A 107,554-nucleotide genomic window follows, 5' to 3' on the forward strand; every position below is an offset into this window, starting at 1 on the left:
TGGAATAGTTTAAGCTACGACCCTTTGGCTCTGTTTTCTAAGACAGTGTGTTGTCTTAGTAAATTCATCCCTTCCTTGGGTGGCTAGATTCTCACATCTGGTGCACCCACCATTACACCCGTCAGTCAATTTTCTCAAGTATCCGAAACCCATCCGAGTCGGTTCCGACTCGGTTCCGACTCGGTTAGGCCACCCAAATGATCACACGTGACCCCACGGCTACCCGGAGTCTACTCCCTAGAATGAGAGACGAGAAGGCATCCTTACACCCAGTAACTAAGGAGTGATGTCATGTAATGAATCATAGAGGGTTGTACAGATATGCTATGTGGTCATATCGGCCCAGTAACTAAGGAGCAATGACGTGTAATGAATCATAGAGGGTTGTAGCAATCGTTGAGTAGTATTGCTCTTGTTGTTGGTGTGACAAGCCAAAATATGTATAGTGACTTGTAGGTTTGAGGAGGAGATTTCTAAGTTTGCTCTTGACTTTGATAGCAAACTGAGTACAATGAATGTCAGTATGACACGTGTCTAGAGTTCTATATGCTACTTAACAAAGTTTAAAGCCTAACATAATGTAATGATGTACGGTTACGCTCGCGCTACATCCCACTGAGACAAAAAGACTACAGTATTCCGGCTATCCCGGAATACGCGTAACACGCTTTATATACCACATATACTGTAACAGCAGCACCCGTTACACATAACCTAACATATAACACGTTATGTGTTATAAGTAGCTAGTTTGCTATAACGTGGTTTATCAGTACGTCGGACATATCAGTACCTCGGACACTTTTCCCGAATTTCCTACCCTCTAACTTCACAACGCGTTTTTTCCACCTTTTATTATGTCAGTGATTACCCAAGAAGCAAAAATCATTCTAGCTATCGAGGCTATCCGAACATCAAAAAATCTAAGTCGTCGGAAGGCTGCTAAGCTCTATGAAGTACCTCATTCTACACTCTGCGACAGAATGAACGGCCGAACTACTGTCTACAAACGCCGGCCTGCAATGATGAAATTAACTATACTAGAAGAGGAGGTGGTTATTCGGAATATACTTGATATGGATTCAAGAGGATTTGCACCCCGGCTTGCTGGTGTAGAAGATATGGCAAATTTTATACTCGAGTCGCGTGGAGGGAGGCGCGTCGGGAAGCTCTGGGCCCACCGATTTGTACAACGACGTCCAGAATTAAAGACGCGTTTTAATCGCGTTTACGACTTCCAAAGGGCCTTGTGCGAAGATCCTGAACTAATTGGCGCGTGGTTTCGACTAGTGGAAAATATGAGGGCAAAATATGGTGTTTTGGACTGCGACTTCTATAACTTTGACGAAACTGGGTTTATGATGGGTGTGATTTGCCCTGCAATGGTTGTTACCCGTGCAGATCGACTTGGCAGAGGTAAGGCAGTTCAGCCAGGGAATCGGGAATGGGCTACAGCGATTGCTTGTATCAACAGTGACGGCTGGAGTATTCCTCCATTTTTGGTAGTTAAAGGCAAGAATCATCTTGCAAATTGGTATACAGACGGCGGCCTTCCACACAACTGGGTTGTTAAACCGACAAGCAATGGATGGACAAACAATGAGACGGGTCTAGAATGGTTGAAACACTTCGACAAACATACTGCTGTTCGTGCAAGGGGTCCATATCGAATGCTGGTGTTAGACGGGCACGAGAGTCATGAATCGGCCGAGTTCCAAGAGTACTGCAAGGCACACAACATTATAACTCTTGGACTACCTCCCCACTCGTCTCATTTAACTCAGCCACTTGATGTCGGGTGCTTTAGTGTGTTGAAGCGGGCATATGGTCGGCAGATTGAGACCTTCATTAAGGCTCATATCAACCACATTACCAAGGTCGAGTTCTTTCTCGCCTTTAGAGCAGCATATCTGGAATCCATGACAGCCCAAAACGCCCAGTCCGGGTTCCGCGGAGCTGGCTTAGTGCCTTTCGACCCGCAAGCAGTGCTTTCAAAGCTTGACGTGAGGTTACGGACTCCAACTCCCTCTAGACCCTCTACTGCCAACACCAACCCTTGGGTCTCCCAGACCCCTTCCAACCCAACTGAAGCTCTTTCACAAACAACCCTCGTTCGAAATCGAATTGCCCGTCACCAAGGAAGCTCGCCAACTCCACTCTTCGGGACAGTTATTGCATTGGCAAAGGGTACGGAGCGACTAGCACATGAGAACACCCTTCTGTCTGCTGAGGTACGTACCCTTCGAGCAGCCAACGAAGCCCTTAGCAAACGCCGCAGGGCTAAAAAGGCTCGTGTCCGTGAAGGAGGTGCACTTATAGTAGAGGATGCACAGGCTATTATCGCACAGAAGGATGTGGATGAGCAGGTACGACGCGACGTACGTGCTGTTGGGGGTAGTCACAAGGAGGGGCAACCGTCTAGGCGATGCTGTGGGATCTGTGGAAAAGCTGGTCATAATGCGCGAACTTGTCAAGAAGCTATAGATATGTCTAGTTCATCTGATTCCGCTTAGTTATAGTTAATTTAATATGTTATGGTTGATTTATTGATATTCAAAGTAGAATGCCAATGAAAAGTGTCCGAGGTACTGATATGTCCGACGTACTGATAAACCACGTTATCTTTAACAATAGACAGCTAAGGGGGAAACCCTTTAGCAGCTAGGTTAAGTATATATTAAACAGGGACTAATTCCTCTAGATTAGTTAATTTCTGTAAATTAGCTAGAATATCACGTCATGAAGGTGTCATACTGACATTAGTGTCATACTGACATTCATTGTACTCAGTTTGCTATCAAACTCAAGAGCAAACTTAGAAATCTCATCCTCAAACCTACAAGTCACTATACATATTTTGGCTTGTCACACCAACAACAAGAGCAATACTACTCAACGATTGCTACAACCCTCTATGATTCATTACACATCATTGCTCCTTAGTTACTGGGCCGATATGACCACATAGCATATCTCTACAACCCTCTATGATTCATTACATGACATCACTCCTTAGTTACTGGGCTAATACTACACATGACATATCTCTATCAACTAGAGGCCTAGGAACATGAATGATAGCTCCAAAAGCTTCTACAACCGTCTATGATTCATTACATGTCATCGCTCCTTAGTTACCCACAAGATTGGTTAAGTTATGACATAATCTGTCTATAGGGGTACTCTGACCTTGGACCTCCTTTCACTTCCTATAGGCTAGGAACCTAGGAGATGGTTCTATGGGATTCTCTTACGTCGACTACAGTTACCAAGCCTGGTCTTGGAAAATGAGAGAACTACACTCCTTTGGCATAAATAGGATTGCCCTTTCCTTAAGAAAGGGCAAGCAGACAATACAGTAAATCGACTATCACATACTTCCACGTCTTTTCCAAGCTTCCAAGCATTGATCTTGTTACTCCTTGTTTCTGAAAAGTCAGTGAGGTGCTAACCTCTGACTTATCCCTTATCCCTGAGTTCTCAGACTCAACATTTGTTACAACTTGTCTAAACCACTCCACTACATCATATACCTGATTGCTGCATTGTGGAATAGTCTAAGCTATGACCCTTTGGCTCTGTTTCCTAAGACAGTGTGTTGTCTTAGTAAAATTAGCCCTTCCCCTGGGTGGCTAGATTCTCACATCTGGTGCACCCACCATTACAGAAGGTATGCCTTCTACATAAACGACCTAGCTTATGGTAATCTATAGAATAGATCCTAGTAGCAACTTAAAGGCGTAACTTTAGGTCACTTTACATAGCCTATATAGCTAGTACTAGTTGCCTTTCATCATTTTTATAGACCATGTTTTGTTATAGAGGAATTTAACATTTGGTTAGGGGGTTTAGTTACTATATCATTTTGGCACTTTTGCTTGTTTAGCGCTTTCACTATAAATTTACATTATTAAATTTAGGTTTTTTAAAAATAATAAAATATTAACATATTTCACAAGCAAACTGGTTATATAAGCAAACTAGTTACTAAAACACTAAAATTAGACTATTACTACTACTAGTACACTACCACCCTATATAATAACCCTTAATTAATTATAATTAGTTCCTAGCGCCTCTTACATGTATAGGCATTATGTCCTATATGTTACAGCTACAGTAACATAACATCGTAGCTATAGGGCTAGTATGGCTAGGCTCTAGTAATGTGACTTATAAGTTAGAGGCTAGTAGGGCTAGGCTATAGCATGACCTAGCTAGTAGATAGTTGGGAAACTAGTAGATAGTTAGATAGTTGAGAAAACCAGAACTATCCTAACGATCTAACTATCCCTAACTATCCCAGCTATCCATGAGGCATGACACTACTATATAATGTAATGGTGGGTGCACCAGATGTGAGAATCTAGCCACCCAAGGAAGGGATGATTTTACTAAGACAACACACTGTCTTAGGAAACAGAGCCAAAGGGTTGTAGCTTAGACTATTCCACAACGCAGCAATCCTATTTATGCCAAAGGAGTGTAGTTCTCTCATTTTCCATGACTTTCGTGACTAACCAGGCTTGGTAAATGTATTAGAAATCAAGTGCGACCCACAACTAGCTTGCTAATCATGTAGCAAATGTAAGAGAATCCCATAGAACCATCTCTTGGGTTTCTAGCCTATAGGAAGTGAAAAGGAGGTCCAAGGTCAAAGTACCTATAGATAAATTATGTCATAACTTAACCAATCTTGTGGGTAACTAAGGAGCGATGACGTGTAATGAATCATAGAGGGTTGTAGAAGCTTCTAGAGCTATTGTTCATGTTCCTAGGCCTCTAGTTGGTAGAGATATGCCATGTGGTAGTATTGGCCCACCCCCTTAAGGAGGAGATTTTCTTAATAACTTGTTCAATGAGTGTGATATGCCGTGATGTATGTAGCATAAACAGATGTAGTAGAAGAGTTTGCAGCAATCGTTGAGTAGTATTGCTTCTGTTGTTGGTGTGATAAGCCAAGATATGTATGGTGACTTGTAGGTTTGAGGAGGAGATTTCTAAGTTTGCTCTTGACTTTGATAGCAAACGAGTGCAACGAATGTCAGTATGACATATAAGTAGATAGTATTCCCTTAGATAGGAGCTTCGTGCTCAACTTAATATAGTATTCTTTATAATACTGTAACGTGTTACTTAGAAAGCCTTTATATTTAATCCCCTACCTCCTCTGTTAAGTCAACCTTATGCAAGAAACCTCTATGCATCCTATTAGATAGGAAGTGTCACGGTTCACCAAGGCATAGGGCGCCAGTTGGGTATTATGAATTAAACTCAATCTAGAGAAGAAAGGAAAGAGAAGAGGAGCACTCGAGCAGTGGCTCGATCTATATACAGCTATTGTGGAGTGAATTCTCTTTAGCGAGACCAGTTCTGAGAATTCACTCCACAACTAAAAACTTCGCTCCAACCCTGGAAAGCTCCCCACACCCCTGAACCCCCACTCGAGCTGCAAGGCGCACTTGATATCGTAACACTACCCCCCCCCTACTCCAGAGTTGATCTCCTGATCAAGAAATCCCATTTTCAAAAAAAACAATTGTCTCCAGCTTTCATTTTGGTTTCTGAGGGTATTTTCTGTGATATGCTTGGGTAACTTCTGGAGAATTTTCAAAGCTCTCTGCAGTATACCATGTCTCATCTGGTGGATAGTTCTTCCAAGCTGCCTTGTAGAAAAGCTTCTTTCGAATAACTTTTGAGTCGAGGATTTCGTCCACTTCCCACTCCTCTTCGCCATTGACAATGACTGGAGGCTCTGGCTCCTGTTGCTGCCCTTCGATTGCATCATTCGAGTCAAGTCTTAATAGATTGGCATGAAATACTGGATGAATCTTCATGCTGTTTGGAAGTTTGAGCCGATATGCAACTTGCCCAATTCGCTCTAGAATTTCAAAAGGTCCCACTTGCTTGTGGTCTAGCTTCTTTGATGGCCTCTGTGTCTTTATATTTCGAGTTGAAAGCCATACTCTGTCTCCCACTTGATAGTGTGGTGCAGGTTTCCTTTTCTTGTTGGCGAAATGTTCCATTTTTGCTTGCGAGAGCGTGATTTCATCCTGCAGAAACTCCCAAACCTTTGCCATGGTCTGAGCTATGTTCTTGTGCTCTTGTTTGGCTTCGTGATATGCTTGCTGCTCTGTATCGAAGCTCATTCTTGGTTCATAGCCCTTGTTCGCAAAAAACGCACTTGTCTTGGTTGCATCTGATGGCAAACTGTTGGCAGCAAACTCCGCCATGCACAAGTATGAAACCCAATTGTCTTGAAGATAGTTCACATGAGCTCGCAAGTAGCGTTCGAGCTCTGCATTGAATCGCTCAGTCTGTCCATCTGTTTCTGGGTGGAAGGCAGTTGAAAGTTTGGCTGAAATTTTCCAAATTTTGCAGAGCAAACTCCAGACTTCTGCAATGAACTGAGGACCTCTGTCTGATATTATCGAGTTTGGTAGACCATGGTGCTTCCATACATGTCGAAGTAAGAGCTGTGCTGTAGCTTCTGCAGTAGTCCCTTCTTGCCCAGCGAAACACGGAATGAAATGTCTTTCTTTCGTCAACCTGCATGCAACAACCAAGATAGCATTGTTCCCTTCACAGAGTGGTAATCCTGTCACGAAATCCATTGATATATCCATCCATGGTCGACTGTCAATAGGGATTGGTTGTAGAAGTCCATTGTAGGAATCTCGAGATGGTTTCGATCTTCGACAACTATAGCAGTTTTTGATATATCGAATTATTGTTTTGTCCATGTTTGGCCAGTAATAGTGCTGTTTCATGACTCGCAGCATCTTTCCAGCTCCTGGATGTCCCATAGAAGGTTGTTCATGAACTTCTCTCAACAAGTCCACCTGAATGGTTTCTGGCACCCAAACTCGATTTTGATATTCTAGCATGCCGTTTTTGAGTTCGCAATAAGCCAATGCAACCTCTTTGCTTGTTCGATCACCATTCTCAAGCTTCTGTAGTGTAGCCTTGCAGAATTTGTCTTCCAGTTGAGACTTTTGGATTTTCTCAAGAATTGTCATTTCTCTGATATGAGTTTCCACTGGAGCTAGCTGAGCTGTTTGGCCTTGTTCTTTGAGTTTCTGAATGTCTGGATGTAGCCTCGAAGGTGGTAGCAACACCTGAAGCTGTTGCTTTTGTCGATCATCCTCATCATTGCCTTCTGGTCTGTCATCAGGCCTTTGAGTCAAAGCATCTGCTTTTCCATTTTGCTTCCCAGGCCTATAGATGATCTGGAAGTTGTATCGAGAGAGGAATTCGGCCCATCGAGCTTGTATTCTTGTCAGCTTCTTGGTGGACATGAAGTATTCCAAGCTTTTGTGATCAGACAAGACTTGGACTGGAAAATCTGTCCCTTCAAGTTCTGGTCTCCATGCTTCGAAACATCTGATGATTGCAAGCAATTCCTTGTCATATATCTCGTAATTGCATTCTGCAGGTGCTAGCTTTTTCGAGAAGTATGCCACTGGATGTAGAACCCCTTGATCATCTTTTTGTGACAAGACTCCTGATGAGATGAAGTCTGAGGAATCTGCTTCGACATAGGCTGTCTTGTTTCTATCGAAATGCCTCAAGACAGGAGCTTCTGTGACTGTTTGTTTCAACAGCTCAAATGCAGTTTGGCATGCATGAGTCCATTCGAATATCTGATCCTTTCTGGTAAGGTTCACCAATGGCCTCATGATGCTGGAGTAATTTCGGATGAACCTTTGATAGAAATTGCAGAATCCAATGAAAGCTTGCATATCCCTGAGCGATTTTGGAGTTCGCCATTCCAATATAGTAGAAACCTTTGCAGGGTCCATGCGAATGCCATTGACTCCCACGATGAGTCCTAGGAATTTGGTTTCTTGGACGAAAAACTCACATTTTGAGATATCTGCTTGCAGTCCAGCTTCTCGAAGCTTCTGTAGGACTTTCCTTATGTGCTCTGTATGCTCCGCTCGAGTAGCACTGTAGATAAGAATGTCATCCATGTATGCGGTGACGAATTGGTTGAGGTAATCCATGAGGGTTTCATTCATGTACCTCTGGAATGTTGCTGGACTATTTGTGAGTCCGAAGGGCATGACCTTGTATTTGTAGGATCCAAATCGAGTTCTGAATGTAGTGAGGTCTTCATCTTCTTCTGTCTGCATTCGAATTCGATTGAGGGCATGTCGAATGTCCAGTTTGGTGAGATATTTTGCTCCTATGACTTGGGCCAGCGTTTCATCAATGAGTGGTATGGGATATCGATCCTTTTTCGTTATGGCATTTAGCTTCCTGTAGTCAACACAGAATCGAAGACCACCACCTGGCTTTCTCACAAACATAATGGGTGAAGAGTATGGGGCTTTGCTTGCTTCAATGAACCCTTTTGGCAAGTGCTCGAAGACATATTCTTCGACCAAATCAAGTTCTTCCTTTGACATATTCCAGAGTGGTGCATATCCCAGCTTTGCATCACCTTCGAGTTCAATATGATGGTCTGAAGGTCGATGGGGAGGTAGCTTGTCTGCTGCCATTTTTGAAAAAAATCCAAAAATTCATGAAATTCCTTCGGAAGGATCAGTCGAGAGTCAATTTCTTCAGTTTTGGTCTTGTTCTTGTGCTCGATTATGTCCTTCATTGATATAGCAAAGACTTGAGCTCCTCTTTGCTTCATGAGCATTCGGAATGGTGCTGCGCCAATCATTGCTATGGTGCAAGGTTTTGGTTTTTCCACTTTCGGAGCAGGTTCCGGAGGAGGCATTTCTTTTGTCTTCTTGTTCCTTAATCCGCTGAATGTTCTGGTCGATGAGCATGCATTTCTTTGCAAACTCGTGAAGTGTAGTAGCTCCAACTTCAGCCACTAAGGCTTTCTGCATCTGTTGGTTGACTTTGAAGCGCAAGTCATCCAGCAAAGTTTCTTCAGAGTAATCAAGCTCTGTCGTGAGCCTTTGGAACTCAGCCCAGAACACTGAAAAGGTGTTGTTTCTCTGATACAGCTTTCGATACTCAGTTTGAGCTGTGTGCCTTCGATCAGGATCACTGAAGACTTTTTCCAAAAGTTCGAGAATTTCTTCTGCTGTCTGCAATTTGTTTGTAGAGTTTGGTCGAAGCCTTGGATTGACATGTCGAACTGCCAGTCCTCCCAGTCGACTCTGAATGTAGCTCATTTGTAAAGTCTGTGTTGGAAAATGATCAATGTTGGCTTCGAGCTTGAGGCGAATTTTCACAACCCAGTCTTCAAATGCTGGCTCTATCCCATCTGTGAGGATTGGAGGGTCTGGAATCCGAGCTGACAGTCGACTGTGAGAGTGGTGTCCTGGTTCATTCTTCAGAGCTTGTTGGGTTTGCTTTTCAAGATATTTCTGAATTGTTTGTTGCTCTGTGATTTGTTGCTCGTTGCTCTGGATCAGTTCCTGTAACTGGAGAATGGCATCATCCTTTTCAGCCAGTATCGAATTTGAGTCCTCTGCTAGGGCCAAATAGTCCCGAAGAATGTTCTTGTGCAAAGTCCATGCCATTTTCTGGTTGGCGACAGATAGTTTCTGGAATTCATCAAAGGTTTCAACATTCCATTCAGCCTTTTCATGTCGATTTGCAAGTATAAATTCATGTCTCTCTTGAGCTGTTTTGCCCAGAGTGTGAAGGAAGGTTTCGGATTTGAAATTAGGATCATGAAGTTCATTGGTTTGGTTTGCAGAGCTTGGAATTGATGCTCCTTCTGCCAGGGATTCCTGGTCTTGTTCTGGATCATTTCGAGCTGCCATTGCAGCTTTTTCTTCAGCTGTATAAGCCATAGCGAGTTGCTATTTCAATTTCGGTTTATATCGTCAAGTCAGACACATATTGCCAAAGGCCCTATTGTGCAGTTGTTGGCTGTAGGAGCCACTCGAGAGGAGCGCACTTCCCTCACAGTTATATCCTTGTCGAGGGAGCGTTGTAAAAGGTCTGACTTGCGAAGGTGGTGTGTGTGTGTTGAGCTGACTGTCGAAAGCCAACTTTGAGAGGTTGCCTCGAGATCGTCCTGGAATCGACTTCAGCCCACTCGAGCTGCAAGGCGCACTTGATATCGTAACAGGAAGTAGCATTACATAGAGCTATAGTCTCTATAAAGGTGCCTTGAGATGATAGAACCTCAACTGATAATAAGACGCACTTTGCACACATTGTAGAAGAGCCTTACCTACACCGATATTAGGTTTTAACACTCTCTAGTATTATACAACACCTTATACCTATAAAATCACGTAGAGTTGTAGAGCAAGCTCTATGGTCAGATATCATTATTCCTACTTCTACAAGCGCATGGGTTGTAATATCATGTTAATGTAAGGGTCAATGTAGTACAAAGAGGTGCTGTTGTTATAAGGAAGCTAAGGAGTGTAGTATACACTGCCATAATGACGACCATGACTGTGGCAATTTATCAGGTCTAGCTACTCGTACAGAAATAGTTCTAGCTAAGAGGCCTCGTCGGAAACGAGCACGGGCAGACACAGCAGGAAACGTAGCTATATAGATCAATTGATTACTCCTACTTCTAGTTGGGCCGGCTAGTTCATGAACCAGCTCAGTTCACGGTTGGGCTGGAACAAATACGTTACCAGTTTAGTATAGTGTTATAGAGTTGGGTACTTGGGAAGGCTGTGTAAGGTTGGTGGGGTAATATTTTAGAGAACAGTCTATATCCATAGGCCACTCCGGATCCGCCCTCTTAAACGCCGACAAGCACGTCTCCGTCTCATACTTCCCCGTACCAAGAAACTCCCAAATACAATCCACCTGCCCGTTATCCTCGCCCGCGACCCCACGAAACCGCCCATACCCGGGATCTCCGACGAGGGGAAGGAGGCGGCCCAGACCGCCTAGCGGATGCTCCATTCATACGCGTAGGCGGCCTGGCCGTTCTGGATCCCGACGATGATGGGCGGCGAGGTGGGGTTGCTGTCGTAGGTTGCGTTGAGGGGGAAGAGGAGGTCGGTTTCGATGGTTGCTGGGTAGGTTATGGAAGCGCTGGCGGCGAGGGTGAGGGGCGCCAGGGCGGCCCAGAAGGGGAGGGGGGGAGGCGGAGGATCATTGCGGCGGCGGGAATGGATGGGTAGGGTGCTGGGGAGGTGGAGAACTGGATTGAGAACTAAACTGGCTTGGTTGGAGCTGCTATTGAAGAGCATTTGCCCGATTTCAAGGATATATTTGGCAGTATACGTGGAATCCTACGTCTGTGGAATTCTGTTTCTACATTACGAAGGTTGACCGTCGGCCTTTTTCCAGAGGTCCGCGTTCCTACTATATACTTCCATCGTCGGTGTGAAGACCCCTGTCTTAGTCTTGGCAAGTGAGCATTCATGGTTCAGCTTGCGACTCCAGCACGTGATATAATTGTTGTAAACAATGATGCCGTACAAATACTGCCAAGGAGGTCGTGGCGTAAGGCACTCTCAAGGCAGATTAAGCGCTCCTAAGCAGCATCGATTAGGGGTTCGTATATACTGTATATACTGTTCCATTTCCGTACATACTACTCTATACCCCCTCTCTATCCCTCCCATGATACACAATCCCCTTTCCGTCGTCCCATCAAGATGGAGGTATATATTCTTCTCCATACATACAAGCAAAAAGTATACCACAATCGATCCTCCTCTCTTAATCGTACAAAAGTAGTAGTAGTAGACAAGAGTTAGGTAGGTAGCGGAAACAAAGAAAACAAAAAGCCGTAGCGTTGGTCGGATGATGATGGGCATCAAAATGTAAACCCCATCTCGCGATCGTATCTCGATCCATTCTAACCCCCCCAGCTTTCATAACTATATCCCTTCCCTAGGTGACGACGGAAATGAGCAACAAAAACTGTAGTGGGAGGAAACACTCCCATATGCACTTGGCTATGCAAAGACACCCCATATCGTCTCATTCGACACTTGCCGTACCGCCTTCCCCCGGCCGACCCATCAATACCACATCCCAAAAAACAAAGAAGAGAGATACTGCTCAAGCAGGCGGCTGACTCAACAACCCCTGCCCCCCCGACCCACTCGACGTAGTCTTCTCGCTCTCATTCAGCGTCGCCCTCTCAAACGCCGCCGTCCACCTCGCGCACAGCGGATCAACATGCATGGTCCACAGATTGGCGAGAAAGTACAGCAGCACGAAGAAGAGAGGGATGAAAACCGTCATGTACACGTACCCGCCGTGTTTCAATCCCGGGCCGTTCACTAGCGTCATCTCACCATCGACCTCCTTCTCGACCTTCGCCGGGATCGATACGCCGTACATGCACCATGTTAAAACAGTGCGGATCAAAGTGCCGTGGATGAGGTAGACGGCGAAGGAGTTCTTTCCCAGCCATAACAGGTACTTGCTGCTCAAGACGTATTTGAGGGTGGGAGACAGGAAGATGGCGACGCAGATGAAGTCCATTCCGAGGCCGGTGTAGAAGCGCGCGGTGTCCTGCTTCATGAGGAGGATGTAGGTGGAGAGGTCTTGGAGCTGCTGCGACCAGTTGGACCATTCGGCGTGGTGTTCGGGGTAGGAGGCGATCCAGAGACCAATGAGCATTAGGAGGGGGGGGAGGAAGCGGCGGATCCAGATGCGCGCGTTGATGAAGTCGAGGGTGGGCTGGTGGTGGGAGAGGTCGGAGAGGAACATGCCGAAGAAGAATTGCATGCTGAATGTGACTGGGTTGTGTTAGCTGGCTGTGATTGTGGCCGTGGTGTTGACACCTGGAGCTTGAATTGGGGGAAACGCACCTTCGCCGGCCAAGAAGAAATACATGTAAAACGCCAGACTAGTCATCATCCTGTACTTCTGCTGCATATAGATCGTCCCAAAGATAAGCATATACACCATCATACTCCCCTTCAACAGCGGCTGCAGCGTCCACTGATTCGGATCATAATTATTCTGCAGCACAGTCCACGTCATCATGATCTCGCGGAACAGACTATGCACCGCCGCGCTAAACGGCCGACGATGCACCGGGCTCGTCGTAATCAACCAGTAACTATCCGTCGCCTCCGCAACATCATATGCCCCCAACTGGCTCAGCACCCACATAATACAAGTCGCGATCGTCGTCGGCAGAAAGAGCCGCGGGATTCTCCTGAATGCTGACTTGGCAACGCTCGTCAGGGCGCCGTCGATGTTGCCGGACTTGGACTGTCGGATCGGCTTGAGCGCGCACACGTAGCCGGTTACGAGGGCGAAGATGGCGATGCCGATGCGGCCCTGCACGAAGACGCGGATGATGGGCCATTGGAGGACGTAGGGGTGGTTGTCGGGGCTGCCGCCGGTGTTGGGGTAGAAGAGGATCTGGTCGAAGGTGCGCGCGAGATGGGTGATGACCACGGAGACAGAGGCGAGACCGCGGAGGCCCTTGGGGGGGAGGAGGGTTAGCTTGGGGCTTTTTCTGAGGATTGGGGGAGGGGATTGGGGGAGGTGGTGGTGGTGAGGCTGGGCCACGAGATCTTGTGAGAAGGCTGGGAGGATAGGATGGTGAATGGGGGACAGGAGAGATGTTGTTTGCTGGGAGTGAACATACATCAACCCATTTCACATTCTCGTACTTCACAACCATTATCCCTTATCCCCAGCGCAACACGTAAAAGAGAGACACAACGAACAGACGCCGAAGAAAGGTCGAAAGGAGAGGAAAGAAAGGGCAAAAAGGGACGACGTTTCGTAATCCCCAAGGTTCGAGTCGAGGTAGGTAGGTGAAAGTGTGGAGGCCGAAGGCTCGTCGTGGGTTCGCGGTGGTGGTGGAACGTACGTAGTCGCAGTCGATATATCCAGGAACCAACCGAGTCAGTCCGAATCCGGATTCAAGAAAAACGAGTGTGGGGGGTCTTCAAGCGACATTGTTAGTCGTGTTTAGATCATTTTTTTTTGGAAACAAGCATAAGGGGATGGGCCAAGTGGCAAATAGGTAGGGGCAGCCGCCAAGGGAAGCCAAGAAAATGCAATGGGGATGATAAAACGCACCGGCGCGGCGATAGCTGCTGTTGATATGTGGAGCGGCGAGTCGCGTGTGGTGCTGGGAGAGATGTCGTCGGTGAGGGGGGGAGGAGTGGGATTATGGATAAAAAGATGGTGCATAGATCCTTTGGAGTAGGATAAAGAGGTCATTGCGAGGCCATTCAGGGTAGAGAATGGGGGAATGGGGGAATGGCGGAGAGACTGGCGGCGGAGAGACTGGCGGCAGAGAGACTGGCGGCAGAAAGATTGGCGGCAGAGAGACTGGCGGCGGAGGAGAGGTCTAAGAGGGGACGATGGACATGACGGACATGACGGATATGACGGATATGACGGCGTGAGATGTATACTAGACCGTGCTAGGTTGCGTTAGACGACGTTAGACGACGTTAGACGAAGTTAGACGAAGTTAGACAAAGTTAGGCCCTGCTAGTGTTTAATTGTTTAATTGTATAACCCACATAGGACTGTTAAGGTTATTTCTCATAGGGCAGTTGCGAGTCTGTGGGGAGTCGGTGGGGAGTCGGTGGGGTGGGAAGAGCAGGGAGAAGCGACATGGGGAGTACAAGTCAGTGTACCCTAATTGTGTGGCGGGTTGGGTGGTGGTTAGTAGTGATTAGCTGTGTGCAAGAGGTATCGACCTTGTACACTTACTCTACGGAGTAAAAGACACTCTACGTAAAAGCCGCTAGTGGAGATTGCGGTTAGTGCGCCGCGTATGGACTTACGTATGGTCCTCTATAACAGGTGCCGAAAACGCAGTTGCCGAAAACGCCACTAGCATGGTTTGTTTTGCTGGCTGGTTTGAGGCGATGGCGACAACTATCCCCATCGTACAGTATCACCGTCCTCATCCAGCTTCACACACACACAGACAACACACCCAGATATAGCAGGACAAACAACACACGAACTTACACAACCCCCAGACCAGCAATCCCGATCTCCCCTCATCCTCCCCTCAATCCTCCCCTCAATCCTCCCCTCAATCCTCCCCTCAATCCTCCCCTCAATCCTCCCCTCAATCCTCCCCTCAATCCTCCCCTCCCCTCAATCCCCCCCTAAACCCCCCCCCCAATCCCCCCCTAATCCCCCCTAACCCCCCCCTAATCCCCCCCTAACCCCCCCCCCAAATCCCCCCCAATCCCACCCTCAATCCCCCATCCTACAACGACTCGGCCCGATACAATCAATATCCCATCTACCCCCGCGCAAAACAGGTCACAAACACACCCCCCACACCCGTCGTCCGAGGCGCCCGCCACGCACCAACACGTGGCAGCCGGTGGCTTGCGCTGGGGGCGCACTGCCGGGCCGTGGTGTGGCTTGACCCGCGTGCGCCGTTGCGGGGGCGGGATGGAGGTGCTGATGTTGGGTCTGTCGGTGCGTTGGTGGGGGTATGAGATTTCTCGTATTGGATGGGATAATGAGGGTTTCTGGTAATTATGGGGGTGGTGTGGTGTTACAAGGCTTGCTTGGAGATAACAACGTACATGCAACGTCAGTCGTGGCGTACTTGGGCGTGTGGCGTGCTTGACCTAACGCGAACCCCACCACCAAACTAAATGATAACTGACACAACAATGGTACGTCGAAGAAGCCCAAAAGCGCAAGAAGTTGATATCCGCGTAGCAGAGGCAGTATTAGGCGTCCAGTCTGGCAAATATAATTCTTCTTATGCAGCTGCAAAAGCGTTAGGTCTCTGTAAGAATACTGTTGCTAACCGCGTCCAAGGAATGCCTTCACGGACAGAAGCGCGACAGAAACAACAACTCCTCCCGAAAAACCAAGAAGCAACGTTATTAAAGTGGATAAAGGTCCTTACGAAAGGTGGATACGCGCCTAGTCACCACATATTACGGGAGGTTGCAGATGAGGTCCATCTAAACCACTGCCGCGTTTTCGAACATCACAAACACTCTGACGCGTTTCGAAGATCACAAAACTCTGATGCGTTTCGAAGATCACAAACACTCTGACGCGTTTCGAAGATCACAAACACTCTGACGCGTTTTCAAAGATCACAAACACTCTGACGACGAGCACACCCACGAACATATTCCGAACTTTGTGCTTTAGATAGGATTGGGTTCCACGCTTTATTAAACGACATCCACACCTACAAGTCCGACTAGGAAGAAGAATCGAATCATAAAGGATGAACAGAGTTACAAAAGAAGTGTTAGTGGGGCGGTTCGACGCGTACAAGGACCTTGTGACGCGTCTGAAAACCAAAGAACATAACGTGTATAGTATGGATAAGACGGGGTATTGAAGGCTACTACGCATGTTTGAGCTACGTAAGAAAGCAGGTGTCGGACATGACTAACGTCTTCTTATATATGATGGCCATGACAGTCATATAAGCGGGAGTTTCATATCGCATTGTATGCAGAATCGCATATCGCATGTGCTACAACCGCTTGATTTTACGGTGTTTAGGCCACTGAAAAAGCAGTTGACGGCCGCACTCTTACATCTTAATAAAGCACAACTTACACGCATACAAAAGGCAATCACAACAACAAACTCAACAACCACAACTTCAAATACCTCACTTACCTCTTGGGCAAGACTGGGTGCCACGATTTATTCAAAGGCATCCTACCCTACGCGTTAAGTTAGGACGGAGGGTTGAAGCACAAAGGATGAACAGGGTTACAAAGCAGGTGTTGAAGGCGTGGTTTGACATGTACAAGAGCCTTGTAACAGAGCAAAAAATCGAAAACTACAACACCTACAACATGGATGAGACTGGGTTTTCAATTGGAACAATGCAATCTACACAAATTATAGGGCAAAAACTCCATATACCCAGTAAAACAATAAATAAATTCTATAACGTGGTTTATCAGTACGTCGGACATATCAGTACCTCGGACACTTTTCCCGAATTTCCTACCCTCTAACTTCACAACGCGTTTTTTCCACCTTTTATTATGTCAGTGATTACCCAAGAAGCAAAAATCATTCTAGCTATCGAGGCTATCCGAACATCAAAAAATCTAAGTCGTCGGAAGGCTGCTAAGCTCTATGAAGTACCTCATTCTACACTCTGCGACAGAATGAACGGCCGAACTACTGTCTACAAACGCCGGCCTGCAATGATGAAATTAACTATACTAGAAGAGGAGGTGGTTATTCGGAATATACTTGATATGGATTCAAGAGGATTTGCACCCCGGCTTGCTGGTGTAGAAGATATGGCAAATTTTATACTCGAGTCGCGTGGAGGGAGGCGCGTCGGGAAGCTCTGGGCCCACCGATTTGTACAACGACGTCCAGAATTAAAGACGCGTTTTAATCGCGTTTACGACTTCCAAAGGGCCTTGTGCGAAGATCCTGAACTAATTGGCGCGTGGTTTCGACTAGTGGAAAATATGAGGGCAAAATATGGTGTTTTGGACTGCGACTTCTATAACTTTGACGAAACTGGGTTTATGATGGGTGTGATTTGCCCTGCAATGGTTGTTACCCGTGCAGATCGACTTGGCAGAGGTAAGGCAGTTCAGCCAGGGAATCGGGAATGGGCTACAGCGATTGCTTGTATCAACAGTGACGGCTGGAGTATTCCTCCATTTTTGGTAGTTAAAGGCAAGAATCATCTTGCAAATTGGTATACAGACGGCGGCCTTCCACACAACTGGGTTGTTAAACCGACAAGCAATGGATGGACAAACAATGAGACGGGTCTAGAATGGTTGAAACACTTCGACAAACATACTGCTGTTCGTGCAAGGGGTCCATATCGAATGCTGGTGTTAGACGGGCACGAGAGTCATGAATCGGCCGAGTTCCAAGAGTACTGCAAGGCACACAACATTATAACTCTTGGACTACCTCCCCACTCGTCTCATTTAACTCAGCCACTTGATGTCGGGTGCTTTAGTGTGTTGAAGCGGGCATATGGTCGGCAGATTGAGACCTTCATTAAGGCTCATATCAACCACATTACCAAGGTCGAGTTCTTTCTCGCCTTTAGAGCAGCATATCTGGAATCCATGACAGCCCAAAACGCCCAGTCCGGGTTCCGCGGAGCTGGCTTAGTGCCTTTCGACCCGCAAGCAGTGCTTTCAAAGCTTGACGTGAGGTTACGGACTCCAACTCCCTCTAGACCCTCTACTGCCAACACCAACCCTTGGGTCTCCCAGACCCCTTCCAACCCAACTGAAGCTCTTTCACAAACAACCCTCGTTCGAAATCGAATTGCCCGTCACCAAGGAAGCTCGCCAACTCCACTCTTCGGGACAGTTATTGCATTGGCAAAGGGTACGGAGCGACTAGCACATGAGAACACCCTTCTGTCTGCTGAGGTACGTACCCTTCGAGCAGCCAACGAAGCCCTTAGCAAACGCCGCAGGGCTAAAAAGGCTCGTGTCCGTGAAGGAGGTGCACTTATAGTAGAGGATGCACAGGCTATTATCGCACAGAAGGATGTGGATGAGCAGGTACGACGCGACGTACGTGCTGTTGGGGGTAGTCACAAGGAGGGGCAACCGTCTAGGCGATGCTGTGGGATCTGTGGAAAAGCTGGTCATAATGCGCGAACTTGTCAAGAAGCTATAGATATGTCTAGTTCATCTGATTCCGCTTAGTTATAGTTAATTTAATATGTTATGGTTGATTTATTGATATTCAAAGTAGAATGCCAATGAAAAGTGTCCGAGGTACTGATATGTCCGACGTACTGATAAACCACGTTATACCCAGTTCCATCCCACGTGACCCCCCCCCCCAAAACCCAATCCAGAAACCCCCGTGTTCTCATATGAGAACAGCCGTAAACCCCCCCGTAAACCCCTCCTGTTCTGAAATGAGAACAGGTCAATTATGAGGCCTGCAGCAAGTCCTGGCATTGTGCCCAGGCTCACCGCAGGTGCCGCAGCGTGTACGGACTAAGTCCGGCATGGCGGCAACGACTGCCCCAAGCGGCAGAAGTCCTCCATGATCCCGGCGAGCCCGGCGTCCTCGAGGACGCCGGGCATCCTCCTGCTGAACCCTCTCTTTTCGCAGTCGGCCTCGGGGGATTCGGGTGACCGGAGGGTCACAAACTCCTCCCGAGGCGTTAAGGTCAGGGTCTACGAGAAGACCCTCGACAGAGATTGGAGGCAGAGGCAGTTGATACTGCCTCTGCCAACTTCCAGCAGACAGTGCTGCTGGAAGAAAGGGAGTCAATTGACTCCCTTGTCGAAAGATAAGAGTCATGGCGTGCCTTGTGGGCACGCCATTCTCTTGGTATCAACGGAAAGAACAAGTTCTTGCCGTCAGGTCAACAAGGTAGATCCTGCCATCTGGCTGGACTACCCGTGCCTCTGTCGGAGAGGACATTTGGAGCCCATTACAACGGGCCCAGTTCCTCCCCTCCTCCACCAACCCAGTGATAAGAGGAGGCCATTGCCCTTTGGCAATGGCCTCCTCAGCCAAAAGAGAACGCTCGGCACGCTGGGCCATCACCCAGTGCCAGAGCGCATCGAGAAGCTCCACGATTGGGAGCTCTAGATCCGAGCGGATGAGCTTGTTGAAGCTCTCCGCGATATTTGAAGTATCGTGGCCGTATCGACAGCCACGAAACTTCGCTAGAGCTTACTGTTCAGGCTTGGCACTACAAAGGTATGCCGATGCTTCGGGCTTTGACGCTCGAAGCTCTTTTAAATGCTTGTTGAATTGAGCTACAGTTGTGGCTTGGGCAATCTTCTAGAAGAGGGGCAGAAGGCCCTTCCCAAACCGCTCTGAGAAGTTCTCAGAGAGGTGGCGACAGCAATGAGCTATCGCCACCTGCGGAGAGAGAGTTCTCTCTGCAACAAGAAGCCCCTTGTCTCTATCAGAGACAAGGGTGCTTGGCTCGCTCACGAGCTCTGGGAGGGACCACTTGAGGTGGTTCAAAAACCACTCCCAAGAGTCCGCGTTCTCTGACTCAGCCACTGCCCAAGCAAGTGGCACAATGTGGCCGTTGGCATCAATGCCAACAGCCACAATATGAGTCAGGATGAAACGGGCCTTCAAGAAGGTCCCGTCCACTGCAACAAGCCGGCAGGAGGCTTGGAACGTGGCCCTGCTTTTTGCAGGGCACACAAAGATCCGTTGGAATCGGTTGTGTCGATCTCGAATGAGATCGACATAAACTCCTGGAGCAGATGCTTCCAGGAGGCGCTTGTACGAAGGCAATAGCTGAAAGCTATGCCTCTGCACTCCGATATCCCCTATGAGAAGGCGTAGCAAAGACTGCTGCACCCTCCCGTAGAGTATCTCCTCCGCGAATCGAACGCGGAGGAGCTCCACAATCTCCCGTGGCGTGGTCTTTTTGGACACCCGTAGGTGTTGCGAGACCACGCCGTCTAGCCATTCTCCTTTAGAGGAGGAGGCAAACTTCCGTTGCCCCCTCCCCACGCAAGTGTGTGTCCCCCAAACAACGACGAGCTTCCATTGCTCGTCGTTGGGGATGGCCCGGACACGCCAGGCGCAGCCCTCCTCGGGACAAACAGCGGTTGCCCCGTCTTTGTCCCTCCTCTGGAGCCGCCAGGAGAACTTCTCCTTGACGGCCCAGTCGTCCAGGGCGTGGGACCAAGCGTCCAAGTCGAGGAACTCGCTGCCGTCGACAGGAACAGCGAGTTCAGCCAGCGAGGCCATCGTGGGAGGTGGGGGCAGGGTGGAGGAGGTTGCCTCGTGCAAGGGCTTCTGTGGGGGGTTTCGAGGGGGTTGGAGGGAGGGAGCCTAGGAGGGGGTCAGCGGGGTTCTTCGGTGGAGGGGAGGAAGGGAAGGGGGGGAAGGATTGGGGGTCTCAATTGACCCCCAACTTACCGTGCGTATGAGCTGGCATATTGCCAGCTCAATTGCTTCAAAAAGGCTGTATGAGAGCACGTACTCTCAATTGAGAGTACGTGCTCTCATTGGCTCGTTAACCTTTCCAAAAGGGGGTTGGCGGGCGACTGGGTAGATGGAGTTTTATTACCCATTTACTGGGTATATGGAGTTTTTGCCCCAAATTATAATGTAGGTCGTGGCCATACCGGGGCTATGGCCATACCAGGAATCTGGCAACCACCACCAAATTGACAGTCATGTGACTAAAATTAAAACCTTAATAACTTTTGTAGCAGTGCTTATAAAGCTTAACCCTCATCTGTTCCTACTCTTTATCTACCTATACACTATAGGTAAACTCGTTAGAGTGTAAGTGTCATACTGACATTCGTTGCACTCAGTTTGCTATCAAACTTGGAAATCTCCTCCTCAAACCTACAAGTCACTATACATATTTTGGCTTATCACACCAACAACAAGAGCAATACTACTCAACGATTGCTACAACCATCTATGATTCATTACACGTCATCGCTCCTTAGTTACTGGGCCGATATTACCACATAGCATATCTCTACAACCCTCTATGATTCATTACATGACATCACTCATACTACCACATGACATATCTCTACCAACTAGAGGCCTAGGAGCATGAACGATAGCTCTAAAAGCTCCTACGAACCTCTATGATTCATTACATGTCATCGCTCTTTAGTTACCCACAAGATTGGTTAAGTTATGACATAATTTGTCTATGACATAATTTGTCTATGACATAATTTGTCTATAGGGGTACTCTGACCTTGGACCTCCTTTTACTTCCTATAGGCTACGAACCTAAGAGATGGTTCTATGGGATTCTCTTACGTCGACTACAGTTACCAAGCCTGGTTAGTCATGGAAAGTCTTGGAAAATGAGAGAACTACACTCCTTTAGCATAAATAGGATTGCCCTTTCCTTAAGAAAGGGCAAGCAGACAATACAGTAAATCGACTATCACATACTTCCACGTCTTTTCCAAGCTTCCAAGCATTCATCTTGTTACTCCTTGTTTCTGAAAAGTCAGTGAGGTGTTAACCTCTGACTTACCCCTGAGTTCCCAGACTCAACATTTGTTGCAACTTGTCTGAACCACTTCACTATATCACACACCTGATTGCTGCGTTGTGGAATAGTCTAAGCTACAACCCTTTGGCTCTGTTTCCTAAGACAGTGTGTTGTCTTAGTAAATTCATCCCTTCCTTGGGTGGCTAGATTCTCACATCTGGTGCACCCACCATTACACCTTTGCCCTTATTGTTATAGGTCATGTTTTCAATCTACGTAACTACCGACTGGATTTCTTAAGTACTCATCATAATAACTCCTTTTAATGCTACTCTCTTGCCACGCTTATTAGCTCTACGTATAGATAGAACACTTTGGGTATCTTGTAGCTCCTTAAGTAATAATGTGTTTTGCGTCCTCAAAGTTTCAGCAGTATGTGTAAGTCATGGGATATATTTGCGTGTTAGAGAGTCAAGCACATTTTGAGCTTGCAACATCAAATTAACAGCTGCATTTGAGCTACGCAATTCTGTACCGCTTGGTAGAGAGCTAAGGAGCAATGAGTGATGGTTTGGTGTTTGCAGAGGTGGTGTAGTAGCGTTTGTTGAGGTTATAGAAGAGCGGATGTGTAAAGTTAGTAAGTGTTTATATGCACTATTTTCTTTGTAGGGTCGAATGTGGCTAAGATAGGTGCTTCTGTGAACTTCGTCTTAAGTTCTTAGAAAGCAGCTTCTGCCTTGTCTGTCCATTCGAACGTGAGGTCTTTCCTTGTAAGCTCTGTAAGTAGTTGAGTGACTTTAGAATATCCTATAATAAACCTTTGGTAGAAGTTGGCAAAACCTAAGAAGGCTTGTACTTCTTTAACTGTGGTTGGTGTTAGCCATTCTAACACTGTTGTGACCTTTGCTTGGTCCATTTTGATGCTTTGAATGGATAAATACCCGCTCCTAACCATGCGCTTTGAATGTTGTATTGTGATATTGCTCATACACTTGCTTTGTAGTACATTTCTATTCATTCTACCTTTTGTATATGCCTTACTCTAACTTGTGAAAGTTGGTCTGTCTCATTTGCAAGTCCAGTCTTTAATGGCCTAAACACTTCAACATCAAGAGGGTAAAGGATATGTGAACAATGAGGTGGAAGTATAAGAAGATTGATGTTATGTCGCATGCAATGAGCAATAAAGTTTGCAGAAATATGACTGTCATGGCCATCTGCAATCAAAAGCCGTGGTTTGCCATCTGTAATTTTATAGGTTTTAGGCTCAAAAACTTGTTGTAACCACTGTAATCCATGAACGTTTGACGTCCAACCTTTCATACTTGCTAAGAATTGCCAGTCATAAACGTGTGGATTTGTAGACCAAGTGCTGTCGATAGTTGTAGCTTTGAAAATCACAAGTGGTGGCAAAACATGTGTTGCAGGAATTGTAGGAGTGGCATCATAGGACTAGCGCAGGATTGGCGTAGCCGGAGCCCTGAGCGGCCCCACCAAAATAGTTCTTAGATTACCTCTGTTACGATTACAGCTCACAGCTTGTCACAGCTTGTTACGGTTGTTACAGTTGTTACGGTAGTTACGGTTGTTACAGTTATTACAGTTATTACAGTTGTTATGGGGATTACGGGTGTAGCCTTAGCCACAAGGTTACAACCGCTAAGCAGACAACTGTATGTTATGAGGAATAGCCTCACCTTCCTTCCTTCTTCTTCTTCTTCTCTCTTTAGATTCAATCTAGATTACTTTTCCTGGACTAGCATCATGACCTCTATGACCATCGTAACAACCTCAACTGTAGACTCTTAGAACTTCAATCAATCAACAACTTGTCTACCAATCAACACTTCCAAACCTCCAGTGACTATGTGTTACAACATGTTTATCTACAGAGATGCACTTAATGATCGACACCTATTCTTGACGGCTAGGAACAACTTTCTAATGCGTACATATAGTAGCATCAACTACTACACAGTTCGTTTGGCTTGTACCAATCCCAAAACCCGATTCATCCATGTTATAGATGTTACAGAACATGTAGTTCTGTTCTTGCGACTTTGCTTGCAACACTACAAACCAATGTTCAAGTGCTTCGAATGTTGCTTCTTGATGTCTTGCAGACTCGATTTGTCGAGTAGTAATTGTAGCAAGCTCTATATAACATTGAATAAAGTGTTAGATTTATTCTTTGCCAATTGGTAGGTATCATACAATTTGAGATGACGTGTTGTTAACGCATTGCACTCTTTGAATCCTGATTTCTTCTGCTAATTCCTTTATTAGCTGGTGTCTAATAGGGCGTCCTATCAATGAGAATTGGCAAATCCACTTAACTAAGGTACTCTTGTCATACTGACATTCGTTGCACTCAGTTTGCTATCAAACTTGGAAATCTCCTCCTCAAACCTACAAGTCACTATACATATTTTGGCTTATCACACCAACAACAAGAGCAATACTACTCAACGATTGCTACAACCATCTATGATTCATTACACGTCATCGCTCCTTAGTTACTGGGCCGATATTACCACATAGCATATCTCTACAACCCTCTATGATTCATTACATGACATCACTCATACTACCACATGACATATCTCTACCAACTAGAGGCCTAGGAGCATGAACGATAGCTCTAAAAGCTCCTACGAACCTCTATGATTCATTACATGTCATCGCTCTTTAGTTACCCACAAGATTGGTTAAGTTATGACATAATTTGTCTATGACATAATTTGTCTATGACATAATTTGTCTATAGGGGTACTCTGACCTTGGACCTCCTTTTACTTCCTATAGGCTACGAACCTAAGAGATGGTTCTATGGGATTCTCTTACGTCGACTACAGTTACCAAGCCTGGTTAGTCATGGAAAGTCTTGGAAAATGAGAGAACTACACTCCTTTAGCATAAATAGGATTGCCCTTTCCTTAAGAAAGGGCAAGCAGACAATACAGTAAATCGACTATCACATACTTCCACGTCTTTTCCAAGCTTCCAAGCATTCATCTTGTTACTCCTTGTTTCTGAAAAGTCAGTGAGGTGTTAACCTCTGACTTACCCCTGAGTTCCCAGACTCAACATTTGTTGCAACTTGTCTGAACCACTTCACTACATCACACACCTGATTGCTGCATTGTGGAATAGTCTAAGCTACGACCCTTTGGCTCTGTTTTCTAAGACAGTGTGTTGTCTTAGTAAATTCATCCCTTCCTTGGGTGGCTAGATTCTCACATCTGGTGCACCCACCATTACAACTCTCTTCAACTATAGATAAAAGTTGTTGGTTTTGTCATGCTTGCACTCGAGAATAGCCTCCTAACACACGATGTGTCAAAGTCATCTGATTAACTTGAAAGTGTTCTGCAGTGTTACGATTACAGCTAACAGCTTGTTACGGTTATTATGGTTGTTATAGGTATATAGGGGATTATAGGTGCAGCCTTAGCCAGTAAGGTTACAACCGCTAAGCGGGCAACTGTATATTACAAGGAATAGCCTCACCTTCCTTTTTTCTTCTTCTTCTTCTCTCTTTAGATTCAATCTCCTCTATGACCATCGTAACATAAGATTAAATCTCTCCTTTCTTTTGTTCTCTAAGCCTGAACCTTGATACTGAAATTCGAATTCCCTTCTTTGGAAACCCTACAACCATATCCTAAAGTCAATTCTAGAACACCACAGAACACACTAGAACACCACAGACTTTATAGAACAGCCTCCGTTTTACAGCCTATATCATCTAGAATCGTAAGCTGGATAGTTCTAACTCTAGCAGCCTAAGAATTTTGATAGTCAGCTCCTGGCTCTCATTAACAGTGTAGCTCTTAAATATAGAGCGATCATGCATCATATAGTGGCTAGCGCCAGAATCGAGTATCTAGTTAGGCTGTTTAGTAGCTCCGATCGACACGAAAGCTGTGATTAGGGTGACGGCTTCCTTTTTCTAGTTAGTGATGAGCTTTTTGATATTTTGACCTAACGAGCCTTCACTACCAGCCTTAGAACTCCACAATCAATGGAGCTATGACATTGGCGATTAGGACATCTTAGAGCTGCAAATATCGTTCGCATAGCAGATGCAACGATGGGAATCACCCTTTGAAACCCCCATAAGGATCATTTGACAAGAACCACAACTAAAGCTTAGAAAAAGGGGCTTTGCTGCTCCTGCACCATAGCTAAATCGCTTAAGACCCAGTCTAAAAAACCACAGGCTTAAGCAAAACATCCTTTCGATCAAATCCATATCGATGTGATTGGCCTAATTACTCTACAATAAGGCATCATCAAAACTAACGATTGCACTAGAGCCTAATATGCAAGACCGCTCTAGAAAAAAGGCAACACCTATATAGCGATCATCGAATTCTGCGAACTTATAAATACCTAATATAGGCACTATCTAAAGGCCTTCATGGATGGGAATATGGTAGGGGAGCCCTTATAACGTACTGCGCAAAAAAGGGGGTCATGATTGAATACATAGTCCTATACACCCCTAAGCAAGACGGAGTCTCTAAATGATCAAACAGGACTGTCATTGATAAAACCAGGACGATTATTATAGATAATCACCCTAAAGGCCTCTCTTAGCATTGCCAAGATCAACGATGATAGATTGAAGGCCTTATGGCTAGAGATTATGAGAACGGCTGTGTACATCATGAACAGAACTGCTACTTAGGGCACTAGAATCACCCCTTTTGAAGCCATAAGTGCATTTAAAGGGCGGCCTACAAAGCCAGACATGGCCCATCTATGAGTTATAATCAAGGCATATTATCACTTACACAAAGAAAAAAGAACCTAGAGCGCTAAATTCAGCGCTAGAGCTTGCATGGAAATACTCGTCAGATACGAAGGCAATTCCATTTATAGGATCTATGACCTAGAAAAAGGAGTCATTCGATCATCTGCTGTAGTCTTTAAAGAAGTTGAAACACTATCAGATGACATTAGGATCACCATTGAAACGATCGATGCTGATCTATCTGATACTCTTATATTTGAGAAAAAAGAAGACCCTTCTACATTAGGGGCGACTCCTAGCAATGGCGATGCAGAGACCTAAGCTCCTAGTAATGATAATTCGAGGAGCCAAACCCCTAAAGCCCTTGGCAAAGAGCTTCATTGACAACTCCATAGGCTAATAATGCCTGCAACAAATGCCTAACGAGGGGCAGACAAAACGGTCAATCAATGCCTAGAGCGCATTCGACAGCTGCTAAAGCTCTAATGCAAAGGAAGCCTTGAAGGAAATTATCAGAGCTACTAGTCTCTCAATCAACAGCATTAGGCATTCCTCTATGAAAGCGTATCAGCTTTTAATGCTCATATATCACCTCGAAAAATCCTAGAACTAATGACCTACAAGCAGGCAATAGCAAGCCTAGAAAGCCATGACTAGCAAATAGCCATGGCAGTCGAATATGACGCCCTCATTGCTAACGATACATGGGACGAATTAGAGCCTCTTAAAGGCACTCATATTATTAAGGGGTGATGGGTCTTCACCATCAAATAGGTATCTAGAATCGTAGAGCGATTTAAAGCCTGCTAGGTAGCCAAAAGGCTTTGAGCAATTAAAAGGGGTCGACTACAATCAAACCTTTGTCTTAGTAGCTAAAAGTATAGCAATCCAGATCCTAATGGCACTCATAGCATATTATGATTGGGGTATTGAGCAAATGGATGCAGTCACAGCATTCCTAAATAGTCACCTCAAAGAAACTGTTTGGATCTATATGCCAGTTAGATATGAGAATGGCTCCTGTGCCTGCTGCCTTAAAAAAGGACTCTATTGTTTAAAACAAGCTGCGAGACTATGGGCTAGAAACGTTAGGAAGCTACTCTTAGAGCTTGGATATTACCCATTGCCAGAAGATGACTACATATATTAGCATCTCAAAAAAGGGGGTATTTGTTGCCACCTATGTCAACGATTTTCTCATATGTGACCTGATAACGATGCGATTCATTAGAGTTACACAAAGGCTTCACATTTTCATGTAAATTAGAAGAATTTGTTACGGTAAAGGGTTCAGCTACTAATAATTGTGTCGACATTGGGAAATGCCACAAACTCTGCAGTAGACCAAGGGATCTTGAGGGATTCCACACTTGTTACATCAATTCCGCTTGGTGGGACCACAAACCCACGATCCAGCATCTTGGCCTGCCACCTAAGTCATCTCTGACACTATCAAGGTTCGTCACTAGCAAGAGATTTTACATCTGCAGATAGTTGAACAGTTCAAATGTGTTACAGTACCTGGCCAGCTCCGGCTGGGTATACATATATAGAGGATTACAGGTGCAGCCTTAGCCACCAAGGTTACAACTGCTAAGCGGGCAACTGTATATTACGAGGAATAGCCTCACCTTCCTTTTTTCTTCTTCTTCTTCTCTCTTTAGATTTAATCTAGCTTACTTTTCCCAGACTAGCATCATGACCTCGGTGACCATCGTAACATGCAGTAGCGTTTAAGCTTGTAAACTGTCGATTCTGGTAAGCTATATAGCTTCAGCTATACGAGCTTCGTTCTCTTGAACCCGGATGCTCTTGCGTCTCGCCATGTTGTAGTTTACAAGTTTGAAGTTGCAAGGTGGGGGTTTTGGTGCTCATTACGCCATTGCGAACGTTACAGAATATAAACCAAAAATACAGTCATAAAGCAGTAGGGCCCAAAGTGATAATTTTGTAATGTATATTCTTATAATTAGAGCTATTCTAACTGCTATATATATTGTTATAGACTACGGGCTCTATTCCTATGCCTATTCGTAGCTTAGATCCTAAAACCCTTCTAGTTTAAGTCTGTTCCCTAGAGCTTCAGAGTCAAAGCTTTTAGGATCGGAAGATCTAGTATCTAGAGGATTACGAAACTAGCTAACACAGTTTCAGTATTAGGGCCCTCATCCCTATTTCTAGACTGAGGATTCAACATGCCCCTTTGGTCCTGAAGCTAGTGATTAGGAGCTCTAATCCTCTAGGCCGAGCTGCCTAAGGAATTCAGTGTAGCGAGCTCTAGAAAGGGGCTTCATTAGGCTGTTAACTGCAAGCTTCATGGTCTTAATATATAAGAAACCCAATTCTTTTTTCTTCAACTTTCTGTCTTAGGAAGTGATGCTTAACATCAATATGCTTCATTCGCTAGTGCAGCTCTAGATTTTCAGTCAGCACCAGACTTCCTTGGTTATCACCTTCAATCATGACCGGATTGAGGCCTTTGTTGTATTCTAGCTTTGAAGTAGGCTTCGAAGCCAGAGTGCTTCTCTTGTAGCATTTAAGAGGCTGTAGTATTCAGCTTTAGTGCTTGACAGTGCCACTGTCTTCTGCCATCTAGATTTCTAAGTGATAACTCCTCTGTAGAAGTAGAATAGAAACCTAGATGTAGATGATCTAGTATCGATGTCCCCTGCCTAGTCCGAATCGGAGCAACCCTAGAACCCCTTTTTGGATCTGTGATATGTAATGCTAAGCCCAACTGTGTGAGCTAGGTATCATAGGACTTGGTATGCAACTTTTATATATGACTCTATAGGATTTGTAAGGTGGCAGCTTAGGAATAAGACTGCAAATGCGACATCGGGTCGGGTTTGGATCATGGCATACATGATCGATCCAATCATCAACTGGAATAGCTTTGTGTCCACTTCTAAGGCCTGCCTAGTGTTTGTAGCGAGCAATTTGGAGGCGTTGCTTTCTATAGGGGTATCCTTTCTGGTAGCGGCTTCCATGCCAAAGACTCCGAGGATTTTTTAGATATAGCTTTTTCAACTTAAATGGATTAATCGATTCTCTCGATCCCTTAATATTTCGATGCCTAAGAAGGTCTGGCATGGGCTTAAATCCTTTATCGTGAAGCGGCTAGATAATTGATCCTTTAAGACCGTACTGCTCGTATTAATATAGTCTGACCAGAATCTTCCCTTGAATTTGGATCCACACTCTCCAGCTTGATGAGATCCTTGGCCATTGTTATAGCAGTTTTATCTGCCATTGTCACACGCCAAGATAGAGGCTGTCCGCCCAGTCTCATGTCGATCGTCGCTCTCACACTCTAGATTGCTAAGTATGCATCGAAATGAGTTGAGATCGGATAACTTCACGGTGAGAGTCAAGGCTGTTCTCCCATCTGTAGGACGTGCCATAGGGTCCGAGCCAGCCTCCAAGAGCATTTCCACAAATGCCTTTCGCGATTCTTGGATTGCGAAGAGGAGTGACGTTAAATTTGCTAATTTCTCCTCTAGATCCAAGGATGATGTGGATAACATTAAAGCGACGACATCCTCGTTGTGAGATTGAATCATTGCATCGAAGATCAAGTCACCAAACCCCGATTGTTAGGCAGTCCTTAGGTCTCCTTCGGCATCCAGCAAAATTCTAAAGACTGCCAATCGACTGCTCCGGTTAGTACGTCCACGGACCGCGCAGTATAGGGCGTCTTTTTTATTGTTGTTAGTGGTGACATTGATCCAGAGCATCAAGATTCGTTCGAACCTCTGTCAGCCGCATAGCTTAACAGGCTCATAGAACCACCCCAGAATCCATCCTGGTTTATCAGGGGAGGATGCTCCTTCAGGACTAATTCCAAATGCGGAAATTTCAAGAGAGTTGGCTCCTCGCCATCATTTGATAGATTGGGCGGATTGGCGTGACTGTTGCTTTTAGTGGGCTCTAAGGTAGCAGCGTCTGCAATCGCTTCTGATGAGGCGTACTGTAATGTAAGCACTGTTGCAGAGCGGCGGAGTCGTACATAGCTTCGGAATGTCTGGATTCCAGCACTATCCTCAAAATGTCCACATCGCCGAATTTGCATAGGTAGGAGATGAGATGTCGGTTCCTTCTAAATAAAGTCTTTTCTTCATCGTAAAACTGCGGCGAGATTCCGTTTGTGCTAGATTCGCTGAAGTCTCATCATGTAGCTGAGGGAGATTTACGACTGCGCGAGCAGCAGCACTATGACCACCATAAGAGCTGCTACCATAGGATGTCTAAAATTTCCCCCATATAGTTCAAGGTGCTGGTATCTATCGGGGTGGATTCTAATAAGATCGGCACAACCGTATTCGCCGAGAAAGTACAAGAGGTGAGGGTGATGGTGCCTCCTGTCAGAACTGTTACGTGCCCACACGCAGCCTAGAGTATTGAAGGTCTCGAGGAATACAGTCTGATCTAAACCCTGTTTTTGTGCCCAATTCGCATGAAAGTAGATATGCTCTACTGCATATTGTGACAATGGGTATTCCTGAACACAATCTGGATGCCCGGGGTTCTTGACCACCTGTTCCATTCGTGCAGTATGTAACGAGATCTGGAGTAAGCAAATTCTCTTAAGAGTGTCATGACCTTGTCCCTCAAAATTCTTCGCAGTATTAATAGACGGGCGTCCATTTGCTGAAAGCGCAGTTTGTCCATCATTTCCTTCTGTTGAGCCTCGGAAAGTATTTTGTCATCGTCCTTGCTTCAGGAGAGCTTGGTCTAGGAGTTCTTGCTCTCGACCTCGGCCTAGACTCCTCTACGCATATTTCTTTATTCAATTCCCCGAGTGAAGGCTGTACAATACGCTGGATAGCCGCCGCAACCTTTTCGTACCGAGGGTCGTTAAGACCAGAGAGTCGACACATGTCCCTCCGATTGAGGCCATGCTTCGATGGGTACGCGCTATCATCAGAGCCTTGCACAATAACTTGGAGGCAGGGAGCGATGATAGAGCGTACTTGACGAGCTACGTGCAGGGAATGTCGTCAAGAAACACAACACTTGATACAGTATGTTGTAAGGAATAGAAGGGAGAGGATGTAACATTATTGTCCTAGTCTCTACACCAGGCTCCCCCAACTGCTCAGCCCCAGCCTTGCCTGCAGCCCTTAGTCAGGGACCTTTAACGCTTCTCATAGGCCGCGATATCTGTCTAGAAGTCAAAATTGACCTCTGGAAGCGGTTCGCAGAGTACGAAGCCTGCGTGGACGAAAAGAACCATACTGATGACGAAGAAGCGCCTGTCTTGTAGTGCGATATTCCAAGTCTTGATAGAAGAAGCCGATTTGAGTATCATGTATAGAACACCCAGACACTAACTACACTTGCCATCTACGTGTATAGCAGGGTAGGAGGTGGTGAGTACTCAATATCACCACAAACGTCAGTAATAGTGCACGCGTCAGGCTCCGTAGTGATGGGGTTTCCTGTTCTCTATAAGATGGAGATGTTTTAAAATAGCGAAATAATGGGGGGGTATACTCTGGATAGGGGTATACATTTATTATAACAGCACAAGAAGCAAACATACCCATATGATGACATATACCGAGAGACTGGTATAAATGCACTACTTCATTCACCCCCCCTACCCCAACCAACATCTAACTAACCTAAACCCCCCCTTCCAACCCCTCCAGGTCCTTAACCACACTAGCCTTCGTCCCAATCTTCCTCATCTGCGTATCCTCTAGCCTCTCCCCCCCCGCAAGTCTCATCTCCAACTCCTCAATCGCCCTCATCTTCTTCTGCAACCCCCTCAGCTTCTTCGCATGCGCCGACCCGCCTCCCGGGCTCAGCACCTCCTCCACCACCACCACCGGCTCCGGCACCGGCACCGCCGCCGCAGCAGCAGCGGGCGCGCGACGGGCAGGCGTAGACGGCGCCGCAGCAGTCCCAGCCGCAGGGGTATTACGCCCAGCCCCGCGACCGCCGTTGGCATTGCCATTCGCATTACCATTCGCCCTCTGCGCACCCCCGCCGGCAGCAACTCCCTCGAATCCAGGCGGCACAGCCGGCGCCCCGCCACCAGCCTTAATCTCCGCCTCCTTCGCCTTCTTCGCCTCGCGCTTCTTCTTATTCTTCAGCGCCGCCTTGCTGAGATTCTCATCCTCCGCACCCGCAGCTGGGGCCGCCTCAACCAGTTCCGCGCCTGGAACAGCGCGGCGCGCGCGCGGGCCTTGGTGGCCGAAGACGGGGGCGCTGACGAGGGAGGTCCCGTTGCTGACGGTGTGTGCGGCGCCGCCCTCGTCTTCGCGCTTGAAGTGGAGGGGAGTGCTGGTCCCGCGGGCTCCGGGGGGGCGGTAGGCGCCAGCGGGCTTGGAGGGGGTTTTCACGGTGGTGAGGTACTGCGCCGCGGACGAGTGTTGCGGGACTGGCGCGAGCGGGTTGGAGACCGTGTTGGGGCCCGGGAGGGACGGGCGCCATGCGACGTGGTAGAGTTCCACCATGTCTTCGTTGTAGACGATGGACCCGGCGACGTGGTAGATGCGGATTCCGTTGTCGACGCGGAGACGTGGGGATGTCGTCGCGGTGAGGAGGAAGCGCTCGTCGGGGCTCCATTCGCAGACGCTGGGGTTGCCGGACTCGATGGTCGTGAGCTTACGGTAATCCTTGCTCAGATCGTAGACGTCCACCTGGCCCGCGAGGTTGCCGAAGCCGGCGACGAGCACGAAGCGCCCGGTGGGCGAGAAAAGGATCGTGTTACGCGGCCCGAGCGGGAAGGAGTGCGTTGCCACGGCGCGGGTGTTGAAGATGGTCGTCTTGGCGGGCATGTAACCGTAGACGACGCCGAATTCGCGCGAGTTGGGCGACCAGGTGACGTCGTGGATGGGGCCCTCCTTGTCGAGAGTGATGCGCGAGTCGAAGCCGCCGTTGGCGCTGAGAACGTACAGCGTCGTCTCGCCGTAGTAGCTCTTGCCGGTCTTGTCGACCTCGGTCTGTGCGAGCACGATGAGTGTCGTGCCGAGGGCGTTCCACTTCAGCTGCACTTTGTCGCCCTTGAAGAAGGTCTTTTGTGACACGGCGGTGCCGAACTGAGGCACATTGAATACCTTGACTGCGGCGGGTTGGCCCTGATTTTCGTTAGCTGCGCCCTCGACGGAAAAGTCCTCAACGTAAAAATATACATACCTTGCGCTGTGGGATAAAGACAGCCACCGAATTATTGTTCCCCGGCGACAAGGCAAAATCTGCCACACCCTCGGCCCTCAGCCTGTTCCACGGCACGGCCAACTCATGGCTCTCATAGAACTGCACCTCATTTGTCACAACGCGCGCGCAGTACTTCTCATCAGCGGTATACTGCAAATTCCACCCCGTCTGACTCTTCTGCACCCAGCGACCCAGCACCGTGCGCTCCCCCTCCTCAATCGTCCGCCACACCTTCAAGTTCTTGACCGCATCGCCCGCCTCGTCCTTGCTCGGGCGCTCCCACGTAATAACATACGATCCGCGCGGCGAGAAGGCGAGCTCATAGACGTTCGGGACGGGCAGCTCTGCAACCGGAGCGCCAGTGGCCGAGTCAACGACGTGCACGCCCTCGACGGCGGCCCAGGCGAAGTAGCGTCCGCAGGGCGAGTAGATGCAGCAGCGCGAGTTTCCCTGGGGGCGCGTGAAGCCGGGCACGGACGCGTAGAGGGGCGCGGCGTCGGTGAGGCCGATTTCCTTGAGGGTGCGGAAGGCGAACTGCGGGGGGGGCGCGGTGGTGGTGGTGGTGGAAGCCATGGCTAGTTAAAGGCACGGCGTGTGTCGGGTTGGTGGGCCTGTGAGTCGTTTTTCTTCGTGGGTTGTGGTGGGCGTGTGAAGCTTGGTGCGTTCGTTGGTGGTGGTTGTGGTGTGTTGGGTTGTTGGCTTTGCGGAGTTTCGAAAGGATCGAGCGTAGTCGTACGGTTCGAGCTTGGGTTTGGTTGAACAAAGGGTTCCTTATGTCCAACTCTCCTAGAACAGAGAAAGGGTTGTGAAAGTAATCTCTTTGTTTTGTCGGTTGTCCGTTCGTGTTGTCCGTAGTCCGTCTGTTGGTAGATCAGGCAATCCTCTTTCGAAGTTTTGCTTGGTTGGCTGAGTTTTATTGGCTTGAAAATCACTGAGAACTGAATCCCAATAATATCTCGAGTTGGAAGAGGTGGAGAAGATGAAGAAGATGAAGAAGAAGAGGCCCTTTAGTAGCTTGTCTCTGACACCGAGGGTGAGGATTGGCGCGCGTGTGTGGAGAGAGAGAGGGGGGAAAGAAAGAGGTGAAGGAGGTGAAAGGAAGGAGACGGAGGTGAGGCGCCGGCGTGAGAATAATATTTGTGTGGGGCGCACAAAAACAGAACAGCGGCAACGCTTTTTTTTTAGTTTCATGGTTTGGTTGGTGGTGGTTTGGCGCTAGGGAAGTACAAGGAGTCAGGGCGAAAACAAGCACATGCAAAAGTACCCAACGCTACGGCAAGGCCGTGGAAGGTGTTGGTGATCTAGAAATATATTATTTCGTCAACATTTGTGGTTGTTTCTATTCGTTCACAGGGTTAGCAATTCGAATATAAACTTGAATACTAGGCTGTATTCATATTCATGAATAAAAATTATTCACATAACTTATTCATATTCATAAATACATAACGTACATGTATAGCGAAAGCGCCAAACAAGCGAAAGCGCCAAAATTATCTACCCTCACGACAAACATTGCGATAAATCTACCACAACATTAGAAATCAATTGAAACTACTCGGAGTCCTCTTCCTCAGAGGTGTCTATTACAATCTGACACGTGCGCGCATTGTGCCCAGTCTCACCACACTTGCCACAGCGACGGGCACGGGTTTCTTCCCTTGGCTTCCGACCACGGCTTGCCCTTATTTCCTGCTCTACCTGCTGCACAACATCCCTCTCATCCTGTAGCTCTTGCGCCCCTTGTTGACTAAGTGATCCTCCTTGCTGTAGTCGTGTTTTCCTAGCTCTCCGGCGCTTGCTTAGTACTTCATTTGCCTGTCGTAGGTTTTGGTTCTCTCCCTTTAGCAGTGCTAATTGATGCATTATTTGCGATGCACCCTTTGTAAACTGGTCAACAGCTGCATAGATTGAGGTTGGAGAGCTATTTTGATGGCGTGAAATCCGAGTTTTAATAAATGTAGACTGTGACATAGCTTCAATTGGGTTGTTTGGTGTCTGAGAAACCCAAGGTTGAGCAGTACCTGGGCGGGAGCTTGGAGGCGTTGGTGTCCTTAACTTAAGATCAAGTGTAGATATCACTCTCTCAGGGTCAAATGGAAGAAGCCCTGCCCCTCGGAACCCGCCTCGAATGTTACTTTCCGTCATTGTAGTGTTAAATGCAGCGTGGAAGGCAGGAAAGAAGTCATCCTTTGTAATATGAGAAATATGAGCCTGCATCATATCTTCAATTTGCCGACCATAGGCCTGCTTTAACGGGCCGAAACAGCCAACATCAAGTGGCTGGAGTAGATGAGAAGAGTGAGCAGGCATACAAAGCGTAATAATGTTGTGTTCCTTGCAGTACTTCTCAAACTCATCTGAGTGGTGGCTCTCATGACCATCAAGGACTAACAAGCGATAACCACCAACACTCCGGGCCTTTGTATGCTTCTCAAAGTGCTGAATCCAATCCATGCCTCTCTCGTTTGTAGTCCAGCCATTTTCAGTAACAGAAATCACCCAATCGCTTGAAAATCCACTATTCTCATACCAAGATGTAAGGTGGTTTTTGCCTGCAACAATGATAAATGGTGGTACTGCCCAACCTTGAGAACTAACGCCTTGGATTACTATCACCCATTCCCGATTACCAGGCTGTACCTTCTTTGCTTTTGCCCGCCCGTCTGAGCTTGTTACAACCATAGCAGTTGAGATAACGCCCATCATAAACCCAGTCTCATCAAAGTTGTAGATATCTGCTTCATCAATACCATATTTCGCAATTGTGTTACGCACAAGCTCAAACCAGCCATTAATAACTTCTGGATCTTCGCACTTAGCCCTCTGGTAGTCATATTTGCGCTGAAAGCGTGTCTGGAGCTCTACACGCCGCTTAACAAAGTTTGAAGCCCAACGCGACCCAACGCGTGACGCGTCGCGTGTTGCAAGTAGTCGACTTGCCATATCTTCAACAACAGACAGCCGAGGAGGAAACCCTTTGGCAGCTAGGTCGAGTATATACTGAACAAGGACAGACTCCTCTAGGTTAGTTAATTTCCGTGAGTTGGCTTGGATATCGCGTCGTGAAGGTACACCTTCTAGACGACGACCTAGCTTGCGGTGGTCCACAGAATAGATCCTAGCAGCAACTCGAAGGCGTAACTTTGGGTCGCTTTGCATAGCCTGGATAGCTAGCACTAATTGGCTTTCATCGTTTTTATGGGGCATGTTTTGTTGTTGAGGAATTTAACATTTAGTTGGGGGGTTTGGTCACCGCATCATTTTGGCGCTTTCGCTTGTTTGGCGCTTTCGCTATACATGTACGTTATTCATGAATATTAATGAATATTTGAAAATAGATGGCTCTAACTAAATTAAGTAAGGTAATTACTATATTAGGAATAGTACATAGATAAGATTAGATTCGATAAGAAAAGAAAAAAAGAGGAAATATAGAATGTTAAATAATATTCTAGAAAGTCAACCTTAAATTTGTACATAGCCTAAAACAACAACAAGAAGATAATGATAATTGTAATGGTGGGTGCACCAGATATGAGAATCTAGCCACCCCAAGGAAGGGATGAATTTACTAAGACAACACACTGTCTTAGGAAACAGAGCCAAAGGGTTGTAGCTTAGACTATTCCACAACGCAGCAATCAGGTGTGTGATGTAGTGAAGTGGTTCAGACAAGTTGCAACAAATGTTGAGTTTGAGAACTCAGGGGTAAGTCAGAGGTTAGCACCTCACTGACTTTTCAGAAACAAGGAGTAACAAGATCAATGCTTGGAAGCTTGGAAAAGACGTGGAAGTATGTGATAGTCGATTTACTGTATTGTCTGCTTGCCCTTTCTTAAGGAAAGGGCAATCCTATTTATGCTAAAGGAGTGTAGTTCTCTCATTTTCCAAGACTTTCCATGATTACCAGGCTTGGTAACTGTAGTCGACGTAAGAGAATCCCATAGAACCATCTCTTAGGTTCGTAGCCTATAGGAAGTAAAAGGAGGTCCAAGGTCAGAGTACCCCTATAGACAAATTATGTCATAGACAAATTATATCATAGACAAATTATGTCATAACTTAACCAATCTTGTGGGTAACTAAAGAGCGATGACATGTAATGAATCATAGAGGTTCGTAGGAGCTTTTAGAGCTATCGTTCATGCTCCTAGGCCTCTAGTTGGTAGAGATATGTCATGTGGTAATATGAGTGATGTCATGTAATGAATCATAGAGGGTTGTAGAGATATGCTATGTGGTCATATCAGCCCAGTAACTAAGGAGCAATGACGTGTAATGAAACATAGAGGGTTGTAGCAATCGTTGAGTAGTATTGCTCTTGTTGTTGGTGTGACAAGCCAAAATATGTATAGTGACTTGTAGGTTTGAGGAGGAGATTTCTAAGTTTGCTCTTGAGTTTGATAGCAAACTGAGTGCAACGAATGTCAGTATGACATGTTTGGAGGAGGAGGTGTCGATTCCACTGCAGCGATATGGGCTGAGAAGTTATCCATTGTAAGCAGTATAGAACGTGACGTACCAATATGAGTATAGAAAGCATTTAGCCAATCTGCCATAACAAATTGATTTATCCAAGCCTTCTTATTCTACCTCCAAACCCCACCCATTGCCCCTACATCAACGTGTTGTAAAGCTCGAGGCTTTTTAGCCTTTCCAATAAACCAAATAGGAAGTCGATCTGTTCCAGCAGCATTAACACAAATGGCTACTGATATGCGTGCTTTGTCCTTCTTCTGTCCTGAAATTGATCGTGTTGTAAAGCCCTTTGAAGGGCTCATCCTCCAGTAAAGCCCAGTCTCATCCATGTTGTAAATATTGTCCTCTAAAACCCCCGCAATAGTTTGTATAGCCTTCATTTGTTCTTCTGCAGTGACACCAATAGATCCAGCTTTGCCATGTAGAGTTTGATATAATATATTATGCCGTTGTCGAAACTTTACGATCCATCCGTAGCTAAATTCTGGCGTAGGTAGTCCACGGTATTGTGGTAGCTGATTCCAGATAATCTTCGTCTTTGATTGTAAGATTTCTGTAGTTGTAATGCCGCCACGCTCTTCAATAAGCCTCTGCCAGTCGTAAAGAGCAGCTTCTAATTCAGGCCAGGCGACAGTGCGGCGACGCTGAGCTTTAGAGCTGTTTGTTTCCAGAGTATTAGAAGTATCGTCAAGGTCCAAAAATTGAGAGCTAAGGGATTCTGAGACTGTAGATTGGCTAAGTCGATGATTGTATTTCGCGAGGAACCACTGTATATGTAATGGTGGGTGCACCAGATATGAGAATCTAGCCACCCAAGGAAGGGATGAATTTACTAAGACAACACACTGTCTTAGGAAACAGAGCCAAAGGGTTGTAGCTTAGACTATTCCACAACGCAGCAATCAGGTGTATGATGTGGTGAAGTGGTTTAGACAAGTTGCAACAAATGTTGAGTCTGAGAACTCAGGGGTAAGTCAGAGGTTAGCACCTCACTGACTTTTCAAAAACAGAGAATAACAAGATCAATGCTTGGAAGCTTGGAAAAGACGTAGAAGTATGTGCTAGTCGATTTACTGTATTGCCTGCTTGCCCTTTCTTAAGGAAAGGGCAATCCTATTTATGCCAAAGGAGTGTAGTTCTCTTATTTTCCATGACTTTCCATGACTAACCAGGCTTGGTAAATGTATTAGAAATCAAGTGCGACCCACAACTAGCTTGCTAATCATGTAGTGAACGTAAGAGAATCCCATAGAACCATCTCTTGGGTTCCTAGCCTATAGGAAGTGAAAAGGAGGTCCAAGGTCAGAGTACCTATAGACAAATTATGTCATAACTTAACCAATCTTGTGGGTAACTAAGGAGCGATGACGTGTAATGAATCATAGAGGGTTGTAGAAGCTTCTAGAGCTATCGTTCATGTTCCTAGGCCTCTAGTTGGTAGAGATATGCCATGTGGTAGTATTGGCCCACCCCCTTAAGGAGGAGATTTTCTTAATAACTTGTTCAATGAGTGTCCAAATGATATGCCGTGATGTATGTAGCATAAACAGATGTAGTAGAAGAGTTTGCAGCAATCGTTGAGTAGTATTGCTTCTGTTGTTGGTGTGATAAGCCAAGATATGTATGGTGACTTGTAGGTTTGAGGAGGAGATTTCTAAGTTTGCTCTTGAGTTTGATAGCAAACTGAGTGCAACGAATGTCAGTATGACAGTATAGTGGCCTTTTGTGTAGGTTTCGGATGGTGAGATCGATGCCAGGTTCGGAGGGCTTTTCGCTGTTCGAGAGACATAGAATAGAGCTTTTTCGAAGGCATTTTGAAGGTATTCTAAGAGTAGTCCAGTAATTAGTTTAAGTCGATAATTGGGAAAAGGGACTCAATATCGTGTGTATCGTGATTTGTATGACGAATGAAAGGATCCGAAGAAAGTTATCGAGTTATCCAGAAAATCGACTAATCGTGTATCGACTTAACGAGATAATACTGTATAGACGTTCTCGTGCGGGGTAGTTACCGAGGGAAGACCCTCCGACTTGGCACAGCAGCACACGTGACTCGACTCAGCACGTGAGGCTGCTCGTGACAGATACCTACCGACGTGCTATCTTCAACAACAACGACGCATTTTCAAGTTTTGCAATAGTTATAATTAGCAGGATAGAATAGGATGTAATATGCACTCTCCACCCGACGTCGAGACTTCGCTATGCTCTCGCCATCCACACAGTAGCAGCGTCAAGTGTTCGATGGGGATCTCACCTGGCCATGACGTCGAGTCTGGGCTGGTATCCCTTGCCAATCCTCAGAGACCAAAGGCACCTACGATAACAGTCACTCCAGGTGTGAGTTTGCCCACATGCGCCTCTCGTCTCACTTCGCCCTGTCTCACTCCATCCTGTCTCACTCCATCCTGTCTCACTCCATCCTGTCTCACTCCATCCTGTCTCACTCCATCCTGTCTCACTCCATCCTGTCTCCCTCATCAGACCATCTTACAGGCCTCTCAGGATGACCGCGATATTTCATCGACGACGGGTTTAGCAACGTCCTGTGATGCGCCCCAACGCGTTGTCGCCGTCGATAATGCCTTGCAGCCGCTTTTGGGACCTGGCGCAGGGCGCGGCCGAAGTTCTTCGTCGTCCTCTTTTGCGTCGTCTCTTCGGCCTGACGCACCACCCAAGCGTATCTTTCCCAACATTCCCATCGACGCGTCTGCGTTAGGAAGTCTGGAGCCTTACCCTCGCTCGCCTTCTTTCCATGATGGGTCCTCGACCACCACCATGGCTCCAGTATTCTCTATTGGAAGATCGCGCGCGTCTTCGGGGATAACTGTGATGAGACACGAAGACAACGACAATATTCTAGCGCCTGATCCTGGTAAAGGAGTTTCTTCTCACATCGAGGATAATCCGTTTGCGTTCGGCCCTAATGTGATCGCCGAGGTGATTGCTTCAAAAAGCCTCACGGAATTTCAAGCGTTAGGTGGACTCGCAAAGCTAGCACAAGGCCTGCGGACAGATCTTTTCACTGGCTTGAGCCTAGACGACGCATGGCTACACGACACTATTCACAGCGGGTCAGCGTCGCGAGCTACGGCGGCGAGACATCAAGAGAGTTACCAGGATTTGCAGGCTAGGAGGGCTGTGTATGGGACGAATCGTCTCCCAGACCAGAAGACAAAGGGTATCTTCGAGCTCATGATTTTGGCACTTAGCGACAAGGTCTTAGTTCTTCTCTCCGTTGTCGCCATTATCTCTTTCTTCTTAGGTCTGTATCAGGCTTTCGGTCAGCCTCATGAGCCGGGCCAACCACGTGTCGAATGGGTGGATGGCGTTACAATCATGGCTGCTGTTATCATCGTCGTCGTCACGGGGGCCTTGAACGACTATCAGAAGGAACGGCAATTTGCTCGACTTAACAAGAGGGTGAGCTATTTTCTAATCTCACGACGACTCTCATTCCACGACTATATTACTGGGATAACGTGCAAGGGCTAACATTTGGTATGCAGAAAGAAGATCGCATGGTCAAAGCAATCCGATCGGGGAGGTCGGTAGAAATTTCCATATATGACGTCCTCGCAGGTGATGTGCTGCACCTAGAGCCTGGAGATCTTGTCCCGGCGGACGGTATTCTAATTTCCGGTTATACTGTTCGATGTGATGAATCTTCCATGACTGGAGAATCCGAACAGATACAAAAAGTCACTGGGGGCGAGGCCCTGGCTAAACTACATACGTCCGGAGATGTGGACAGCTTAGATCCCTTCATCATCGCTGGGAGCAAGATTTTAGAAGGAATTGGCACGTACATTGTCACAGGCGTCGGTATGAACAGCACACACGGGCGACTGATGATGAGTCTGACAGAGCGTACCGACGAAACACCATTACAAAAGAAGCTGAGCATTGTGGCGGACAAAATTGCCATAAGTGGAGTGGCCGCGGCCGGGGTCTTGTTCGTTGTTCTCACAGCCAAGTTCCTGAGTCAACTTTCGGGAAGCCACGACTCTCCATTTGAACAGGTCCAGGCATTCCTGCGAATATTCATCGTCTCGATCGCCATTGTTGTTGTAGCTGTCCCAGAAGGACTACCTCTGGCTGTCACACTAGCACTGGCAATCGCTGTGACACGAATGCTGAAGGATAACAACCTTGTGAGGATCTTGTCGGCTTGTGAAACGATGGGAAATGCGACTACTGTGTGCTGCGACAAAACGGGGACCCTCACCGCGAACAGGATGACAGTTTGTGCGGGAACTGTAGGCGTTGCGGGTCGGTTTTTGGATGAGGGGAGTCAACCAGGCGGTAGCCAATCACGACATGGTTCTATTAGGCCCAGCTCATACACAAGCATGGAAGGAACACCAGGAAGTTCTGCTTGGAAGGATGGGGCTGTTCCGACGGGGAAGTTTTGTTCTCTACTTGCCTCAGACCTCCGAGACATCATGGTGAAATCCATCGCCATCAACTCCACTGCCTTTGAAGGCGAGGAAGACGGCATGCGGGCTTATATCGGTTCGAAGACCGAGGCTGCACTCTTGACATTCGCGAGAGACTGGCTGGGAATGCAACCACTCCATGAAGAACGCGCAAACGCTGAGGTGGTTGAAGTTTACCCATTCAACTCGACCAGAAAGTGCATGGCTGTTGTGACACAGCTGCCCTATGGCTCGCATCGAATATATCTAAAAGGAGCGCCTGAAATTGTCTTGGAGAAGAGCAGTCGAGTCATTTCTAAGACAACTTCCCAGCTGAGCGAGCACGTACATTTGACAAAAGATAGGCTTGACGTGCTGACGGGAGCCATCAATGAATACACGTCTCAGTCGTTGCGGGCTCTTGGCTTCGCATACAGGGACTTACCATCATGGCCTCCCCCAGGAGATGAGGTAGGCGAGGACATATTTGCCGACATGACGTTCTTAGGCGTCCTGGGACTCCAGGATCCGCTCAGACCTGGAGTTGAGGCGGCTGTTGCACTGTGCCAGCATGCAGGAGTATTTGTAAGAATGGTGACCGGCGACAACGTCAGAACAGCTCAGGCGGTTGCGAGAAAATGTGGCATTCTCACGGAATCCGGTGTTATTATGGAAGGCCCAGATTTCAGAAAATTGTCCATTCCCGAGATGGACAGCATACTGCCGCATCTGCAGATGCTCGCAAGATCTAGTCCAGAAGATAAGAGGATGCTTGTGAAGAGACTAAAAGAGATAGGAGAGACCGTAGCCGTGACAGGCGATGGCAGTAATGACGGCCCAGCTTTGAGAGCGGCAGATGTTGGGTTTTCGATGGGTATCTCTGGCACTGAAGTTGCCAAGGACGCATCGTCAATCATCTTGATGGATGACAACTTCTCGTCGATTGTCAAGGCAATTGAATGGGGTAGGACGGTGAACGACGTAATCAAGAAGTTCCTTCATGTTTGTTTACATATTAAAGAGTGGAGCGAATCTCGACTAACATCAATCACAGTTTCAACTTACGGTTAATGTCACTGCAGTCACGCTCACCTTCGTATCTGCGGTTGCAAGTGACAAGGAAGAATCCATACTTACCCCGGTTCAGCTGCTTTGGGTGAATCTCATTATGGACACCTTCGCTGCTCTCGCTCTCGCCACGGAGCCTGCGAACCCAAATGTTCTTGAGAGGGAGCCAGAGAGGAAAACGGCACCACTGATCTCGCCTACTGGCTGGAAAATGATCATTGGACAAGCTATATACCAACTCATTATCGTCATGATTTTATATTTTAAAGGAGGCGAGATGCTTGGATATACGCAGCCGGAGGATATGGAAAGACTCCAGACGCTGATCTTCAACGCTTATGTCTGGATGCAAGTTTTTAATCTGACCAAGTAAGCTATCAAATGGGGTTTGCCGAGCCTCTTCCAAAGCTAACTATGCGCCAGCAACCGTCGACTTGACAGCAAGCTCAATGTATTCAGTGGCATCCTCCAGAACCCGTTCTTCATTGCTGTCAATATTGTCATCATTACAGGTCAAGTTCTCATCATATTCTTTGGGGGCAGCGTGCTCTCTACGACACGGCTCTCCGCAAAGGAGTGGGCAATATCTCTTGTCTTGGGATTCGCGTCTCTTCCCGTTGGCATGTTACTTCGTCTCACTCCCGACGTATCACTTCAGCGAATCCTCACCTTCCGGGTGGGTAAGCAGAGGTCAAGGGAGACTCTGGCGTCGGAGGCTTCTGAGGGCGACCAGTGGCACCGTGCCATCGAGAATGTGCGTTTTAAGCTTGGTTCTAAAAGACAACCCCGCAGCTCGCGATGGGAACGTCTGCGACATGGGATTTTACCCTTGGTCAAGGCAAAAATATTTGGAGGGGCCCGGGATGATGGAGAGGTGGACGAAATAAGCCCTTTACTTCCTTTCAATAGCAGACAGGATCTCTCACGGACAAGTTCGATTTGTTCACCTGCTGCTGCAGTCATGGCAGGCATTGTCGCAGGGGGGGTGGCTGGATGGCCACGTGTACCAGATGAGACATAAAATTTAGATCTCTAGCTATAAATTTTCTATGTTCTAGTTTAGAATCATCTGCTTTCTCGTATTCACTATTCGCACCTCCCCTGGGCAGTCTTGCCCAAGCTATTTTTAAAAAACCATCGAATAGTTCAGCGGTTAGTGGGGGACAAGGGCTACACATTTCATTAGCGACGAGTTGTCATCCAGGCTGCACGACTCAGTAGGAAAGAACTTGTTAATATCAAGGCTAAAGATGCATCTGTGATTAGCTTGGCGCAGATCCGTGGCTAAGCATCTGCGATCGGCTTGGCGATCGGCTTGGCTTGTATCGACTTGGCGATCGACTTGGCGCCGAGTTGGGCAGAATAACGTTCGGTTTGTTTTAGTGAGCGATCATGCGAAGCTCTGGCAATACTTTTGCGGGTCGTTACAATCATACAGGAGGGGGATAGTATATGCTTGACTAATGCAATAAACACTAGCAACAAGAGAATGCTGCAGAGCCTCATTGAGAGCGGGAAGTATGAGAAGGTCACATCGCCACAGTGGTTAATCCTGTTCTTTGCACTGATCGTTTAGGTGGCGATCGGTCCGGCACTGTCCTTCGATTCAAACTGGTGGCTCCTCATCGGCACGTATGCCGGGCTGATAGGCATGAACGACGGATTCGTGCTACGCAATGTGCACAACGTACTACACGGCTACGAAGATGCCCAGTTTGTCCAGGTGACGTACTACACGGCTATGAAGATGCCCAGTTTGTCCAGGTGACGTACGACGACATGGACATGCTTGCTGTGATTGGCGTCACGCAGCTCAATGAAGAGCCCGTCGCGGCCAACTCACTCACCTACCGAATCTCGGTCAAGATGGGTGACTTCTGCTCACACGAACTCACGGTCGTGTTTAGGGCCATCATGATCCTAGACCTGATCGTTGGCGCCAGTGCGATGGGCTGGAGGCTCGTAATGTCCCGCCTAGTATCATCGAATCATTCTTCACGATGATCCTGATCACTAGATACAGAGATGCTAAGAGGCGTGTCGGCCTTCACAACATCTACCGACGGAGCTTACGGAGGTCAAGATTGATTCGCTTTAGGCGAGTAAGAGCTACGAGAAGTGTAGAAAAGCAAAATTGAGTTGGATAGGGGGAGGAGCTAATATTATGACGCCTTTGTTCAACACAACGGTCAATTTAGCTTCAGTAGCCTCTAAAAGCTTTGTTGAATTACCTGATTTTTCGCGTTGATTTAAATATAGAGATCATGATCTCAAGTAGTTGCTTTCCTTTTACAATACTATCGTCCTTAACCACTGTCCTACGTTGCTGTTGCTTCGTGCCTTGTAGGGCTATTAGTACCTAGTGGGGTTGAAATGCTGAGTTTCGTTTTTGAATCTCTGAGAGTCTGTATGAAATGGAATATGAGCGCTATTGATTGTTCAAGAGTTGCTTTACCTTACCAAATACCTCTAATCCATTCTTTCCCGCCTGCATGTTCGGCGAGAGAACTGTGCGGCTTGTATCGTCCTAGTTAGTAGCGAATGAGTCTCTGCAAGGCACGTCCGGTCATATGCGTATACCCCATCACCCCCTCCACTAAGCTAGTTGTATCAACCTTCCTAAAACATTTCAACACATCCCCCCCGTAGCCACGCGAACAGCATACATATCTACATTTGCCTTTCGAAAAAATTATAATTACTGCATTACCCAAACACCTATACCTGCTATTAAACTACACCCACCCCGCTACCCAACCTAGGTGCTATCGCCATCCAGATGCGTTTTGAGACTCCTTATACCAACCATCCACCAACCTATTATACGCCACAACCCTGAGGTCACCCTTCCTCCAACCCAAGGATTAGCCCGCTATTAAAACCATAACCCCCACCACTTCAAAACTACCCAACACCCCCACCACCCGCTACACTTTCCATACCTCCCATCCCTATCCCTCCTCCCCCTCCCATCCCCATCCCCATCCCCATACCCATCCCCCCCTCCCCTCCCCCACCTCCAATCCCCAACCCCCCCAAACCCACCCCCCTCCCCCCCCTCCCAACCTTCTTAGCCCACCTCAATCCACAGCCATTACACAAATCCCTCTTCCCACTCGGACCCCTCCTCCACTCCGGCGTCGTCCGCGCCTGACAATTCGCACAATCCCTCTCTCCCCCACCCCCCTGCTCCTTCCTCCTCTTCCGCTTTCTGCGGAGAGAGAGTAGGGCCGAGAGTTCGGTGGTGAGAGAGGTGTTGTGGCGGGTTAGGGATGTGAGTTCTGACTGCCAGGATGTACACCTCGCAGGCTGCAATTCCGTAATCAGCGGCGTCTCCAAGCCCGTCGACTCATCCGCCACAGCAGAATTACCCGCCTGGTTAGACGCCCTCATGCTCGGCTTCACCAACCTCGTCAACGCCACCAAAAACCCACACTTGCCCCCATCCCCCGCAAACAAACTAGTAACAGCCAAAACCCCCACCCCCCTCTTATTCCTAACCTCATGCCTCCACCCCCTCCCCCCCCCCCCCCAAGAAATTCCTCAAACCCCACCCTCTGCTCCCCCGGCAACAGAGCCTGGAAGCTCGTCCCCACCAACGAAACGGGTGAGCGATCGAGGAGCGTGCGGACGGAGGCGGAGATGTATAGGATTAACCCCGATGTGGAGAGTTTGCTCCAGATATCGGAGTCGGTTGGTGCGGAGAGGGAGAGGGTGGTATGGGGGAGGGAGTAGATGGGGCGTTCGCGGCTGGTTATGAGGAGGGTTTTGAGAGTGCTGTTGCTGGGGGTGCTGGAGGGGCGGAGGCGGCCGTGGGTTTCGAACCAGATGTAGCCCCGTGTTGCGTGGCGGATGCGGAAGATGGAGGTTATGCTCCCCCCGCCGGTTGAGGAAGAAGCATCCTTTAGATCCCGCATCACGGACACGATATCACTCGGATGACAAATAGTCGATAGAGCCGTCCCGACTAACTCCTCAGGTGCATACCCGAGGATCCGCTGGCTCGAGGGTGAGACGTAGAGGAAGTGCCCTGTGGGTGAGAGGATGTGTATCACATCCGGGCTATTCTCCAGCAGAAGCGTGTCCCGGAGACCAGTGCGATCGTAGTTCAGCCCGGCTTGGTAGGATGTTAGTAATGTCGAGACCTCCCCCGGGCTGAGCGTTACGGTGGTGTCGAGGTGCGGTGGGGTGGGAAGAGGAGGGCGGGGAGTGTAGGGCGGGAGGTGGTGCTGGGAGTAGTTGACTGAGTAGGTCCCGGTTGTGCTTTTGGAGATGATGGCGGAGGGGTTATCGACGAGGTCGATTTGGAATCCGACGTAGTATTTCACTTCCTCCGTGTCCCAGGTTATAGGAACCATAGTGAGGAGGTTAGTGAATGGCTGCCCCCCCTTTCGATAATTAATCAAACTGCATTGTACCTCTCGCCTCTTCAACACCCCCCGTTTTAAGGCATATACAGCAGCATCATCGACGTATTTCCTCTTCTGCCCCTTTTTGGATTTGCCGTCGGGGGATTGAAGGAATCGACAGTTCTTCATCCACACCTCGTTCTTGTTGTAGCCGGTGAGACGTGAGAAGATCTCCGAGGCGTAGATTATGGGGTTATCGGGCATGGTGGCGTCGCAGACTACGAAGGCACACGACATGTCGACGGAGCCGAGGTCGGTCTCGGGGTTGGTTCGCGAGGTAACTTTCATTAGTATACCTTCGATGTTGAACCCGCTGCTGGAGTTATGGTTCGTAAATGTGGTATTCGTAGTGGAGCTAACGGGTCCGTTAAACGCCTCTGCGGTCGTTGTGAGAACTAGCGGGGAGTATGTCTCCATATTAGGCATTTCAAGAGGTATTGATGGAATCGTAGGAATCGAAGGGATTGACGTCGTAGCGTATAATACTGGGCTTTGAGTCATGCCGGTGCTAAATTCGACACGGTTGATGCGTCTTGGTATATGGCTATTACGCTGGGATGTATTGTGGGATTCGACAAGAGGCATTTCGCCGCGTGAGCCATGGCCTAATGACACACTTGATGTGCCACTGTTGACCTGTGATGCTGCGCTGAGTGCGAATTCCGAGGAAATGGGGTCCATAGACGGGCCTGAGAATGGCTGTGTGAAGCTACTTGGGTTGAAGATGATGGGTGCCTGGGTCTCCTGCATCCCAGGAAACGCCATCATATCGCTCATCATATTCGTTGGTATTCCTTGAGGAGGGAGGGCCTGGTAGGCGGTGGGAGATTCAATGGCGACGGAGGTTTGGGCCATTAGTGAGAAATTTGTCGGGTTTCCGGCCATATCCATATCCATATTCGCCCCCATGTCGCCGTATCCTCTCGATACATCTAATTCCTGTATCGAAGGCCTCCTGCTGTGGACATTGATATCTCCGTATCCCACTGCCACCTCTAGTTCTTGTATTGAAGGTCTCCTGCTCTGGATACCAATGTCTCCATACCCTCTTGGCACCTCCAGCCCTTGCATCGAAGGCCTCCTGCTTTGCACTAGAAGGCTTGCGTTCGACGCGGCAGAAGTAAACTGGAAGTTATTGAGAGCCGCCTGACCCGAGCCGAATTCCATCATAGAGCCTCTGCGATTCTGAATAGGCGTATATATATCATCCATATCGCCTCCAAACTGCTGCAGAGGCAAGCTCTGCCGCCGCAGAAGCTCCTTGCTATTCTGGCGCACAATATCATCCAGCGTATCTCCTCCCCCCATCAAATCAGACATATTCGTCATGTCCATAGCCTCGTTTTCGCATACCGGCCCCAGCATGGCCATGCCCATGGCCTGGCTTCCAATATCATTTTGTGGGTATCGCCGTTGAGCAGACTGCTGCTGCTGCTGCTGTGGCTGTTGCTGCGACCGATCCTCGCGAGTATATTGCGGCCCGAAGAATTCATGCATGGCGCTGCCAGTTGCGTCATGAGGCGGTCGTCGTCCTGGATATCGTGCGTATAGGTATCATGGAGGCTTCCTTCGGCACGCGATGTCCACTATCCGGGAAGTCGCGCAGCCTATACCGACGATGATCCCCCACACCGCACGAGAGGCGCTTAAGTCCAGCTATATACCGCGCAAGGTGCAATTGGGGCAGGCAATATGACTGCCTGGGGGAAAGTGAGAGTTCTTCCCGAATCGAGGGCGTCGAAGCCGTGACTAGAATGCAAGGCTGGAATTCGGACAGCGCGTCGGGGAGTGGCGGAGAAGACACAAACATAGAGTCTCTGCGTGGTCCCAGCGCGTCAGATACAGGGCGAGGCATAGACGTGAGGAGCGTGTGTGTGTGTGCTCTATAGCGGGACTTGCAAAGGAGCGGCGTGTGGGAGGATTAGAGTTGGTCCGCGTGGAAGGTCTGCATTTATTCCATAATCATACCGCCGTTATCACACTCCAGGAGAGGGCGCATATGCAAGACAGCTAGTGTCTTGTTTCAAGAGGGATTCTTTGCGTTCTTTGCATTCTTTGTGTTCTTTGCATTCTTTGCGTTCTTTGCGTTCTTTGCGTTCTTTGCGGTCTTTGCGTTCTTTGCGTTCGTTGGGGGGGATTTTGTGGATTTTTGGTCACATACGATAGAATAACAAAAGAGACGGGGCTGGGGAGGGGATGGGGTACGACATATGGACTAGGAATCTCGGTACTCATCTGACATGTACCAGTACATCGGAGAGTGAAAGGGCGGGGAAGATTGGGAGGAGATGGAGGAGGAGATGGAGGAGGAGATGGAGGAGGAGATGGAGGGGGAGATGGAGATTTCTGGGAGGGTGGGAAGACGAGAAAGGGAGACGAGAGGGGAAGTGAGAGACAGTAAGGAGAGTTCTAGCCTACCACAGGGGGTTTGTGGCACTGGCATCCTAAGAGATTCCCCGTAGATTCGGGGTAGATTTGCACTGGATTCCCCGTAGATCGGGGTAGATTTGCACTGGATTCCCCGTAGATCGGGGTAGATTTGCACTGGATTCCCCATAGATTCCGGGTAGATTTGCACTGGATTCCCCGTAGATCGGGGTAGATTTGCACTGGATTCCCCATAGATTCCGGGTAGATTTGCACTGGATTCCCCGTAGATCGGGGTAGATTTGCACTGGATTCCCCATAGATTCCGGGTAGATTTGCACTGGATTCCCCGTAGATCGGGGTAGATTTGCACTGGATTCCCCATAGATTCCGGGTAGATTTGCACTGGATTCCCCGTAGATCGGGGTAGATTTGCACTGGATTCCCCATAGATTCCGGGTAGATTTGCACTGGATTCCCCGTAGATCGGGGTAGATTTGCACTGGATTCCCCATAGATTCCGGGTAGATTTGCACTGGATTCCCCGTAGATCGGGGTAGATTTGCACTGGATTCCCCATAGATTCCCCGCTGGATCTCCGGCTGGTTTCCAGGAAGTTCTCGGTCAGTTGCTTGGAAGTACTGGTACCAGACGTTGTGCTTGGGCTGCATGTACATTCTTTGTACGCCCCTTTTGGTCTTGATGTCTTATATCTGATATCGCGCTTGGCCTTGGAGTTGCAGCCAGTAGAAGAAGCCGGAGGTATGGTCTAGTGCTAGTATATAGCTATCCCATAAGTTATAAGTTATACCTATATACCTTAGGTAAGGAGTAGTGGACTCGTACAGCATAAAGGCCTAGATGAGTAAATTAGTTAAAAGGGGACGGACTGAATAACGAGCACTTGCAAACAATACTGGAATTACTCGAGTAACCTGAGGCCTGGGATATCATATAACGAGCTGCCGAATTTAATATAACGAGTCTCTCACTCTAGGGTATAAGTCTAGGGTATAAGGGGTTGTTGTGTTGCTATGTTGTTATGATATGAGTTTGTTGTAGTTTACGACGTGTAACTAGTGTGGAACTTATAGCGTGAGAATATACCGCTAAGTTGTAGGTGGCGGATTAGGATTAGAGTGAGTACCACTAAACAGTAGAGACAGTAGGTATCTACTACCGTCATTTAGTAGGCAGATACAGTAGAATAGGCCACTAGCAGTGACTTGGCTACTCTAAGTTTCACCAGTCACTCGTGTTAGTCCAGTTACTGTAGTTACTGTGGTTACCACTAACTCTACTTACCACTATAGTTCACGTCTGGAACAGCCCGCTCCGCTAGCTACGGCGGCGGAAATATACCAAAGTAACTCTGCTAAGCTTCATCGGTTTACGCTTTACTGGGCAAGAAACTGCCCAAGCTTCACGTCACAACATAAGTTACCTCTTGTGTTATACACTGCGCGCCTTCACCTTCCCCCAAGCTTGAATTACCTCACTGTCGTCCTCTCCAAACAACGACCACGCGTCATTTACCTGTGGAAAGCCACACACGACACTGGCTACGCCGCCTCGCTCACAATGGGCTTCTCAGAGCGCTTCCTCCGCACCGAACAGAACGTTCAATTGAGGTGTGCAACCTTCCTCCCCGCTTTGAGACATTATGACTGACCTGACTCCATCAACAGCTACGAGCTCTCCCACCGAATCTACACAGCCGCGCCATACCCCACCCTCGCACCTAATGGCTCCTCAATCGTCATCTGCGGTCACGACCAGGGCGTGCTCATCATCTGGCGGGGTGGCCGCACCTTCAAGCCCGCCGCGGCACCAAAGGCAAACGGAAACGGAGCCTCAAACAATGCAGTCATGATCATTGACTCGGACGAGGAGGCGCCTGATGCTGCCGAGGAGGAGGCAGAGTTTGAGGACGAAGAGGCCGAGACTGACCCGTCTCGTCCGTTTCCTCCAGTGCTACAATATATTGATCTCATGTTTGGCACCAGTGCGACGCACCTGGCGGTCTGTGCGGCCGTGCAAGATAGGATTGTCTTTGCTGCCACCTGTGGGGATAGCTCAGTTCGGCTTGTGTCTCTGCCGATAACGCCGCCGTCGCCCGAGAGGAAGGTAACGAACAAATCGAGGAATTGGGCCGAGACTGTTGTTACTCTATCCGGATTCTCGACCCCTGCTGATGGGGTTGCCATGACATCCGTCAAGGAACAGGACGAAAAGACCAAATCGAGTGGTTATCTGCTTGTGGCCTCTCATTCGAGGGAAGTCACAGGCTTGCTGATACTCCACAAAGTGCCAGTCTTTTCTGCGCAAAAAGGAGGGAAGATGACCGAGAGGCTGTCACAAGACCACACTGCCCCATTCCAGACGCAGTATCTGTCAACTCCAGCCTCAAGCCTCGACTTCAGCCACTCCTCAAACAATTTACTTCTCGCAGACAAGACAGGGGCAATCAGAATCTACTCTCCCGACGTCTCCGACGGATCCTGGCTCCTAACCCTCCACACTGACTTCATAAAGTCCGACACTGCAAAATTCTCCTCCCGCAAGGCCATCCTCGACACCAAGTGGGTCCTCGGCGGCAAAGCCGTCATGGTCCTCCTTGCCGACGGCGAATGGGGCGTCTGGGACCTCGAAGGCTCCGGCCCCGGCGCATCAAGAGGTATCCTCGGTAGCCAGGGCATCAAGGGCGGCGCCCTAACCCCCTTCTCCATCTCCGGCTACATCGACGGACCACCCATCAAATCAACCTCCCGCCCCACAGCCTCAACCTCCAAATTCGCCCCCATGACCCCTGCCACCCGCCGCACCGTCGAGCCCGCCCTCCTAGGCTCGCACAACCAATCCGCCACCGCGGGACTCATCTCCGCTCTACCCCTCCCGAAAACGACAACTACCAGCCCGGCAGATGAGCGTATCGCGTTCTGGATCGAAGACGCCTACGCCGTTATCCCATCTCTTCGCTCTTTTTGGGAAGCCCAGCACCGCCGCGGCGCGAACCTCTTCAGCGGCGCTTCAGGAACCAAGATGCTTCGCATCGACGGCGTCAACCTCTGCGGCGAACGCTGCACCGGCCTCGCGCAGAGTGTGGTCGATGGCAGCACACCCGAGCTCATCGTCGCAGCCGAGCACCGTCTGGTCATCGTAGCAGACCTCCCCGAGTCTGGCGGAGCACAAAAGCCCCGAGTACCAGCGCTAGAGAGCGGTGCAGGCCAACTACAGATCGCAGCCGCGCGCAGGGATCTGGATATCACGGGCATCGACCAGATGCTGGATCATATGGATGAGGATGGTGGGTCGCCGCTGTTTGCGAAGAGGAAGTCGATACAGAATTGATGACCTCCCTATCCCAATTGCGCATTAAAAGTTAACGGTCGAGATTTGTTTTAGATACCCAATACAGCGATTTCCTGGATCCCCCCGCCGTACTATATGTGTTCCCCCTTTCATCTTTTCCCCATTCTCATTTCTTATCTCTCTTCATCTCCCTTCTCACTACCCACCCACCCCACCGCTCCCCCACCAACTTCCCCACCCCCCATCCCCATGACACAACCCGCAAGGCAAGGTGGAGTACAAGGCAAGACCCATCCTTGAAACTCTGTATTCCATGCGGAACATCAACCTCGTGCATGCATACCATGCACAAACGAGTAGCCAGCGCGCTGGATCCTACGTCCCCCTGCCCTACGGCATGGACGTGTGGAGGCGCGCTGTGTCTAGGCAATTCTTCTATTCCCGCGAGGCAGGTGCAGGACGTTGGGCGTTTCTGTGAGCTGGGCGGGTTATAACGGTTGCTACATTTTTTGTTTTTTCGCTTGTAGATAGCTTAATAAGATATATATCTTGATTCTTACTTTGATGAAGGATGTTTTATTTATATCATGAGTTTAATGAAGGACGTTTCATTTATATCTTGACTTTAATGAAGGATGTTATCATTTAAATCTTGCATCTTAGCTGACTGAAGTAGCTTAGCTATCATAACACACCATACTGCCTCTAATGAAATATGCCACATCCACGTTAATTCCATCCATCACTGCCATTAACGCATAGATCCACTAACTCACTAGATAAGCGCTGTCGTGCAGCGCACCTACAAAGCACAGCAAGCAGAACAAAAACAGACTGACAGAACTGACAGGAACTGACAATATAAATCACAAGACGCCAAAAGGTGCGTCCGGTGGACAAGCAACAACCTTTCTTTTCCCATTTCCCTTCCCACCCCGCCGGTACCAGCCGCCGTGTTCCAGTCCCATTTCCAAAAAAGCAAATCCAAAGCACCATCCAGAATAAAACAACAACACACATAGCGCATCGTATCGTATCGTACACCAAACCCACTTTTCACCCCAAGGGGCGAGCGAGGCAGGGAGAAAGGGAGAAAGGGAGAAGTTGAAAAGGCCAAGCAACTAATCAATCCACACCCCCGCTCCCTCCCCAAACAACTCCTCCACATCCCCCACCCCCCCTCCAAACCCCTCAAACTCCTTCCCCCCCACAAACCCCAATAAATCCCCCTCCTGCGCCCCCACCATCGGCAACCCCTCCCCAAACGCCTCAAGGAACATCTCATCCGCATCCTGCTGCCCCTGCCCACTAGGCATATCATAGAACGACAAACTCGCGCTCGGCGACGACGCCTCAAACGTCGACGTGCACAGGTCAGGCGGCGAGCGCGCACTCAGCGTCGGGCTGGTCGCTGCGGCGGTGTGGTGGGAGTGGTGCGAATAAGTAGGGCTTGCGGCATTCTGGATTGTTTGGGGGGAGATACACTGCGTCTCAGCCGCCACAGTGACGGGCTGCATCGCGTATTCCAACTCCGCGTCCACGCCAGCGCCAACAAACGGATCAGCGGATGCATACGGACTATGCGCGTACTTGGAAAATGGTGGGGCATCAAGGACATCGTAATCCGCCTGCGGCGCGGGCGACAGGCCATACGAGCTCTCTGAGTACTCCGACGCTGAAGACGGCGCCTCGGATGACGGGTTACTCGCCGGCGCTGCCGCAGCGGCGTTCTTATTCTTCGTCCTTGTCCGCTGCGTCTTATTGACGCGCTCGTCGTGCTCGGGGCGGTGCTTGCGTGGTCGTCCGCGCTTGACGACTTTCTTAACTACGCCCTCAAAGGCACCAACGCACATCCCGCGCTGGCGATGACGGGTCAGCGCATCGTGGCGCGCGAAGCTGTTGCCGCATGCGCAGGGATACGGCTTGACGCCGCTGTGGATCTTGGCGTGGCGCTTGAGATCGTGCTGCCGGACGAAGCACTTGCGGCAGTGCGGGCACTGGAATTGGCGGTCGCCGAGGTGGGTCTGCACGTGGGACTTGATATTTTCCTTGCGCCCAAAGCGCTTGTTGCAGAAGGGGAAGAGGCAGAGGTATTTCTGGTCGGTGGGGGAGGGGCCGGAGATGTAGCACGCGATGTCGTCGGTGGTGATGCCGGTTTCGGCGTGGGCTTCATCGGCGTGGCAGGTGCTGTCTTCAGAGAAGGAGCGGTGGTGGAGGGAGGAGGATTGCATGGGGGAGTTGGCTTGGCTGGAGAATTCCTCGGGGTCGGGGTACGATCCATTGGGGGCATCGAGGTGTGGCTTGTTGTCCAAGGGGTCGCGGTAAAGTAACCTTTGGGGTAGTTCTGGTGAGGAGGATTGGGAGTGGAAGTTCTGAGGAGGGTATTTCGAGTGGGTTGGTGATTGATGGGGTGACTCGTAACTCCTGGGCTCGGTCTTGACGTATTGCATACCAATGGACGATGAGTTTGGCATTGGGCTGTTGCTAGGAGGAGATGGAGAGTCGCCCATCTCCGCCTGGATACGCATGTGCTGGAAGTTTGAGAGGGATTGGCGATTCCTGCGGTGGGTTGGCTTGATGGTGGCCTCCATGGAAGTATCATAGTCGCCAGAAAATGCTTGCGGCATGTGTTTTACCTTTGCATGGCGAGTAAATGGTGTTTGTGTTGGAGTGAGGGGAATGTAGTCTGTCATGCTGTTAGTAATGGAATACAGGATATGTGAAAATACATACTCGGAGAATCATGATTAGGAGGCGTGATTGGCCTTGAAGATGACTGCCTAGCAGATAAATCTTCATACTGCGCCACTCTATCGGCAATGTTGCCACTGACCCGACGGCTATGCGAAGACCTGTTGGGCTTGATAGTTGCGTTCCAACTTTCTTGCGCCTGCGAGCCATCGAATGCCATTGAAAAGTCAACATATGCTGAAGGAGTGGTCTCCTCATCCTGGTAGAGAAGAGAGTCATTGCCGGCGAACTGGCCATTCCTGGCGTGCGTGTTCTCGTTGACTCCGTTTATCGAATTGATCGGTTCGGGGTATGCTGAATACGAAGCGCGTTTTTTTGAGGCTCCATACACATCGATACACCCGATACCAAAGTTTTTCCTTTGCGGTGTGACAAGAGGCGATATTAAGTAGTTCTCATCGTCTGTCGGGTTGAAAAAGCGTGTCGGTTGTTGGCCCTGGCATGCCAGTCTGTGCAGCTGCGTTTCTTGCAATATATGCTGTTGGTTGTCGTTAAATCCTTGGTTAGTGATACTTCCTGTGTCCTGCGTTGGTGATTGGCGTCGTCGTTGATCCAGGCTCATGCCTCGTCGGTGTGAGGCATTCTTCTGGTTTGTTGGCAGGGTTGGGACCTTCGGGGCGTCGTAAGCCGTTGGTGTCGATTGTTGTCGTCGGTGTTGTCGGTGTCGTTGAAGGTTTTTTGGATTGGACAGCATTTGTAATGCAGTATGAGTTCGGAATAAATTGTGTCGTTGAAAGTATAGCAGTTAAGCTAACCTATGGTTCCGAGGACTGTCCATTTGTTAGATATGAGCAGACTCATCTCATCAGAAGGTTCATCTATACCTCCGCAGCGCAAGCCGTAAGGCCAGGCGTGTTAAGATTGAAGATCTATCAGCACTTGTCGGACTCTGGATGAGCCTTTGGTGGTTTAAGTGGCCTTGTTAGCCCTGGGATGAATGAAGAGCGGCGGTTTGAGAGATGAGGTTTTGCGCAGATGAGGATTGAAGCTTTTGTATTGATTCAATTGGATATGAAGTGAAGATGTATTGTAGAGTTGTAGAGGTTTTTCTTGAAGCGATTCTAGTAGAATGATCTTCTCAGGTTGCGGTTTCTTGGGATCTCCAAGGCAGATGACGCTATGTGATATCTCGCATAAACAGAGATGGTCGTTGCCGGGCAACGGGTAATCCTAAATTCCTAAATTCGGAATGACCAGGGTTGGTTGGCCAAGCTTCCGAGTTTGGACTAATCGGAATCGGAATCAACACCCAACGGAAACCCTTACACCAGCCATCGCAGGCACACATTCTTCTCAGGGCGTAAAAGGTTGATTAAGCTGAACCCTTGGTTGCATATTCACGCGTGGCTGCAGAACCTCATTTATACCGAGTATGTCGTCTACAACTGGTACGATGCGGGGGACTCCCTCGAGGAGTGGAGCTGCAAGAGGTGCTATGCCTCAGTTTACAAACAGTCCTTCCTCGGGCATCCCGAGACCTCTAGAGAACCATGGGAGCTCAACCCTTCAGAGCGAAGCTGGAGGCTCTTCAGTGAGCACCAGCAGGCAGAAGCAGTCGAAGAGAGATGAGGTGTGTTTACCCCCCGCCTTATCGCAACCGCTGCCAGAACCCCCCTTTAACGTTTGATTAGGCTATCCGAAGAAAAATCGAGACCGACCTCAGCAAGAAGACGAAGACCACCGGTCGTGCGAGACAATCCAAGAGAGCTCCTCTGGGAACTGTCATGGCCCTGAGGCCCAGCCAGGCCCTTCAAATCAAGCCGAATACAACTGTTGCCGAGGCTGCTCAATTGATGGCGGCAAAGAGAGAAGACTGCGTACTGGTCACCGATGATGACGACCGCATTGCCGGTATCTTCACCGCAAAGGATCTTGCATACAGGGTTGTTGGAGCTGGCATCAAGGCCAACAGCATCACGATCGCCGAGATCATGACCAAGAACCCGCTCTGTGCCCGCACCGACACAAGCGCAACCGACGCCCTCGACCTCATGGTCCGCAAGGGATTCCGCCATTTGCCAGTTATGGATGAGAACCAGGACATCTCTGGTATCTTGGATATCACCAAGTGTTTCTACGATGCTATGGAGAAGTTGGAGAGGGCATATAGCTCTTCCCGCAAACTTTACGATGCTTTGGAGGGTGTTCAGTCTGAGCTTGGGTCCAGCCAGCCGCAACAAATCATACAATACGTTGAGGCTCTACGCTTGAAGATGTCCGGGCCAACCCTAGAATCCGTCCTGGATGGCCGCCCTCCGACTACCGTCTCCGTCCGCACTTCCGTGAAGGAGGCGGCAATGTTGATGAAGGAGAACCACACCACAGCTGTCTTGGTCCAGGACCAGGGTGCCATCACCGGAATCTTCACAAGCAAAGATGTCGTCCTTCGTGTCATTGCTCCTGGGATGGACCCCGCCAACTGCAGCGTCGTTAGAGTCATGACGCCTCACCCAGACTTCGCTCCGATGGAAATGACCATCCAAGCTGCATTGAGGAAGATGCATGGTATGTACGATCCAGGTGTAAACTGATAGTTGCTAATAGACGATAGATGGCCACTACTTGAACCTGCCAGTCATGAACGATGGCGGCGAAATCGTTGGCATGGTTGACGTCTTGAAGCTTACATACGCCACATTGGAGCAGATCAACACCATATCTACAGGGGACAGCGAAGGCCCTGCTTGGAACAAGTTCTGGTTATCGTTGGATAATGATACGGAATCTATGATGTCAGGAGAGGGCAGCCATCACCAGGTTGCTAGTAGGTCTCTCATGTCCCCAGACCACTCGAAGCACGCTGGAATGATGGATACCAGCGTTTCCCCTGGCGATTCTGCATCCCACACCGGAGCCGAGTCTCCTGCTAGGCACCTGGAAGAGCCTGCACTGCCGGTCGAGGATATTCCATTCCCGTTCAAGTTCAAGGCACCAAGTGGCCGAGTACACAGACTTCACATCACTGCGTCCAACGGCATGGCAGAGCTGATCGCCCTGGTCACAGATAAACTCGGTGCCGAGGTTGAGGCTGTTGGAGGAGCAGCGAGCTTTGAGTATGGGAAGTTGGGGGCTTCAGGCTTTGCATTGAGCTACCTTGACGATGAGGGAGACACTGTTTCCATCACCACAGACCATGATCTCAAGGAGGCCATTGCCATTGCCAGACAAGGTGGACGCGACAAGGTTGATCTGTTTGTCCATGACCCCGAGAAGCCAGCCATCACGGCTACTGTCGAACCAGTCCCTGTCATCGCTGAGCTACCCACACCACCAATGTCAACTATCCGCAGGAGACGCGAGCGCGTCATCTCGGAGGAAGACGAGGAGAGCGACGAAGAGGACCATCACCGCCTTCACTCGCGCAGCCGGAGACAACAACCGGTCGTCCAGGAGGCCCCTCAGATCATCGCTGGAGTGCCGAATGATCTGCTGCTGCCGGGTGCGATTGTGACTCTTGCAGTTGCCATCATTGGTGTTTTCGCCATCACCAAGGCGACGAGCAGGTAGTAGCAAGGAGAGATGTTTTTAGATTTCTGCGGTATTTTTACGCCTTCATGATGTACCTAGCGTTAGCAGTAATGATGGGGGCTTTGTAGTGGCCCAATCCACAATTTTTTCGGAGCTTCAATAAATAGACTGTACCAAATAATTTGAAAGATACGCCCTCTGTGTTGTATATTGGTGTTGTCGCTCGTATGTCGCGGTCACCCATCAAGCTAACCGCTTCAAGACTAGCCGAATATTGCATCCTCGAAATCTCAAAAGTCGCTCCGACGACGACAACCAAACTCACCAGAACCATCAAGCCCACCACAATGATAATACGGAATGTAGCCTCACGGCATGGTACGAAACCCCCCCTCCCCCCAGCACCCCCCTCCCACCCAATTGACCCAACTAACCCCCCTCCTCCAGGCCGCCGCGCCCTCACCACCTCCCTCCGCACCCTCACCACCACCACCGCACCACCCCCTCAAAAACAACTCACCCCCGACTCCGTCAACCCCTCCGCCGGCGCAGACTTCAAGACCATGAACTACATCAAGCGCGCCACCGGCTCCCTCGGCTCAGACATCGCACCCTTCTACCAGCCCCACCGCGCCATCACCGCTCCCCTCGGGCCAGACGACATCACCCTCCCCTTACTCCTCGCATCGCAGTCCCACATGGGCCATGCAACCGCGCTGTGGCACCCGGGGAACCAGATGTACATCCACGGTATCCGCGCGGGCATCCACATCATCTCCCTCGAAGCCACGACCGTGCATCTCCGCCGCGCAGCAAAGGTAGTTGAAGGCGTAGCATTCCACGGCGGCACGATCCTCTTCGTCGGCACGCGCAAGGGGCAGCAGCGCGCTGTTGTCGGCGCCGCGAAGCTGGCAGGTGGATGCCATATCTTCGATCGCTGGATTCCGGGGAGCTTGACGAATGGGGATCAGATCCTGGGGAGGGCGGGGATCAAGGTCGTCGATGAGAGGGATGAGGTGATTGATAATGAGACGTTCCGCAAGAAGTTGGAGGATCATAGAGCGGTCAAGCCGGATCTGGTAGTGGTCTTGAATCCGTTGGAGAATTATATCTGTCTGCATGAGTGTGGGCTCGCGGGTGTGCCGACTATTGGCATTGTTGATACGGATACTAACCCGACTTGGGTTACGTATCCCATCCCGGCGAATGATGATTCGTGAGTCCCCCCAATCCTTTTCCGTCCTTCATGGTGTAGAAACAGTTTGCTGACGCGATGTATCCAGACTCCGCTGCACGCACCTCATCGCCGGTGTCCTCGGACGCGCAGGCCAAATCGGACAGAAGAAGCGCGCCGAGGCCGCGAAGGACGGGAAGGTGGCCTGGGAGACTGCGGAGTACTTGTCGGAGTGGATGGCGGAGGAGGTGGATGCTCAAGTTGACGCGAAGAAGAGTCCTGTGGAGAAGCAGTAGGGGGCTGAAGAGGGGGAAGGGGGACGAGGATAGTGTATTGTAAGATTTGTATGAATTAAGTGTTGGCATAGCATAGCATATAGGGCTGGAAGGCGTGGTATCTATCTACTGTATAACTCAGCATCCGCCGTTTCAAGCCCAGTGATCCGTAACCGACGTTCCCATGAACCCACAGAAGTGCCGCTAGGATCCTGTGTGGCCTAGTCGAGCTACGATCCTACACCACAAAGCGCCCATTATCACATCAAATAAAAGCATACAGGTTCCATAAAATTAGTAGATTTACTACCACATCTAGCTCACCGCTATGCTTAAACCCATATAAACCGCCTTCCCTCCCCAGGCGACAACCCGCACCAGCTTGTTCATTCATGGTATCAACCTCCCCACCCCACATCCATCTTCACTACCCAACTAGCTAAACGCCGACCTGGCAATCAACTGCGCTTCTGGCCCCAATTGCGCCGTCAACGCATTCAAATCCTGTCCGGTGATCTGGAGCAGGTTCTTCGTCGACGTCACGACCTTGACTGCGATCTGGCCTTGCAGGGTCTTAGCCTCGAGCGCGAGCACGACGGCTGCGAAGACCTTCTGGGGCTGCGTAAGGACAGCGGGGTGTTGTCTGTAGGTACGGTTAGCTGATGCTCCTGAATCCTGGCCAAAGTGGGCGGGGTTATGAAGTGTACTCACTGATCAATAAGCTGCGACAAATACAAATAAGCATACGGCGCCGCCTCCTCATCATTAACCACCGGCAGCGTCTCCACCCACCTCCTACTCGTCTCATCCGGCTCCCTCACCTGACTCGCGTTGTAATGCAGAATCTTCGCGATCGCCGCACACGCATTCTCAGTCACGAACACGTTATCCTCATCCCTCGCATCCGGCACCGCGCACAACGCAAACAACGTATCCACCGCCGCGCCAAGGAACCCAGCCCAGACGACTCCGCCCTTGTGCGCCGCCATCCCGACACCATAGGCGGCAGCTTGGCGGTTCGCGGGCGCAGCGTCGCGGCACCCGGCGATGAGCGGCTCGATGATGAAGGCGTTGTACTCCCAGCTCCTCTCACCGCAGAACTCGAGCACGTCATCCATGATGCACAGACCCCACTGTCGCTGCGTCGGGTCGCCGTTCTTGAGGAAGGCGTCGTAGGTGGCGCTGAGGCGGCCCCAGGCGGGCAGGAAATCCACGCCGTGGTTCTTGAAGATGCAGTGGAAGGCCTTGTTCATCTCGGCGAGCAGGGCCTGGTCGTCCTCAATGGCGTACAGGATGTCGTCGTCCTCCTCTTCGCCCTCCTCGCGGTTGTTCTCCTCGGCTTCCTCGGCGCGCTCCTTGACGCGCTCTTTGTAGTCTTCGAGCGCCGATTGGGCGGCCGAGACGAAGGCGTCCATATGTTTGCCCGAGAGGCAGTTCTTGCCCATCACCTCGACGGATTCGTAGAAGGAGTGGTACATCTCGGCGAGGGTCTCGATGGCGGGCTCGGCGGTGAGGACCTCGAGGATCTTCTCGAGCGTGGGCTCCCAGAGGCTGGTCAGCTCGTTGGAGGGGATTCCGTAGGCCTTCTTGTAGGAGTTGATCAGCTGCGGCACAAGCTTGGCGGAGATGACGCGGACGGGGTCGTGGAAGAAAAATGCAAGGCCTGGGACGGCGATGTTCTGCATGATATCCGGAACGTATGGCGCGAAGTCGGCCTCCAAGACTTGCGCGTAGACAACAAGTAGCTCGATAGCAATGTTCTTCTCGTCCAATGTGCTGGTCTTGATACCGATGATCTTGCCCTTAAGAGGCACCAACTCCCATCCCTCCTCTTGCTGGATGGCCTCGGCCTGCTCCTCGTCGTCCAAGAGCTGGATATCAGCCTTGGCCTTCGCAATCTCGAGAAGCGGTGGCATGACGCTCGGCAAGAATGGAATGAAATCCTTCTCCAGGACTCGGCACATACGTCCCCAGCAGTGCATGAGGTATTGTGCTTGCGGGTCGTCGGCATCAGTGATGCTTCCCTGGATCGAAGCGAGGAGCTGCACCAGGGTCATGGCATCATCGCGGAGACGCTCCTTTCCAACAGCCAAGGCAATCAGAGTAGCGCACTCCATAGCCTTAGCACGCAGCAGGCGGAGCTCCTTGGTGTTCTCTTGTCGCAGAACAGTAAACAGCAATGGCATAAGGGTATCATAGTACTTGGAGAAGGCAGCCTCGGCCGAGTCGGCGACTGTGGCAATCGTCGATAGAGCCTGTTCCTGCACGTATCTCTTTGGGCTTTGGAGGATCTGGAAAAGAAGGCTCAGGAGGCCATCCAGGTACTGCTCCAACACCTCCTTTTGAGCGGCCTCGCAGAAGTTAACCAGGGCAGCGGCAGCGTGGGCCTGGACGCGGGGTTCGGCAGACTCGAGAACCGGGATAATGGCTGGAAGAACAATCTGGTGGTAGTTCTCCTGCATGGTGCCAGCGAAGTCAGTGCTCATCTGACCAAGGGCGTTGCACCCTGCCCATCGTACACGTGGGTGGGGGTCGCGCAGCGCCGGGACAACCAATTCGAGGACCTTGTCCAGCTCTCCAACCATCAGGTCACGGCAGCCTTCTGAGATGGCCGAGATGGCCATCAGAGCGGCGTGTCTATCCCTCCATGCGTTGGAGGTCATCATACGTGGTAGCCAACCGAATGTGGGCGCCAGAATGGTCTGTCCGCCAAGTCTGTTCGCCAATCTATCCATACAGTGTTCACCAGCGACGTGGTTCATGTCGCTCTCCTCGGGCTCCATATCCTCGGAGTCGTTCCACTCAGCTGCATCGTCGTCGTCGACGCCAATGTCAGTCATCAGACTCAAACATTGCGTAATCATATCAGCAGTGAACGATGGGTCCTTTCGGCACATCCCAGGCGCGTAGTCGGCGAACGTAGCCATAAGCTCCAGAGAGTTTTGCCTCGCCTGGTCGCTGAGCTCTTTATCCTGGATGACAGATATGCTGAAAGCGACGAGGTTGCGGAAGAGCGGCTTGAACATTTTCGGGGCAACCTCTGCAAGGTCGATGAGGGCAGTAAGGGCTCTTGTCAAGTCTTCGGAATCCTGCGACTCCTTGATCGGTGGGAGGATGTTCAGGACCTCTGGGATGAGTGCGTAGTACTTGACTTGCGCCTTCTTGCTAATTGTGCGGAAAAACGAGGCGAATGCCTCCATGGCCGATAATCGGACATTGACGTTGACATCCTTGAAGCCCTTCGCAAAAGCCGACAGCACAGTGTCCTCATGCTGCTTCTCAATTATACCGGGGGTCGTTGCGAAGATCCTGTAGGCATTTTCCCTCTGTCCTTCGTCTTTGGAGTTGCTGAGCGTAAACAACACACCGAGTAATTCGGGCCATTGTTGACCTATATTGTCATATATTGTCAGGGACACTATCAGTAAAAACCAAGGGGTGCGCTCGTACCGTTATCTGAGTATTCTCTCGCCAGCTCAGCGACCGCATCGCCAACCTTGTTCCGCACGGTGTTGACGGTCTCGTTGCCAAGCGCCTCGAGCAGCTTCTCGCGGATCGCATACGCCTGCTCTTGTGATATAGATAGGAACAGCTCGATCTGGTCTCCACTCGCAGCCTTGCGAGTCTTTGAAGCTATGCGACGGAAGATAACTGAAGCAAATGAGCGCGTCTAAATTCCCGACATTAGCCAACTGAAAGCGCCGACAGAGATCATAATCCCACGGGATCCTGCATGCATACCGTGGTGTCGGTGGAGCCATGGATCTGCTCCACCAGGCCCATCAAAAGGACCTCTGGCTGGGTGTTTGTCCAGTTGTTCGCTAGGTGCTCTTCGGCCTGGGAGCGGATGTTGTTGTCGCCTGACTGCAGGGCCAGCAGCAGCTGCGAGAGCTCGGCATGAACCTGAGGTGACAGGACCGACGACATTCTCGCGCGTCTCTTTTGTTCCTCTCTACTGTTCCTCTCTACCAGTAATGGCTGCACCGGATGGTTTGGACCCTGACCGATCGCTTTTCTCTCTCGTTTGTTGAGGGTTTGTTGGGAGGGGCTAAGAGCGTGGAAGTGTCAATGGCGCGTATAACCAAGGGACTGACTCTACGGCCTTTTTGTTCGCACTGGGGGAACCGACGGTGGCAGGGACCAAACAAAGGACGTATGTAGTTGTTTGTTTTTCCGAGGTCAAGAGAACCTAGAGGAATCAAAGATATAGTAGTATATGGCGACAGAGGTAGGACAGGATTTCTTATAGAACAGGAGGAGAGACAAATAGAAGAAGAATGGTGGTGATGGGCGTCGTCATGTCGACCTTTTGTGGTAGTGGGGTTGTTGCACACAAAACCGATACAAAGTGCTCCGTATAAATTTTGGGAAAGGGAGCGGGGAGGATGGCGCGCCAATCAGAGGGCGTTATCGGGTTGGATATTCTTTCAATATTCTTATTCTCCAAGTTATTCTCTGCCAAAGTACGACATTTCAGTGCAGCCAGGCACGGCGACGCTGCCCGAATGCATGAAATGCGATGGTACATGGGGGGATTTTAATTATTTTAATTCTTTTAATTCTTTTAATTTATTTACAGTCTTGCAATCCTCACAACGTGACCCTCACTCGCAGAATGTTTTAGTTGGTGGCGATGGATAATGTCATGGCGAATTCCTGTGACCGTTTTGGCTCGGATCACCGGTACGGTATCATGGTTATGCATGAGCTACAGTGACAAGACTTCGATACAGCAGGACCAAAGAACCTCTTCCACTATTGAAGAGGTCGACCATAGAAAGTCCTAAAGAGCCGACGCATGAACCCCAAACTCCAATACGGTATGGGTTAAATTGGAGCTTAGCTCGAAGCTCCTTGTTTCCTAGAAGCACATTTGCAACTGCTGACTTCCAACAGTATCATCGGAGCTGAAACTTCAAGCAACTCAACGAAAATAACTGGGGCTGGTCGGGATATTCCTGATTTTGGAATTTTACAGGTAAGAAGTGACAGGTATTCTGGCGAAATAACTTGCTGAAGTATGAGATAGTTAGACACATCCGACGGCGAGCGAGCTGATTTCTCGCAGAGACGTTATCTCAGGAGGGAGTACAGGCTTGATATATCTCCTGCCTTCTGGGTATGTGAGAAAGACAGCCTACCCAGATATAACTAGAAAGCAGAGTCTTCGAGATATCGAGCACGAGTACAAAATCTGTCAGAGGCTTCCGCGGCATGGCCAGTGCCAATTACGAGAACGGATCGCAAAAGACCGCAACCCCAGGAGATCTCGATCAACACTTGATCGCGACGCTAGCTCCTGTTCGGCAGAGTGGCCGTCTAGATCAAACCTGCTGGGTGGTGTGACACACTCTCCATATGTCATCTATTTTCGCAGACTGCAGCTTCTGCTCTGGGATATGCAACGATAGCGCTTGCACAGGTCGACCAGGACTGGTGGCAGGACTGGTGGCAGGACTGGGCTCGGAATGTAAGGCGATCCCGAGTGCAGCCGCAACATGCAAACGGTCAGTCGGGTGACGATCCAAGTATCGATTTAGTGAGCCTTGCCCCTGGCATAGCCAGTGAAGAACGCGTGGGAGAGTCTGCATGGCGTTCAGAGATGAGACGATGGAGGGAAGGAAACTGAAGACCTTCTCAGCGGGCAGAGTGTGCAGTACGTGGCTGAGGGCCAGCTCAGAATACGTTACCTTTTGGGTGCTTTGATCTAAATCATTGCCAACACCACGACTCAAAGCCTGAGAGCAATGTCTAGCAGTGGTAGGAGTTGTGCTTGCCATGGCCGAAGCAAAGGCATGAGGGAGAGGGAAAGTGAGAACGGGCGACGTGGACGAATCGCGCCACTCACTACTTTATCTAAAAGTTGTGGGTCCTGGTCCCTGATGGCCGCGCGGGCCACCCATTTATCCCATCACAGATGGCACACTTCAAGAGTACGTACTACGCCGATCATCTAGAAGCTTTGAATACCGCGACCCCTTGCGCTATCAAGTTGGATAGACGGGCGCAAGGCCTTTGCTTCAAAGAAGCTGCGGTACCTCAAAGCGCAAACATGACGTAAGTTGCAGTATGAGTCACCATTGTTCCATTACCTTCTAATCTGTCTCCAAGTCATTTATGTCCCGCTCACAAAAGCCTTTTACCTCGCCTTCCCCCTCCCCCTCCTCCCTTCTCTATTCTCCGTTTCCTGACTGTCTCTACTTTAACTCACTCATTTAACACAATCTCTTTGCGAGCTCTCGAGCATTATGAACATCATTCATGTATACGCAGTTGCCGCAGGCGGCATCTTTGCTCTCCTTCATCTGTTTCCGAAGATCATGCCGCTCGTTACTTACCTATCCCTCCGCTTCTCAAAGCACATCACGTATCCATACCTTCTCCATCGACATCGCATTCTAGCGCCATGGAGTCGAGCTGGTGTTCTCGTACAGCTGATCTACACTGCAGTGAATCTATTCTGCGTCAGCTTCAGAGCTTCTACGATTTCGGACGCTGGCCTCCGAGCGGGGTCACTCGCGGTGGTCAACATGGTTCCCCTCTTCGCCGGAGCGCATCTCGCCTTCTTCGCGGACCGGCTTGGGATATCTCTCAGGGCCGTCCGTGTTGTCCATCGCTCCACAGGTTTTATGGCTTTCTCGTTAGGCCTCCTTCATGTTCTTGTGATTGCGGCGTCCAACGTCCCCATCCCTTTAAACGAACCCCGGAATTTGTTTGCGGTTTTCAGGTGGGGTAAGTGGGCGGCGATACCAAAGCCGCTAGCTACCATCAGAATACTCTCGTACTCGTCCATGGCAACACGTGGCCCATGGGGGCCATTGAACATGATGATTGGGTTAATAGTGTGGCCCTTCTTAGCATGATATAGCAACTCCTGGGTCAGGCCCCTCTGAGGCTCAATGAGGAGATCGAGGGTATGCTGCTCCTTGGGCTCCCAAGAGATCACCATGAACGGGTGGCTCTGCAGGAAAGACCAGAAGCTGACAGAAGGTATCCACAGGTTAACATACTGTTCATCATCGACCTTTAGCGGCTTCTGAAGGTGAAGGCGGATCTTGACCGCACCCGAATCATGGGTGATGGTGGCCCGTGAGAGGTGGTGTCGAAAGATTCCGTTGCGAAATATGACGTTGCTACTTTGTAGAAGGAACATGGACAGTAATAAACCTGCGGAGACATATATATAAAGGCGGGGGAAGAGCTTTTCGGAGGGCAAATGCCACCACACTGCATAGGCAAAAGCCACTGCGAGCGCCTGGTGTGTCCGGAGGAAGAGCTCGTAGGAGAGTTTACGAAAAAGAGGGCACACGAGCAGTACGAGAAGGCAAAGCAGCGATCCTCCCTATGCAGTTTTTAGTTAACGGTCTAGGGATGAGAGAAGCCATACATAGGCTATAATGCTCGCATAGTCCGAGCTCGCCGGATCCATCTCGTCTGGCAGATCCGGGATAAAGGTAAGGTTCCAATCCGGGCTTCACACAAAAGCTGACGAAGCCAGCCGACGGCCTCGCAGCTCAGTCACTGCTGAACAGCGTATTAGACGAGGACAAGTTAGATGATGGTTGTGTATGTCCCTGGGGTCGCTTCATATCCTCGAATTGTCTCGCTAATGAATGCCTGGGCTAGATTCTCGATGTCTCAGTATACCTCGAATACAGCGATTCTCGAAGTTTCCGTTTGGTAACCGTGCTACCGCGTATCCGGGATCCGCGCCGTTGCTCGAGATATTTCTAGCAGAGGTCTCGGGGAAATATATAAAGAGACCACGGACAGAGTGTGGCCGTTTTAGCTTACGTACCTTGTTTCGAGTGCCTTGCTCTTATGCTCTATGATCCACCCTTTGTGAGCCATCATCAAAACCACAAAGCGGTAACTACATACATATTATGAAGCTCACGAGATTGGAGAAGGAACCAAATCTCCTACAGTCGCTTGCAAAATCGGCTTCCCCTCGAACGCACTTTAAAGAAGTTTAGCCCCATCTCAGTTAAGGGGGTCTATTACCGCCTTGCCAAACTTGGTTAGGCGCAGAATATAGATCAAGGTCACGAGTTAAAGACAAATTTTTAGCGGCTGAAATACATTTGTCATCTTCATCAGCCATTGGACATGTGACTATTTATGTAATGATTTGAGTTTTCTATCTACAGCATAATGATCTAACGTGCATGTATAACGAAAGTGCCAAACAAGCGAAAGTGCCAAAATCATGCGGTGACCAACCCCCCCAAGTAAATGTTAAATTCCTCCACAACAAAACATGCGCCATAAAAATGATGAAAGCAAATTAGTGCTAGCTATCCAAGCTATGCAAAGCGACCCAAATTTGCGCCTTCGAGTTGCAGCTAGGATCTATTCCGTAGACCACCGCAAGCTACGTCACCGTTTACAAGGCGTACCTTCATGACGCGATATCCAAGCCAACTTACGGAAATTAAGTAACCTAGAGGAATCAGTTCTTGTTCAGTATATACTTGACTTAGCTGCTAAAGGTTTCCCTCCTCAGTTGTCTATTGTTGAAGATATGGCAAATCGACTACTTGCAACACGCGACGCGCCACGCGTCGGGTCACGTTTGTAAGGATGCCTCCTTACTCGGGGTAGTTACGGCCGTCACGTGGCGCCATCGAGACTCGGGGCCGTTACGGGTCAGTCGCGACTGACAGCCTTAGGCACATAACGTAAGGAAGCCTTAGGCAAACAGGGAGCTAGCTGAGTCGGAGCGGTTTCGGGTATTTTAAGGGAACAGCCATACAGGGTGACACCTTCATCTTTTTTGTATCCTTCGTAGTAGACCTATAGGATTGCACCGACTCATATCCGACTCGCACTCCCATATGCCACTTCTCGTGATACGGTGCCCTGCGTCCTTACATTATACAAAAGAGATCACGCCTGCCGGGGACGGCCGTACGTAAATAATATCCCACAACTGGAACGACTCAGGAGAACTGTCGAAACACCACCGACCGCGACTCAGTGACATTTCGAAGTAGAGACCTGACGACTTCAAATAGCCGTGACCCCAGAGAACTCACGGACAACCAGTGGATCAGGGTTTGATCCTGCAGAGCAAGCTGGTAAAGTCGCCGACGCGTTGGCGCCGAATAGGATACGAGATCCTTAAGAACCCCCTCAAGCACAGAGGCAATTGTGAACAAGAGTGTTGATAGCTACGAGCTACCGGAAGTCAAACTCTTTCGTATCGACACCGATACACTCCCGAACCAATATGAGGAAAATGACCTCAAACATCCCCCAAGACAATGATGGTCAACCGTCACGAATGTCAACGAGACAAACCACAGCTGCAGCTACGACCGCTGCACCCACCGATGACATACCGGATCGAATGGCAAACCTCGAGATCCAGATGCAAGAGATCAAGGAAATGATAGCCAACCTAGCGGCAACCCAGACCAGAATACCGTCCACGCCACCGGTGGACACCGTCGAAGTTGAGGAGCGACGAACTTCCCCTATGCGAAACACCCCCGAGACAGTTCAGTTGCCGCCTCTTCGAAACACTCGTTCTCCATCGATTCCGAGGATGTATTCCGAAGACCCTCCGAATCGCTACAAGAAATCCACCATCTCTGAGAAGATTACGCCGCTCAGCGATGGGATAGAACATACCTTTATGCAATGGAGCGCGTCCATTCGGGACCGCCTCGTAGTCAATGAGGATCACTACCCTACCGACGTCTCGAGAAGAGCGTTGATATGGGGGACTACGACTGGCCTGGCAAAGAAATACCTCAAACCCCAATACCTATCCGCGACACATGGGTTTCGGAGTGCCGACGAGATTATGGACCTGTTGGGTTCATATTACCTCACTGGCAACGAAACGGAACAGGCCCGGAACCTCTTCGACGACCTCCAAATGGGAGAGAAAGGACATACCAACGAGACTTTCTCAGAGTTCAAAGCTCGCTTCCAAAGTGCAGCTATTACGGGACAGGTCACAGAGTCGGAATGGTTTCGGTACATGTGGAACAAGTTGACCCCTCAATTCCGTAGCCGCGTAGCGGTTATCAAAAGTCAATGGAAGGGAGACTACCACACTATGGTCCGAGAACTCACCGCCTTCGATCAGGAGCGACGCCGGAATAACGAGCTAAGCTTCCCGTCCAAGAGCGGCGAGTCGAGCTCCCGAGGACCCGCCCGTCTGAGCTCATCTAGGTTCACACCCGCTGAGCCCGTAAGAACCCAACCGCCGAGGCCTACAAGAAGCCCTCTGGTCTCCTTCCAGAGGACTCCTTTTACGCCCACGGCCCCCAAGCCGGACATTACAGGCCGCGTGCGGACCGCCGTGCCGGCTACGTCCGGGAACTGTTTCAAGTGCGGCAAGCCGGGCCATTTCCAAGACAAATGCCCGCTCAACCCCACCGTCAAGGAGATTGACCGCGAAGCCCCTGAGGACGAAGAGCAGTGGGAGGAAGCAGTCGCCCACCAGTCGGATGCGTCCCTGGAGGAAAACGACGATGTAATGGTGGGTGCACCAGATATGAGAATCTAGCCACCCAAGGAAGGGATGAATTTACTAAGACAACACACTGTCTTAGGAAACAGAGCCAAAGGGTTGTAGCTTAGACTATTCCACAACGCAGCAATCAGGTGTATGATGTGGTGAAGTGGTTTAGACAAGTTGCAACAAATGTTGAGTCTGAGAACTCAGGGGTAAGTCAGAGGTTAGCACCTCACTGACTTTTCAAAAACAGAGAATAACAAGATCAATGCTTGGAAGCTTGGAAAAGACGTAGAAGTATGTGCTAGTCGATTTACTGTATTGCCTGCTTGCCCTTTCTTAAGGAAAGGGCAATCCTATTTATGCCAAAGGAGTGTAGTTCTCTTATTTTCCATGACTTTCCATGACTAACCAGGCTTGGTAAATGTATTAGAAATCAAGTGCGACCCACAACTAGCTTGCTAATCATGTAGTGAACGTAAGAGAATCCCATAGAACCATCTCTTGGGTTCCTAGCCTATAGGAAGTGAAAAGGAGGTCCAAGGTCAGAGTACCTATAGACAAATTATGTCATAACTTAACCAATCTTGTGGGTAACTAAGGAGCGATGACGTGTAATGAATCATAGAGGGTTGTAGAAGCTTCTAGAGCTATTGTTCATGTTCCTAGGCCTCTAGTTGGTAGAGATATGCCATGTGGTAGTATTGGCCCACCCCCTTAAGGAGGAGATTTTCTTAATAACTTGTTCAATGAGTGTCCAAATGATATGCCGTGATGTATGTAGCATAAACAGATGTAGTAGAAGAGTTTGCAGCAATCGTTGAGTAGTATTGCTTCTGTTGTTGGTGTGATAAGCCAAGATATGTATGGTGACTTGTAGGTTTGAGGAGGAGATTTCTAAGTTTGCTCTTGAGTTTGATAGCAAACTGAGTGCAACGAATGTCAGTATGACAGACGAGGCCTAGGGAAAGGCTCCTTCCTAGGTCTACGCAAATGTGATCTGCAAGGACTGGATTTACGAGAGCTCTTGGGAGGCTCCCAATTTCTCGTTGATACAACCCTGAGTATGAACGGACTCGGGGTGCAAACGAAGTCACTCGCAGACACAGGAGCAAATGGCTACCTCGTCATTAATAAGCTTTTCGCGCAACGGTTGTCGAAAGCGCTTCAGAGCCCCATACGGAAACTGCCCTACTCTGTACCCATACGTGGATTTCAGCGAAATATCCAAAGCTACGTATCGGAGTATATTCGGTTACACTTGACAGTCGAAGGACGCCGAATATATAACTGCCCCTTTGTGCTCCTAGATCTCGGAGCGCAAGATGTGATAATTGGGAAGAAGCTTTTTAGCCGCTTCCGAATCCTACTCGACTCTGCAAAGAGCCGGCTAGTATGGCCAAAGGAGTACCCGCCTACTCCTAGCTGGAGCAAAGAGATCACCTTGCCCTACCACTCGCGTGAACTGTCTATACGTCACCCCGCCCATCAATCGGATGCGAACCGGCGGGACGATGCCATCGACCATGACGACAGACGACGTGAGGGCGGACGCTCGATACCAATGAAAGTGATAACGGCCCATCGTGACGCTATTATGATCACCCCACCGAGCCCGGTGCGAGACGAGGGAACGACCCACCCGCACCCCAAAACCCCAAGGACACGAGCCTCGCCCGTGGAAACCTATAAAGACGGACCCTTAGGGCAAGTGGAGGCGAAACCTCCAAGAAACGGACCATCCGCATATGAGAGAAAGAATCATGGGAGGAGCGGAGTCTTCTCTCTTTCCCGACGCCAGACCCTGGTACGCAGCTTCACGCCGGTCCAAATTTGCGAGATTGGCGCAAACGCTTTCCACTATGAGATGATGCGAAGCGACTCCGAGTTCTTTACGACAAGCATCTACGAGATCGACCAGATCATCCGAGAGAGGGAAGCGGCCGAGGACGAGGAAACGCTCCGCCTCATTCGGGACAAGCTTCCGCATATGCACCGCAACTATTCCGATGTCTTCTCGAAGTCGGAATCTGATCAGCTTCCCCCGCATCGCATATACGATCACAAGATACAACTAGAAGCCCCTTTACCAAATGCCTTTTCGCCACTATACCGACAAAGCACCGAAGAGCTTAAGGCGACTAAGCAATACCTATTAGAGAACCTCGAGAAGGGCTTTATAGTCAATAGCAATAGCCCGTTTGCCTCCCCTATACTGTTCGTGAAGAAGGCAGATGGCAAACTGAGATTTTGTATCGACTACCGGAAGTTGAACGGACTTACCCGTAACGACCCCTACCCTATCCCGCGTATCGACGAACTACTAGGACGGGTGTCGAAAGCAAAAATCTTCACGAAGCTAGACATTAGGCAAGCCTTCCATCGTATACGAATGGACCCCGACTCCGAGGAGTACACGACCTTCCGGACTCGGTATGGATCCTACAAATGCAAAGTGCTGCCATTTGGCCTAACGAACGGCCCCGCAACCTATCAGAGGTATATGAACGACGTTCTTATGCAATACTTGGACGACTTCTGTACTGCCTACCTAGACGACATCCTAATCTACTCCGAGGACCCCGCGGAACACATGGACCACGTACATAAGGTCCTCCAACGGCTTCGAGAAGCAGGACTACAAGCCGACATTAAGAAATGCGAGTTCAACGTAACCCGGACAAAGTATTTAGGCTATATCCTGACTACTACCGGTGTCGAAGCGGATCCCGAGAAGATTGAACCCCTCCGGAATTGGATCCGGCCAACAACTGTCACAGGCGTGAAGTCTTACCTTGGATTCTGCGGCTTCTACCGCCAATTTATCAGAAATTTCGGGAAAATAGCCAAGCCTCTCACCACTATCACCAGCCCCTCAGAACCGTTCCTGTGGACTGACGAATGTGAGAACGCTTTTGAAGAAATGCGCCGACAGCTTTTAGCCGTGCAGGCGCTCCACCACTTCAACCCCGAATTGCCTACGAAGCTGGAAACAGACTCTTCTGATGGAGTCGTAGCCGGTGTCCTTTCTCAGGAACACCCCGACAAGCGATGGTATCCTGTAAGCTTCTACAGTCACGTCCTATCTGGGCATGAGATCAATTGGGAGATCCACGACAAGGAACTGTTCGCCATCGTCAAAGCGTTCGCAAAATGGAGGCCAGAATTAGCATCGGTACGCCACCGAATCGACGTCTATACAGATCACCGATCGCTGGAATACTTCATGTCGACGAAGGTTCTCACGGCGAAGCAGGTTCGGTGGATGGAGCTACTCTCTGACTTCAATTTCTCTATTGCGTATACTGCTGGCAAGAACAATCAGAAGGCAGATATACTGAGCCGAAGAGAGCAAGACCTGATTACGCAACAGAAGGTCAAACTCGACAGCCGTGCGAGGGTGCTGTTAGGCCCAGCCCGACTACACTCCCGAATCAGTGCCGAATTAGCACAAACGTACGTGGCCTCGATCAATGCGATGGACGCCCCGAACACCCAGGTCTCCTTTGACCTGATAGAAGCGCTCTGCGCGGATAATAGGAGGTCGTTTACCGACACTCGCGTGAAAGACCCCCTACCTAACGGGTTTATAATGAAGGACCAACTTTTGCTATACAAAGGTCGACTGTGCGTAAACCGGCACACCGAGTTATGTACGAAACTCATACGGGAAGCACACGATCAAGTATCAGTAGCCCACCCTAGTGGCAGGAAAACTTATCAGTTACTCGCCCCGAAGTATCATTGGGTCGGAATGGAAGCGGATTGCCTCCGATATGTGCGCAACTGCGTGACGTGCCGACTTTCTCACACTAGCATGATGAAGCAGCAAGGCTTCTTACACCCCCTACCGGTACCCGAATACCCCATGCAACACCTAACGATGGACTTTAAGGAATTCCCAAAGGATAAACACGGATTCGACAGCATCCTTGTGTTCATGGACCGACTCGGTAAGGGTTCGGTGTCCATACCGTGTCATAAGACCACCGATGCCCGCCAAATGGCGCAGCTATTCATCGAATGGATATATCGATTCGGACACACCCCAGAGTCGATCATTAGTGATCGCGGACCCCAATTCATATCAGCTTTCTGGCGAGAGTTCTGCCGAATCATAGGGGTCAAGATTAAGCTGTCGACAGCCTATCACAAGCAGACCGACGGGCAGACGGAAATTATGAATAGGTATATCGATCAGAGACTGAGGCCCTTCGTATCACATTACCAGGATAACTGGAGCGAGCTCATTCCCATCATGGATCGGGTGCAAATGACCCTTCCCCATGCCTCGATCGGAATGACCCCCTACCGACTCAAGTACGGAACTGATCCGCGCACCAGTTGGGACTGGGAAACCCCGAAAGCCACGACCCCTAGGGAAGTCATGAACCAGAAGGAAGCCAAAGCAGTAGCAAACCGCATGCACTCCGCATGGATTTACGCAAAGGAGAACATGGCCAAAGCACAAGAGGATATGTCTAAATACGCGAATCGACGCCGACAAGCCATTGACTGGGACGTAGGAGACAAGGTTTACCTATCGACCAAGAATCTGAAAAATCACCGCCCTAGCCGTAAGCTGGGGCAACAATGGGTCGGACCCTATACGGTACTGGAACAAATCGGACACGCCTTCCGACTAGACCTACCGAAGGGTTCCCAAATACACGATGTCTTCTCTCCAGACGTACTCATCAAGGCTCCGAATAACCCGCTACCCGGTCAAGCAGCGCCTGAGCCAAGCAGCGAAGTCGTAGACGGCCTAGAGGAGTGGGAGGTCGAAAAGATCCTCGCCGTAAGGATCCGGCGAAAACAACTTCAATACCAGGTATCCTGGGTCGGATACGATCCGGACCCGGAATGGTACCCCGCCTCAAACTTTAAGAACTCCCCCTACAAAATCCGGGAGTTCCACGCGGAGTACCCAAACCTGCCAGGACCGCCGCAGGACCTACCCGGCTGGATCACGGAATGGGAGACAGGCAAACCAAGCTACGATCACGAGAGGCACGGCAAAGCAGAGGAAAACAGCGTCGTTGCTACCTACGACACTAAACTAAACACCCTCTAAGCCAGGGCACCCTCAGAGCCATAGCCCTTGCGGAAGCCACCCTTCCCAAACGTCTCACCGGCGTCGCAACAAGCGGCTACCACCATGAGAGACGAAGGGTCGAAGTGACCCCACGCGAAAGACCATGCCCGAGTTCCCTCTGACACAGGGCCTATCACCCAAGGTCGACGGTCACCCCCTCCTCCTCCACCTCCGCCCCCCTCTTCCTCTTCTTCCCCCCACCACCGCCCACCTTCGCCGCCGCGGCGAGGACGTCGGGGATCCTCTCCACCAACTCCCCCACCACATCCACCGCAGAAGCCACCCCATCAAGGGCAGCGATCTCCTTCTCCTGGTTCACCAGGATCAGGGCCGATTTCTGGCCCACGACGGCCACGGCCTGGCGGACCCGCTACGGTCGTCAGCGCGAGAACCAAAAACACACAAGGGAAACGGAAAACTTACCTCCAGACCGTCCTCGACGGCGGCGCGGAGGGCGCAACTCTCCATATAGGCCGAAAGCTCGGCCGGGGAGCGGAACTTCGGCATATTGGCGGTGGCCAATGTGACCACACGCCCAATCTCCGCCGCAGCGGCCTTGATGGCGGCGGGGACGGGAGGGGTTGCTGCCTCGGTAGCCAGGAGCTTCTGGTACTCCGGGCCAGCAAACCAGGAGATCTATCTCCAGAGGTCAGCGACGGGCAGACAGACAAACCACAAAACCGAAAACCAAACGAGAACCCACCGGAACACACGTTGCGTGTTGGGCCACGCAGCGCTCACACTTGGAGCTTTCCAAGCTCCACACACATGAGACGGCGGGATCTCCGTCCTTCTTGCGCCCTTTGGCGCGCACGCAGCGCATACACTGCTGGCGGAAAGCCACAGTGAGGGCGCCGGGAGGAGGGGGAACCGGCATCTTCAAATTGGAAATCTGCGATTTCCCGTCAGCCCAACCCAAGTTATCACCACCGCGCCAGCGCGGTTCCGTCACCTACCAAATCGTTCGTTGTGTTTTTGTATCTAAAAACAACCTGTTAGCATCCAGCTGTACCATCGGAAGGGCCACTTACCAGTCTCGGGAGGGGGGCTCAGCGTCGTTGTTGTGAAGAAAACAACAAGTTCTGGGCTAAGCTCGAATTCATATTCTGGCTTATAACAAAGCCGTCCGAATCGGGTTAGCGCGAAATTTCCCCCTCGACACATACCGCGCGGACCCTATTCGATACCAATACGGACCCTCGCAACACTAATCGCCGCGCACACAACAAAGACGCGACTTTGCGCAAACGGATTCAGACCACTTCCAGTGCCTATACGGCCGCCCACCATCAGCCTTCTGGACAAACAAAGGGCATTCTAGTCTTGGCGCCCGCACCTCACCCACCAACCCAAACAAGGGCTCGTCGCGGCAGCTACTCGGCTTGCGTGCTTTGAGGACAAAGCACCTTCTCAAGGCGGGGGGTAGTGTAAGGATGCCTCCTTACTCGGGGTAGTTACGGCCGTCACGTGGCGCCATCGAGACTCGGGGCCGTTACGGGTCAGTCGCGACTGACAGCCTTAGGCACATAACGTAAGGAAGCCTTAGGCAAACAGGGAGCTAGCTGAGTCGGAGCGGTTTCGGGTATTTTAAGGGAACAGCCATACAGGGTGACACCTTCATCTTTTTTGTATCCTTCGTAGTAGACCTATAGGATTGCACCGACTCATATCCGACTCGCACTCCCATATGCCACTTCTCGTGATACGGTGCCCTGCGTCCTTACAACGTTGGGCTTCAAACTTTGTTAAGCGCCATGTAGAGCTCCGGACACGCTTCCAGCGAAAATACGACTACCAGAGGGCTAAGTGCAAAGATCCAGAAGTCATTCGTGTGTCATACTGACATTCGTTGCACTCAGTTTGCTATCAAACTCAAGAGCAAACTTGGAAATCTCCTCCTCAAACCTACAAGTCACTATACATATTTTGGCTTATCACACCAACAACAAGAGCAATACTACTCAACGATTGCTACAACCATCTATGATTCATTACACGTCATCGCTCCTTAGTTACTGGGCCGATATTACCACATAGCATATCTCTACAACCCTCTATGATTCATTACATGACATCACTCATACTACCACATGACATATCTCTACCAACTAGAGGCCTAGGAGCATGAACGATAGCTCTAAAAGCTCCTACGAACCTCTATGATTCATTACATGTCATCGCTCTTTAGTTACCCACAAGATTGGTTAAGTTATGACATAATTTGTCTATGACATAATTTGTCTATGACATAATTTGTCTATGACATAATTTGTCTATGACATAATTTGTCTATAGGGGTACTCTGACCTTGGACCTCCTTTTACTTCCTATAGGCTACGAACCTAAGAGATGGTTCTATGGGATTCTCTTACGTCGACTACAGTTACCAAGCCTGGTAATCATGGAAAGTCTTGGAAAATGAGAGAACTACACTCCTTTAGCATAAATAGGATTGCCCTTTCCTTAAGAAAGGGCAAGCAGACAATACAGTAAATCGACTATCACATACTTCCACGTCTTTTCCAAGCTTCCAAGCATTCATCTTGTTACTCCTTGTTTCTGAAAAGTCAGTGAGGTGTTAACCTCTGACTTACCCCTGAGTTCCCAGACTCAACATTTGTTGCAACTTGTCTGAACCACTTCACTACATCACACATCTGATTGCTGCGTTGTGGAATAGTCTAAGCTACGACCCTTTGGCTCTGTTTTCTAAGACAGTGTGTTGTCTTAGTAAATTCATCCCTTCCTTGGGTGGCTAGATTCTCACATCTGGTGCACCCACCATTACATCGTGGCTGGTTTGAGCTTGTATGGAACACAATTCTAAAGTATGGCATCAACAATGCAGATATCTACAACTTTGATGAGACTGGGTTTATGATGGGCGTCATCTCAAGCGCAACGGTAGTAACGAGCTCAGATGGGCGGGCAAAGGCAAAAAAGGTGCAGCCTGGCAATCGGGAATGGGTTACAGTAATCCAAGGCGTTAGTTCTCAAGGTTGGGCAGTGCCGCCATTTGTCATTGTGGCAGGTAAAAACCACCTTGCATCTTGGTATGAGAATAGCGGATTTCCAGCAGATTGGGTAATCGCTGTTACTGCAAATGGCTGGACTACAAACGAGAGAGGTATGGATTGGATTCAGCATTTTGACACACAAAGCCCTGGAGTGTTGGTGGTTATCGCTTGTTAGTCCTTGATGGTCATGAGAGCCACCACTCAGACAAGTTTGAGGAGTACTGCAAACAACACAACATTATACGCTTTGTATGCCTGCTCACTCTTCCCATATACTCCAACCACTTGATGTTGGCTGTTTTGGCCCATTAAAGAGAGCTTACAGTCAGCAAATTAAAGATATGATGCGGGCTCATATTATTCACATTACTAAGGATGACTTCTTTCCTGCCTTCCACGCTGCATTTAACATTGCAATGACAGAAAGCAATATTCAGGGAGGGTTCCGAGGTGCTGGGCTTCTTCCATTTAGCCCTGAGAGTGTAATATCTAGACTTGACCTTAGGTTTAAGACGCCAACACCTCCAACCTCTCGCCCAAACACCGCTCAACCATGGGTTTCTCAGACACCAAATAACCCAACTGAAGCTGTATCACAGTCTACTTTCATTAAAAACCGAATTGCGCATCATCAAAATAGCTCTCCAACCTCAATCTATGCAGCTGTTGACCAGTTTACAAAGGGTGCATCGCAAATAATGCATCAATTAGCATTGTTAAAAGCAGAGAACCAAAACCTGCGACAGGCAAATGAAGTGCTAAGCAAGCGCCGGAGAGCTAAAAAAACACGACTACAGCAAGGAGGATCACTTAGTCAACAGGTAGCACAGGAGCTACAGGACGAGAGGGATGTTGTGCAGCAAGTAGAGCAAGAAATAAGGGCAAGTAGTGGTCGGAAGCCAAGGGAAGAAACCCATGCACGTCGCTGTGGCAAGTGTGGTGAGACTGGACACAATGCGCGCACTTGTCAGATTGTAATAGACAGGTCTGAGGAAGAGGACTCCGAGTAGTTTTAATTAATTTATATTGTTGTGGTGGATTTATCGCAATTCTTATGGGGTAGTCGCGATATTTTGGCACTTTCGCTTGTTTGGCACTTTCGTTATACATGCACGTTATGGTGGTGGGTAAACAATACGCTAATATACGGTAAACTTATAGAATCCCCGCAAATAGTGTGCTAGTACAACGCGACGAGACAGCCGCGAGGTTACACGTTTAGCGGTTATGCACCGTCTATCTATATAATCTATATACAGGTTTATTGCTTGCGATTATTCAAGTCGTTTTAACCGATTGGATCAAGGGTAACGAGGTTGATGCACTTTCCCCGTTTGAGTTTACGACTAAACTGTAAGCGCCCTAGTCTGGGCGCTTACTGTAACGTTACTACTTCGACCTCCTGATGCAGGTCCAAACAGAATGCCACGGTTAGTATGTCTTTCTGTCTATCTGCATCTTTCTCGAGATGCGAGTTGTCTTTCCTTTCCAACTATGTTCACCATGACGGGGCAGCGCTCCTCTTTTGTTTCTATTATTTTTGCATGCGTTTTTCTGCCTGCAATTGTGCAGGCAACCTGCTATAATCCCGATGGCAGCGAGATTACCAACCCTGCGTTCCAGCCATGCAACCAGGTCGTTGGAAAATTTAGTATGTGTTGCGGCACGAATTGGACGGGCGGGGTTGTTATGCCAGACACATGTCAGGAGAATGGGCTTTGTTTAAACTCATTCGAAAACAAGCCATTATACTGGCGCGGGAGTTGCACCGATCCTACGTGGAAGAGCCCAAATTGTCTGGCTAATCTTTGCGCAACTGATGGTGTGAGTGAGCCCACTCTTTACGGGGGTGGAGTCAAGCGATGCTAATTATGATATCAGGATGCTGGTGTGGATGGCAGTGCTGCTGCACAAAACGTTGCCGTGACTGAATGCAGCGATGGCTCTTGGTGTTGCGGTGGCAGAAACAAAAGCTGCTGCAAAGATGGAACTGGAATCAAGATCGCGGCTGTTGTGGGACAGGCAATCTCGTCCTCACACTCGAGTTCCTCGGAATCCACCTTGCCGCCATTTTCCACACTACCAACTACTTTGCCTAAATCAACATCCCCGCCAAAAAGTACACCTACGCCATCAACCACTCCTCCGACATCAGACATATCTACGACATCAAGCACATCCCCACCAACAAGCACATTTCCAACTACACCGTCCACTTCAGTCCCCGCCCATACGCCGACCCCGACCAGCGAACCTACGTCAGGAGGCCTTACAAGTGCCACGAAAATTGGCCTCGGGGTTGGCATCGCAGGTTGCCTTTTAGCGATCGGGATGCTTGTCACCTGCTTGGTGTGCTTACGGCGAAAAAGGCAAGTTGATAAGGATACAGAGGGGGATGCAACCAATGTTCCGCGCTCACGCGCGAGCATATTTCCATGGGGCCGGCACGAGATGCCTGCCAGCCCGAATGAGACGCCGCTGCCGCCCTTCTGGCATGAGGTTAACGGGATGAAATCTCCGACTGAGATGGATGGGGTACAGCACCCGGTAGAGTTACCATCACAAAGGTGGAGTAGAAACATGTAGCGGGTTTACATTACACTGTAGCATAGCATGTTCTATGGCGTTGTTTATCTTAAAATTTAAAATTTACAAATATGATTTCATAAAAAGTACAAAAAAGCCTGGCGTTAAGATGAACGTCAAAATCTACGCATACATGCGCTACGTTTGCGTGTGAGAAAAGTGGTATATTTTATCTTCCATCTCATGGCCACAATCATGTCTCGCCTAACAATAACACCTCTAATCCAGCCTAGAATACTTCTCACTTTTATAATAATGACATTCTATTACAACTCTCCTGGTACAGAAGCATACTTACGCCACTTCGCTAGACCCGATCCTCCTCGCCGCTTCCCTCCCTAGCCAGATCACTGGAGTAATGAAAAGCACGATACAAACACTCGCAACAACGGGCTTGCAAGCCAACCACGACACCCACCCCGCTCCTCGCAATCCAACTAGGCTGGAAGTATCTGTTGGAGTGTATTACGGTGACCGGGGATCACACCCAAATTGTAAGGGTTCTCTGGTACCCGAAATGCTCACTTCTGGGCAGCGCCAGCGAGTATCACAATCAAGGGCAGTATGTAGAGTAAATCGATCAAATTGAATTAATTACGCTATCTAATGGGCCTACGTATATATTTGTAGGCTTCGTGGGCAAGCCCAAGACCCTAACAAGAAGGGCGTTGGCGCCCAATATGTGATAGGATTCGGTGGCTGCATACGGTTATGCACCACCACCGAACCTGTGAGCTAATCCGGGAACCAGGCGGTCAGAATGCTGGAAACCCGATTTCCAGGGCCAAATGGCCACCGTAGCCCATAGCCCACGTTCTATTCCCGCCGTACCATGTGCCAACCGTGGATAGTCTTTCTAAGACTAGCTAAGTGCCCAATGGTAGTCTACCATCAACCACATCTCTACCATTGGTAGAGATGTGGTTGATGGCAGAGATGATAAGTGCTCGAGGATGGAGATGTGCTTGATAGCAGAGATGATAAGTGCTCTGGTTACGCTAGTGCATCAGGCTATGGTTCAATGACCTTTCTTTCTAAACCTTTCACCTTCATGCAACTAGCGACCAGGTGGAGCGCCTCCTACGATCCGGTCTCAAACGAAAGCTCTTTGGCCGTACCAATAAAATTGTAAGTGCATCCTATGATCCAATACCATCCAATTACTTATTCTACAACCAGTGTGCACGCTGCAGAAAACAACATCCAGTGGATTGTCTTCGAGCTGGTCCAGAAGTTCCGCGGCCCCAGAACTGGCAAATTCCACGCCATCGCTTGGTGGTCAGCCCGATGGCCCATCGACTTCTGAGGACACAGAATCTTCGTCGTCCGAGTCACCACAGCCACCCACCCGTCGACGATTAGTGTCCCGACGTCGCATGCTGGCCTATATGTCTTATGAGTAGCCTGTCCGGTCCATGCTCAAGCATAATGACCCGCTCATGGGGACCGCCGATGGTGTCGGCAATGAGCAAATCATACAGCCGCTCGATCGCTACAATCACCACGATCTCGCTATATCTTAAGCAAGTCCAACGTTCGCCATCTACCACCACGCAGCGCCGTGTAGCTCTCAGCCAAGTTGAGCCCGTAGGAATTCCCACGAAATAACGCGTCATCCCGATTGATTCATTCCTAGCCGTTTCACGACGCATTCCGTAAAACACAATGGCGCCGTGTCTCTAAAATGTGGAGTAGGACGTCCTACTATGCACAAAATTTCCATTTTATTCTACGAATCACGCAAATTACAAGATATCACCAACCTCTCTTCATAGGTTTTCAATCTAATCCATATAATCTATACTGATTACTGATTACACAGCCAAGTCTTCTAATCTACTCTCCACTATCCACACCCGCTCTCAGACGCCCATATGATGCGACATCCAAGATTTTCCCCATTCTAAAGATGCCATGGAAATGCCAACTCCCCTTATCCTATCCCATCCTATCCTATCCTATCCCGACCCAATCGCATGAAAAACGCCAAATGCAGATCCCATACACACACTTATATCCTTGCTTGCCGATCACATAAAAAATACAAATCCCAAGTTAGCGCTTTGTCTTTTTGCCATGCTGTCCAATGTAAAATCCCAACATTAACTCCTCCTCTTTCATCATCCTCTTTCTTCATCCTCTTTCTTCATCCTCTTTCTTCATTCTCTTTCCTCATCCTCTTTCTTCATCCTATTTATCCCGCCTCTTTCTCCCTCTGTCCCGTCGTCCGTCACCCATCTTCGATTGCCTATCCTCCGTCACCCACCCTCTATACCCACCCACCTTCAAACCCCCCATCAACAACTCACCCAAACCCCTCCATCCCCCCAAACCCCATATCAACCCCCTCCCTCGTCTCCGGGCTAAACCGCGGCAACTCAGGCGGCGGTTCCGTCTCCGCCAAACTCGGTCTCCTCCTCAACTCCCCCCTCCCCCTCGCCATCCCCCTCGGTACCCCCCTCCATCACTCCCACCAATCCTCATCGACCCCCCACTCCTGGACCCCCCACTCCCGCTCCCTGACTGCGCCGACAAACCCGCCGACGCATCGCGACTCATAGGCGCAGAACTATACCCGGAGACATTACGCGACATGGGTTGAGAGCTGTACCCCCCTACGCGGCGGGGCTGTTGCGGGGTCGCGGGTATGAGGGGGAAGTATGCCCGTCCCTGTCCTGATCCCGACCCCGACCCGCCCTGCTGAGATCCGCCCATCGCGGGGGCTTGGGGGTACAAGTACGGCGTCGGTGCGCTGACGGTGCTGGCGACGTGGGGACAGACGTCGGAGGATTTGAGAACAGGTGCTGTGGAGAGGGCGGGTGCGTATTCGATTGGGAGGGGACCTGTTTGGCGGGGGTATTTGGCAGGGGGGAGGGGGGACGAGAAGTCGGGTGTTGAGATGGGGTAGGGTTGGGTGTACATGCGTAGCGGGGGGCGGGGGGAGAGGCTGTTTTCTTCTCTGCGGGGTTGGGCGGCTGTGGTGGCGGAGGAGGAGGAGGAGGAGGATGAGGGTCGGGGTTCGTATGGGATACCCCTTAGTGCCGTCACCGCCGGAGTAGCTGGCCTTGGGCGGGGTGAGGGTTTGCTCCTGGATCTCTTTTGTCCTAATCCAGTGCATGATCCGGACGTGGATGTCGAAAGAGGACTACCGACAGCTTCGAAGATCGTATCCCCCGCGACCGCCTCGCCCTGCCATCCAGCGCTCTTCCCACCCAACATCTCGCTCGGCCTCCTCTGACTACTCGTTCTCCTCCCCCGGTCCTGGATATGTCCTCCCCCCCTACTCGGCGGCGGCGAACTCTTACTAATCTCCCCCAGCGCCACCTCTGCCGCGCTGAGTCCACTAGGCAGGTTCCCTTTCGCGCCGGGGATGGGTATGCCCATTACGCCTTCGACGCCTCGGTTACCTGGGCGGCCGCGGCGCTCGAGAACCCCCATGGCGGTCTCGTGAGAGAGGGAGACGCGGGGGTCGGCGGCGGCGCGGAAGGCGCCTGTGGTGTCGTGATAGCGGGATGCTTCGAGGGCGCGGGTGGTGCGGTGGAGGTCTGCGCGGGGGAGGGTGGTGCGGGGATGGCGTGGGGGGGCCACGGTCCATTCTTCTTTTGTCGGTGTGGGGGAGTCGAGTTGGGAGGTCGGGGAGGTGATGGTGTTTGTGGGACCAGTGGGGGCGATGCCTGGGCCGATGGAATAGTGGGAGCCGCGCATTATGACGGAGGCGGAGGCGTTGGATGACCAGTCTGAGTCATACCCATCGTCAACCTCTGGAATCGCCGGGAACTTCAGCGGGAAATCATTCACGTTCACGGGGCTTTCCAGCTGCGAAGCCTCCATACCCCAGAGGTGAGCGCCTGGCGGGTACGAATCAGCAGGACCGGGCGTCTCCGGGCCAGTATCAGACGAGGAGCTCGTGCGGTCGAAAATTGACAGCATGAACGCCTCGTCGCTGCTGCCTCTCGCGATATCCAGCGACGACTCGCGGGTCCGCCGCACAATTTCCGCCATGATGTCGCGGAGCGACGCTTCGAGTGGCTCGCGGATAGCGGGGAGAGATGGGCCCTTACGCTCTAGGCGCGCGAGGTGAGCTAGCAGGCAGCGGGCGTGGATCTCGTAGGAGCGGAAGTCGCCGACGAGGCCTGCGTTGGTCTTGGCTTGGATGCGCTGGGATGCCTGGTCGTAGGATTTGGTGAAGAGGGTCTTTGCGCGGGCGAGCCAGGTGGCGCGGGTGCCGGCGGCGCGGAGGGAGTCGATGAAGAAGTCTTGGACGACGGAGTGGATGCGGATTATGTCGAGGTCGTCGGCGAGGAGGTGGGAGGAGTCTTTGGAGGAGGTGGAGGCGTGGGGGCTGAGGTCGTGTTCGGAGCGGCTGATGAGGGCGTAGCTGTTGAGGATTTTGAAGGTGTTGTTTAGGGATCGGCCGGTTGCCATCTCGTAGGTTTTGACGGGGATGTCGACTGATTTGAGGCCTGTGGACGTTAGTTCAGCTTGAAAGACACCGAGAGAGTGAGAACCTACCCAGAGAAATCATTTCCACCGGGATACTACTGCTGAAGAACGCCAGTATACTAATCAGATTCAATGCCTCATCCGCCTCTGAGTTCCGTAGCTGCTCCACAACAGCTACATAGGTATCCAGGGCCCTCAGCTTCGGCCCTGATGCGTACGCTCTCGCAAACTTCGCCAACGGTTCCTGCGTCGATTTCAACCTCTTCGCTGCCACATGAATTACCTCCGGCAGAAACCCCATTCTTTGCACCAGCTTCATCGCCTCGGCGAGGTCGTCTGTTGTCGGGTTCTTTCGGCCCAGTTCCTGGAGAAAGAGTTCCTGTGCTGCGCGCGCTGATAGTAGAGGTACCCTGATAACCTCCGGGTTCATGAAGTGGTGGTCGCCACTGACACTGTGCTCGGTGGATGTGTAGAGAAGGCTGCTATTCGTGCTATCGGGGATGAAGCGACTGAGAGTCTCATTGTGGTCGAAGTGGATTCCATCCAGAACAAGCAGCCAGTCATGGTGCGTAGTAAACCACTCAATAACGCACCTGACAAAATCCTCAGTCTCCTTCGCCGCCACGCTACCACTCGCAGGTGGTAACGCAACAGTAGCAGCAATATGCCAGAAACCAGCCTCGAGCTGCTCGGGCGACTTGGCAGTGACCCAGAAGACGCCGCCGGGGAAGTCTTGGAGGTGCTTGTAGACATATTCGCGCGCAAGATGTGTCTTTCCGCCGCCAGGGATGCACTGGATGAGGACAGCGGCGACGCCCTCGGCGCGGCGCTTGCGGTCGAAAAGCATGCGGTGCATCTTTTCGAGTTCCTCCTCGCGGCCGACGAAGAGGGAGTTAGGACGAAAGCCTTGGGGCTTGATGAAGAACGCGGTGGGGGCTGTGGTAGTAGCGGCGTCAGCGGGTCTGGCAGCAGGCTGGGCGAGATTTGCGTTCGATACGGCGAGCGACGAGTCTACATAGGCACGAGAGAATCAGCCCTGTTCATTTTTTAAGGATAGAGAGTAGAGTAGTGACATGGTATAGAGTGTAAGAAAAACCCCGAAGAAAATAAAAAAGATAAATCACAGAACGACAGAATCAACGCTCCACCAGTTCCGCTTCTCTCTCCTCAACCTCCTCCGTTGTGTACTGGTACTGAAACGGCGACGCAGCCTGGCGCGGCGCTGCCTCAAGTGCAGCCCGCGGCTGACTCGTCGCCGGTGCTTGGTGGGAAGTAGATGGCGACCTACTGTTTGAAATTCCCGACGCCTCCTGTGGCCGCGGCTGTGCCACCAGGGCACTCAACTATTCAAAAGTCAGAATGTATATTTCGCTACGGCTCATCTAAGGCTAACTCACAGTATCATCCTTATCCGTCACGAAGATGCCCAACAGCTCCTTAGCCTCATTCTCCTTGGCCTGCCTCCTTGCCTTCCGCTCTGCAGCCCACCTCGCCTGGATCTTTGGCGTGCAGTCATTTGCCCACCCCTTGATCGCCGTGCTGACATTCAGATAGCCCGGGGCGTTCTTGCTCTCAAACTTACACATGGACGAGTGCGTGCCTTCGATGCCGTAGTATCGGACGCCTGGCAGCGGTGGGGAGGCAGAGGCCTGGTCGACGACGAAGATCTTGGTGCCCTTGAGATCAGTTCTCATAGCCTCGTGCACCATGTCGATCTCGAAGCGCTGGTAGATGTCGAGGAAGTGCAGGTTGATGTTCTGCAGGGTCTCGTTGTTGTTCTGGAGCGTCTTGAGAAGCTGGTCCTCCGTCTCGACGATCTTCTTGGGCATGACGGTCCGCACCAGCGAGTGCAAAACTTGTCCCCATTTCGCGCCGTCAGCACCAAGGTGCGGCGTGCCCAGGAAGATGATGCCGTAGGTAGAGACGTAGATGGAGCGGCTCGGGTCAGCGCTCTTGCTCGTGAGGTCGTTTGAGAGTTCCAGTGCCTAGATATGTTACCTTTAGCCACTGTCCTAAACGAGCATCCTGTGGGCCAGCGGGGACACTCACCCTCTTTACCAGTATGCCACCTAAGCTATGTGCAACCCAGATGATCGCATTCTCCTCCTTCTCCTCGCTCATCCTCTCCATGCTCAGCCCCGTTAACAGGCTCTGTGCATGCTGATGTATCATATCAGAGCTTGCGCTCTTATCGCTGCCGAAAGTATATACGTCTGCGTTGTAGCCATAGACTAGGACCCTGGCCGTGGCCTGCCGTAGTGTCAGAGGCAGCAGCTCGCTGGGCCAGAAGACGCCGTTCTTTGCGGTCCATGTGTTCTGTGGGTGGCCGTTGAGGCCGTGGACGAGGACGATGTCGACAGTGGCTTCGGGGTGGGCATAGACTTCGGTGACCTCGAAGCGCTTGATCTGGTCGAGGGGCATGGTTGTGCCCTGTGGAAGAAAGAGTTAGCTGGTGCTCTCTAAGGCCTCTGGCCTAGTATAGGTCATGGGGAATGTGGGGTGGAAAGGAGGGGAACTCACCATTCTGCATGTTGATTTGTGGCCAGAACAAGCCAAAAGATAGGTATGCGTATATAAGTGTATGTAGTATATCTGCGTAGGAGCCCGAACAGCAGGGGGGGCGGGGGACAAAGCTTTATATACTCTTTAATCGTCCGCCAGGCTTAGTCTGTCAAGAAGGCTGCCACGCCGAGTAACAGAGTTCACGTGGAGGGCGCAGAGAGCCATGCAGACAACTGTCTCTAGACGGAAGGGGATCGATCCCTCTAATCACACCGAATCATGGGGAGCGTGCGTCAAGTAGGCTCAGCCAGGAAGGAGTGCATATTAATGGAGAGAGCGTCCACCGCGACCATACCGACACCACCAGCTCACAGCCTCTCCCACCCCTCGCAGCCTTCTCTTTTGGGGGGGGGGGGATTAAGTAGATGGCAGGTAGAGGACAGGTAGTCGGCGTGAATGAATGGTGTAGAGACCCTGTTGTTAATTGGTGTTAGTAGAGTGCGGGGTACATAGAGTGAACTTTATACCTACCTTTCAGGGAGAGGACAGAGAGAGAATAGAGGGCTGCCCTGTTATCCATGCTCGAGCTCGAGGGCATAGGGGGTACATGTCTAACCAGCCATAAATAGCGGTGGCTGGAAGTCACTCCCATGGTTGCTGGCGCCAAAATCAACATGGGCAGCTGATTTGCCAGCGTCATGTGCGGGTGTCTCGGGGGTCCGGGGCGTGGCGGCGTGGCGGCGTGGCCGGGAACCGTTTGGGAGGGCGGTTGTTGAGGAGGAGGGAGGTACCAAGCGTCTGCCGTATACAGTACACTACATTGTACCGTCAACCACCCACACCTCAGTGTACTTTACGTACAGATGGTACAAAACACCCACCTACCGTTACCGTCGGGAGACAGGCGGCAGGCGGCCACCCGGTGAGCCATTCCCAACCAGTTATACGGAACAGCGGCCAACCCAGGCGGCCATATACCGGCGGCCTACAATCGTGGTGGTGGTGCCTAGTACCATATGCTGACAGCGGCGGCTGGGCGGGCGTACTGGCTGATTCTGTTGCACTCACCCACGCATACGCACACAGGTGGCTGGGTGACGCCGAGTGCGTGAGACAGCCTGGGAGGCACTATTTATTGGCTTCTTTCTGATGGGCTACGATTGACTTCTGATGGGCTACGATTGGCTACTGATGGGCTACGATGGGCTACTGATGGGCTACTCATACGCATTTTTGCTATCACGGGGTGGGAGAAGAACTGCGGACGGGATGCACACCGAGTCTGTCTTGCACTGGCGTTGGGGATGTGAGAGATGCGGAGAGTGGTGAGTGGTGATTATTGGCTGAGGGAGGTCATAGAACGGCCAGAGGAAGGCCAGAGAGTCTCGCAAAGAGGAGTCATACCGGTTGGTATCATACTGACTGGCTAGCTGGCATTCTCACATTCGCTTTCGCCCCGGGTCTGCCTGCCTTTCCAAATACGGCATATCCAGCCTCATCGTGGCAGAGTTCGGCACTTACTCACTCACTCGTCACCCACGCCCCAACGCCATGGTATGATTACCACGTGGGCCGCTGGCTATATTCGCACAGCAGGCAAGCAATCCCATGTTCCTCCGGCATCCTGCATCTGTTCCCAATCCCATATCCCTCATCCTATCCTCCGTCTTATATCCTCCGTCTTATATCCTCCGTCTTATATTTCCCGTCTTATATCCCCCCACTCCCTTCATGCACAGTCCCTTGATGCACAGTCCCTTCAACACCCAGCCCCCCTCATGCACCACCACCTTCCCCCGCTCTTCCAGAAACGCCACAACCGCCAAGTCTCCCTCTTGCCGTCCCCTCATCATGCATCACCAACTCCACCATGTCTCTCTGCTGCAGCTTCGGGGCTGCGAAAAGACGCAGGGAAGGTATCGATCTGCGCCGTTGAGTCGCGGGTCAGTCTGACAGCTGCATAGAAGACAGGATGAGTGGGGAACGAATGGATGAATGATGCGCTCCGGCACATAGATGGTGGAGCGGATGACAACATACGGGAGGAGTGTCACAAGGCGGCAATAGCAGCGTTACGCACACCAGAGGCTCAGACAAGCTTCCGCCACAAGGGTACACTGCAGTAGCGCACGGGTAGGTCAGCCACCGGTAGTACGTGTCACCACTCCCCCGATCGGCGCTCCTTGGACGACGGTCATTTCATCCCGCCTTGGATGGCATTTCTGTTTGAGATGTCCCCGCCCGACTAGCAGGGGTATTTTCTACACCCGCTCCAACGGTTTCTTACAGTATGATACACTACGATACAAGCGCAATATATAGTGAGAATCTGACAACACCAGATCGGAGATGCCTCCGGCGGCCCGTCTCATGCAGATCTAGCACCGTAGATGGCAGATCGCGAGTCCCTGCCTGCTCACACACACGTTCCATGTGGCAGCCACATCCGCCTTTGAAAGGCGGTCCCTAAAACGGCTTTCTGCTGCCGCCGCGTGAGCGGTTCGCACACCCGCATATATACTTCAGATGATTCTGCTGTTTATTCCCTTGTCGGCGCCGCGTGAAGTGAAGTGGTATTAGAGGGGGGTAGTATCGGTGTTGAGATGGGAATCTGCCGACGGCGTCGGAAATCGCCGGCGAAGAGGAGGGAGTGGGATGGAAGTTCCGCGGTTGCGATGTCAGTTGCCGCATGGGCGGCCGGCGTCATCGGTATCATCGATTATACTCACCGGGTATGGCCACGTGAGCTCTCTTCTTCAACAGCGATATTCCATTTTCCTCATTCCGGTATTCCGCATCTCCCCTCCACGATCCCTTCCCTCGCCCAAGCCAAGCCAACCCACCGGCACCAACAGCGCCACCCAACCCACTACCCCCCTCCTAATCCTTCCGCAGCATAACAACATACTCCCTCGTACTCTCCCCAAACGCCAACAAATCCCCCCCTCTAACCTCCACAAACCTCGCCCCCTCCACCTCCCCCCCATTAAGCTTCGTCCCATTCGCGCTCTCCAAATCCAGCAAATACGGCTTCACCCCCCCCTTCCTATCCCCGTACTCATCCACCTTCTCCACGAACCTAAACTGTATCACCGCATGCTGCTTACTGATACTCGGGTGCTCAGCGGGTAGATCCGCGATCGAGGCGTCGCGCCCGATGAGCCAGCAGCTCCGGCTACCGAGGTCGATGGTGTCGACTATCTCCCCGTTTTTGAAAACGAAGAGCTTCCAGGCGTCGCGGGGGGGGGGCTTGCGCGCCTCGGGCGGCTCGTGGTATTTTAGGACTATGGCGGCGCCGGAGGAGGTGGTTACGGTTTTGGTTTCGGCGGCGAGGAGGCCGGTGGGCGCGAAGTTGGGTTGTTTTTTCTCGGGAAGGGGCTGCCCGTCGTGGGGGACCATGGCGCCATCATCCCCTGTATCTCCTCCGCCATGGCCGCCGCCACGACCGCCGCCACCGCCGCCACCGAAGCCGCCACCGAAGCCGCCACGTCCACCACCACCATATCCACCGCGGATCATAGAGAAACTATCCTGCTGACTCGGGAGGGGTGCATTGCTCTTCCGCATCGGCGAGGGTGCGGCGGGGATAGGTCTCGCATCACCATCGCGGTTGCGGTCGCGGCTTCGAGGGCGCGCGGAGCGGTGCTTAGAGTCTCGATCGCGATCACGGCTGCGCGGGCGCGGGGATCGGAGTTTCGAATCTTTGTCGCGGGAGCGGTCGCGGTGTCTACGGTCCCTCCCGCCATGATCCCGTCCATGGCGATGGTGTCTCCGGGACGAGTCGTCGCGCGGGCTCCTAGAGCGGCGGCGTTTGGTAGCGGATGCGCTCTCTTCATCTGATCTGTGGGAGCTGCGCGTCTTATCGTTATCGCGGCCGTGGTATCTTTTTCGCGTGCTATCTGCGTCTCTGGACTCGCCATCTCGGTCCTCGCGCTCGCGGCGGCGGTGTCGCCGGCGTCGCTCGTCTTCGGAGTCAGAGGTTAGTGAGCGTCTGCGCTCTCTTTTGCTTTCTGAGCGCGGTTCAGAGTCGGGCATTTTGTTGGGATTAGGTTTTGTGGTGAGGTAGGTAGGTTGGTAGGAGGGTGGAGGTAAAGTTTTTGGTAGGATTGGGGTTGGAGTTGTCAGCCTTGGGGTTTGGAGATGCCGCCTCGTCGTCGGGTTTACGATTTTCCCGCCTAGTGGTACAGGGGTTCTCATATCAACGTAACTCCCATCCCGTCACGAATGCAATGCAATGCAATATGAAGAGTAGCAAATACAGACAAAAGATAAGATTTATAAATATTTCATTTATGCTATCAACCATCCCCCCAATTCTCTTTGCCTTCGTCCCACACATAAGGGCCAATCTAATACCTAAACGCCACGAGTTGAGATGATAAACCAGTAACCCCGTCCATTTAAACACCACTCAGCGCCAAAAGCTCCATAATTCGTAGATTTCATGTTTTCTGTACTCACCATCCCCTCCCAACCACTATCTATCACCAAGGACTACCACAACGTCCATCACCGGCGAATATCCACGCTCGACCCCCTAGTGGAATCCATACTCGGCCTCGGCATCGATGAGATACTCGAGCTCCTCCTCCTGTGCTGGCGCTCTTCGTTCGGGTCCTGTGTCTGTAGGCCTGATTGGCGCGCGAACAGGTTTAGGACATCAGTGAGGGATACGACACCCGTGAGGCGGCCGGAACGGACGCCTGGGTATGCCGCAGCGGAGATGGATGGGTAGGCGGGCGACAGAGGAGGCGAGGCGGAGGGGTGCGTCCCATGGGGCTGAGCGGCAGCGAGGACGGATGGAACAGCTTGTGGCGTTGGTGTTGGGGCCGGAGAGGGGGACTCGGTAACCCACATGCGCTGGGAGGTAGTAGCGACGAGTTTAGCGACGGTGTGAGCGAGGGTAGAATCGGGGTGGACGTGGAAGACGGGGACGGAGTCCTTGCCGTTGTCTGTGCCGCGCTCCATGAGGATGACGGAGATGAAGTGGGTGCAGGAGGATTTGAGGAGGGGGAGGGAGCTGGTCTTGGTGAGGTGCTTGACGTCAGTGGTGGAGATGTTGCCGATGACGTTGAGGCCATTGTCGACGACGGCGAGGGAGGAGAGGCCTTCGGTGCTCATGAGGAGGAGGGCTTCGGTGAGGGGTTTGTCGCCGCTGGTTGTATTAGCATTCATACTCGAGGATGTATAAAAGCGACACTTACTTGATAGCGATGATCTGGTGCGTCCCAATCTGCAAATCCCTCAAAATCTTCGGGTACAGCCTCTCAATAACAGGGAAGCAATTTCCATTCTCCCACAAAAAGTTCAACAGCTTGAACTGACTCAGCACCCCCACAACATCCTGTGTACCCTCCTTCACAACAATGATCCGATGCACACCCCCCGCAAAGAACTCCAGCGCCGCCGACAAGCTCTGTGGTTCCTCAAGCGTGACGAGCGGTGCCTTCTTCGCCAAGGATACCACATCCCCCAGCGGAATTTCCACGCCCTCCCGTCCCTTCCGCGCAATCTCAGTATATGTCTCTATCATATCTGGGTCCGGGCTTCCGAGACCAAGCACAACGAGGAGATAAGCGTTCAAATCACCATAATCGAACGTCCCACAAGCCGTAGACGTCTTCGCGTCTTCACGGATAAGCACAACACGCGGCGAACCGGACGTAATCAAAATCTCCCACCGTCAGCATCTCACACCCCTTATCGCGCGGCGCAGGGGACTTACATTCGTAGCCTCCTCGACACTCGTGTTCGTCTCCACGAACCTCACGTCCTCGGCAGTAACCAAGTCGCCAATCTCAATCGAGCGCCAGTCTCTCCCCGTGAACCTCGCATCAGGCTTATTCAGCGGCGTCGGGTTGTTGAGGAGCTCTTGCACGGCGGCCTGCGAGAGGGAGGGGTGGCGCTGGTTCCGTGGCGGGGGGGGGTGCGGGCGCATGCCGTCGGCGAAGCTGGAGCGGTGGCTGAGGGAGCCGGAGTGGGGTGAGGCGGGTGGGACGGGGACGGTGCGGTCAGCTTGTGCGCCTTGGGAGCTGTCTTGAGGCGTGAGGAGGGGGGTGTTGGTTGATTTCGTAGGGTCTGAGGTTGGAGGCGTCATTTTGAGGAATGTGTTGGGGAGTTGGCTTTTTGGACAGTTGGTGGGCGGGGAAAGAATGGATGATGCAGTTGGGAGCTGCAATGGCAAATCCCAGCCCCACCATTGGTCACACCCCACCATCTCGATATCTGGTTTCCCGCCCCGCCCCGTAACTTAATGGCGCCTGCCATTTTATAACTCATAGCCGGAATAGTCGATAGACATACGTTTTGTTAATTTATTTATAGGAGAATGTCTATATAAGTATATTCCATGATTGATTGAGTATCTGGCTTATAAGAATTTATTGTGCGGAGTGATTTTTTTTAAAAAAAAATATTACGATAACCTCCATGCATAACGTGGCTTATCAGTACCTCGCACACTTTCCCCCCAACTTACCTACCTACTTCAAAGTGCGATTGAACCACCACAACATCTAAATGAGGTCCAGAAGCTAAACTGGCAAGTAACATCAATAAAATAGGTGATCTGTTTCCACTCTGGGGGACTAATATGAAATATATTAGCTGCAGTAAACTCAGTTGTAAACTTATTCACTGCTTCTTGGAGTAAGACTGCTCGTAGCATCATATGTAGGGTTGAGTCCCATCGCGTTAACACATCTTGGATAAGTCGTAAGACCTTTGCTCCATCTTTAATACACTGTCTTTGGATTCCCATAAATCTCTCTCTTCGCTGTGAACTTGAATTCACAAAGACAGCTAGCTTCTGAAGCTAGTTTTATATTAGTGGCAATTACTATAAAAATTACTATAAACATACCTTGGCAAGGGTCCATGGAAGGCCCCTCTCTTTACTTAGATCTCTAATCTCATTGGCTGAATTTTCATCCCAGTCAGTCTGTAGCTCTGAGTTTGTTGGGTTTAATCGGATTGACCCAAGGAGAGCCTTTTGTGCAAGCTGGACAATATGTGCGAAGCATGGTATATGGTGAATGACTCCATCATGGTATCTTGTTGGCTCTGATGATAGCTCTTTTACCATGTCGTTAATAACCCCCATCATTGAAGTATTATTACTTGCATTATCAGTTGTAATACAATGAACTCTACCATCGAGGTGATATTGGGATATAACACGCTGGACAATGGTTGCAAGATCTTTCCCTGTATGGGCTCCATCAAGATACTCAAACCCAATTAAAGCCTCATGGTATTCCCATTTATCAGGTATGAATGTTGCCATAATACCCATAAAGGAGTGCCTTGTTCCAGGGCTAGACCAATTGTCAAGAGATAATGCACACCTTGCCCCAGGTACAAGACCATGAAGGGCAATCTGCTGTGCATTACTAACCATAACATCAAGGCGCCGCCGTAAGGTTGTTGGTGAAGGAAGTGGATATTTCTGATTCTGCCATAATGCCATCTCTCTCCAAATAGGATTCTCAACAGATCGGAATGATATGTTAAGAGATACTACAGTCTCAAGAACGTAACTGTAGAATGCTTCCTTTGGGTCGTCTTCTGGTTGTAGCCGCATACTCTAAATAATAGTTAGGTATGTTTATAGTAATAAGTATAGTAATATGTAATATTGCTTACTGGAGAGGATTGCGAGAGGCGGAGCTGGCTCTGATGTAATGTAGAATGGTTTGATGACTTCCTTATACACCCAGCTGATCGAAGGTGAGTGCTCATTGTGCTTGTCCCTGAGCCTTTAATACTTGGGTGGATGAGTATTTTCAAACACCTCTGGCAAACAATTACTGGTTCCCCAGTTGATTTTCGAGCTCCTTGGTCAAAGTGTCTCCATGATAATGAGGTCCGGGTTGTTGACCCCCAGTTGATTTGCTTATCAGTGCTTAAAAACATATTTGGCTGTTCTTTATACCAGGACTGGTAATGCCACCAGTCGTTGAATAGGTCTGCCTTTGAAGGCGTCCACTTTAGCACATTTAGACCTTGGATCTTTTCTAGCCCATCCCATTGGTTGTTAAGTTGTTGGGAGGACTCAATCTCAGGTGTTCTATTACTAGATAAAGGCTCATCAAGAGAGAATACATCACTATAAGGTTGTGCTGGTGAACTTAAAGATTGGTTATAAGACATAATATTTTAAAATATTCAATATTATATTATTATAAGGAAAATAAAACAGTCAACCTGAATATTTATTAAGGTCTACATCTAACGTACATGTATAGCGAAAGCGCCAAACAAGCGAAAGCGCCAAAATGATGCGGTGACCAAACCCCCCAACTAAATGTTAAATTCCTCAACAACAAAACATGCCCCATAAAAACGATGAAAGCCAATTAGTGCTAGCTATCCAGGCTATGCAAAGCGACCCAAAGTTACGCCTTCGAGTTGCTGCTAGGATCTATTCTGTGGACCACCGCAAGCTAGGTCGTCGTCTAGAAGGTGTACCTTCACGACGCGATATCCAAGCCAACTCACGGAAATTAACTAACCTAGAGGAGTCCGTCCTTGTTCAGTATATACTCGACCTAGCTGCCAAAGGGTTTCCTCCTCGGCTGTCTGTTGTTGAAGATATGGCAAGTCGACTACTTGCAACACGCGACGCGTCACGCGTTGGGTCGCGTTGGGCTTCAAACTTTGTTAAGCGGCGTGTAGAGCTCCAGACACGCTTTCAGCGCAAATACGACTACCAGAGGGCTAAGTGCGAAGATCCAGAAGTTATTAATGGCTGGTTTGAGCTTGTGCGTAACACAATTGCGAAATATGGTATCGATGAAGCAGATATCTACAACTTTGATGAGACTGGGTTTATGATGGGCGTTATCTCAACTGCTATGGTTGTAACAAGCTCAGACGGGCGGGCAAAAGCAAAGAAGGTACAGCCTGGTAATCGGGAATGGGTGATAGTAATCCAAGGCGTTAGTTCTCAAGGTTGGGCAGTACCACCATTTATCATTGTTGCAGGCAAAAACCACCTTACATCTTGGTATGAGAATAGTGGATTTTCAAGCGATTGGGTGATTTCTGTTACTGAAAATGGCTGGACTACAAACGAGAGAGGCATGGATTGGATTCAGCACTTTGAGAAGCATACAAAGGCCTGGAGTGTTGGTGGTTATCGCTTGTTAGTCCTTGATGGTCATGAGAGCCACCACTCAGATGAGTTTGAGGAGTACTGCAAGGAACACAACATTATTACGCTTTGTATGCCTGCTCACTCTTCTCATCTACTCCAGCCACTTGATGTTGGCTGTTTCGGCCCGTTAAAGCAGGCCTATGGTCGGCAAATTGAAGATATGATGCAGGCTCATATTTCTCATATTACAAAGGATGACTTCTTTCCTGCCTTCCACGCTGCATTTAACACTACAATGACGGAAAGTAACATTCGAGGCGGGTTCCGAGGGGCAGGGCTTCTTCCATTTGACCCTGAGAGAGTGATATCTACACTTGATCTTAAGTTAAGGACACCAACGCCTCCAAGCTCCCGCCCAGGTACTGCTCAACCTTGGGTTTCTCAGACACCAAACAACCCAATTGAAGCTATGGCACAGTCTACATTTATTAAAACTCGGATTTCACGCCATCAAAATAGCTCTCCAACCTCAATCTATGCAGCTGTTGACCAGTTTACAAAGGGTGCATCGCAAATAATGCATCAATTAGCACTGCTAAAGGGAGAGAACCAAAACCTACGACAGGCAAATGAAGTACTAAGCAAGCGCCGGAGAGCTAGGAAAACACGACTACAGCAAGGAGGATCACTTAGTCAACAAGGGGCGCAAGAGCTACAGGATGAGAGGGATGTTGTGCAGCAGGTAGAGCAGGAAATAAGGGCAAGCCGTGGTCGGAAGCCAAGGGAAGAAACCCGTGCACGTCGCTGTGGCAAGTGTGGTGAGACTGGGCACAATGCGCGCACGTGTCAGATTGTAATAGACACCTCTGAGGAAGAGGACTCCGAGTAGTTTCAATTGATTTCTAATGTTGTGGTAGATTTATCGCAATGTTTGTCGTGAGGGTAGATAATTTTGGCGCTTTCGCTTGTTTGGCGCTTTCGCTATACATGTACGTTATTCTATACGTATTTCTCTATTTCGCTTGAATTCTCCTCTTTAGAATATTTTAGATTACTTGTGGAGTATATGGTAGTAGCGTGTTTTGGTATTATGGGCCTATAGCCTTATAAGCCAATTATAGTAATATTTATAGTAAACTAAGAAGTGGTAGCGTCTGTCACGGTTCACCAAGGCATAGGGCGCCAGTTGGGTATTATGAATTAAACTCAATCTAGAGAAGAAAGGAAAGAGAAGAGGAGCACTCGAGCAGTGGCTCGATCTATATACAGCTATTGTGGAGTGAATTCTCTTTAGCGAGACCAGTTCTGAGAATTCACTCCACAACTGAAAACTTCGCTCCAACCCCGGAAAGCTCCCCACACCCCTGAACCCCCACTCGAGCTGCAAGGCGCACTTGATATCGTAACACTACCCCCCCCCTACTCCAGAGTTGATCTCCTGATCAAGAAATCCCATTTTCAAAAAAAAACATTGTCTCCAGCTCTCATTTTGGTTTCTGAGGGTATTTTCTGTGATATGCTTGGGTAACTTCTGGAGAATTTTTAAAGCTCTCTGCAGTATACCATGTCTCATCCGGTGGATAGTTCTTCCAAGCTGCCTTGTAGAAAAGCTTCTTTCGAATAACTTTTGAGTCGAGGATTTCGTCCACTTCCCACTCCTCTTCGCCATTGACAATGACTGGAGCATCATTCGAGTCAAGTCTTAATAGATTGGCATGAAATACTGGATGAATCTTCATGCTGTTTGGAAGTTTGAGCCGATATGCAACTTGCCCAATTCGCTCTAGAATTTCAAAAGGTCCCACTTGCTTGTGGTCTAGCTTCTTTGATGGCCTCTGTGTCTTTATATTTCGAGTTGAAAGCCATACTCTGTCTCCCACTTGATAGTGTGGTGCAGGTTTCCTTTTCTTGTTCGCGAAATGTTCCATTTTTGCTTGCGAGAGCGTGATTTCATCCTGCAGAAACTCCCAAACCTTTGCCATGGTCTGAGCTATGTTCTTGTGCTCTTGTTTGGCTTTGTGATATGCTTGCTGCTCTGTATCGAAGCTCATTCTTGGTTCATAGCCCTTGTTCGCAAAAAACGCACTTGTCTTGGTTGCATCTGATGGCAAACTGTTGGCAGCAAACTCCGCCATGCACAAGTATGAAACCCAATTGTCTTGAAGATAGTTCACATGAGCTCGCAAGTAGCGTTCGCTCTGCATTGAATCGCTCAGTCTGTCCATCTGTTTCTGGGTGGAAGGCAGTTGAAAGTTTGGCCGAAATTTTCCAAATTTTGCAGAGCAAACTCCAGACTTCTTCAATGAACTGAGGACCTCTGTCTGATATTATCGAGTTTGGTAGACCATGGTGCTTCCATACATGTCGAAGTAAGAGCTGTGCTGTAGCTTCTGCAGTAGTCCCTTCTTGCCCAGCGAAACACGGAATGAAATGTCTTTCTTTCGTCAACCTGCATGCAACAACCAAGATAGCATTGTTCCCTTCACAGAGTGGTAATCCTGTCACGAAATCCATTGATATATCCATCCATGGTCGACTGTCAATAGGGATTGGTTGTAGAAGTCCATTGTAGGAATCTCGAGATGGTTTCGATCTTCGACAACTATGGCAGTTTTTGATATATCGAATTATTGTTTTGTCCATGTTTGGCCAGTAATAGTGCTGTTTCATGACTCGCAGCATCTTTCCAGCTCCTGGATGTGCACCCAAACTCGATTTTGATATTCTAGCATGCCGTTTTTGAGTTCGCAATAAGCCAATGCAACCTCTTTGCTTGTTCGATCACCATTCTCAAGCTTCTGTAGTGTAGCCTTGCAGAATTTGTCTTCCAGTTGAGACTTTTGGATTTTCTCAAGAATTGTCATTTCTCTGATATGAGTTTCCACTGGAGCTAGCTGAGCTGTTTGGCCTTGTTCTTTGAGTTTCTGAATGTCTGGATGTAGCCTCGAAGGTGGTAGCAACACCTGAAGCTGTTGCTTTTGTCGATCATCCTCATCATTGCCTTCTGGTCTGTCACCAGGCCTTCGAGTCAAAGCATCTGCTTTTCCATTTTGCTTCCCAGGCCTATAGATGATATGGAAGTTGTATTGAGAGAGGAATTCAGCCCATCGAGCTTGTCTTCTTGTCAGCTTCTTGGTGGACATGAAGTATTCCAAGCTTTTGTGATCAGACAAGACTTGGACTGGAAAATCTGTCCCTTCAAGTTCTGGTCTCCATGCTTCGAAACATCTGATGATTGCAAGCAATTCCTTGTCATATATCTCGTAATTGCATTCTGCAGGTGCTAGCTTTTTCGAGAAGTATGCCACTGGATGTAGAACCCCTTGATCATCTTTTTGTGACAAGACTCCTGATGAGATGAAGTCTAAGGAATCTGCTTCGACATAGGCTGTCTTGTTTCTATCGAAATGCCTCAAGACAGGAGCTTCTGTGACTGTTTGTTTCAACAGCTCGAATGCAGTTTGGCATGCATGAGTCCATTCGAATATCTGATCCTTTCTGGTAAGGTTCACCAATGGCCTCATGATGCTGGAGTAATTTCGGATGAACCTTGGATAGAAATTGCAGAATCCAATGAAAGCTTGCATATCCCTGAGCGATTTTGGAGTTCGCCATTCCAATATAGTAGAAACCTTTGCAGGGTCCATGCGAATGCCATTGACTCCCACGATGAGTCCTAGGAATTTGGTTTCTTGGACGAAAAACTCACATTTTGAGATATCTGCTTGCAGTCCAGCTTCTCGAAGCTTCTGTAGGACTTTCCTTATGTGCTCTGTATGCTCCGCTCGAGTAGCACTGTAGATAAGAATGTCATCCATGTATGCGGTGACGAATTGGTTGAGGTAATCCATGAGGGTTTCATTCATGTACCTCTGGAATGTTGCTGGACCATTTGTGAGTCCGAAGGGCATGACCTTGTATTTGTAGGATCCAAATCGAGTTCTGAATGTAGTGAGGTCTTCATCTTCTTCTGTCTGCATTTGAATTCGATTGAAGGCATGTCGAATGTCCAGTTTGGTGAGATATTTTGCTCCTATGACTTGGGCCAGCGTTTCATCAATGAGTGGTATGGGATATCGATCCTTTTTCGTTATGGCATTTAGCTTCCTGTAGTCAACACAGAATCGAAGACCACCACCTGGCTTTCTCACAAACATAATGGGTGAAGAGTATGGGGCTTTGCTTGCTTCAATGAACCCTTTTGGCAAGTGCTCGAAGACATATTCTTCGACCAAATCAAGTTCTTCCTTTGACATATTCCAGAGTGGTGCATATCCCAGCTTTGCATCACCTTCGAGTTCAATATGATGGTCTGAAGGTCGATGGGGAGGTAGCTTGTCTGCTGCCATTTTTGAAAAAAACCCAAAAATTCATGAAATTCCTTCGGAAGGATCAGTCGAGAGTCAATTTCTTCAGTTTTGGTCTTGTTCTTGTGCTCGATTATGTCCTTCATTGATATAGCAAAGACTTGAGCTCCTCTTTGCTTCATGAGCATTCGAAATGGTGCTGCGCCAATCATTGCTATGGTGCAAGGTTTTGGTTTTTCCACTTTCGGAGCAGGTTCCGGAGGAGGCATTTCTTTGGCTTTCTTCTTTGGCCTTTGTCTTTCGCTTTTAGATATAGGCTCTGTTTCGAGGGCTCGATCTGGTATAGAATGGTTGCAATAATCTCCAGTGAAGAGGACTTGATCATTGATCATATCGAGAACAACTCCATGTTGCTTCATCCAAGCTTTCCTGAGAATGATGGAATGTTTTCCCAGCGAAGTAATGAATAATGGACATAGGCTTTCCACATGCTCTCCCACTTGTAGTCGAAGATATATAGCATGTGTGATAGCAGGGGCAGCCTCTCCATTGAATCCTTCAACTTGTTTTGGCTTCACAAGTTCGACTGGGGCTATCCCTTTGATTTCACATATTCTTTCTGCATCAGCAGTATTAATGAAGTTTCCACCTGTGGCACCAGTATCGATCAATGCATGGACAATAGCTTTGTATTTTCCTATTCTACAAGTAGCTAAGAAAGGGGTGTCCGGATCAAAACTGGATCTCGAGGAAGAAGCTGCAATTCTGGCTGCACTGCCTCTAGTGATGACTTGTCTAGAGGCTATTCGTTTTCCGAATCGATGATAGACTCAGCTGTAGATACCTCATTCACTTGAGCTTTGAGCTTCTGGGGACAGTCTCGAGCTCGATGTCCATTTTGTTGGCATATGAAGCATTTCCCAAGTTTCATGAGCATTTCTTTTGCTGGATCTTGATGCGGTGGTCGATACAGCTTCTGTGTCTTGTTTTGCATGTTCAAATCCATTGTAGGTTGAGGGATTGAAGTTCGAAGTGCCTGGCCCTGATTTTGAGTTTGGCCTATGTTGTTCGAAAATAACTTTGGCTTCCTTTTGTCTTCTTGTTCCTTGATCCGCTGAATGTTCTGGTCGATGAGCATGCATTTCTTTGCAAACTCGTGAAGTGTAGTAGCTCCAACTTCAGCCACTAAGGCTTTCTGCATCTGTTGGTTGACTTTGAAGCGCAAGTCATCCAGCAAAGTTTCTTCAGAGTAATCAAGCTCTGTCGTGAGCCTTTGGAACTCAGCCCAGAACACTGCAAAGGTGTTGTTTCTCTGATACAGCTTTTGATACTCAGTTTGAGCTGTGTGCCTTCGATCGGGATCACTGAAGACTTTTTCCAAAAGTTCGAGAATTTCTTCTGCTGTCTGCAATTTGTTTGTAGAGTTTGGTCGAAGCCTTGGATTGACATGTCGAACTGCCAGTCCTCCCAGTCGACTCTGAATGTAGCTCATTTGTAAAGTCTGTGTTGGAAAATGATCAATGTTGGCTTCGAGCTTGAGGCGAATTTTCACAACCCAGTCTTCAAATGCTGGCTCTATCCCATCTGTGAGGATTGGAGGGTCTGGAATCCGAGCTGACAGTCGACAGAGTGGTGTCCTGGTTCATTCTTCAGAGCTTGTTGGGTTTGCTTTTCAAGATATTTCTGAATTGTTTGTTGCTCTGTGATTTGTTGCTCGTTGCTCTGGATCAGTTCCTGTAACTGGAGAATGGCATCATCCTTTTCAGCCAGTATCGAATTTGAGTCCTCTGCTAGGGCCAAATAGTCCCGAAGAATGTTCTTGTGCAAAGTCCATGCCATTTTCTGGTTGGCGACAGATAGTTTCTGGAATTCGTCAAAGGTTTCAACATTCCATTCAGCCTTTTCATGTCGATTTGCAAGTATAGATTCATGTCTCTCTTGAGCTGTTTTGCCCAGAGTGTGAAGGAAGGTTTTGGATTTGAAATTAGGATCATGAAGTTCATTGGTTTGGTTTGCAGAGCTTGGAATTGATGCTCCTTCTGCCAGGGATTCCTGGTCTTGTTCTGGATCATTTCGAGCTGCCATTGGAGCTTTTTCTTCAGCTGTATAAGCCATAGCGAGTTGCTATTTCAATTTCGGTTTATATCGTCAAGTCAGACACATATTGCCAAAGGCCCTATTGTGCAGTTGTTGGCCGTAGGAGCCACTCGAGAGGAGCGCACTTCCCTCACAGTTATATCCTTGTCGAGGGAGCGTTGTAAAAGGTCTGACTTGCGAAGGTGGTGTGTGTGTGTTGAGCTGACTGTCGAAAGCCAACTTTGAGGGGTTGCCTGGAGATTGTCCTGGAATTGACTTCAGGATAAGGTTTCTGGTTCTGGGGTTTTCAAAGAGTGGATTTCGATTTCGATTTCAGAAGAGGGTTCAGCTCAAAGAGCAGGAAAAGAGGTATAAGAGAGATTGAGTTTTATGTCACGGTTCACCAAGGCATAGGGCGCCAGTTGGGTATTATGAATTAAACTCAATCTAGAGAAGAAAGGAAAGAGAAGAGGAGCACTTGAGCAGTGGCTCGATCTATATACAGCTATTGTGGAGTGAATTCTCTTTAGCGAGACCAGTTCTGAGAATTCACTCCACAACTGAAAACTTCGCTCCAACCCCGGAAAGCTCCTCACACCCCTGAACCCCCACTCGAGCTGCAAGGCGCACTTGATATCGTAACAGCGTCAACAGTAGTGTATTGATCTACCTAGACTATTGTAGAAGAAGAAACTAATCTACATTTCGTAGAACTGGCTGAGAAACTCCTCTGATTCTTTTGTTGGAGGCAAAAGTACCAATGTATCATCGGATGGCAAGACCCACTTGAAATTGGTGCTCGGTTTCTTCAGCCAACATCTCCCAAGCTTCATATGCTCTGCCAGCATCAAGATCAACATGGAAACCATGCTGAGTAGTATCATAATCATCAGGGTACCACTCAGCTGGCCCAGGAAGATATGCAATGTCACCATCAAGATTCCATGAGGTGAAGTTTCTCCAAACAGCCATTTCCGTCTTTGAGAAGTATAGATGTGGCGGAACCTTGTTGTAGTAGATCCTAGAGATGTTAGCTAGTTACTATAATTATTACTATAGTTACTTACCCTGTAGTTGGATCAATTGCAGGGGGCAATTTCTCAAGGAAGTCTGGGTCTGTGTTGACCTTCTTCATTAGTTGTAACATTGATTGGTATGCAACCCTCCACTTTCGGCGCCAGAGGGAGAATCCCAACTGATCCACCTTCTATATTATATTAGTAAAGCTCAAATGTAATGGGTAATGGGTTCTCATCCATACCTTGGTTGTAGCGACAGATTGTGCCACCATCTCTCTCTGGATCTTCTGAATTCCAACATCATCAACGCCATTGGCCTTCTCATCTTCCCTCCACATAGCCTCTTGCACTACCTCATCATCCTCATCCTCGGTTTCCCAAGCAATGTTTCCGTCATCCCAAAGAGAATATGCCCCCCCTCCCTCACCAATCCCAAGACGTTGCTGAACAACAGTTGCATGCTTTCCATCACGTACACTGTTTCTATGTTACTATACTTATTACTATAACAGTGGATAGGAATAATCATTGGTTCTCAAACCACCGCCTGGAGGCGGTTGGCGAAAGCGAACTGGGACGCGAAAGCGATTGTGGGACACTTCGGGAGCGGACTCGCGACGCGACACGACCGACCATGAACATGACCGACAACAAGCACAACCACAACCACAACTATGCCGGTAGTTGAAGTAAATAAAAATGAAGCTCTTTTAAATGCCATTGAATTTTTAAATGAAAACCCAACAGAGAAGAGTGCTACAGTAGCACGGATGTACAGAGTAAACCCAAGTACGCTCCGGACTATACGACTACGACAACGACGCGCATCACCACAACGCACCGCTGTGCCACGCGGAGGCCAGAACAGAGTACTGTCTGATCTACAAGTTACAGCTATACAAAGATACATCCAACGCTCGTACGAAAATGGGTACGGTGCAACTAAGCCTATGGTGTTCAGTGCCATCTGCCAACTACGTGCAGCAGAAACTCCAACATGTGCACCACCATCACAACGGTGGTTCCAGACATGGATTAAGACACAACAACACAACTTCCATACAATAAAAACCCGGCCAATTGAAGCAGCACGGGTTGCATCTCATGAAGTATCAGCTATTAAAGAATGGTTTTATGAATTTAAAGATGTGTGTAATCAACTAGATATTACTGCAGGTGATATCTACAACTTTGATGAAGTTGGATTCCGTGTAGGAATGAGCACCGGTGAACATGTGTTGGTACCATCTGCAGTAAAGGAGGTAAGTTGTTTCTACTTATCTTACTTTATATTATTCTAATATTTATAGCTTTATATACAAGCTCCAGAGAACAGACAAAGTCTTACAGTTATAGAGACAATTTCAGCTGCTGGCATTGCACTTCCACCGTTCCTTATTATACAAGGAAAATTACACATGGAAAGTTGGTACCATGACAATCTACACGGTGATGAGAAAGTTGCAGTATCCGATTCCGGATATACAAACTCTGAGCTTGC

The 107,554-nt window shown here is 49.6% G+C and overlaps 19 protein-coding genes across 19 annotated transcripts; 6 read left to right on the forward strand and 13 right to left on the reverse strand.

Moving 5' to 3' along the window:
* Positions 1-10,498: 10,498 nt before the first annotated feature.
* On the reverse strand, positions 10,499-11,138 carry VC83_09178 (uncharacterized protein; the record flags this gene model as incomplete). Its single annotated transcript, XM_024472623.1, has 1 exon — positions 10,499-11,138. The coding sequence occupies one exon, from the start codon at positions 11,136-11,138 to the stop codon at positions 10,833-10,835; it is 306 nt and encodes a 101-aa protein (XP_024319847.1). The 3' UTR covers positions 10,499-10,832.
* A 192-nt stretch (positions 11,139-11,330) lies between these two features.
* Positions 11,331-14,363, reverse strand: VC83_09179 (uncharacterized protein). The gene is made up of 4 exons (XM_024472624.1): positions 13,948-14,363; positions 13,508-13,811; positions 12,717-13,341; positions 11,331-12,644 (listed from the first exon to the last, which is right to left on the reverse strand). Exons 2-4 carry the CDS (start codon positions 13,541-13,543, stop codon positions 11,959-11,961), a joined length of 1,347 nt encoding a protein of 448 aa, XP_024319848.1. The 5' UTR covers positions 13,544-13,811; positions 13,948-14,363; the 3' UTR covers positions 11,331-11,958.
* An 847-nt stretch (positions 14,364-15,210) lies between these two features.
* On the forward strand, positions 15,211-15,976 carry VC83_09180 (uncharacterized protein). Its single transcript, XM_024472625.1, has one exon. It carries the CDS (start codon positions 15,504-15,506, stop codon positions 15,915-15,917), a length of 414 nt encoding a protein of 137 aa, XP_024319875.1. The 5' UTR covers positions 15,211-15,503; the 3' UTR covers positions 15,918-15,976.
* A 16,200-nt stretch (positions 15,977-32,176) lies between these two features.
* VC83_09181 (uncharacterized protein) lies at positions 32,177-34,799 on the reverse strand (the record flags this gene model as incomplete). The annotated part of the gene is made up of 2 exons (XM_024472626.1): positions 33,696-34,799; positions 32,177-33,637 (listed from the first exon to the last, which is right to left on the reverse strand). Exons 1-2 carry the CDS (start codon positions 34,287-34,289, stop codon positions 32,177-32,179), a joined length of 2,055 nt encoding a protein of 684 aa, XP_024319853.1. The 5' UTR covers positions 34,290-34,799.
* A 5,514-nt stretch (positions 34,800-40,313) lies between these two features.
* Positions 40,314-45,251, forward strand: VC83_09182 (uncharacterized protein). The gene is made up of 5 exons (XM_024472627.1): positions 40,314-40,538; positions 40,704-41,621; positions 41,708-43,618; positions 43,671-44,053; positions 44,108-45,251. The coding sequence occupies exons 1-5, from the start codon at positions 40,371-40,373 to the stop codon at positions 44,703-44,705; spliced, it is 3,978 nt and encodes a 1,325-aa protein (XP_024319852.1). The 5' UTR covers positions 40,314-40,370; the 3' UTR covers positions 44,706-45,251.
* Positions 45,252-46,402: 1,151 nt separating this feature from the next.
* WC1_1 (blue light receptor) lies at positions 46,403-47,129 on the reverse strand (the record flags this gene model as incomplete). Its single annotated transcript, XM_024472628.1, has 2 exons — positions 46,751-47,129; positions 46,403-46,408 (listed from the first exon to the last, which is right to left on the reverse strand). Exons 1-2 carry the CDS (start codon positions 47,075-47,077, stop codon positions 46,403-46,405), a joined length of 333 nt encoding a protein of 110 aa, XP_024319851.1. The 5' UTR covers positions 47,078-47,129.
* A 45-nt stretch (positions 47,130-47,174) lies between these two features.
* Positions 47,175-49,948, reverse strand: WC1_2 (blue light receptor; the record flags this gene model as incomplete). The annotated part of the gene is made up of 3 exons (XM_024472629.1): positions 47,175-47,180; positions 47,239-49,625; positions 49,681-49,948. The coding sequence occupies 3 exons, from the start codon at positions 49,946-49,948 to the stop codon at positions 47,175-47,177; spliced, it is 2,661 nt and encodes an 886-aa protein (XP_024319857.1).
* A 589-nt stretch (positions 49,949-50,537) lies between these two features.
* Positions 50,538-51,505, reverse strand: VC83_09185 (uncharacterized protein; the record flags this gene model as incomplete). The annotated part of the gene is made up of 2 exons (XM_024472630.1): positions 51,378-51,505; positions 50,538-51,317 (listed from the first exon to the last, which is right to left on the reverse strand). Exon 2 carries the CDS (start codon positions 51,135-51,137, stop codon positions 50,538-50,540), a length of 600 nt encoding a protein of 199 aa, XP_024319856.1. The 5' UTR covers positions 51,138-51,317; positions 51,378-51,505.
* A 242-nt stretch (positions 51,506-51,747) lies between these two features.
* Positions 51,748-54,303, forward strand: VC83_09186 (uncharacterized protein). The gene is made up of 2 exons (XM_024472631.1): positions 51,748-52,091; positions 52,149-54,303. The coding sequence occupies exons 1-2, from the start codon at positions 52,042-52,044 to the stop codon at positions 53,809-53,811; spliced, it is 1,713 nt and encodes a 570-aa protein (XP_024319855.1). The 5' UTR covers positions 51,748-52,041; the 3' UTR covers positions 53,812-54,303.
* Positions 54,304-54,345: 42 nt separating this feature from the next.
* On the reverse strand, positions 54,346-57,605 carry ACE2 (Metallothionein expression activator). Its single transcript, XM_024472632.1, has 3 exons — positions 57,348-57,605; positions 56,506-57,293; positions 54,346-56,458 (listed from the first exon to the last, which is right to left on the reverse strand). Exons 2-3 carry the CDS (start codon positions 57,215-57,217, stop codon positions 54,894-54,896), a joined length of 2,277 nt encoding a protein of 758 aa, XP_024319854.1. The 5' UTR covers positions 57,218-57,293; positions 57,348-57,605; the 3' UTR covers positions 54,346-54,893.
* VC83_09188 (uncharacterized protein) lies at positions 57,601-60,253 on the forward strand. The gene is made up of 3 exons (XM_024472633.1): positions 57,601-58,093; positions 58,155-59,028; positions 59,075-60,253. Exons 1-3 carry the CDS (start codon positions 57,896-57,898, stop codon positions 60,028-60,030), a joined length of 2,028 nt encoding a protein of 675 aa, XP_024319877.1. The 5' UTR covers positions 57,601-57,895; the 3' UTR covers positions 60,031-60,253.
* Positions 60,219-61,582, forward strand: MRP4 (37S ribosomal protein, mitochondrial; the record flags this gene model as incomplete). Its single annotated transcript, XM_024472634.1, has 3 exons — positions 60,219-60,369; positions 60,439-61,207; positions 61,275-61,582. The coding sequence occupies 3 exons, from the start codon at positions 60,219-60,221 to the stop codon at positions 61,459-61,461; spliced, it is 1,107 nt and encodes a 368-aa protein (XP_024319876.1). The 3' UTR covers positions 61,462-61,582.
* VC83_09190 (uncharacterized protein) lies at positions 61,583-65,760 on the reverse strand. The gene is made up of 4 exons (XM_024472635.1): positions 65,182-65,760; positions 64,891-65,110; positions 62,152-64,831; positions 61,583-62,083 (listed from the first exon to the last, which is right to left on the reverse strand). Exons 1-4 carry the CDS (start codon positions 65,365-65,367, stop codon positions 61,876-61,878), a joined length of 3,294 nt encoding a protein of 1,097 aa, XP_024319869.1. The 5' UTR covers positions 65,368-65,760; the 3' UTR covers positions 61,583-61,875.
* A 1,004-nt stretch (positions 65,761-66,764) lies between these two features.
* On the reverse strand, positions 66,765-67,220 carry VC83_09191 (uncharacterized protein; the record flags this gene model as incomplete). The annotated part of the gene is made up of 1 exon (XM_024472636.1): positions 66,765-67,220. One exon carries the CDS (start codon positions 67,218-67,220, stop codon positions 66,765-66,767), a length of 456 nt encoding a protein of 151 aa, XP_024319870.1.
* Positions 67,221-68,092: 872 nt separating this feature from the next.
* On the reverse strand, positions 68,093-68,593 carry VC83_09192 (uncharacterized protein; the record flags this gene model as incomplete). Its single annotated transcript, XM_024472637.1, has 1 exon — positions 68,093-68,593. The coding sequence occupies one exon, from the start codon at positions 68,591-68,593 to the stop codon at positions 68,093-68,095; it is 501 nt and encodes a 166-aa protein (XP_024319871.1).
* A 14,610-nt stretch (positions 68,594-83,203) lies between these two features.
* On the forward strand, positions 83,204-84,401 carry VC83_09193 (uncharacterized protein). Its single transcript, XM_024472638.1, has 2 exons — positions 83,204-83,737; positions 83,789-84,401. Exons 1-2 carry the CDS (start codon positions 83,631-83,633, stop codon positions 83,913-83,915), a joined length of 234 nt encoding a protein of 77 aa, XP_024319872.1. The 5' UTR covers positions 83,204-83,630; the 3' UTR covers positions 83,916-84,401.
* Positions 84,402-85,027: 626 nt separating this feature from the next.
* Positions 85,028-90,058, reverse strand: VC83_09194 (uncharacterized protein; the record flags this gene model as incomplete). Its single annotated transcript, XM_024472639.1, has 6 exons — positions 89,573-90,058; positions 89,102-89,482; positions 88,450-89,037; positions 88,341-88,395; positions 87,122-88,063; positions 85,028-87,072 (listed from the first exon to the last, which is right to left on the reverse strand). Exons 1-6 carry the CDS (start codon positions 89,573-89,575, stop codon positions 85,028-85,030), a joined length of 4,014 nt encoding a protein of 1,337 aa, XP_024319868.1. The 5' UTR covers positions 89,576-90,058.
* Positions 90,059-90,488: 430 nt separating this feature from the next.
* On the reverse strand, positions 90,489-93,836 carry VC83_09195 (uncharacterized protein). Its single transcript, XM_024472640.1, has 2 exons — positions 91,595-93,836; positions 90,489-91,478 (listed from the first exon to the last, which is right to left on the reverse strand). The coding sequence occupies exon 1, from the start codon at positions 93,749-93,751 to the stop codon at positions 92,435-92,437; it is 1,317 nt and encodes a 438-aa protein (XP_024319844.1). The 5' UTR covers positions 93,752-93,836; the 3' UTR covers positions 90,489-91,478; positions 91,595-92,434.
* A 4-nt stretch (positions 93,837-93,840) lies between these two features.
* SDS23 (adenyl nucleotide binding) lies at positions 93,841-95,849 on the reverse strand. Its single transcript, XM_024472641.1, has 3 exons — positions 95,280-95,849; positions 94,759-95,228; positions 93,841-94,709 (listed from the first exon to the last, which is right to left on the reverse strand). The coding sequence occupies exons 1-3, from the start codon at positions 95,769-95,771 to the stop codon at positions 94,064-94,066; spliced, it is 1,608 nt and encodes a 535-aa protein (XP_024319845.1). The 5' UTR covers positions 95,772-95,849; the 3' UTR covers positions 93,841-94,063.
* Positions 95,850-107,554: the final 11,705 nt, after the last annotated feature.

This window comes from Pseudogymnoascus destructans, assembly GCF_001641265.1.
Source record: "Pseudogymnoascus destructans isolate 20631-21 unplaced genomic scaffold scaffold_34, whole genome shotgun sequence".
Lineage (NCBI taxonomy): Eukaryota > Fungi > Ascomycota > Leotiomycetes > Thelebolales > Thelebolaceae > Pseudogymnoascus > Pseudogymnoascus destructans.

Coding starts and splice junctions, on each gene's coding strand:
- ACE2 (XM_024472632.1), bottom strand. CDS start 57,217: ATGCTGTCCAATCCAAAAAACCTTCAACGACACCGACAACACCGACGA. Junction 56,459..56,505: donor TCCTAATCATGATTCTCCGA/GTATGTATTTTC, acceptor ACAGCATGACAG/ACTACATTCCCCTCACTCCA.
- VC83_09188 (XM_024472633.1), top strand. CDS start 57,896: ATGTCGTCTACAACTGGTACGATGCGGGGGACTCCCTCGAGGAGTGGA. Junction 58,094..58,154: donor AGCAGTCGAAGAGAGATGAG/GTGTGTTTACCC, acceptor ACGTTTGATTAG/GCTATCCGAAGAAAAATCGA. Junction 59,029..59,074: donor TGCATTGAGGAAGATGCATG/GTATGTACGATC, acceptor AATAGACGATAG/ATGGCCACTACTTGAACCTG.
- VC83_09190 (XM_024472635.1), bottom strand. CDS start 65,367: ATGTCGTCGGTCCTGTCACCTCAGGTTCATGCCGAGCTCTCGCAGCTG. Junction 64,832..64,890: donor GAGAGAATACTCAGATAACG/GTACGAGCGCAC, acceptor ATGACAATATAG/GTCAACAATGGCCCGAATTA. Junction 62,084..62,151: donor TTGTCGCAGCTTATTGATCA/GTGAGTACACTT, acceptor CCGTACCTACAG/ACAACACCCCGCTGTCCTTA.
- VC83_09179 (XM_024472624.1), bottom strand. CDS start 13,543: ATGGTTGTGAAGTACGAGAATGTGAAATGGGTTGAT. Junction 13,342..13,507: donor AGAATGTGAAATGGGTTGAT/GTATGTTCACTC, acceptor CTCCCCCCCAAG/GGCCTCCGCGGTCTCGCCTC. Junction 12,645..12,716: donor TTTCTTCTTGGCCGGCGAAG/GTGCGTTTCCCC, acceptor AACACAACCCAG/TCACATTCAGCATGCAATTC.
- VC83_09180 (XM_024472625.1), top strand. CDS start 15,504: ATGATAACTGACACAACAATGGTACGTCGAAGAAGCCCAAAAGCGCAA.
- VC83_09195 (XM_024472640.1), bottom strand. CDS start 93,751: ATGAGAACCCCTGTACCACTAGGCGGGAAAATCGTAAACCCGACGACG.
- VC83_09182 (XM_024472627.1), top strand. CDS start 40,371: ATGCACTCTCCACCCGACGTCGAGACTTCGCTATGCTCTCGCCATCCA. Junction 41,622..41,707: donor TTGCTCGACTTAACAAGAGG/GTGAGCTATTTT, acceptor TTTGGTATGCAG/AAAGAAGATCGCATGGTCAA. Junction 44,054..44,107: donor CAAGTTTTTAATCTGACCAA/GTAAGCTATCAA, acceptor ACTATGCGCCAG/CAACCGTCGACTTGACAGCA.
- SDS23 (XM_024472641.1), bottom strand. CDS start 95,771: ATGGTGGGGTGTGACCAATGGTGGGGCTGGGATTTGCCATTGCAGCTC. Junction 95,229..95,279: donor GTGTCGAGGAGGCTACGAAT/GTAAGTCCCCTG, acceptor TGACGGTGGGAG/ATTTTGATTACGTCCGGTTC. Junction 94,710..94,758: donor CACCAGATCATCGCTATCAA/GTAAGTGTCGCT, acceptor TAATACAACCAG/CGGCGACAAACCCCTCACCG.
- VC83_09193 (XM_024472638.1), top strand. CDS start 83,631: ATGACCTTTCTTTCTAAACCTTTCACCTTCATGCAACTAGCGACCAGG. Junction 83,738..83,788: donor TTGGCCGTACCAATAAAATT/GTAAGTGCATCC, acceptor TTCTACAACCAG/TGTGCACGCTGCAGAAAACA.
- VC83_09186 (XM_024472631.1), top strand. CDS start 52,042: ATGGGCTTCTCAGAGCGCTTCCTCCGCACCGAACAGAACGTTCAATTG. Junction 52,092..52,148: donor GAACAGAACGTTCAATTGAG/GTGTGCAACCTT, acceptor CTCCATCAACAG/CTACGAGCTCTCCCACCGAA.